Here is a 144,179-nt window from a genome sequence, read left to right on the forward strand (position 1 = left end):
TATTCGAGAGAGAATGGGAGGGAGAGAGAAACATCAATGGGTTGTCACCTTTATGTACCACGATGAACCTGCAACCTGGGTATGTGCCCTGACTGGGAATTGAACTCACCACCTTTTGCTGTACAGGAAGACACGTCAACCGACTGAGCCACACTAGCCAGGGCTGGCATTTTCAAATTTGATAAACCGATGTGGAGGTAGTTGAATGTGACACAAGAAGACAGAATGGGTCAGTAGAACTACCTGACACTTAGGTCATGCTAAAGAAGGGGGTTCATCTACAGTCTTTTTTGCACCTCTTCAAATTGCCAAATTGGCATATAAGAGGTTGGCAGAATTTCTGGGTGAAATTGGTGAAAGATGAATATTCCTATGTTGTAAGGATACAGTAAATTATATTTCGTCATCCACCTCTTTCAGCGTGGTCTCTAGGGATGCAAGAGACCATCCTGCCTCTCAGGAATGAGCCTTGAAAAGTGGATTTGCTAAGGTAAATTTAATAAGGGGATCAAAGAGTCTTAGAGTGTGAGGCCCGGCCAGCAACTTAAGCCAAAATGCCTCTTCAAAGAGGAATACTGCACAGCAGAAAAGCACTGAGGTCAGGGTTGGCTTACAGAGCACTGTCTTCACAAACTGTGTTACACTGAATGGACCTTTTAAACTTACTACATCTCAATTTACTCATCTTTAAAATGAAGCAAGTTGAACTCCAAAAATCTATGTATGTCAAGGTGAAAGAATTTTTTTTAATTTATTGATTTTAGACAGAGAAACATCGATTTGTTGTTCTACTTACTTATGCATTCAGTCGTTGATTCTTGTGCGTGCCATGACCAGGGATCAAACCCGCAACCATGGTGGATGGAGATGACGCTCTAGCCAACTGAGCTATGTGGCCAAGCCCAAAGTTTTTTTAAACTAGCTTATTGCCCTTCATCTAGTAAACCAACAAACATGAGAAATGCCAGAACAGAGCTCTTTAAAATGTACCTTTAATAATTAATAAAAACTGAAATTAAAAATGGGCAGCTTATTTTACTCCTTTCCCCGGGCCTTGTCTTCCTGCATCATCTGTTCCTTCTCTTTTTTATGCTGTTAGAACCCGTGGGAGCATGTCCATTCCCATGTCTGATCCCACTTTGCTATCAGTAGGGCTTAGTTTTCTTGGACTTCCCACAAGATCCAATTTGTCTCCTGGCACCCATACTTTCACAATTTTTTACAACTATTTCTCTAGTCCCCAGCATCCCCCTTCCACACAATACTTCCTCAGCAAGCCCTCACATTTCTCTATAGTCTAATTTCTTCCACAAATTCTAATACATTTTTCATTCCCATGGAACTTAGAGTAGCTCTTTCTCCTGAAAACTGATGGGTACAAAGGCATTACATAACATGTTGACCACCAATGAGAATCTCTGACTTTTTTGCATTGTGTTTACTCTCTACTTCAAACCTTTTTGCCCTCAGCTTACTTTGAACTTTCCTGACAATGTAAACATGCAGAATCACTACATGCCTATTCTTTACCAGGTGAAGACAAGTCCTTGAAGACCGCTTCCTGCTAAAGGAGTTTCTCATCTGTCCTATGAATAAGAGAGTAGAATTAGGTAGGAAAATGAATATTTCTGGGCCATTCTCTTTCTAGGACCACTTCTAAGACTGTTGCTGAAGGGAGGAAGGAGACAGAAAAATGGTTAAAAGGTGGAGTTCTAGTATGTGTCCCCAGATCTCCACACATTTTAAAATCTATTCTTTCTCTCCTAAGAAAAATTAGAAAATAATAGAAAAATAAAAAATAGGTATGAGGGAAATATTTAGTTAATAAAGTCAGTGTAAGTAGATGTAAAACATATTTAAGAATAAAACTAAACTTACATTTTGATTGAAAAACAGATTTCAAATGTTAAATGACCCAGGAAGCATAATCACTGGAAGAAGTGAGGAAGGGATGACTGTTAAGTACTTTGAAAGGCACTCTGACTCCTGTGCTATTGTTTTTTCTAGTCTATTTCTACTTGGCAATGCCCTGTCAAATGCTCAAATGCAAAAACTTGAGTTCAAATAATTGTCAACACTCATCTGGACTCTTTTCTTATTCCACCTTACATTTCTAAATCACATTTATTTCATAATGTTAACTCACACTAGATGAAATCCCTTGACAAAAGAATCGAACAAGTCCAAATTGATCTCTTAAGTGGATCAATAGAAACTTAACTGAAATGGATTGGGGATTTTATCAAACCTGATGTAGTAGAACACTAATAAGATCACTTCCAATTCACATATATAGAACTAAATTTCAGCTCAAATTGATCTGATTACTAAGGATGAATGGTCACCTTTAATAATGGATTAAGGTGGTAAAGAATTCTCTTTTTAAATGAAAATGCTATATTTTTTTCTTTTGAGTTCTTGGAGATAGCTTTAACTTTCCTTCTTATGCTAAATTTCACTCGCTTCTTACATGGTCAGATTTGACGTAATGATTATTTTCATTTTCATAATTTGACCTGAATTTTATTTTTTAAGTTACAAATATCTTCTGAAGTGTCTTCCAAAGGAAGTTTCTGTAACAGCCAGGAAGCCATGATGATACAAATTGCTCCAGTAAACCATGACATCCCTAAAAGCTATTTGTAAAATAAAGCAAATGATGAGTAAAGCTGTCAACATGACAGGGGATTGCATGTTTGAAGTGTTAGTTTTGTCCATTTTATGACTATTAATTTGATAATCCAGATATATGTGTCTTGGAAGATCTGTTACATGTTAGAACTTATTAATGTTCATAAAATTTATTCAGGATAATTTGAGGATAAATTTTACACTTGGTTGAAACAAAGGCTTAATATAGTGATGAATAAAGGACAAAGATTGTATCTTGAAAAACAGATGCCCTAATCTACATCCAATTCATTTGCATTATTAGAAGATTCATACATCCTAGAATCCGCCTCTCCATTTCCACATGCAGTGACTAGCTTCTGTAATTGTCTCATGTCAGCTACAGAATGCTCCAAATAAGCTTCATTTTTCTCAAAGAGAGTGTTGCTAAAAGATGCTCAGATCCTAGGCTGTTATTGGTCACTTTGCTAGTGAATGTTTGTAGGTACCTTTTCTAGTCCTTTTCTTCCTGGGATCATGGACTAATGGCCCTTGATAAAATTAATCTTTCTCCTTTCCTCTCTCTCCTTTCCCTCTCTCCCTCCCCCCACTCTCACAGCTTTCTCCTCCCTGTGTGTCTCTCTTTGGATCTTTGATTCTATTGACTCCATTTTCCCCTATCTTACTTCTATTGGGTCAGTATATCCAAAAACTAAGCTTTTCTATGCCTAAGAAAATGTTCAAACAAGCTGCACTCTCTTCTGCTCACTGGTGGGTGTGCTCTGAATCAGAAATTCTTAAACATATTTTTGCCTCAGTAGGGAAGTAGCAGGATAGCACATGTGGTCTACTTTACTCCTAGGCTCTTAGAGCCTAGATGGTTTAGATGGAGAAATGTCATCTAATTTGTTTTCCATCTTTTTGTTTCAGGATAACTCACAAGGGTTCTATAACTGGAGTGTGGTTCTAAAGCCCTAGAAACTCCAGCACTGTATTTTCCCCTTGTCTTACTTTCTCTGTTCATCTTCACCCAGAAGCACAAAATGAGGGCTGATTTGTCTAATGTAGATTTAGATACTTATGTGTCTCTAGGACTAATACCACCATATGGTCACATTAACCTCTTTCAACACTGGGAACTATGATAACTATAAAAATGAACAAGATGTTATACTCAAATGACCTGGAATTATTTCTGATTTCCCTGATGCCATTCTCCCCTAGTAGTACTCTTTAGTTTTTCTTATGTTGTTTTTGAAAATAATTTTATCATACATATTTCTAAATGTAAAAGTAATGGAGTGCTTTTTATAAAATAAACATTTAGAAAATCTGGAAAAATACAAAAAGAAAAGAAGTAATAACTCATATGTAATCCCACAAGCCAGAGACAATCACTACATTTTAGAGAAAACCTACTATGATGTGTTTAAGTCTAAAAATTCTTGAGCTAAAGCGTTAGATAGGAAATTCCTTTCTACTTCTAGACCAAAGCCCAAATAATGGTCAATATATTTTTGCATATTTAATGCAAGGAAAGGCCACCATTTCAGAAAAAAGTCAGAAAGAAGAATAAGATATTTAAGAGACAAAGAATAGTTATGTTGATTTTTATTAAGAGCTCATTGGTCTCATCCCCATTCCACTCACCCATCCTACACAGTAATGTGAGAAAGGATCCAAAAGGGAGTGAGAGTGTACATATAAATGGTCCAACCGTATATAAAAAAGAAAATGCTTCAGGCCACCTTAGGATGAGACCTTCCTTGGGGAATGCTTCCACATTCCCACACTGCTGAGTTTGGACTTGCTTTGACCAATTCAATGTGCATGAAGTGGTGTGAGCTGATGAGATGCAGATGCTTTAAGAGCTTGTGTGTGGTTTGCCTTGTCTCTGTTCTCTCCGCAGCGCGAAGTTTCAGAGAGAGGGATGACTCTATGTAGTTCAAGAGGAAATACAACAAGGAGCAGAGCCAGAACTAAACAGGAAAGGATATTAGCATGAGAGAAATGTTTATTGTTATAAGCTAATAAGATTTTTGTCTGTTACTGCAGCGAATAATAACTTATTCTAATGGATATAGGCCAGGTGTCAAAGCCTTCACAAACTGATGGCAGGCAATGCAGTAGATGACACCAACCAGAAGGGGTAGAGCAAAACACAGCTGGAAGAACTGACCAGAGGAAGAGATTTTGTTGCTTGCATAGGAGTGAAGGTAAATTTCTGGAAGCTGCAGAGACTCAATTTTCTCGCTATGTATTTGACTTTGATTCGTACGTTACTTTTACTCAACATAACACTGTGAGCATTTCTCATGTTTTAAACCTTTGTGGAAGGCAACATTTTTAATGCTTATGTTCTGTCCCTCTGATTTACTTATTGTGCCATTACATTTAGGTTGTGTCCTATCACTTGCCATTGTCAGTGATACTATAAAAATATCTTAATCTTGATACGCAAAGCTTTAGTATATAATTTTACAAGCCTTAGTTGACTGTGATTTTACTTATTTTAAATCCCTTTTTGGCCCAGCCGGGCGTAGCTCAGCGGTTGAGTGTCAACCTAGGATCCAGGCGATCAGGGTTCGATTCCCGGTCAGGGCACATGCCTGTGTTGCGGGCTGCAGCCCATCAATGACTCTCTCATCATTGATTTCTCTCTCTCTCTCTCTCTCTCTCTCTCTCCCTTCCTCTCTCTAAAATCAATAAAGATATATTTAAAAAATTAAAAAATAAAATAAATAAAATCCCTTTTTGTATTGTTTTTGTATTGTCTTTTGCATTAGATTATAGCTCTTTATATGAAGATATTATTTTGTTCTTAATCTCCCTTGATACTTATTCCAGTAAATTACACAGAACTAATACAGATAATAATTATAGCTAAGCAACTAACTAATAGTGCTATGAACATACTTTTTCCTGACTCTTATAGAGATAACTGACAGAATGCTGGAGTGTTTTTTAATTATAGCTGCTGGATGGGTGACCTAACTGTACAAACATTTACATGTATTTACAGGAAAGCTAATTCTAGCATGTAAATTGAGTTGCAGTCTACATTTGATATAGATGTCTAGGTTCTCAGAGTTCTTTAGAAGACAGTTTTTAAAAAATAGTGAAACCAATATTTTAAAATATCCAAATCTCTATTTCCCTTCTCATTCAATAATATAGAGCTATTAAACACAGTAAGATTTGAGAAAGTGAAGATCATAGCTGATTCAACTGTGAAACAGAAAATTACTGTAAATAAAAGAAAAACTAAAGCCTGTGTGATTAATCATCTGTAAATGATACGCATTTATGCAAACAATCTAGATAATTCTAAAAGGGGGGAAGGGAAAAAACTTAGTTTCACTCAAATTATCTTGTACACCGTACAATTTGATTCTAAATTCACCAAGTGTACTAAGCATGAGACAGAGTGAGATTGATGGTTGAGAATGATAGCCAATTTTCCTACTTGAACATAAAGATAAGTGGTAGTGCCATTCCGTACAAGAGAGAAGCCCAAGCTGGGTGGAGTTCTAGACATGTGGGACAATGTGGGACCAGGGTGTTTGACGTACATATATGCTCATCCATTTGTCAGTGTGGTGGTGATTTCCTACACTTGTCAACCTGGTTGGTGAAGCATCTAATCCTGTTTATTAGCTAATTACATCCTGTGATTAAAACTTACGAGAGAACAGAAAAGCAGTGGAGGAATAGGAAAAGTTTTAACAAGGCAGTAAAGTAGTAAAAATAAATGCTTGCACAGTAATATGCCTTAACTCATTTGGAGTAAGTACCGGCCATTAAATATAGTCAAAACAGATGCCGTGCTGTGAATTGCAGGGTCTTAAACACCCCTTTAACTGATATTTGACTTGTTAGAGTATAATGGTGGGCAGAGAGAGGATTATCACGATAAATAATAGAAGATAAATTCTAGGCCTGTCAGCAATGATTTCTTGTGTGTTATTTTCACTTGAACACTGAAGGAAATGACAAAGGCATAAACGGAATGAAAGCTAGCTTAATGAAGTCTTTTTTATATAGTTCGGTAGCACTGAATCTAAACCAGCTTCCAGACAAGACAATTCCAGCACTTAAGTCGGTCCCCAGGACTGGTGTGCTGGGATCAAAACCGAGCTGCACGACTAGGATTGCCTTTATTACAAGGAGTCAAAAAGGGCAATGCTCATGTAATCTACTTTTTGCATGTTTTTCATCTTAATGGTGTCTGAAAATCCTTTCTGACATGCAAGTTTTATTCTGTAATTGAAGATGTACTGCAGATTTTCGCAAACTTAGTTACTTCAGAGTTTTTAGTACAGTAATAAATCTAACATAAAGAAGCACTGTAGACTTCCAAGGTTAAGGGCAAGCTAGTCTACCTTTTAGCTTCTCAGAGCAGTTCCATCTGAACTGCCATTGACTTAAATTTACATTGTCATAGCAAAATCAAAGCAAGTCAAAAACTGTGCTTCAGTAACCTTCCATACACTAAAAGTTGTCTGTGAACAAAAGCTGCTTCAAGAAAGTCAATTGTTACTGGATTAATCCATTCATTCGACCATCTTATTGAGACTTTTTTACATCAGACATCATGTCATGTACTAAAATAATCAAAATATTAAGTGTATCATCCCTGTTTCTCTTAGGGACCTATACATATGGCTTGAATCACAAATTCTAAAACACTAGAAAAGCCAAAGACTTTTTCGCAATTGCTGTGATTCCAGAGCTCTGCCTGATCTTGGTACTATCTGTTTCCAAACCTATCTGTGCCTGAAACTTGGTTCCTTTTACAGTACCCACTCTCATGTGTGCATACACACACACACACACACACACACACACACACACACACACACACACACACTCTCCTGCTGATTCTCAAGTTCAGTAATGCTATTAAGAATATAGCACTCACAAGTGTAGAATTAGATGGCAGAATATACAGCCTTCTCCAATTTCTCATTCTCTGCCTCTCTCCCCATTATACCTCTTCTCTTTTCACTACCCTCCTTCATCCATCAAGGCCAAAAGAGACTAATTTCCTAGTTGCATGCCTGACATCTCTGCCTCATTTTATTGACATGTCCTAAGTCAAAACAAAGCCTCTCTCTAGTTTGTGATACTATTTCCCAATTATATCTCTAACTTATAGGACAGGGTTGTTCAACAGAACTTTCTGCAATGATAGAAATGTCCATAGAATTACTACTGGCCACATGTAGCTATTGAGCATTTGAAATGTGGCAAGTGCAAGCGAGGAACCAACTTTTTAATCTTACTTAATTTTAATTAATTTAAATAGCCACATGTGGCTAGTGGCTACCTTATAGGACAACAACCATTCTAGATCAAGTAACCTCTGCCAGGCATTCAAGTACTTGCTTAATAATCAGAATTATATTGGCAACCAAGTTATTAAGCACATCTTCATAGACTTCAGTTTTCTTCATGTTAAATATTCTAATCTCTTAGTGCAAAAATATAAAAGACTAAATTATCAAACCAGACTCACATGAATCAGAGTTTCAAGCTCTACCAATAATTTTGAATTTAAAAAGAATCCACGGCACAGGCAAAGCAAGGTGCAGTCTAGAGTCCCTATGCAGCTCCTCTGGTGCTTTCTCGCCACATCAGAAAACCATCTGGCCCTGATTAACGTAAGAGATCACTAATGATGTATCCAACTACACTACTTACACAGAAGAGTCCTATTTTAATCATGAAATATCTCCACTTTATACCCAAATAGCTTTCATGACATTTCCTAAAAATCCATGCATACACATCCATAGGTTCCATTCCTCCAAAGTCCAGGCTGCCATAAGCAATTGACAGACCAAGTGCATCTGCTCAAAGCATTCCTTAGATCAGGGGTAGGGAACATCAGGCCCTCGGGCCATATGTGGCCCAAGAAATCATTTGATCTGGCTCTGACAAGGCCTCACCATAGAGAAGCAGTTCCAGCCATCACATTAGGGGTGAGCTAATTAAATGTTTGACCAAATGTAGCAGGCTAATTTTTAAGTTGATAATTTTGTATGGCCCTCGAATGATGTTATAAATATCCAAATGCCCCTTGGCAGAAAAAAGGTTTCCCACCCCTGCCTTAGATAAAAGACTCTCCCACCACTAAATACCTTAGTGTGTTTGTCAAGAGTTCTGTAATTAGAATATTTACAAGAAGACTTGACTGGGTAACCTTTATTCCTTCTTGGAGGCATTTTCAGGTAAAGGGAGAGAATGGATTGAAGACCTGAAGGTTAATCCCTTTGTATTCAAGAAACTGTGTGTTCAGTGATGCTGTTGAATCCTAATTTACATGCATCCAATAGTTGGGCAGCTATGTTGAGAATGTATTATTGGATAAGCAGCATCGCAGATGCAGGTCCATATTTGGTCCAAGTTCAACAACCCCAGAGGAGCACTGAAAACAAAATCTTAATATTGGCTGCAGGTTACCTATTCTATGGAGATCTAGACAGTTCTTTATGTTCAACATGGAAGCCACTGTAGCCACATTTGGCTACTGAGCACTTGAAATCTGACCAGTTCAAGTTGAAATCTGCTATAAGTATAAAATGCACACCACATTTTAAAGATTTAGTACAAAAAAGAAATATAAAATATTTCATTCATAATTTATATTGATTGCATGCTTAAATGAAATATTTTATATGCTTTGTTAAATAAAATATTTTATTAAAATGAATTCTACTTATTTATTTTTACTTTTTTAATGTACTTATAAGAACATTTAAATTACATATGTGGCTTGCCTTTTGTCACTTACTGTATTTCTATTGGACAGCACTGATCTAAAATACTATCTTTCCTATACCCTTAGCCTATTAAAATTCAAAGCCTTTTTGTGATCTCTTCAAATTCTCAGATATTACATTTTCACAGCACTTCGTCAAATACTTTCTTTATACACACTGTTTTGCTCAACCAAAAATTCATAACCTTCATCAGTTATTAATTTACAATAAAGGATTTATAAGTGTAGAAACATTATTGACAATTTATGGGCCAGCGTTGCACCTTAACACCTCCTGCCTTCTCTTTGCTATCTTCCTTTATCCCTTTACTTTTTTGTTCATTCTTTCTTTTCCTCATCTTTGTCCTCGGGAACGAAACAGTTTCTGCCTCTTTCCCCTGCATAGCAGTCTCGTGAGCATCATCCTTGGAGCATGCTTTTGAGGCCTGTCTCCTTCTACCTGAAGACACACAGTTTTCTCCTTAACAGAAGGTCTAGTGAATAAATTTTTCTTCATTTTTTACACTTGCAATACAGAGATGAAAGTCACTGGAAACATTTTTAGTGTGTTTACAATCTAGAAGGGGACACAGAGAAGTTAAAACAAAAATGAAAAGGGTAGGAGAGGCGCCAGGACAGAGCTGTGAGAACACAGGGACCAACAGCGTCACCGTTAATGAATCTGGTGGAGAAGTGATTAGTGAGTAGCTGCCTCCTTTCGGCTGCATTCACTCCATGCTCCAGCCAAGCGACCATGTGATATTCATTACTCACTCTACCTCAAATTCTCTACTCTAGACATTTTCTAATTTTAAATATAATTTTATCAAGAAGCCCTTTATTCAAATAAGAACCCAATGAACAGGTGTAAATTGGTCTCTCAAAAGCATAGTTATTCCGATTTTGGTGACAGGTGCGGAGCCCCATCTGTTCACCCCTCTCCTCTGTGGGGACACGGCAGGAAACCCTAGTGGGACTTTGGGGAGAACCGTGTAAAGCCATAGCTCTGTTCCCTTGGCCCCCGAGACTCTCTCCTGATTTCTGACAAATCCTCCTCAGGCAGCACCGAGGGCTGCTCGTGTTCCCAACGCGCCGGTGCGGGCCTCCTCGTGGTTCTCACTCAGTCTCTGCCTGTTTCCCTCCAACACGCTGCGCCTCTGCTCCCTAAAGGCTGAGCACGTCCCAGTCCAAACCTCCAGCACAACTAGGCCCCAGGCCTCGGGTGTAGACGGCAACATACCTGCGAGACACCTCCTGCCGGCGGCAGGTTCCCCAGGCACTCCGCCCCTCCGTGCTGCACACTCGCACCCCAGTGATTCTTCCTCTCAAGTCCAGGCAGGCCCCTGAGACCTCGTGGTTCGGTGGCAGGCACGCTAATAAAGCAAGTATCGCGGTAAAGGGAGCCGTGATCGTGCTGGTGGAGGGGCCTGCCTTGAGTTTGTGAAAAGCACACCACCTGTGAAGTGCTGCAGAGCCAGGTGCACCTGCACTTCATTTCAGTTGATGAGATCCCTTTTCTTAATGTCAGCTAAGTTAAATATTGAGTCTTTTTACTCTCTCTTTCACACATCTCACACCAGCTTCATAAATTACCAAGTCCTCCCAAATAGGTTTTGACTTTGTCCCATGGTGGAATAATGGCCATCGAAGGTGCTTATGGCCTAATCCCTCAAAAATGGGAATACGTTACCTACCTTACCTTACATGGCAAAAGGAACTTGGCCTGGTTAGCCTTCAATCCCAGTTTGTGAATCATATTTGCCAGGATCTCACCTCTAGTCTCCATAGCGGAATTAAATGCTCCCACAATGCCCCATGCTTGCCTCTATCAGTCCCTTAAAATACTGTCTTATATCAGTTTATGGGTCTCTATTCCATCAGACTGTTGAGAAAAACTGTACTTTATTGTTGAGAGCACAACACCCAACTTGGCATAGAGTACTTGTTCATTACTTGTTGAATGAAATCATTGAATTAAACAATATAATATTGCACACGAATAAAAACCTAAGTTTCTAGCAAAGGGAAGGGACTTCTTTAACAACAATTGGAATGATGTTGAGGAACTGTGATAGAAACATGTCACCAGGGAAAGAAACTTTAAAGCATGTTATAAGACATTACCTCTCATTCAGTTATTTATAACCTGGAAAATCCATCCAAGATAGGAAATGTTGTACAAAGCAAATCAGGGTTGCAATGGTAAATTTCCAGTTTAAAAGTATAAATTACCTTTGCATTTGTATGATGCAGATAAGACTCATGTTTGGTAAATGAAGGAAAAAGGTTTTATAGGGAAAAGCAGTCATTTAAAATCCATATTCATATTGGAACTCAAATGAAAGTCTCTGGAATGATCTTTCATGGCCACATTTATCTTATTATATAGCTAAAAGGTAATAAGCCCATCTCAAGGCTTCTTTTTGTTGCTTCATTTACTGTAGCATTAAAAGTAAATTGTGGAGAATATCTTATGATTCATGGATATCAGTGTTTGAAAATCACACTATCTGGGAACTTCAGATTATTAGGTCAGAGATTCTTCCAGGCAAGCTGAGGAGTGAAAAGTTTGTTCTATGGTTGGTTCCCTCTGAAATCCAGAAAACAGTAGTGAATTCCTTTGATGGGAGGCAGGGGATTGCTGTCATCCACCAGTGAGATGGACTTCTCTTACTTATTTGGCAAACTAACCATCCTTGGTCTTTTTCCCTTTCTCGTTTATGGATCTCAGGTATACAAATAACTGAAACAGTTGTGGTATTTTACAACACGCATTGACAATTATTCCCTCGGTACATGCATTTCTATCAAAGCTCCTCAGTATCATTTTAATTTCCTGTTAACTCCCCTTCCTTTCTAAAAACTGGTCTTAATGGAACATATTATCGTTACATTACTTAATTCATTCAAAACTATTGTCACTTAAAAATACTATTTAGCAGTTCTTCAGTTCATGTTCTTTCATCCTGGTCAGCCAGCACAGTCCTTCTTCTGGTCTAGTTGTTGCTGTTGTGTTGTTGTTGTTAGTGTTACTCTTCCCCCCAGATCCAAGTCTCCATGCTTCTTGCCTTCTAAATTTCTCTCTTAAAATGCTTTGGCTGTAACCTAAAAATGCTGGCTTGCTGTTTTCTTCATTATCATCTAATTGTAAGTTGTTGGCGGTTTTTTACCCAAGAATCTCTTAGCAGTCTATTTTGAAGATTACAGATATACAGACTTTTTAAAGCTATCCTTTTGTTATTGATTTCTAATTTTGCTACATTATTGTCATAGTCTCCAAGGCATTGCTTCTTTGAGATTTCGTTGGTTTTCATTGAACCCAATAGAAACTCAGTTTTGCTGATCCCAGATTTTTCCTTGTTAATTTTTCCTCTCTAGCAGAGCTGCCGGTATAACCTTCCTTGGTGGCCACTTTTACCATAGTATGCCTTTCATAAATGCCTTCGGTGGCTCCCACCTTCAGATCAAGCTCATTCTCCTGATCTAAAGGCTCTGCATAAGTAGACATGACACAATCAACACTGCTGTATTTATTATCCTTGACTCTACTCAGACTTAACTCTTTCATGAACCAAAAGCATAGTATTCTTTGCATACATGCCTTTTCTCAAATTGTAAACCACACACACACACACATTCAAAATCAACTTCTACCCTCCTGACCATCTCCCCCAAATGTTTAAGGAATGATGCCAAGCCTAACACTTTTATCTTTTCATGCATTTACAGTTGAAAAATACAGTTTCATAGCTAAACACATACTGTATTCAGTGGTGTGTCCTGTGGCTTATTTATGATTCTTCTTTATCCAAGCTGAATTACTGTGAGCTCCTAGAGCTGAGGAATCATGGTACATGTCCCATACCATCAAATTCATTGTTAATTGTGTAGGCAATACAAAGTAAATATTTAATGACCGATTGACTTATAAATAAAAAAAGTAATTTCTTCACCTAAGAGATGGTTCGATTAAATAGCCTGAAATGTAAGAGTGATTTGTTCATCAGAATTTCTAATCTGACCTCTTTGACTTCCTCTGTTGCTCTAAGCAAGCCATTTTATCTATTTTGGACTTATTTTCTTAATCCAAAAATGGAAGTAAGACTTCTCATCTGTCTTATTCACAGAGAGTGGTGAGGAGTATCCTAGTCAATGTAAAGCACATGGCTAATACAAAGTTTAATAAAAATGATAAATAGCATCTATTACAAAATTGAACCATTGTTCAATTTCTTCTGCCCTTTCAGTCCTTTGATTCAATATTCCCTCACTTAAATCTGAGAGCTTTAATTTGAGAAAGTGTTTAACTAATAATCATAGACTTTCTACATTAACCTTTTCTTATCATTAGGCACACCTGGATGATATAAAATTATTCTTTTAAGGAAATCAATATGTCACTCTAAGTGTATAGAGAACCACCTGGTAATGGAACATCGGGTAAGGGAAACCTGGGCATAGAAAACTGTATCAGAGCAAGATGGTAAAGTAGATGGTTCCTGTCTTTAGTTCCCCTCATAGAAAGAGCAACTAGCAGCTACAGATAGACAGTATGCTTTCGTGAAGACCTCAGAACCTGGAAGTGAGGCTAAAGCACCCACCTTGGAACACAAAAACCAAGAAAAACTGCATTAGTATAGGGTTAGAGGAATGGTTTCACTTTGACTGCGTCTCCTCTCCTTCAGGCCAGAGCAATGCTACAGCCAAGGCGTCAATTTCTCCAGTAGGTAAAGGAGAGCCAGATGTGGACACCCAGCTTCTCCACGTTCCAGGAAGCTTTCCAGGAAACACACTTAGGTATTGCCTAACAGGGATCCCTGAGGGGTCAGTTAGAGAAGATGAACAGGGTTCACAGTAACAAGTGTGTAGATCTTGGCAGACAGCGTTCCTGCTGGCAACGGTGCCTCACCTTAGATCCCAAACAGCTCAGCCCATCTGTAGACCCAAGCCAGTGGCCCAGTCTGACCAGGGAGCATGGTTGGGAGTTCTGCCAAGTTTGGGTGCATAGCCAGGGGGCTGTCCCAGTAGCAGAGCCCATACTATGACCCCGCCCAGATAGTAAAGCAAGTCAGCAGTTCCACTCAGCTTCTGGACATGGCCTCCAGCCCTACCTAACCAGCAAGCCTGGCCAGAGAACCTGGGCAGCTGTTGAGCCCATCCTACAGCCCTGCTCTGGCAGAGAGTTAAGCCAGCAACCCTGCCCAACTAAAGAGCATAACCTCCACCCCCATCTGCAAGGGAGCCCAAACAGTGGCAGCCTTGGCACCTGAACCTACAGTACTTCGCAATTGCTGACCATAGCAAGTGGCCCCTTCCAGGCAGAGAGCCCAGCTAGCCACCTTGCACAATCATGTAGCATAGCCTGGGGCCCCACCCATCTAGGGAGCCTGGATAGCAATGCTGCCTGACCCTGGAGCACAGCTCCCAGCCACACGCAAATGCAAAGTACAGCTGGCAGCCTGGCTCCACCAGGGATTCCAGCCAGAGACCTCACCCAAGGGTGGAGCATAGCCAACTGACTGTCCAATCACGGAGCCCAGCCTGCGGCCCAGACAGAACACAGAGTCCAACCAGTGACACCATCTGGCTGAGGAGCTCAGCCTAATGAATATAGATTCATAAATTATCAACAAAACAATAGCAAACCAAATTCAATGGCACATTAAAAGGGTTATACATAATGACCAAGTGGGATTTATTCCTGAGATGCAAAGATGGCACAATATACACAAATCAATCAATATGATAGAGCACATCAACAGAACGGAAGATAAAAATCATATAGTCTTCTCAATAGATACAGAAAATGCACTCAACAAAATAGAACATTTTATAATATATAACAAACACTCTCAACAAATTAGATATAGAAGGAACATACCTCAACATAATGAAGGTGATATATGACAAACCCAGACCTGACAGAATACTTAATCATAAAACGTTGGAAGATTTTCCTCTAAGAGGGCCCACTCTCACCACTCCTATTCAACATAGTACTGGAAGTCATAGCCAGAGCAAATAGGCAAGTAACAGAAATAAAAGGATCCCAAATCAGAAAAGAAGTAAAACTGACTTTGTTTGCAGGTGACATGATCATACATTTAGTAAACTTTACCAAAAAACAATTAGATCTAATAAATGAATTCAGTAAAGGTGCAGAATAGGAAACCAAGATATAAAAATCTATTGTGCTTCTCTATGCTAACAACAAACTACCTGAAAAATAAAGAAAACAATCCTATTCACAATAACATCAAAAACAATGAAATACTTAGAAATACATTTAACCAAGGAGGTGAAAGACCTGTACACTACAAACTATAAGACAATGATAAAAGAAACTAGAGAAGACACAATTAAATGGAAAGATATCCCATGTTCATGGATCAGAAGCATCAACATTGTGAAAATGTCCATACAACCCCAAGTGATCTATAGATTCAATGCAATCTACATTAAAATTTCAAGGACATTTTTCACAGAAATAGAAAAAACAATCCTAAAATGTATGGAACTACAAAAGATCTCAAATAGCCAAAGCAATCTTGAGAAAAACAGAGCTGGAGGCCTCATACTTCCTGATTTTACACTCTATTACAAAGCTGTAGTAATCAAATAGCATGGTACTATAAAAACAGACACACAGACCAATAGAACAGAATCAAGTGCCCAGAAATAAATGCACACATGTGCAGTCAACTAGTTCTTTACGAGGGAATCTAGAATACTCCCTGGAGAAATAGAAGTCTTTAGCACATGGTGATGGGAAAACTAAAACTGGACATTTGCATGCAAAGAATGAAATTGGACTCTATCTTATACAACTCTCCAAAATAATTTAATATAAAGACTCAAATGTAAAACCTGAAACCATAACACTTCTAGAAGAAAACAGAGAAAAATCTCCTTGCCATTGGTCTTGGCAGAGATTTTTTTGGAGATGACACTAAATGCATAAGCAACAAAAGAAAAAAATAAACAAATGGGATGACATTAAACTGAAAGCTTCTGCACAGTAAAAGAGACGACAAAAGGAAAAGGCAACCTGTGGAATAGGAGAAAATATTTGCAAACCATGTATTTGATTAGGGGTTATATCTAAAACATATAAGGAACTCATATAATTCAACAGAATAAAAAAATCAATTTAAAAATTTATTTTAACAATGGGCAGAGGACCTGAGTAGACATCTTTCAAAAAGATATACCAGTGGCTAACGGGTATATAGAATGATGTACCCCAGATAATGAAGGTGGTCAGGGGTCATGTCCTGAATCGGCTTGGGGAAAGTTTCTGGAAGAGGTGACTTTTGAATTCAGCCTTGAATGTTGGGTAGAAGTTTGCTATGTGGGGAGCAGGAGACAGGAATGGGGGAAGAAAATATACTTCCTGTAAGGATCTGCAGTGTGTCAAATGAAATAATGGCATCTTTACTTTGTTAAATTAAAAAAAAAAGACATTTAATATGGCTTCAGAGAATATAGAAGTCATTTGTAGCTGGAGAAAGAAAGGTGGCAATTATGGAGAGCCCTGTATGTTATACACAAGAGTTTGGATTTTATCAATCCAGGGGAAAAAAGTGAAACCATTAACGATTTTTATAGTATTTCTGTTTCAGAAAGAACATTCTGGGGAACCATGTGAAGGCTGAATGAGAGATAGACATGAGATGAAAGTTTTGTTAAGAGGCCAGAAATGAGAAGACTGATCTAGGGCAAGTGAAAACAGAAAAAGCTGCTAGATATTTTGGACCAGAGGACAGATGGATGCAAGTCATGAGCGAGGAGAGTGTCTACTGATTCAGTGTTTACTGAATCTGCCACCCCTTTCGGTTGTTAGTACAGGAAATTGATAAGTGGGAGACGCCGACAAATTCAGAGAACCAGTGATAGATAAATCTAATCATTAAAACCCAAACTTTCAATTGAATGAAATGTACAGTGCTTTAAAAAACAAAACAAAACACCAAAGCATGACTTTTATTATGTAAACTATCAAATGTTTAATTTCATTTCAAATATTTTCAAGTAAAAATATGTACAAAAATATATATACAAAAGTTGAAGCAGCTGGAAGCATGACAAGTATACATACACATAAACACAATTGAAATTAAACTCAATGCAAAATTGAGTGACATCATATTGCACCAAAATTTCTTCCGTACAAAAGCATATGTGTCAAGAGTTTCCACCAGATGAAATCACACTTATTTCATAGTATCTTACCACTTACACAAATAGCCCATAAACACCATCTGGCAGCGTGGTTTCTGCACCAGAATGCTCCCCAGAAGGAAATCATTAAGCTGTAAAAAAAATCCATTTTATTTCACATATCACATGCTGGTAAAGGCATCAGTGCCAGAGAACCCTAAGGAACGCAACACAATCCACAAATTAAAGTCCCTCTGCACCATTTATATTTTCATAGTTAAATCTTAGTACTCTGACTATGATTGGAATGTAGGTGCAGAAAAGGAGCTTTGCTCTTTAAGAATTTATCAATACAAGACATTATGTAAAATTTGTATAAAATGCACACAATCCCTTCACCACCGCAATGCCAAAGTGAAGAAACCCACACACGTGAGGACCACTTAGGAAACTGAGGATCGCTCTTCCTCAGCTGCATTTCTCCATTCCTGTATTTTAGATCACCAGGCCAAATCCTCTATTCCCCTGCCTTCCCCTACCAATTAGGGGAATGGTACAAGGTTATGACAAATGCATCTCAGACCCAAGTTAAGGGGTATAGCTGGCCTATAAATTACAATTTAAGCACAGATCAAAGAGCTGCCAGCACAACCCTCCAGAGTAACCCGACTACCACCCACGGGGCTAAATTGATTCCATTTGTGCAAATTATTGATGCTTGACATAGAATATAAAAGGCATTTAAATACATTCATATATAGTACCTAATGATGTGTTAATATGAACATACCAACACACATACAAAATTTTCTACCCCTTGATAACTGAAAAAGGAGTTAGTTACTAAGTCAAATTTTAACACAAATCTCACTAAACCCTTTTTTATAAAGTACAGATATGATCAAAAGACATGAACGATTCATCATGAGATGAATTCTGAGTAACTAAAAACCATCTCCACCAGTGCATCACTACCAACTAATGCACTCTATGATAAGCAAAAACCAAGCTCTGTAAAATCTTGAGTCAAATCTTTGTCAGAAAAGTAGGACATTAATTTCTACAAGCATTCAGTCCAGGCAGCCACATGGCTTGCCTTTCTCAGACTTGCACTTATTATAAATGCACAGGTAGCCAGCATTTAACATCAGTAAAAGACAACTACATGTTTGTTCCCCAGTGGCAAAGAGAGGAGACATTCTATTTCATGGTACTAAGCAAGGCACTCTAGGCACACCTGATGCTTATGTTTGCAAATTCTCAAAATAGTTGGGAGGTAACACTGCAAATTCATTATTACTATTGTGCTGCAATCAGTTTACAAAGAGAGAAATTTTGGGTTACTGCCTGTGTTCAAAATAACTGGCTATTCTGAACACTGGCATTGGCCCCAAATAGCCTGAAAGAGTTAAGGGATATGCCATTCTCTGAACATAGATAATGTAAAAAGATCCTAGTTTCCAAGATGTAATTGTTAATAGTTTAGTTCCAGATTTATGGCAGTAGAAATAATATTCACAAGGGAAAACTATTAGGTAAAACATTTCTCCAAGGAAAGGACTGAAATAATCCCAGACTACTTAAAATTTTTGTAGGATTCTTGTTTGTGTGATAACCATAGCTACATATATATTTGTTTTTGCTTCTAGAGCAATTAAAAAGTGCTATGCGGTAGTGTCTAAAATTATGAATATACACAGTAGTTTAATGTACATCAATTCTATTCTCTTATAAGCATACATTCATTTGAAACTATCTGTTTTATTTCTCCAAACTGGTTTTCTACTTAAACGTAATATTTTTATATTACATTAGTCAGTAAATGGAAATCTGGAATGAAGGAGAAATGCTAGGAAAAAAGAACTAATAAATCTTTTGAGATCAGACAGTTTGAACCTAGAACCAGGGAACCGCATTGCATTGCTTCCCAGTGTGAGATGAATACGCTTCTGAGCATGCGTGGAAGCATCAGCGGGAATAAGCGAGCTCTAACTTCACAATCCTTGTTTAAGTCAGGCCGCTCACAACCCAACTGTTACAGCCGAATGTTTTCCCAAAGATGCTGTGCAAAATGCCCTATTGCCCAAGGGGCTCAAAATGCAGGCGTTGCTGCAAAAGAGATAACTGTGCATTCGTCTTTATTTCTCCTCTAGCTTTCAGCATGGCCTTTAGAGACTTCAACAAGAGGTAATACGGATTCAACAAGCAAGTCTCCTAACCATAAATTAATTCACTTGAAAGTCATTCTTTAAAAGAAAATCAGTAGTGTATATGTTGAGGGGGAAAAGTATGTTCACTTTCACACCAGTGCATCCATTTGTATGGTGCTCAGATGCCTAATGCTCCACAGTTTCTTGAGAGGATTGTTATCTATAAAAATGTTAAGGCGGTTATTGATACTAAAAATGTGCCCTTGATCTATGTAGCTGAAATACACACATGTAACAGATAACTGTTTGGAGACTGTAACCATCCTCCAGTGATATTTTAAAGCCAATGGGAACAGAGAAGGGGGGGACTACGAAGGAAGTAAACCTAAGTGGTAGTTTCGCACTAAGAATATTGGTAATTGTATAAATTCAAATTAAAACTCACTCCTATCTTAAGGATATCATGCCAAAAAATAATACAAAGGGAATCACTGATTCATTAAAAAAAAAAAAAAATCCAGAGAAATGGTTCAAAGAAATCAAGTTAATACCCCTGGAGGTTGTAAAGAACAATTATCTCACAACATATGGAAAACTGGTGAACTTTCCATGAGACCATGATTTACACCTTTGTGAATTTGTATCAAATATAAAACTAGACCGAGCATTTATTTTTTCATACCAACTAATTTGAAAAACTGCAACAAAAACAAGAAAGGATTATTTCTTTAAAATGGCTGTTAAAATATATTTTTAAGTACAGTAAGAATGCTACCTAGGGGGTTACACTTAGGTATCAAATATAATGGGAAAGATTAAAAATGCTGTTTATGGGAAAATTATCCTAAAAAGCATATGTAGGTAATAATTCTACTACCTATATATAAATAATGTAAACAGAAGCTGTCAAAATGACTCCTTATCTACTCTAATTGATATCTTCTACCATGAGCTTGTTGCCAGTTACACAATGACATGCTTAATTCCTGACTTTGGTTAGTAAAGTCAAATGTAACTCTGCAAACATTATCAGCACCAACATACAGCCTATCATATAGGGTAAAATGAAGCAAGACTATATTTAAGTAAAATTAAATTTCTTGACTCATCTGTATTCAAATCCTAAATCTCTCTATATTTCTTTCCAACCTAAAAAAAAGAGCTACATTAGAATCCCATTTATTGCTTTTCTATCATTCAGAACTGACAAGTAAAATGTCAAAGGTGAAACTTTCTCCTTATATATCACATAATGTATATTATTAGAAAGCCACTTATACTTCAACTAACTCACAGCCTTGTTTAAAAATATATATTACAAATACCCCATGCTTATTTCTAATAGAAAAAGTAATGGAAGTATTTTACCTTAATCAAAGGGGTATTTGACTTTGTAGGGCCAGAAGTATACACAATTTTGCTTATTTTCTTAAAGAAAATGAATACATAATTCCTAATGCAAAATTAGGTACAAGACTGTGGAAGGGGCATGTGTAAGTGAGCTGCATTGAAGCTTACATTTCATTAGCTTCTTGGGATATCCACCTATGTGTAGCAGGCAATGAATTGTTAATATTTCTCTAACTATACTGCATAATAAATTACACCAAAATATTGTACCTCCAGTCACTTACTATTTTCATTTCCTGCTACTCTGACCTTTAGTTTTCTATCTTTTCATAACCTATACCTCAATTATAAGAAATCAACAATAGCTCCAAGATGCTTCCTTTCTTAGTTATCGTGACATTGATCTGCAAAAAGAGATAAAACAAGGAGTTTCCTGAAGACTGATTCCAGGTCATGAAGAATTCTGTTGAGTAATGTAACTGTACTCATGTTAACCATCTGTTGCTATATCAAACAGCAAGTGGGGAAACAATTTTACCAGACACAAAAGACAATCTGGAAAGTTGTTTCAACGTAGTTGGTTTAGTGTTAGATAAACTGTCATGCATTTCTAGCATATCCTAATAATCTATCCTAATTTTGTGCCAGTGGGATTGAGGGAGATACAGTACAAGCACATAGCACATGCATACATCTAACATTTATGTGTGGTCTGGAATCAGCCACCTTTTTTAGGACACGATACCATTCTAAATAACAATTATGTATACTGATTCCATGACTACAGAAATCCTGTGTCTTGTCACGATACACCCTAAAAATAAGTTAAAATATAACTTAATCTCCATCTTAAAAAATGACTTACTGACTTCCTGTGTAGCTAAAATGGTATTACAAGGGTATTAGAAATTTAATAATGAAAAATCATTTTGATGATGGAAAGAATAATGAATATGTATTCTACTTAGCCTGTACAATGATATATTTAAAGAGAAATTAGAACTCAAACTAAACAAGTAAATAAAATGCAGAGACCCATCTGTTGATATACGCACATTAACCTCAGGAATAATAAAGAACCACAGGAACCTCTCCAGGAGACGTTACCTTTTTTCCCATTACACAAAAAATTCAAGAAGAGTATCCTGGTTTAGATTAAATAGGCCTAGACTACAATACCTACAGCAAGAATATCATGGAAAGGGATATGAATAAGTGGATGCAGGAAATAAAGACTACAGATCAAATTTTAGAACCCTATGGTAAGAGAAGAAGGAAGAACTTTTACGAATTCACTTAGAGAACCAAATAGTAGGTTTGGCTGAAAAATGTCAATCTTGGATATTAAATGTATCCAGAGCAAAAACTGAAATTTGTGAATTGGAATTGCCTCAAATTATGAATTATCATTACTACTTTGGTGAGTTGTCTGTGAACTCTACCACTTCTCTTAATTATTTTAATCAATGTAATTCCTTCAAAAATTCTTATTTTCAAATGGACAAAAAAAAAAAAAAAAAATTAAAGGATGGATGAACTACTGGATCTTAGATGTGTATAAATAATAGTTTAAAAATTTCATTGTGATATTACTCTCACTAAAAAATTGCACAATATTTTCTGAACCTAGCATAATATACTCATGCATGCACAGTTTCTACTACTTTTACTGACTTTGTTATCAGTTATATCTTTTGCAAATTGACTGATAATTAGGGTGAGGAAATTACTGACAAAGCCTAGATATAGATGTAGAAAAGTTTTAGAAACATCAGTTGTGAATCTTATTTAGCAGTGACATTTCTTCCTCAATTTTTATGTAAATATATGTCTTTTCTTAATTGATCTGGACAGTTTTATCCAAAGAGATATTTTGACAGAATATAAAATGTATAAAGGAAATGTACAACCTATCAAAATTCATCACCATGTAAAAATAACTATGAAATAAAAAAGTGTTCAGAATTACTACTATTGCATGTAGACATGATTATAGGGTTGGGCATACTCTTTTGGGCATTTTTTACTTGGTGATTTCTGTCTTCTGTTGATATTGTAATTTGAAGATATATCTATCAAAGGTAAATTATTCATGGAACAGGTGATTGTGCTTAATAGGATTTAATACCAAACTGACTATTGCTTTGCTGTCAGAAAGGTGTTACATCCTTCCCTGATCGAATGGGCTGCCGTGAAAACAAAATGTCACATAAACATGAAGCTTCCTGATGATGAGTGAAAAAAAAAATCCTAACATATTAAATTCTCAATGATTTTTACTTAAACATAATTCCTGGATTTGTCTCATAAACAGCTCCTAGAAAGCTCCTCTTTAATGTATTTATTAACGTTAGGCAAATCCCCTTGTCCTTTGCTCAAAATGCTCTGAGTATTAGCCCTTAAAAGGTGAGTGACAGCTAAGTTGGTCTCTAAGAGGAAGCAATGCAATGCCAATGTAAAACAAATTTCTTTCTTTCCTGTGTCCAGAATGATGACGCATGCTTTGTTCTTCTTTCTCTAGAAGAACAGAAAACACTTTCACAGTATGGTCATCTGTAATATGTAAAAATTGTTTTCACATAACCCAAATATACAGAAAACACCTCAGTTTTCAATTTAAAGGTTCTTGGCCATGACAAGATATGTTACAGAGAAAGACCCCTGAAGTAACTGTCCATCCCGTAGTCTCTTCCCCTCACCTCAACAGGTAGGTGTCAGGGAGGCAAGAATCATGGGAACTCATGGCACAGTTGCATATCAGCTTTCTAAAACCACATAGAGTTATAACTAAATTTCTTCAAACCCAGTTTGAATATGCTAAAATCTATGGATAAAAATAACCGATTTCTTTTTTCCCTTCCAAAGTTGCAGTCTTCTGGATTTTCATAAAATGAAGTGAATGCCCACACTTTGTTTCAGCCCTTTGAGCAGAAACAAGGCCAAGGATAGATTGCCAAGATTTCAAATGCATTCATTCATGATTTATGACAATCTTCTTCTGGTACCACTTGCAGTAGTATTTGTAATGTCCTGGTTATTTTGCCTACAAAGAAATAATGAAGAAAAATTAAGAATGCACAGAAACCAGAAATGCATAAGAAACAGTAAAATGAATTATTTTGGGTTGAATACTGAAAACTCACTCTGTTATTTCATACAGCCCCTTCAAGAATTGTTTACTTCACCAGAGTCCTATCATGCTCAATTAATTTATATGTCACTTCTATAATTTCCCATGATGGCTTCTCAGAAGAATACGTTAATATTTTATATTAAAATAAGGACTTTTATGTATGAATCAGGAGGCTGGAAGTATTTGGAGATAATAGGATCGAGATGTAAATAAATGTTCAAAAACACATTTCATATTCAGTTTAAAATTGCTTTGTTGGTTTTTTTGCACCTATGAGATTACAATCAGTTCCTCAGCAAAATCAATAGAAGGATCAAAATAAAATTTCCAGCCTCAAACTTGTAGTGTATTATTGAGCAAAACACCTCATCTCCCAGGACCTCATTTGCCTCATCTGCAGGAATGAGGGATTCGGGAGTGGTGTCGGCAAGGTAAAGGGCTAGAGGTCCCAACCCTCATCAGCGCCTTAAAAAACAAGAACAATTAATAGCTAGAACCTGAAGAAAATAGCTCGGGGAAAGCTCTAGACAACAAAGCAGCAGCAAAAACCCGGCGGAGCTCAAAAATCAAGAATGGCCACATAGTTAAGTAAAGAAAGCATTTTGCCTGCATCACCTCCCCCCCATCCAGAGGTCTGAGGAAGTCCCCAGAGAGGGAGAGAGGAGAAGCCCAGCAAGCCTCTCCACTGTGGACATTTGCAGCTTCTGCTAGAGGGGTCTCCCAACAGTCTTTTCCACGAGCTGACCCTCCTGGCAGAGCAGCCTGAGTGTCCCCGCCTCTGCATCTGTCCCCGAATGCTGGAGCAGCTGCTGAGTGAGGCTTGCCCTCAGGTTCCGCGGTTGTTGCTGTGCCCCACGCGCAGGTACTGGGTGCCACAGCACCTTACCAGACATGAGGCCTGAGCTGCCGCTGCTCCTTGCCCAGCTCGGCCCCAGGTCAGGCATTTCCCCACCATTACCATTACCAAGGCAGCCTCCCCTGCTCTGAGCCCAGCCCCCAGGGTCCCAAGTCACACTCTGCTTGCCATTATTAGGGCTGTGTTGCTGCTGCCAAGCCCTCCCGTCCCCCATCCTTGGTCAAGACTCTGAACCCTCATTGTTGAGATGGCAACTTGCTGTCTTGCCCTGCCCCCTGGGGTCCAGGTCCTGGCTCTGACCCATCATTGCCAGGGGCACCGCCACTACCCTAAGCCCCACTCCCCCGGCAGTTCAAGGCTCAGACCCATCACACCTCCCAACACAGAAAAGCCCAGGAACAGGTGGTTTCACTGGTGAATTCTACCAAACATGAAGAATAACCACCAATACTTTTCACACTATTCAAAGAAACTGAAGAGGCAGGAACACTCCCAAACTCATTTTATAAGGTCAACATTACCCTGATACCAAAGTCAGACAGATACACAGTAAGAAAGGAAAAGTATAGACCAATATTCTTGATGAATACGGATGAAAAATTTCTCAGTAAAATATCAGCAAACCAGATTCAACAACATATTATTCACCATGATCAAGTGGGATTTATCTCAGAAATGCAAGGATGGCTTATCATATACTGGGAGTCCTAGCCGGAGCTATTAGGCAGAAAAAGAAATGGAAGGCATCCATATCAGAAAGGAAGAAGTAAAATTATCTCTGTTAATAGATGACACCATATATATATACATAGAAAACCATAAAGAAGCCACTAAAAAATTATTAGAACTAATGAATAAAATCAGTAAAATTGCAGGATATTGCCTAGCTTGTTTGGGTCGGTGGTTAGAGCATCAGTCCTCAGACTGAACGGTCCGGGGTTCGATTCTGGCCAAGGTCACATACCATGGTTGAGGCCCTGGTTGGGGCGAGTGAGAGAGGCAATCAATTGATGTGAGGCATTGATGTTTCTCTTTCTCTCTCTCTCTCCCCCCCTTCCACTCTCTCTGAAAAGCAATGGAAAAAATATCCTCGAGTAAGGATTACCAAAAAAAAATTGCAGGATATAAAATCAACATAGAGGAATCAGCGGCATGCCTGAACACTAATAACAAAGTATCTAAAAGAGAAACTCAGAAAGCGATCCCATTTACAATAGCATTGAAAACAATAAAATACCTAGGAATAAATTTAACCAAAGGAGATGAAAACTATAAGACACTAATAAAGAGATTAAAGAAGACACAAAAGAATAGGAAGATATCTTATGTTCCAGGATTGGAAGAATTAATATTCTGAAAATGTCCATATGACCCAACATGATCTATAGATTCAGTGCAATCCTGATAAAAAAAATTCCAATGGCATTTCTAACATAAATAGAAAACCTGTCATAAAATTTGTTTGGAACCACAAAAGACTCCAAATAACCAAAGCTATACTGAGAAAAAATAAAAATGGTGGCATCACAATACCTAATTTCAAGCTTTACTGCAAAGCTATAGTAATCAAAATAGTATGGTACTGGCATAAAAATAGACACATAAATTAGTAGAACACAGTAGAGAACTGATACGCAAACCCTCATATATAATTAACTTATTTTTAACAAGGGTACCAGGAACATACATAGGGAAAGGACAGAAAACTGGATATCTACATGCAAAAAAAATTTTTTTTAATGAAACTGGACTTGAAATGAACCAAAGACTTAAATGCAAGATCTGAAACTGCAAAACTTCTAGAAGAAAACACAGGGGAAAAGGTCCTTGACATTGATCTAGGCAATGATTTCTTGGTTAAGTCACAAAAGCACAGGCAACAAAAACTAAAACAACTGTGAAAAGTGTCAGTCAACAGTAGAAAGAGGTGGCTCTGTAGGCAGAGAAGGAGCTAGAGCCATCTGACAGGGAGGAACAAGAGGCCATTGGCACCTGCAGTGGTCAAGTGCAAAGCAGAGGGGTTAACCTGGATCCTCTCCCTTCCTCCCTCCCTGGAGGAGCCTGCTATAGCTACCTGAACTGAACTAGCTCTGCAACCGCCCGCCGCGTGTGCGCATGTGTGTGAGAGTCTATTCATGCATTTATCTACTGAGATTTTCCATTTCCCTCGTTTCAATAACTGCCTTTCTTATTCAGAATCTGCTCCTCCATGTCCAAAACAGAAGCCTCTTTCAAACTGTGTTTCTCTATTCTGGGACCACCAGCCCATGTTTACTCAGACAACTTGCTCACCCAGGTCACAACACTGCATCGGGTCCAGACAAAGGGAGAGCAAGGTGGAGACCCTGTTGCTTTCCCAGTGTGACATTGTCCTTCCTGAGTGTTCAGGGTGGATCTTTCACACAGCAGCACATCTGGGGCCACAGACTCTCTTCTGGTTCTGCACACTTAGCCCTTCCCTTCCTCTGTATTCAATCAGTCCTGTGTCTCCTGTGGCTTTCTTAGGCTCTCTCTTGGAATCTCAAGATTTGGATAAGCCTCATCATTCTGGAGGTTTGGGCAGAGTGGCCGATTTTGGCTCTGAGTAGCTGTTGTAACCACACCAACTTTTTCTTCTAGGTTATCTACAGCCATGGGGTCAGACGGGTGCTCAACAGGCCCAAGTAAACCTCTGAGGAAGCTCCCTGCTCACCCAGGGAAGCCCAGGCATGTCTCATTCGACCACATTTATGCTCACACACATCCTTTGGCTTTGCAGATAATTAACCCTATGATACAATTTCTTTAAGTGAAGTTGAGCCAGTGAGTCTGCATTTGGTGTTTTCAGTAACCACAAGCCACAAGACCAAAGAGAGATTGTATTTTCTGCTTTACTTTTCATATTCGGTGGGTGTTCCTGAAACCAGCTGAAACAACAACTGACCTTGCAGAATCTGACTTCCCAACACACCTGGTACAAGCACAGGAACGACAGCCAGAAGCCGTGAGATACTAGCCCAAGGACCACCTCCCCCAGGAGTCGGATAAGAATAATAGCATGTACTTTTTTTAAAAAAGGCCTCAAAACCTTTTCACATGGATGGTCTCATTTTATCCTACAATGAAGACAGTTTGGCCCCTAGGAAATGTGGGCGAGCTTAACCAGCTTCACACGCAGCCCTGCGGTCTGCGTGAGGCGTCTGTCCAGTGCATCAAGCAGCCTTCAGCGAGGAATCATAAATGAAGTCACTGCAACACACTGTAAGCAACCTGTGCTTTCAGAACTCGGGGACCACCTAGTCACCACCATGGAGATGGATACAGTCATTCTGCTGGTGCTGCCCAGTGTGAGTCTCTGTAATCAAAGATTTTGTTTAAATACAGCTGTCCTCCTATCTCACCCTGAGCAAGAGGGGCCAACTCCCAGTGACCCCACTCACTCTCAGCCGTGACGGGGTCTGGCTCATAAACCCAGGCAGCCAAGTAAAGCAGCTGCTGGGGGCCTGGCAGGGTTTGCCAGGTCTAGGTATCAGCAGGTAGCTGCAGAGTATGTCAGTGAGTATCTGCCCCGTTTTCCTTGGGTGAGAAGCTTGTGTTTCTATAAATAAATAAATACATAAACAGCCGGGAGAATTAAGCATGCTGTCACGGAGAGCAGGAAAAAGCTTTCTGTGTGTCTAACTAGTCCCTCAAGAGCCCGTCTTTTCACCCTAGGAATGCTGTCAAACAGAAAGTGGTTCAATACTGGCATCCTGTGGCCAGAGAAATTCATCAAATCTCTGCACATCCCCCATCCTCAGGTTCTGAACATTCCCTGGCTGTCTGGACTGAGCAGCCAGCCTCTCGCCGTTTTCTGAGAGCTGTTCGGTTGCCTCGCATTTTTCATGAAAGCGAGATGTGTTCAGATCAACCATCATTTCACAGGGCTTATGGGTTCATGTGTATTAGGGTAAAAAGAAATGATAATACAGAGGCTAAAGAATGTCAGCCAACAAGACAACTGGATATGAAATCACTGAACAAACTGCTCCAAGCAGAGGCTCTCTGGCCTCCAAGTTCACACGGAGTTTGTCTCTAATAAGAAGGTGGTTGTGGGGAGAGGTGATGTTCTGGTTCAGGACTCTGCCGTTTTGGTGTGTGTGTGTGAGTGTTTTGTTTTGGCCAAAGGCTAGGAAAATACTTGCTATTGCAGCAATAAATACTATGATTTTTTTTTACTGCATTACAAGAATGCTGCCTAAGAGGAAAATCAAACAAAATCAAGGAAGGACTTTCAAGGCAGCTATAAAGATAAAGGGTGACAATGATCGCAGTTAAAGGCAGAATTGCCATGCTCCTTGGCGAGACTTAATGGCATTTTTGAGAACCAAGTAATCATTATGGGGCTACTACACTGCTGCTACTTTCACAAATGGCTAACACTAAACTTGGGGTCCTTGGAGATGATCAAAATATCATTAGAGACAGAAAAATAACCCCAAACTTTAAAATTACATGAGCAGGGAAACACATCAAAGAAAGATCAAGCATGAAACTAGCAATAGGCATGAACTGACACAAAAAAAAAAGGGACATAGTACACACATGTTAGCAAAAGAAAGAAGTGTTACAGCTGGCTGACTACAAACACAAGGAACAAAATGCCTATAAGTGGGAGCAAACAAGGAATGTGCTCCCTTCTCACTGTGGTCCAACGCTGGGACTGCCTGCTCTTTCGTCCGACATTCTCTTGGTTTTCCATGGTGCTCAAGGGTTTTAACTGTCTCTGGCCTGGATCTGAGATAGACACAGGTCTCACAGTGATGAGCATTAATTTGTCCTGAACACTGGTAACCAGGAAAGCAGTCTTAATGGTAAATGTTGCTTGACAAGACTTTTTTTTTCCAGAATCGTGCCTACAACTGAGAAAACATAACTAAAAATATTCTGCAGAAATCTAATGTGATCTAACAATAAACAGAGATTAAATACCCTGCTAGGTGATCAGTGTACCTGTGTTAGTCTTAAAGAACCTAACTTTTATAGTAACACTTCTTTGGGGAATAGTGTTGCCAGGTAGAAAACAAATTTCAGTATAAATAGTATATATTCAGTCTAAAGATATCAAATACCAATTAAGAGCTAATAAAGAGGAATAGTAGCAAAACTCTATGTTAAACCACTGGTTTCTAAATGAGTTCGCTTAGCACACTAGAGATTCAATACATACAACAAATTGTTATTTTATTTTTAGTAACACTCACATTATTTATTAACAATTTGACCAGAAATCTCTCTGAATGTTTTAAACTTTTAAAAACTAACTATGGTAAAGTAAATAAATGAAAACAAATGGGAACAAATTGCTTTCTAAACTCACCAGCAAGAGCCAATCTGCTTCCCTGGCTGTGTTTCTGACCCCTCTCTCTTGTCCCTCAGCCAACCAATCTAGAAAAATCATGGACCCTGCAGTCCAGCAGATGTGGATTCTAATCCTAGCTCAATGGTTTAAATTCTGCACATTCAAAAATAAAATCTCCTCTCCCTGAGCCCTGGGTTCCCCATCTGGGCATGGGAATTACCAGCACCTCACACCCACATCTTGTGGAGATTTGAAAGAGATGATGACTTGGGGAAAGGGGCTCACTCAGCAGAGCCCAGGACAAAGGGCCGGGCTTTCAACAGGGCTCTTGTTCCTAAGTACACTTCCTACTACGGATCTACTCTTTTCTCCTCCCACAGCTTACCTGGTCACCAAGCTCTGTGGGTGTTGCCTCTTTCGTATCTTTCCTTTCTCTTGGGCCCTGCTGACACGGCCTGTGCCCAGACCCTCCTCAGTTCTCGTCAGGATTACTGCCGTCACCTACCACCCCTATTCCTGGTCTTCAGCTTCGACCCCCTCTCATCCAGCCTCCAGGATGATTTTTCCAAAATACAAAACTGTCTGCATCTGAATTCTAGCTCCTCTACCTAACATCTCTATGACTTGTACCAAGTCGTGTGAATTCTCCCATGCTGTAACCCAAAGTCTACAAAATAGGAATAATAATTTTCCTACTTCAGAAGGTTTTTAAAGATGAGATAAGGTCATGTATGTGCTAATCCACAGAATCACGCAATAAATGAGAGCTGTTATACCTCTGTTCCTTGTTCCTGCTGGTCTTGTGACCCTTGAGTGACTTACCATACCTATTAAATAGGGTGGAGCTATAATCATGATATTGAAGACCTCTGCAGGCCTCTGCCTAACTCCCCACCAAATCTTGTATCCCTCATCAAGTAGTCTAGTATGATATAGAATCACTAAACTGGATTCAACCCAGAATAAAAAGAATCAGGTTAGTGAATCAGGATTCAGAAGAGACGTGAGGCCATTTTCAGAACTGCTGATAAAATTCTACCTAAGAAAGCTCTTCTCCTAAGAAGTTACCTAAGCAACCCAACTACACACTGCCCTGAAAGGAGCCAGTGGCTGCTCCCCAAACATCCTTCCACTTTTCCTTCTTCCAGTTCTCATTAAAATGCAACAACAAACTAGCAGTTGTCCTACTTACATATTTGACCTTTAAGGAGTGTATGCTATGCGTGTACACACAGATGAATTTCCTACAACATGGTCTGTAAAAAGGTTGAAAGACTTACCTGACATTCTCCTGAACCACTTGGGTTTCTTGTCCCATATAATAAAGAGATAGTATGCGGGGACCCCGGTCAGCGTGATGACGAAGCCAATCCCTGTACTGAATGGGTCCGAATACAGGGAGAGGGCGACCATGAAGAAGCAGGTGAAGGAGAACAGAGCCGGGATGAACAGCGGCACCTGGAACACAGCACAGGGAAAATCACCTCCAACCAGGCACCGGGTGGCCAGTCGGCCAAGGAGGGGATGTCAGTCACGACACTGGGTGGTACTGTGTCACATCACCAGGTGACAGGCGCCATCCTACCTTACCTTAGTAGCAAAATCTCTCTAAAGGGGCACCGGGAATATAGGAAACACTCCCTTAATTTAAAAAAAAGAATCTTTGGGTAGAATAAAATCTAAGGAAAAGAAGTGTGTTTCATCAGAGAAGCTCTGTTGGAATTATTTTACTCAAGTACCACTATAATTTCTCTTTTTGATAGTAAAAGATGGGATCTTTGATAATTATGATTAGAATCCACTAAGCCAAGACCATGGGCTGCTGGTTACATGTTCAATCCTTTGGGGGCGTATTGATTTTCTGTTGGAGATTCACAGTAAGAAACAACGGGAACAAAACAAGCCAACTCCTATTCAACCGCTAATGAAGATGTTGCCAGGATTAGGCAATGAATATAATTAGAAACAAATTCTGACAACATAACTGACGATGCGATCTGTTATTTCTTTGGAGCAAATGAACAGTGAGGTTGAAACAATCTATGAACATTCGAGGCTGAAGGAGACGAGAAGCATATTCTTCAACCCTCCCAAAAGGAAACGCTTCAGTTATGGCACCTGTGCTTTCTCTTAAGTGGTAAGTTCATACATCTCTGCTTTCCCTTTATATTTTACATTTTTATTCCTTCTAGAATGCATAATGTTGAAAAAGAGCACTGCATTAAGTCATAACCTTTAAAAACACTGGAAATGCCTATTTTGTAAAGCAGCATCCTTTTTAGATGTTTTAATGAGTGACACAATTCCACACTTATCTGTGTCACTCTTTGTCATGTTCAGCATAAAGACAGACCAAAATACCCCATACTCTGAATTTATCAGGTCATCGGACACGTCATGAATAATCAGCATGACAAACACCCTCTATTAACACCACCTCTTTTCAAAAGTATGACATATGGAGTTCAGTACATCACATAAAGAAATGTGATGAGCTATTTTCCAAGCTAAAACCAATCCAATCTGAAGGCACTACCTGCAAGAGTTAAACACTTTATGGCAGAGGATGGTGTCCCCGCCCAAGCTCCCCATCGTCAAGTTATGACAAAGGGAGGACTGGGTATTAGGAGGAAGATTTATGTAAACCCATCAAGATTGCTGAGGTTACCTTGAAAGGACGATGCATGTCTGGGCGTTTGTATCGGAGATAAATCAGCCCAGCAACCGCTAGCCCAATAAAAAGCCACCTGGCGAAACTGAGGAAATTCAAAAGACTGTAGAGGTCCCCAGAGAAGAGCATCACCATCGTCAGAGGGTACTGGGGGGGGAGAGGGGGGGGGAAGCAAAAGGAACACTCGGTGAGTTACAGAGAACACGGGAGATAACAATAACATCACTAGACATGATCACTGTCTCTTTTCAGATGATTACTTATACTGATAAACTACCATTATGATTAAAACTTAACCTCCTTTCTATATCCTGCTCTTAAAATCCCTTTACACACCAGTCACAGAATGAGAGGGCCACCGACACTCCCAATTATTCAGGAGGAATTTTATATGGATGTTTGGTGTTTAGGTGCATTGGACAGAAGGGACTGTATTTTCAAAGTCATACTCAGTGGCTCAAATGTAAAGACCCAGAGACTGAGATGATTAATAAATAACTAATAATAAACATAAAAAGTGTACCCCACTGGAAAGTCTGCAGAAAGCTCTGCCAACGGGGTCTGATGAGCTCTTGGCTATGCACACCTGAAACACAGCCACTTCTCCGTGCCTCTGTCAGCCCCTGAATGCAAAATGTTGACCTTCCCTTCCTCCGCTCTCCCTCTCCCCGCGTGCCCGCCGTGGGTGACCCTCAAGGCCGCCCAAAGGAACGCAGCGCAGAGACCAGCACAGCGAGTCCCTGCCGCTGCTCATGCCAAGGACAGCAGGGCTGAGAGCAGAGGCTTAAAACGAAGCCCTCTCCACGGAATAATACGTTCTGTTCCCACAAGTGACTATTACCTTCCAGATTCCTCGCAGAGTGCTGTGTACTTTACAAAGAAATTTCAAGGAAACATTTTGAAACAAATTAAATGCATGAAAAAAACAAAAAGGTTCCATGAATTCTCACAGCAGATTCCATTTGAGAAAAATGTGACAAAATGGTAGGCGAAGGGGACAATAACATTGTCGGTGGGTGTCTGAGGACTTTTACACCTCACACAGTCTTTTGTATCCTGCATTTCACAGGTACTCTTCTCTGCATAAAGAATCCTACAGCTCAAATTTAAGTTTTGGTGCTTTTATTTCTTCCCACTCGTCTAGGGTTGCTCTCAAATATCTCACTTTTAATCACAGAATCACTGCACTGTCTAGAATTTCATTGTTGCTTTTTCTATAATTTTGTGTGCAATTTCATTATAAGGGGCCTGTGATGAGACCCCTGGGCCATTTTGGACTGTAGCTTTTAGCTCCACTCTCGGTACTTAGAATTGGGACTTACTACTCTGCCTCCTTTACTGTGAGGTCCTAGGTCAGAGACAGGAGCCAAGCTAATCATTTCCCTTAGACCTCACAAATTTCTACAAAGATGGAAAAAAAAGTGACGTGGTTACTGCCCCATAGCATCAATTATGCATCAGAAATACTGCAGCAAGGGAAGTTTGGGAGGCAGGATGTGGAGAACCTCCTGCCTCCCAAACTCTGCCAAGATATACACAGAGCCGATTTTGCAATGAAGGAGAAAGTAAAGCACTCTCTGAAGTCTGGTGTGAAATCCGCTTTGCTAACCTGTTACTCGCGGTTACGTCTAGAGATACTTGTTAATATGCATTACCAAAACAATAACAGCTGGCAGAGGAGTGTGCTTGCGGACATGAATCATGGAGAGGATTTCTGGAAGGTGACCCTCTCGAGACGCAACATAGAATAACCTGATGGGAGAAAAACGGGGGTGGAGTTGACTGTGGAATTGATCATTGCAGAGGGAAAATCCCAGAAACCTATGAGAAAACGTGCATCTTTTTCATCCCAAGTGGTTTGACATTTCTCAGGTGATTGTTTAGATTTCACTTTTCAGATAAGCTAGAGAACATCATGAGAAATCTGACTCAGAATTTTATAAAATCTGCCAGCGTATGATGTTCTTCTTTGAGAAGAAACAGTAGCAACACCTGACTCAGCATAGCTCTCCCTACATGTGAATAGCTGAAGCTGAATTTAGCTCTAGGTTCCCAGTACTGTATGTGTGCTGTTCATCCAATCAAACCAACACACACACACACACACACACACACACACACACGCACGCACGCATGCACACACACAATACACCCCCCTCCCCCACATGCATGCGTATACACACACTGTAAATATGAATAAAGGAAACCTCATTTAAAATAGAGCTGGGAAGGCCTGAAGCGGGGGCTCAACAGAAGAAGCCTTCTTCACTACCCCAGCAGGAGAAAAGACAATTTCTCCTTGCCCAGCAGTGACCCAGCTGGTGAGAAGCCACAGCAGCCCTGAACTCTCACTCTCTTCCAATGGCCTTTCCATCAAAACCGCCCCCCCCCCCACGACCTCCTTTCCTCTATAAAAGCAAGGCCTTCTCCTTTGTTCTCAGGACGGGCCTATGGTTTTGCCATAGTTTGCACGTTCTGAATTGCGATTCCTCTGCTACTCCCGAAGAAATTCATTTTTCCGGTAAACAACTGGCTATTTTGTTTTTAAGGATGACAACACATCTAACATTCATATTTATCTGATTGCGTTTTAATCTTATATTAAAGCAAAAGGTACTTTTGCATCAAAGAAAGCAATAGGGATACAGATAGGGTGAGGCGGCGATTTCTGGTGTCTCTTATTTTACTTTTTTTCTTGTCACCTTTGGAGAAACAACAGATTTTATCACCAGAAATAAAATGCTGTTGTTAGACTCTGTAGACATACTATAAAAAAATGCCACATGCCCAGCTCCAGGCTCGGCTATGAGTAGAGGAGCAGTGCCCTCTAATGGGCAGAGTGAGGCATGCTCTTGAGACTTGGACAAAGGCTTCAATCCTGCGTGTGCCTTTAAATACGACGGATTTGGAGGCACTATTTCTTTGTAAAATTATCCTGATCACATCCAATCTCAAAAACAGAGAATACATTTCGGAAAATGCTTGAACTCACTCACCTGGAGACAGCAAATACACCACCATTCATGGAGCCAAAGCAGGTGAGGGCCACAAAGATGGGAACCGCTAATGAGAAATTTCCCAGGAGCCTCTCAGCGAAGGTCTAGCGAAAGACAGAATGATGCAAATTAATGCTTTGCCAGAAAGTGGAATAAAATGAAGCAATTTATGCCAGACTCGCTCTATGACTTTCTATTAGCCCCGTGACACGTGTATGGTTCCTAAGCCTTCTCTTTGGTTAGGGTCAGACTAACTCTGCAGACAATAATCAGAATTACATACCGTGGCATTGCTTGTAGCTAAAAGGTGGGCAAAGGTCTAAAGAAGCACCTGGGCTCTACTTTCAAAAGGCAATGATCCATTTACCCAGTCTTTATCAACTATGGCCAAAATCTTGTATCATTCCGTAAATGGAAAAAAAAGCTCCTTTAGAAGAATTTCTGCTTTTGCAGACAGAAATCCTTTTGCACAATCTTCTCTTTAGCCTAGAAAGCCACATTTTGATCGTGAAGCACAAAATCTACACTGAGTAGCATGACAGCTACCGTTATGACATAAAAGCATGGCAAGAAAAAACACACTGGTGACTTAATCATTGATATCATATCTACGAGATGTTCTGAAAAATCTTTTGCCCAGAATAATCACAAGAGCTGAATCTCTGTTTATCGAATCAGTCCCTCCATCTCAATTATCTGGCAATTCCTTCTGTGGTTTCCTATAAAAAGCTAGACTACAAATACAAGTCCAAGGATATCAGGCCGCAGAAAATACAAAAGTGCGGCAGGATAAACAAAGCTTCCGAAATTTCCTTTCATGCATGGCATAAAGGATGTATTTTCCAAAATAAAAAAAAAGATGTGGGATTCTTTACTTGTCCTTGATGCAGCTGGGGCTGTGTAATTATTGTACCACACAGCACTCAAGGAGTAAGTGCTGCCCTTTGGCCAGTAACATGAGCTGACTGACCCGACATCAGTAAGCTTTGTACATTTGGGCATCTGCTAGAACTTACAGCACTGGCCGAAGTCTTTTTCTCTTACAGTGAACTCGTACGTAGGTTCACGTGAAATGAGATCATTTGTTCCCCGTGGATGCCGCTGATATGAGGTAATAGTGACTATTTTTAAAGGAACTGACAGCTAATGATTGGAAGTTATTTTTTTCCCCTTCATTTTTATAAGGTCATGAATGAAGGCTCTCTTACTACCTGTTTTTATACAAAATAAAAGTATGTGTCAGAGAATAACAGTCTCACAGCATGATCTTTGGGAGCAAAGTTGGTCCTGAAGTCTCAAAAATTTAGAAAATGTAAAATTATGAGTATCCACTTCTTAGAGAGCATCTTTAATATTCTGAGTACTATAGCAAAGATATCAGTTTAACTTTAAATAACTCAGTATTCCCCCAAATTAATAATATTCCATGACTAGTATTCAAAAGGATATACTAAACATATATATATATAGAGAGAGAGAGAGAGAGAGAGTCAACTTGGAAATTCTTAAAGTGGTACTTTGGGGAAAATATCTGAAAACTTAGCATTTGACAAGTTTACAAACAAGAAAGAGTGCACAATAAATTACAATTTGCATACCCCAAAACTGCATTCTTTTAAATCCAGTAACTGCCCACCTGTCCTTAAAGACATGTTGGAAGGATAACGCCTTCTATTCGATGTGTACATGTGGAAATGTGTTTTCAAACATGTACATGCGGAAACATTTTACATGAAATTAATGCTACAGAGAAATCATACGGGATTTTAGCTGTATCAGTTAAATGGAATATGCTAAGGTATGTTCTAAATTTTTTAAAATACTGATTATCATTTGGGTCAAGAAAAGATTACTGAATTTCAAAACCCTTTTCTCTTGGAAGGAACTACTATAAAATTGCATCAACTCATTAACCTAAATTCAAATTGGCGTTTCCCCAGCTTGGACTTACCACTGCCACTGCATTTGAAAGCAAGAGCTCTTCAGCGCTAATGGTCGTAAAGTAGGCCACATTCGTTAGCACATAGCCCACGGTGACGATGGCCATGGATATACATATGGCAAGGGGGATGTTTCTGAAAAGCACGAAGGAATCGCTCATTAGTCATCTTGTGTTAGGCATCTACTGAAACCAAAGAAGATAGGCTAATTCAAACAAAAAAATTAAATGGTGCTTATGATAATTACAGGCTCTGTTGGGTATGCATGAACATTTCACTGGGGTGAGGTACCACGCATTCCTTTGCAATGTAATAAGGTCCAGGGGCAGATACTTCAGTTGTCTTGTCTCCTGCTCTACCCCAGACGAGATGGGTCTGTCCCGTTCCCGTACCCCATAAACGCTACAGCAATGCTTCTCAAACTGGAGCATGCACCCCCTGGAAGGCTTGTTGAAACAGACTGCTGAGCTCAGCGCAGTTTCTGGTTCAGTAGGCTTTGCATTTCTCACAAGTTCCTGGGTGATTCTGATGCTGCTGGCCAGGGGGCCACACTTTGAGAACCATTGTCCTCTATATCTTTCTAATATTAACTCACTGCCTTGACACTTCTCTGATAGCAGTCCCCCCAAAGGTCTTTCACATTCAGGGGATTTTCCCCTTCAGTAGCTTCACTTACCAGCAAAGAATACTTCCAAAGTACTTTTGGAAGCGTGAGAGTAGGATATAACTACCTTTCTAAATGATGGGAATAATATTTTTGTATATCACACGAAAAGCACAGAAGGGCTCACAATAATGACTTTGCATGGTCCTGCAGCGAGTTCAAAGGAAGCTTAAGATCATGAATGTCTATTAAAGCAACAGCGCAGATAAAGCCATGAAATTCAAGGTGACGTGCTGTGAAGTACATATGACCGGACAGTGCTGACACCATGCGGCATCAAGAAATACCAAGCACCGGTGCGATGTTATGTCTTCATTTAGTGCACTGGGGAAGCCAGGAAGTTACTGACCCTCATAATTTGATTCCATGTTACCGATGCACATTACTTGCTTAACATAATCACCTCTTCAGACTCTTTCCAGTTCAAGCAACTTAAACCTTCAGCTCCCTGCCTAAAGCCTGATGGGTTTTCTTAGCCATAGAGCTTATCAACCCTCATGGAGACTTAACCCTGCCAGTGCCACTCATGAAGACCTCAATAATTTCTTCCAAGTTGAAACTACAGTTCAGAACCGGGGACAAAGGGAGAGGGCGGGAGGCCCAGCCTGCCTCCCTCCCCAAGCTGGGTGTGTTTCAGTGCGCGAAGTCCTAGCTCATTACGCTGCACAGTGCTGTGGGGAACTGGCAAACCTGGCCAGCCAGCCCCTGCCATTCATTATGCTGCTTGGAGCCTGATGCTCCCCTGATCCCCAAAGCCTTAAGCCTTGATGAAGAAACACACTGACCTCTCAGTCCTGGCATCCTGGTAGGAAAGGAGCAGATGTTCCCTTTCCCCAGTGTGGAGAGGGTCCTGGGGAATTTTCTCTTAGCACCGTAATATGCCTTGCTAGTTGTGATCGATAGATGCTAAATTTAAGCAAAGGAAATCACCCGGCCAATTAAATACAAAAGAGTGAATGGCACAAGGCAAATTAAAGAAGAATTCTGTTTCTTTGAAAGAAGGGTTACATGGAAATGCAAGGGGGGATGAAGGCGAACGTGAAGGTCTATAGGCAGCCTGTCAGTCACTCACTGTATTACTGTAAACTCCAATCCTTTCAGCTTTATAATATCGCCAAATGGGATGTTAAGTCCTTTCCATGGAGGAGAGAAACAGGGAGAGGGGGAGAGAGAGACTCTCTATTCCTTGCAAAAATAGCATGAAGAAATGAAATCAAGAAATGAAAAGGCTCTGGTCATAAAAATTGAGGTAACTTATGGTTAAATGCAGCGATGTAGCCTAACCCGCCCAGGACGGGTAGTCCTGTCTCATCAAATGAGCCTGTAAAACAGTCGAGAGAAGTCAGTCTTGAACTTGGGCTGTGGGCTCCCAGCATGGAAGCCAGAATACCAGCCTCCCCATTTCCTGCCTGGAGATTATGGTCCTTCTGAGGAGAGTTTTCTAAATTGATTTTAGCAAAAGGGGTCCTTAAAAAATAAAAAACCTAACCTTTCAGGTTTTTCCTTTTTTTTCTCAGCTTGTCAATAACAAAAACAACACTAGCAGCTGCTGCCATTTATGTGGTGTCTGTTATGCGCCCAACATTTTATTGGGTACTTTACATATTTGCCTCATTTTATCCTTGGGAAATCCTGCAGGTTGGAAACATCATCACCATTTTATCTATGAGGAAATGAGGTCTTAGAGAATTTAAATAAGCGTTCAAGGAGACACAGCTGGTAAGTGGAAACACGGAATTCAGCTGCGGATCTCGCCTACCTTGAAGTCCAAGCATTTTAACCACCAACGTGTACTCTCCGACTCCCGCATGCGGGTCTTCGCATGCTATCACTTTCCGAGAAATCGTAATTGCTGACTATAATGTTTGCTGGAGAGCTCTTATCAAGGCTGTGTTTCTCATGCAGTCACTGAAAAATGCAGCTTCATCTACTATAAAGGAGGGGGAAATCCTTATTCCATGATTTTTATAGTTTTTCTGTGTAACATGAACTGTAATGTATAGTTTCACTATTTAGAAAGTAGATTTTCTTTCTTTTTTTCTATTTAAAAGACAACAGAGGCTAATTTAATTTCCCTAGAAGACTTTTGTAAAAAAGGAGGAAAAGTAAGCATGCTTATCAGATAAACCAAACTAGATTAACAATTTTACTATCTAGTTATTAGAGGGGAAAAATCAAAGGAGCTTAAAATATAGGACAAGAGAAAGGGTCTAATGGAGCTGCAGTTCCTAACATGCCTAGTAAGTCCTCTCTAGTTAAATTCAGCCCCCGAAGTTGGAGGGGTTGGGGCAAAATAGCCCCTCTCTTCTGTCCTGAGGTTCTATTTCACCTGGACAAAGGGAGGGGGGAGAGGGGATCGTGGCTGCCTTGAGATAAACAGCAATCAGTTACAAGGGAAAGGGAATTGGTTGACTTGTTCCGAAGGGCTTGGCACCAGTGGTTAACTCCTGGGTTTCAAGCGTCAAAGCTTAAGAGCTGCTGGGTGAGCTGATAAAAGCTATTAGGCCATGCCACAGCATCTTTCCGGAGACTTTAGATGCAGAGGGCAGATAAGCATGGTTGTAACTCAAGATTAAAGCAAATGGCACATGATAATAAAAGGAATTAAAGGAACTGCTAGTCCACTGATATTTCACAGCTTCTTTGTGACTGGGAGGCAGCCACTAATTCTAAGGGCAGTAAAACCATTGTCTTTAAGCTGAATAAAAATGACTCACACCTATGAGGTCTCCTCTTTCTCTAGTATTTGTGAATGTTTGTTAAGATTAACACAATACAAATGTATTGAAAAGAGTTGCTTAATCCCTAAGAGCTTTTTGTCGTTATAGTCCTTTCAAGTAACAGGCATTAAGTATGTGAGAATCATATTTTTCATTAGTCACAAATGGTCTTCAATCGAAAGGTCTTGAGTAGTCTTCTTATTGGTTTATCTTAAATTGGTGCCTATAACCAGTCTATGTCAAGAGATATCTATGGATAAATACTTGTTTCATTCAAAATTATTACATGAAAGTCTGGAACAATTGCTTTGAAGCACTTTCATTCTAAGAGATAGACCTCTCCAGGAATCCAAATGGTACCAGCAGTAATGGCTCATAGTTTACATTTGTATAGTCTTCAAAGCACTCGCAAATATATTCAAACATACACATCAATTCAAATCCTTTCTGGAATGAGCTAGAGTATGAACAATTAATAAAAAAAATTCTCAACAAACCATTGAAATAGGAGGTAATACCCCCATTTTCAAACAAGGGAACCAAGACTCAGAGGGGCTAGGTGACATGGTCAAAGTCACAAAAGCAGTCAATGGAAGGGCTGGAACGTGAACCCAGGTCTTCCAGCTCCAAGCTCCAAATCCATGATATATCTGATCATATCATGGCTGCGTCGTGCCTACTTTAACTCTATGTACAAGGTCCCTAGGACTCTTATATGCTGACAAACGTATTATATTTTATATAAATGACACAAATATCAGATTGTTACAATGTGACACATTTTAAATCCAGACTATTTTTTGACAGCAAACAGTCGTCACAAATACATACGCATGCAGCATGGGTTGCACTTTTTAATATGCTTTGCAGCTATAATAGATCATCAGAAATAATCATTGTTCCCAGGACTTCATGTTGGCTAAAAAGACTCTCGCTATGACAACAGTGAGTCAACCGAGCTTGATTCTCCAGAGAGTTGGGCACACCTGAAAGTTACAGGGATATCTGATATGCAGACCACACGAGTAATCCCATCATCATTTGAATTTAGGATATTACTAAAATTGTTTTATGACTTGAACAAAACCCTCTGAGATTTGTGTGAACCAAAATAAGTTCCACACAATCCCCTGTGTTGAATACACACAATGGGGACCATAGAGCTCACTGATCCCGGGGCATCAGAAACTGTCTTTGAGCCATGGGGCTGGGCATGATGACAGTTCTAGTAAAACCTACTCTTGGGTATTTGTGTGTTCTGGAATATTTTAAGGCAAGTAGTTGATGCTTCACATTTTCTATTTAAAAATCATTAATATTTTAACACATGTCTTTGGCATTCAGGTAAAAAGGAGGGAGGAATAAAAGGAAGGATTCAGAAGGGCAAGAAAATGGCAAACTTCTTAATATGTGAGATACAAAATAACAGAAAACAGGGTTTTTCAAAGTATTTTTCCATTCTGTTAGTAAACTAGGGACTATTTGGTTATATAATTAAAATGTAACTGTGATTCGTCTCAACATAAAGTATTTAAAATTACATTAAGCATCTTTTAATTCCAAGTGTTCATTTTAGAATCATACTTACTTCACATTTTCTTTGTAATGACCCAAAAGAGACCTTGAATGCTTTTCTTTAGATCTGACCCAGAAATTACTCAAGCACCTCTCTTTTTGGTTTACAACTATTTTTTGCAGAATTACTTTTGATTTTATTACCACTGCTGTCAATTTTATCTCACTCCTCAAACTCCAGTCATGTGTTACCAACAAAAAGATAAAGGATATCTCAAAGAAAATTGATCTATATTTTTCACTCACATGATTTTTCCTCTATACATTTTTACATACCTTCCCTGAGTCTTGCTCATTCCAAACTCTCCAGAGACCCCTAGAAATGGAGTTATCCTATTTGGCTTTGTGATTTTTAATATATTTTTTAGCAGGGATCGAATTACAAATAAGTGTTCTTGATAGCTTTCCAGACTTGAAACAATTAGGTTACAGATGGCTGGAATTATCCGAATCACTTTATGTGTTTTCAGTGATTCTGCCTCATTGTCGTTTAGTGCTATCACTATATCTTTGTCACCCACCATGCGTGGGAATTGGGCTGTTAATAACATTTGAAAAGGAATGCACTTGAGGAGACACAGCAAGTTGTTGTGGAGATCGCGTGGGTTGTACTGAAAGGAAAAAAAAAGTAGCGAAAGAGGAAGAATACATTCAATACACCTATTTATAAATGTCCTTAAAGGTCCATGGTTCATGTTCTAACTTAATGACAATTTCTGGGCCCAGGCGGAACACAGTGATGTGACAAGCAGATTGTCACATAAAGGTACACAGTGATCCCACTGGTTTCAAGCATTAAACACCTGCCCTCTGGTTCTTACAGTATCATGAAGGCTATGGTGGTTTTCACTGAGACATTTTACATTTCAGTACCACTGATGTCTAATCTAAATCTCACCATTCTCCACTGTCCACAGATGAAGAACTCCATAGACAAAAAGAGAAGACAGAGAGACCTGTAGGGAGATGTAAGAAATGAACAGACACAGATTAAAAGACTGTAGGGCTGAAGGAGGCTCCTGGAAAAAAGTACATGGACACATAAAGGAAGGAGAAAGGTGCAGCAAAACCACATGGCAAAATGAACTAAGACTTACAATTCAGGAACAGGGTGATGAGCAGTTGGAAGCGTTAGTATGAGCATTTTTATCCCTTAAAATACTTAATTTTTTAATCCTACTATTAGAATAAGTTCATGCCTAAATAGAATTATTCAGCAAAATGTAGCGTGAGAGTAAATTTTCATTTGCTTGCATTTCCTACAAGTAAAAAATTTGCATTGTCCGCATCTCATTTTTTCTCATATTCAAAAGATTTAGAGTGTGTCTTCCAGATATATTAACAGTTATCTATATTTATCATGGGTAAACCAAGACATTAGTAGGCAAGTTTGAGTGCACAAAATAATGTTTCCAATAAAATGTTAGCAATTAAATAACTGACATTGAATATTTTAATAACAATAAGTTAAGTTTCACACTAATGTTCAACGTTTATTTTTATTACATCATTTTTAAAATATACCTCATAAATTTTCATTATTCTCCTCAGGATTTGATCTAAAGTACACTAAGGTAATGCAACATCTCAGGGAACCATTTTTTTATAACGGAGTTCCTGAGATTCTGAAGATGTATGGCTGAGACCACTGACTACTCACCACGGTTCTGTGCTCCTCTTTCCAAAGTAGAAGTTACTCCTGAGAAGCAGCAGATACCACATTCCCCAGACTCTCATCTCTAGGTGGGAACGTGACTCATTCTCGTGTGTCAATTAATGTGGCATTCAAAGGCATTCGTGTGGTTAAGAAGTGGGTTGTCTTGTCACCCCACCTTGCTAACTGACAGCTACAGAGTGGCAAAGCCACAGGAATCTAGGTCACAGAATCAACCCGTGGAAGAAATCCCACCAGCCAGCCAGGGACGCCAACAGTGGATGACTGGTACTTAAGTTCAAAATTAAACTTTTATTTTCATTTTATTTTATTTTTCAAAATGTATCGTTATTGTTGAAAGTATCACAGATGTCTCTGTCTTTCCCCCATTGATCCCCTCCACCCTGCACGTGTCCCCCCACCCCCAGGTTAAAAGCCATAGAAAATGTGTGGTTTGCTCGTTAGAGCAGCTGGCATCACCCTAACTAATAAAACAATGAAGGGCTTCATTATATCAAGTCTTTTTGTAAATCTCAATTAATTGGTTTATATAAGACTTAAAATGGGTCCTATATTATATTATTTGTTTTATAAGAGACCAGTATATGATATAAAATTCTTAAAATAATGTCTCAAATGACAAAATCAAATAAAAACATTTGCATCTAAAAAAGCTAGGGTAGTGAAAAATTTATTATTCAAACTTCCCAGAAACAGAGCGAAGAGAGAGGCCATTGTCCATGACTGTGAAATATAAACGCTCCTGCATGCCTGACAACTCCCACCAATGCAACACAGGTCAAAGCACAATGCCCCTTGTTTTGCCCAAGGATGCATAATAAGACAATACGATGTTAAATTAATACACTAAAAACAAGACAGCATAAAATACATATGCTCACTTTGACATAGTAAATGGGAACTGGAGTAAAAATTCCCTCAGGCCATAAACATGTACCTTAGAAGGAACTGATAACACTTCTACACACACACATAAATCGGGTCGTCACATTTTTTCCTGACCAGCACACAATAGGAAATGGGACAGGTAAACATGGGGACAGTCATCCATGACAAATGAACCACTGCTTCTGCCACCAAGAATTGACCCAATACTTCTGACCACAATGATGAGTCTAATTATTAGTAATCATTTCAGTCTGATATCTGGTGGTGAAGTAGATAACTGGCTTTCCAATTGGGTGCTCTGGGAATCGAAACAGAAAATGGACAACTGGCCCAGCCAGGGTGGCTCCGTCGATTGAGCATGATCCTGTGCACAGAAAGGTTGCCAGTCGATCCCCAGGCAGGGCACACACGTACTTGGGTTGCAGGTTTGATCCTCGGTTGGGGCGAGCACGGAAGGCAACAGATAGAGGTTTCTTTCTTACATCGATCTTTCTCTCTCTCCCTTCCTTTCCCTAAACATGTCTCGGGTGAAGTTTTTTTTTTAAAAAGGGGCAATTGATAGGATTAGACTACTCTGTTTTCACTCACCTCAACCAGATCAGTCCTCTTTACTTGTTTTATCTATTAATATTCTGCCAGACAACTGAAGTAATCCAATGCTTTCAAAGAGTTTTAAAATGACTGCTCTAGCCAGGCCGGGCGTGGCTCAGCGGTTGAGAGTCGACCTAGAATCCAGGCGATCGGGGCTCGATTCCCCGTCAGGGCACATGCCCAGGTTGTGGGTTCGATCAATGACTCTCTCATCATTGATGTTTCTGTCTCTCTCTCTCCCTCTCCTTTCCTCTCTCTGAAATCAATAAAGATATATTTAAAAAATAATAATAATAAAATAAAATAAAATGACTGCTCTAGATTCTACAAGTCAAATTATGTCTTTAGATCATTTTTGGACCCAATGATGGCTTCCTAGAGGATTAAAAATATGTGAATTGGTTTTATAAAGGGTTTATATGTGAATGATTATTAGGTATTTACGTATATATTTGACCCTATGACGTTGAAAATAATTTTTCAATGTAACAAATTCCTATTATACTCTTAGGGTAATTGAGGGGAAAATTCTTAGTAGGAAAACTATGAAGGGATAGGAGTGCCAATAGCTATGGCCTGGCTTTAGTCAAAGAGGTAAATCCACATGGCAGGGCCACAGAGAACATGACACAGTGGCTGAATGGAGCAGTAGAGAAAAGCAAAGATGAGAAGAAATAGAGTTGATGGGCTAAGCACCCTGCCAGTTTAAAGAGATGATATGTCATCGTCAAAAACTGTGATAGTGAAGGCTTGTGATTAGAACAGTTGACAGCTCCCTGAAAAGGTCACAAAGGCCCAGGGAATGGCAGATCCTCCTGGAAGTCCTCCCTCTCCTCTCCTCAGGCTGTCCATTTACAAAGATTCATATTCCCAGTAGAAATGGAAATGTTGTGATCTTTCATCTTTCAGCTCAAACGTTAAATCTTTTGAAAAATAAGCTTTTGTGCCTTCATTTTATATTTATTATGCCTTTTCTTAGACTACAAAGATTCACAGGCAAACCTCTCTCCAGGGATAATTTCTTCAAGTCACTCACAGGGTGCAATGGCTGAGGAACTGTTTGTCCTGGGGAAGCAGAGGTGACCCTTAGATACACCCATCACTTAATTTCCTTTCTCTTCCACATTTTCCCTCAGCCCCATCATTACCCAATTACAACCTTACAACAGAGAAAAAAATTATATATACCATCCCAAGTGTAAATTTTCTTTTTGCAACTTGTTTTCTCTGGAGTTTTACCTTTGACATTTGCTTTAACTGATTTCAGAGAATTCTGAAAAACTCCCTGGACGGCAACCTGAAGGCTGGGTCTAGTCATATCCCAGTCACTAGCAGGAACACAGGAGATCACTGGGTCTCTGTGGGCTTAAACATCCTCACCAGTTGAAAGAGGTGTTGAATTAATGAAATCTAAAGTGCATTTCAGTTAAAAGTTCACTATTCGATCCCTTCAGCAAATAAAGGGAATCCATAAAAATTGTTTAACAGAATACTTTGAAAAGTCAGTGGAGCACTTGTTCATCTATCAGAGCCTCCTAAGGAAATTTCTGCCTCTGCCTTGTTCTGCCAATCAGAGGAGAGAACAGGATGCCAGCTTTACGGTCTTTTTTCCGGTGTCCTGAAGATTACGATTCTCTCTTCAACCAGGAACATCAGCGCATTAAATCACCTCCCATCACTACAACTTCAAAGTGTCAGCCTGGCTGAAAAATATCGATCATTACAGAAGATCACGTAAAGGAGAAGTGCTCTGTCCACTCTTCCAGATTCTAAAATGGGGTCTGGAGACCAAGTCAGGCCTCCAAAAGGCCACATACCTGGAGCATATTATCATAAACGCTCGTGGACTGTCTTTACAAGCTGCTGTATTTTATTTATACGTTTAAAATTTTATTGCAAACAAATTTTTAAAATTCATCTGAATTTCAGGAGGGCATTTCTACTAATATTATTAAGGATACTGTCATTTACAGTCTTTCAAAGTCCTTTACATAGAGTTCACTCATTTAACCAATGTCTATCAAATATCTTCTTTATGCTAGGCATGTTATAAGTAAAAGGCATAAAGATAACAACCACAACAAAAAATTCATTCTCTCATGGAATCTAAAATTCAAACAGGATAAGCTGCGCAGGGCCCTCTCCCTGGAACACAGTTTTCCTGCCACCCCTGGGTCCTCCCATGATCACCTCAGTCTTGCCAGGTAGTCTCAGATCAAAGTCTCCCCCTCAGAGAAATCTTCCCTCCTTTGTCTAAGGACATTCCCCACCCCAGTATTCCCCATTCCCTACTATTTTTAATGAGAAAAAGATAAACAAACAATTCATCTTCTAACTCCTGCCTTTTCAAATATCTTCATTTATGTATACATACTCACCAAATTCTACAAACAAGGTAAGGCCATTTACTGAGCATTATGAAGTGCCCTCAAAGCATTTGCTCTAAATCTCTAGTGCAAACATTTTTGAGTGGGGTGGCCAGGACTATTTGTCACCCAGCTTTTTAGGTAGCTTGTTACCAGATCGGGAAAGAGTTGTTGGCCTCCTTAGCCTCTGCTATTTTTGCTTATTTGTTTGTTTTACCAACCTCTTATTTCTAAGACGTGTCCTAAAAGAAATGGTTCATTAAAACAGAGTGATGAGATAACTACTTTAGAAGATATAACTTGGGATTTTTAAAAAACACACAATTAAAATAAAAGCTTGTTTCCAACAGTGATGGGAAGACTTGCAAAACTTAACCATATTTAAATAATTTCAACCAAACCAAGCTATCATTTTAATGAGAAAAAAAGCTCCTCTTACATTATTTTCACAGCCCTGAGATAAATCTGTACAAACCTCCCCAAAGAAGACTTAAAAAAAAATTGGAAGCAGTGAAGAGGAAAAATAAAAATAAATAAATAAAAAAGCAAAGAGGCAACTTTAACAGAGAAAAGAAATGTTTATCCCATCAAATGCTCATGTGAATTGTAAATTATTAAATCTCTAAGAACACTTGATTTATGAACAGGATAACAGCCCCTAGCCAAAATCATTTTTAATAAAAAGCAGGAAAGCTCCTGAAGTTCATCTCAGATTTAATATCAAACACAGCAGCCACTCATGAACATTTCCCATAAAACAGGACACAGCACGACATAATCAGTGGGCAGCCATCAGTGGGGAGTCAGCAGTACAAACAAACAGGGTGTCAGAACCATGGAAGGGATCAGGCCTCACAATCTGGAGGAAGCAGCAATGGAAATGGACCATGGACTGAAATGATGTCACCAAGGAAGGGTAGGGGCCCAAGAAAGACTCACTTCCGAATATACTACAGCAGGTGGCTCCCACTCTTGGTCAAAATATTGAGCTTCCTGAATGACTGCTGGATTTGAAACAGCAACACAACTGTGTTTTATGTTGATTTTTATACATAAATTTAGAATATACCAAGTGAATTGGAGCCACCATGAGAAAACAAGGGCTAGTAATGAAATAATCTAACATTGCTGTTAGATGGGCCAGGTACAGAAACCCAAGTACAGAAACACTAGGGCAGGAAGTCCCGATGCCCAGCAAGGGGCAAAACTGAGAAAACAAGAACCTTGTCCCCAGGATAACCTATCCTCCCTTAGCATATCGCTGGTCATGCAGTTTAGACCCTCTGAGCATTTCCTCACTAATGATAACATCTAGGCCTCAATTTTATTTCAGCTCCAGGCCCAGAAAAGCAGCAAAACCAGACAAGTGGTGCTGTGGCTGCCTCAGGACCAGCTACATTGACTAATGACTGCCCCTCACCCCCAGCCCAAAGATTACCCCTGGAAAGCTGATGAATATCCTGTTAAGACACTCCCCTGAGACCTCCCCTAAGATTTCCACCTGCAAGAAAGAGGTAAATAAGCTCAGGACAAAGGAGCCAGTGTGCACTATCCACCAGGGGAGCAGGCCTGTGCCATCTCCATCCCCCTTCTTCCCTCTGAGGGGACCCCATGAGACTTTCAACCAGGGGAGCAATGGGCAGCAGCAGCTAGTTCCGGGCTTACCCCCCAAACCTGTCTCCAAGGCCCCCATCTCTCTCTCCAACTTCCCAGGGAGCCAAAGCAGCCCAGCCTGGGCTCTCCTGTTGCTTCTTCTATGTCCTTTCTTGTTTCACTGTCCCAAGTATATTTTTGCTGCCATCATGGACCCAATACCCTTTGACTCAGTGCTGTGTAGCCCTTCCCTTTGGGTCTCTCCAGTCTCCATCCCCTTTCCTTAAATAAATCCAATTTTTCTTTATCCACCATTTGAGATGGCTATTTAGCCTGCCCGTGCACCAGCAACTGACCCTTAACCTTTCATTTGCCTTCCTCATTTTGTAAGAAGAGTAGGAAACATCTAAGAGATGCATTAAAAACATGATTCAAATATTTTCCAACAGATATTTGGTCCAAAGATAAGAAGGATGTCAAGAAAAAAAAGTTCTTATTCTTTCTAATATATGTGCTAAGGAACTGTGTGAATTACCCTATTTATAACCTATGAGACAAAGGATTATTTCTCAGGGATACAAATAAATTAGTTGGATACATATATAACAACCAGATTCACTCATGTTTAACGCCTTATAGGGCAGTTTCAACAATAATAAGGATCATAAAAAATAATTTTTGCATCTTTCCATTGATATTTCCATTAATATCTTGGCATTTTGTGTAAAATATTCTGGAAAGTAGAAAATCATTATAAAAGGTGCTCTAATGGTAGAGTTCAGGGGTTTAAAAAAAAAAGAGGCCAAAAGGGTAAAAGAGTAAGACTAATGTTATTGGCAGCTACCTTGTAGGTGACTTGAATTAGCTACTATTTTTTTAAATCTGAAGAAAAAGAAGGAACCAACTTAATAACTAACCACAGTACTCAAAAGAAATTCCTGGACTATAGAGGATTTAGCTGTGCATATAGAATATATATTTATATAACACAGATTATATTATGAGATAATACAACCAAAATACCTTAAAAATGATGAGCTTTCTATTTCAAAGCACCATACAGATTATTTCCTGATGCATGAAAAGCTAAACATAGAAACGGCCTTCCTACAAGTATAAGTTATACTCAGTGTTGATTTATTGGGAGAAAGAGTAATAATCAATACCACCTTTCCCCCAGATAAGAAAAGAGATGAAAACTTCTAATAATAAAAAGTGTATAACGATTGGCTGATATATCAATAGAAAAGATAAGCGAACAGAGTGCCTTGAAAAACAACTTAGTTTAAAACATAAAAACTTAGTATAGAACATAATGACAAATGTCATAATTTAGAATGTATTATAAACTAGTAAAAAATATCATAAACTAAGGGGTGATATGAGTTTTCAACAAATGCTGGAATATTGGGAAATTTGGAGGAACATCAAGAGCCTACATGGAATTATGCTAAAAGAAATCCATTCCAGAGTAGCAAAAACGTTGGACATAAGAAGAAATCAGAAAAAAACAAACAGAAAATCCAAGTGAGATCTTTAAATGATCTAGGGGTGCAGTAATATTTATGATATAAAAGCAATATACAGAATTTAAAAACACACAATTACATTTAAATGGGGTTAAATTTAAATATTTAGCATATTAGATGGCTATATTTAAATTCAAAGTTATAAAGCTGGATCATAAAGAAAATTAAGTTACTTGAAAATGTATGACAAAATTTTTGCAAAAAATATTATAAAGAATTAGTACCCATAATATACAAAGAATTCTGCTGAATCACAAATATTCACGCCCGCAAATGGCAAGCAACCACATACAACTATTAAACATGGGGGAAGTACTAAGCCTCCTGCGTGATAAAAAATGTAATTTAAAACAATGAGGTGTAATTTCTGCTTTTCAATTAACAAAGAATTTTGTAAATAATGACACTCAGTGCTGATGAAGCATTCTTAACTATAGCTATTGTGAGAGGAAACTGATATACCCACTCTGGAAAGCAACTTGGTCATACAAAAAGAGAGTTTTTATAAGTTCATTGTCTTTGATATAGTAACTCTCTTCTAGCAATCTTCCTAAGAAAATAATTGAATATGTACAAGGATTTGAATATTAAGTATATAACACAACATTATTAAACTAAGAAAAATTAAAAACATTTTCAATGCCTAACAAGAAATGAGTAAATATTGGTACACCTACCCAATGAAACACTGTACCACCATTAAAAATGGTACTTACTAAACCTTTAAAGATCTAGGAAAATGAAATGACATGACATTAAGTGGAAAAAAGCAGGATAGATCTGAATGAATAGAAAGAACTAAAGCTGAGCTGAGATACAGCAAATCTAGGTGGCAGGGAAGACTTCACGGTGACTTCAAGCTGCTGGGAATACAGCAATGAATGACACAGATGAGTCTCTGGTCCTCATAGGTGAGACAGACAATAAACAAACAAGTATATTATATAATGCCAAGGTGATAAAGAAAAATGCATGTGTACATTTATCTTAAGTACTATAATGCAATACACACATGCGTGCCACTGGTACACACACACACACACACACACACACACACACACACAGAGGAAAACACCAAAATGCCAAAATAACAACAGGGAGGGCTTTGATGTGACTATGAGATGACAGGTGGTTTTAATTTTCTTCTACATATGTTTTGGCACTTGAAATTTGACCATCTACTATTATTAAAATAAAGGGGAAAAGGCTACATATTGTTATTGAAAATACATTCCACATATATAAATGAAAATCATTACATTTTGCTTTGACATTTTGTTACTAGGGTACAGCATACATAAATTTTGTTGTTGTTCCTTTCTATCACTTGACTGACTCGATCATTTGACCACAACTACTAGGTGGAGATTTGTGTTCTAGCCATTCAAGAATGGAATAAACAAGCTGTGCCTGTTAGGAGAAATATGGGAACAAAGGAAATCAGGATATCTTGTGGTTCTTGGTGCCCCTGAATCGGAGGTGTGCAGGGGGGGGCGGGGCTCAGAGGTGAAGGTGTTTGGCCGGGAGTTGCTATGGAAATGGCAACAACAGGAACAGTATTTACATATCTTTTGGGGAACTGGAAACTCCCGCTCTGCCCAGTCATAGGCTTGCATCCCACATAAGATGGTTTGAAAAGCACCTAAGAACCAAAACTGAAGCTTCCTCCCCACTGCCCTTCAGAGTTCAGGCTGTGGCTTGGCATAAAGATAAACGTCTCCAAGATCCAGAGATGGACATCAGAGATCAATTTGCAGTTGCATTCTCCCAAAGTTCCCAACTTGATCACCTCTCCTTGCTAAGTGTTACAGCAATATGGGGATCAAAGAGCCAAACACTTACATACACTTATGATGCATTTAACCTTTCTTGCACCAGACCCTAGGCAGCTACAAAACAGTATTTTAAAATCATGACCTCCTCTTGCTATCTATCTCACTCATTTCTTTTGTCATCTTCTAGCTCAAAACAAAGCTAATCGTGTCTTCTATATCAATTTCTCTTTTGCTTGCCTCAGGCCAGAATATAGGAAGTGAGATTTTGATTGTTTGACAAGACCAATACAGAAAGAGTAGATATTGCCCCCCAAAGAGATATCAGAACTATTTTAAGAGCCAGTACATCTGTAAAGATGTTAGAGAAAATAAAAAGCAGTTATTTCTTGATAATATTCTATCATTTCAGCTTTTCCTAATCATAAAGCTTCTGTTTTAATCTTGTAACCGATGACCTTCAATGAACAACCTGGAATAAATTAATTAATAACGCTAGCCTTGACCCCTTCCATTATGTGCTTAAATAACAGCTTTAGAAAGTTGAATGCAGGCAAATGTTAATGCTTTTACACATTTTTAAAAGCAGTCTTGTTCTAGTCTCAAATGACATACAGGTCACTCCTAATGATTCCATTCTTCCTCCAGCTAATTTCAAGGCTACAATCTTGCCATATCCACCTCTCTTAGATTTGTATTCAACAACACTAACTGTTTGGAAAGAAGACTAGAAAGGAATCGGGATTTTAACTTGTAAATATAGACAAATCAATCCATCTCTACGACCTCAATTTTTTATCTTTACAATGAAAGGGTTGGATAATTTGAGGTCTACTTCTAACATCCCAGGCCTTTGTGATCTATTCTCTCAAAGTCAAGTTCATTGTGTTTTTAATTGTGACAGTGAATTAGACTAATAAACTTGGCCAGCCATGCTAATGTGGGAAGGAAAGAAGGGAAATGTGTGCAGAACTATTTGTATACACAGGTCACATAAAATTCAAACAATTTACAGGCATTATCATATCATTTTCTGTCTATTCCTGAGAGAATGACCATGATGGTAGAATGTCAGGGAAGATGGAGAAATGGCATCATGAAAGACACTTTGGAAGCACTGAAACATAAGATGTCTATAAAAAGCACTGGATGCTGGGCAGTCTACCAGGGTCAAGAAATGGCTGCTGATAAAATCATGCATTATAATTTTCAGTCTCTTTCTCATTATGTGTTATATATTTAATAAGCTTTCGGTTTTTCACTTATTATAAAATATTAGTGCTATGCCATAGACTTCATTTCATAAACTATTTTCCATATAATATTGTACACCCTACTATATAAAACAGTGGCCTTGGTATTTGACCACCAAAGGCTCAGCTGATACGTATATTATTGAATATTGTTAAGCTTTTGTCATAGATAGCTGTTCCTATCTATTCCACATCTAAATTTTAAGAAAGAGGGAGAATGTGAGAAAAGGGGGAAATGAGAACATGGCTCAGTAGTAAATTGCTAGCTGGGGAAACCATCTGATTTTTAAAAGCTATGAGCTTGTCTCCTTAGAAAACTAATGAAATACTATATGTTTTTGAGTAACAAGCTCCAGTGTCAGAAATTAGAAATGCCTAACTCTGAGATAATTTCTGCTTCCCATGGCAAGGTGTTTAAAATAAGGGTGTCCCTTACCTTGTCATAATGGATTTCAAACCCAGCACATGGGCAGTGCAGAAGAAAGGAAATAGCTTGCCCACATCCACAAATCCTGATTGGATAATCCCTATTTGGTTACAAATGAGCTAATGACAGGATATTTGATAACAATAACAAAAACTAAGTGGTCTACCATTAAATAAGCGTCTACTACAAGCAAGGTATTGTCAGACACACCGATCAGTATGTTATTTCTAATTCTCACAAAATGCTGCAAAATAAGCATCAGAACACCCACTTAACAGCTGGGTAAAGGAATAAATATAATTTTTTGAAAGTTGCCGCAAAACTAACTCGCTCTCTCTCCTTAGTTAGGTAGGCATTATAAAATAATAAATAAAGCAATCCTAACTGGATTATTGGAAATGCCTAATGCCTGAAGCAGACCTACCAGCTCTGGCCAGTGTGGCTCAGTTGGTTGGAGCATCGTCCATGCACCAAAGGCCCGCAGTCTGATTTCCAGTCGGGGCACAAACCCAGGTTGTGGGTTCAAGCCCCATAGTAGCTGGTGCAGGAGGTAACCGATAGATGTTTCTCTCTCACATCAATCTTTCTCTGTCTCTCTCTCTCTCTCTAAAGAAAAAAAAAAAAAAGTAGATCTTTTAAAGATCTTTAAGTGGATCTTTAAAAAGGTATCAGTGAAGATACCTCTCTGCTGAGGCAATTCCCTCAATATATATGGCTAGACCTGAGAAAAATAAACACATAGTAAAAGGCTAGTATGAACACCCTGTACCACAGAGGTTTGTATACCATTTCATACCTTCTGTAGGTATAGATGATAATAATAGTGAGTAGAATCCAGGATTTATCGCCACACACATTACTGACTACCCTACCAAGTGTATTAGCACCTACATTCTTCCTGGCGCACTCCACCTATCACAGACCCTGTACTTAAGGTGACCCCACGGAATCAGATGCCACAGCTTGGACCTAACCCTAGATCTTCAGACGTAATAATTAAGTTCCCATGCACTGGGGTGTCAATCTGGTTTAACTGCCCCCATGCATCCATTCAAACTTCTTACCATTTCTGAAATCACTCAAAAAACTTTAGTCCTATCTAATCTCCCATTCATCATGAGATCTAGAAACTGGCCACAGAATCCCTTTGGTGCGTCTGTGTTTTTGTCACTTTTAACTCCTGAGACAGATCTCCTGCCTAAGTTTCTACCCCTTGGCCACGCTCCCTGGTCACTTGTCAAACCAGGTACTTGTGTGTCATCTACAAGAATCATAGCACATAGTAGGAAGGGAAACTCAGAATGTGCTACCCAGCTATGCCTTTTCTGTAGCTGAGAAATCAGCGGCCCAGAGAGGATTAGGAATGTAGCTAAGGTCACAAAATTAAATATTTCCAGAACCAGAACTAGAACTGTAGTCACCTGACTCCAAGTTCAGAGCCCTTTCACACCAGTGTGAATCTCTTTTCACAACACCAGCATGAATCTCATTGTGCCTGGTAGTGCCCATTGCCTCCCAGGCCGACTCCTGTCCTATACTGGTTTTACTATTTCCCTCTCCTCCTGAAACTACCCTTCCCCTAGAATATAAAGTATTTAAAAGTTAGATCTTTAACACATATTATTTGAAATATTTCCAAACTCAGACTTAGGATTTCGATTTGACCTTGAAATCTAACTGGTTTCCTTTATTTTAAGAGTATGAGACACACCTCCCCAACAACATAGGCCTGTGGGGTATAGCACCTGATTCCCCACATTGGTTCCTAGACCTATATTAAATAGAGATAAAAGGGATTCACTAGCCGAAAAATAGAACCATAATATTATAGAAATGGAAGCAAACTCAGACAGTGGTCTGCCTCATTTTTACAATCTGCATATCTAAAGAATTGTGGCTAAATGATAATTCCTTTTATCTCTATTTTGAGAATTCCAATGCCTAACCAAATTCTCTTTTTTCAACACTTTTGAATATACATTTTATCCTAAAATGAACTCTTATTTGCTCTTCCATTGTCATGGAGAATAAAAGATAGCATCCTTTTCATAAAAAAAAAACAAAAACCAAAAAAAGACAAGACAGCTCGATGCTTCTGAAGAGAGTCTGTGAACACTATGCTGACTCATCTCTTTTCTCTAAGCAGTGCAGTGCACATCTCTGGGCTGGGACAGTGTGGTGCTATTTGCCAGAATTCTCTGCCACATCATATGCCACCTTGTTTGGCTCTAGCAATGGTTCAGCTCTAGGAGGCAATTAACTTTTCAATGACATTTGCTTTTATTAAAAATAAACATATAAAAGGAGACTGAAATGCAACTTGTTGGACTACAATTCTCTTTCAACTGTATCTATGTAATAAAAAAAAAAATCCACTGAACCTGCCACCAGGTTCATCTTCCCCAAGCACTGCTTCATATACACTAAAAACTTGCGACACAGTCCCCCACACCCTGTCCCACTGGCCGGTAGATCAAGTCCAAACTCTTGTAACGGAGGCTAAGGTTCACCACGTCCCAGCATCCGCACCTTACTGCCGTCTTGTCGTCTGCTCTTTAGCAAGAGCGGTCTACGCGTCATTCCCTGGACCCATGAAACAGTTTGTGGCTTGATGTATGCCCTTCCCTGCCTGAGATGCCGTCACTTCTCTATCTGACCTTTCTCAGCCCCACTCTTCTTCCAAATTCCTCTTCCACGGGCCGAGTTACTTCCTTAATCAGCCGTTGCACCACCTTGCACACCCGAGGATCACTTCTGCTTTGCCTCCCGAAGAGAGCAACTGGCGTGTTGGAAAGAGTATGAGCTCCGGAGCCACACAAATAGTCCACGCATTATATCAAACGTGGGTTATAAGCCTAGTCTTAGCAAGGACAACCGACATGACCATGAGAAGTTACTTCACTCCTATGAGCTTCAACTTTCCCAACCAAAGAATGGAAATAATACATCACATTATTTAAAATAATCTGAAGTGCTACCCTGTAATTCACCTGGTACTCAGATTGAAAAGTACCGTTTATAGTTTTAATAAAGGTTATGCATTTTTAAACTAAGCAAAAATTCATAAAAGCCATTTGAGGGTATTAACACGTGTTGTCTTGTTTGTATCAACTCAACAGCTTCTTTTCTAGAAATAAAAATGACAATTTAAATACATGATACCAGCCACTCAGATCAAGACCTTGTTTGTCAGATTTCATAAAAGGGAGTTTCTTTGTAAGATAGTGAATCTAAAAATAGGTGACTGCAGCGAAAGTACAAATACTCCGTCCATTATATCTGCACCATCAGTCAACACTGTGACGATGACAGTTTGGGTGTGGGCATATAAATATTTGGTTCAGAAGGGGGGTGGGAAAGTCTGACAAGAAATGCACTCTGATTATGTTACATGAGTGTGTTCCCACCTGAGGGAGGTTCGAGACTATTAAATAAAAGCACTTTCTGAACCTTTTAACTACCAATAATTGGTACTTTGCTGATGGCGCAGAACAACTTTTCAAGCTGATTAATAGGTCGTGTGTGTAGAAAAGGCACCTGCATTGATAAAACAATTATGCTAATCCTCTCATTTTTTTTCAAAGATTATGAAATATCCTAATCTGGGAAGAATATAGGCTTTGGTTGCGGATGGTATTTGCATATTGCTTGTCAAGCTCGTTAACATTTTGGATTTCCCATGTTTTATCCTCACAGTCCCATGAGAACTGTAATAGAGGGGTTATTACCCTCTATTTAAAAGTGGCAAACCAAGATTTCAAAGCAACTTAGAGGTCCACCCAAGGTCAAACAGATAGTTAAAAGGAGGCAGGATTCAAATTTTGATTTCCTGAACCAGTACTATTTTCAAAGACTCAGAAAGTAAATATTCTACAGTTTATAAAAGTGAAGGAAATCCTTATTTACTGGAACGTCTCAACTTCACTTGGTTCACTTTAGAGGATTTCATTGGTAACACAGTTTTCACGGGCACCTATACAGATTCAAAAGTTGCTAATTTTCCTGAGTTGACTGATAAGCCGAGTCAACGTATGCACATGACTAGGACAAAACTAGCCAAGTTATTTCGGTGCGTGGCAAGTGTAAGTATAGTGGCCTGGATACATCTTGTCTCTGCCTATAACAAACAGTGTGGGATGTTAACCTATTTTTTGTGAGAATCTTAAAACAACACTGAATCTTAATGAATGCCACACAGCAGGCCACAGACCAGAGATTAGTGGTCTGAGAAGTTTTTCACCAAGTATAATGCAGAATAGAAAATATATTTATGAGCCACCTATTGGGTACAGTCATTAACTTTTAAATCCAGGCATAGAGAAGGATAGCTGATCTGCATAATTGAGAATACGAATGAGGAGAGTTACTAAAGTGTAAACTCAAAAGCAGGAGACGTACTAATGGCCGACTTATTTCTTCAGATTGTAGAAGGTATTTCCTTTCAGATAAGAGGATACCTCTCTGGCGTGTGTCACTTAATTTCTCATTTGTGCTGTGCCTATTACAGTCATGACATTGGCCCACCCTACTTATGCCACCCAACACACAATTTCTCAAAGCTTGAGATGGTCATAGAAATTAGCAGGTTGCTAATTATACACGGCAAGTGAACATATTGGTAGCCCAGTTCAGGGAACTTACAGTCAGTTTCTCATTTTATTGTATATGAATTGTATCTGTTTAAAGATACTATAGAGGAGACCCATGCATGTGGTGACAAGCTAGATTGGACAGTATCCAAGGTCCCCTCTAATTCTGAGAGTTTTAAAAGCATTTTGTGGATAATTAAAGGGAACAGAAACAGGTAAAATTAAATCAGTCGCAATTGTTGCTCCTAAAAAACGAGTTTATGAGCCTAAACTCAGAATATAAACTTAAATAATATTAAATTTCAAATTTAGAAACAACTATGAAAGGATGTAGCACAGTTAAAAGCATTGACCTTCAAATTTTTGTCTCAAAATGGGGTTAGAATCCTTCAAGTTAAAAAAATAATCTAAATGGCTTCCACAAAGCACTTGAAGGATGAATATCTGTCTTCTTTGATTATTGCCTGATAAAATATTATAATACAATCCTATAATTTCTGCACCACTTATTTGACACGTTGGCCTTACATGAACAAACTGTTTGAGCCAAATGTATTTTTTATGCATATGTGAAGCTGAGAAATGCAAGAATTTTGATCCCAGGGTACATCAACCACATGTCCCATTAGTGAGAAATTTTTAGACTGAGCAAAGGCAAGGACGAGTAACTAGATGACCTTGTTCTCTGAACACAGACTCATCTATTTTCTGTGACAACTGGCCAAATAATGACCTTTTGCCTGCCTCAGTGGCTCAACCAGTATAATTATATTCCTATTGTGAAACATAATTAAAAATGGATTTGCAAAACTTTTTATGTTTCCAGAAAAAAATCCACCAAACAGAATGAATTTAATTTAGGTGTCAATAATTTCAACAATTAAAGAGACACGCTGTCACATATTAACATAATTCTAACAATACCTTATTGTCATTAATAAAGAGAGAGCTTTTGTGGCCGGGGGGCTGGAGGGGTGAAGTATTTGAGCAAAAACGAAAAGAAAGAGAGAACTCGTGGACATGGACACAATATGATGACTGGGAGGGAGTCGAGGGGGCAGAGGTGAAAGAGGGCATAGAGGGGATAAATGGTGATGGGAAAAAATAAAGTAAAATAAAAATAAATAAAAAATTAAAATTTAAAAAAAGATGCCTCATTTTGCCAAAGAAATCTTTGTAAAGTTGGGTATAAATTCAATTTTAAATGTCAGCTTACTTAGGAGACATCACTTTTAAGAGACTGATTTGGCAAATACTTTTACAAATTAATTCTGCTTAATAATCTTGATTTCTCTATATACATTTATTTACAGTGAGGTAACTTTCTGTGACAATTACTTTACATGTCTTAAGAACATATATTATTTGAATATTTGTAAAAGAAACTTGGTATTTTTTCTAAAAATGTAGATAACATTACTTTGTAATTAAAAAATCGCAAAATATAATGTTGCTATGATCTGCACACATATAGTTGAGACACCATATGCTGTTCTAGCACCTGTTAAGTTAGAAAGCTACAAAACATATAAAGAGGAAGATCCGTCTTTCCTAGAAAACTGCGCCCTTAAAATGTCAACATGCAAGATTGACAACTTCAACTCAACCTTTAATCTTCTGTTATTCAACTTCGCTGTAGCACATTTGAACAAGACTTTTAAATTGTTTTGTTTTGCTGTGTTTTGAACCAGGTTAATGGTTTTAGATGTTCTATAAGCAACAGGTCTTATAAAAATGTAACATTATTAATAAATACCTTTAGCTTAATACACCCCAATAAGGATAAAACACATATACTAAGAATGTAAGCAACATGTGAATTGAATGAAAATAACGTGACTGTGGACCATTTAATGAACCAGTCTGATCCATCGCACTGCCTTAAAGGTCTTTGGGCATTTTTCCCAGTCCAGTTTTCTCTTCTTTTAAGTTATCATTGGTACAAGGTGTGATGACTTTCAGGCATCAATTAATATAAATTGGCAGCAGGCAGAGTATTAATTAAACGTGACACTCTGATTATTTAAACCTTCTATTAAAGCTGATTATTCAGAGCATGTTGATAGCCTGCTCTTCAAAAATGACTGATGATATCAAGCTTTACTGACTTCCTCTGAGTCTATTTCCAACCCTTCAGAACAGAAGGAGTAAACGAAGTGCGAAGAACACTGAAACAAGTCTGATAGGCAAACCGGCTAATCTCGGACTCCCAAGGTCAAAGCAAAGCAATTCATTTCTTGGCTCTCATCAGCACAAGACATGATTTATCCATCTCAGAGCAGGATTACCAACATTATACATCTCAATGATATGTTTTTTGCGCTGTGTAACTTTTTGAACAATGATAGATTGCAGCTGCCACAAAAGTAATGTCACAGGCAAAACCTATTAGATTTGCAAATAAAAACATTTTGATTTTTAAAAGCCAATGTACTTATTGGCAATCATTACCGCTACATATTTCATTGGGGCGAGGGGGAATAAAATTCAGATATTCCTTGGGATTCTGTCACCTACATGACCCAAACTTTGGACTTTCATGCTCCTCAAAATACTATTCTTACTTTAGTATTGTGGAGACAGTCACCATGCTATAGCTAACTGCTAAATGCAGTATTTTTATATTATCACAAAATGTCAAAGACATTACTGCATTTTCACATAAAAATGTTAAGTATCTCTTAAAGGATTGCTATTTCCATAGAGCCAAAGCTGTTCTTAGAGAAGAAAACATCATAAGAAAGATCACGGGAACATTTTTTAATGTTATAAATGTAATCATATAGCAGGAATTTTGCCTCAAATTTTAGGATTAGTGTTTTGCAAACTATTAAGAGTAGGTGAGACAACAGAAGAAACGTCGCAAACTAATTATTCTGATTCTATTAATCTCCTAGTTTATATCTCACTTGCTACAACACTTACAGAACTGTTCCATGAGTCGTGCTCATAACAGAAGTTCAGAAATTATTCTGTAGAGTAATGTTAGGTAATCTGAAAGATTTCCATTGAAATTAAATCATATATAAAGGGTTGTCGATTGTGATCACGAAGACTTATTCTACATTTTATATAGTTTAAATCATATTTTCGCTGATAGAAATTAATTACCACTTTTTCTATGCGATCACAATTTTAGGAAAAATTTCTTGCTAGCTTGAGCAGGATGCTGAAAGGTGTTGTAGCTGCAGCTGATGATTCATTTCACCAGCTGCCAGGAGGCTGCACGTTGCCGCACACCTGGACACACGCGCCCGCCACTGACTGGGAAGCACATTTATCTTGGCACATCCCAAAGGAGATGAAATGATAATTACTTTCCCTTGTAATGAAAGGTATTTTGGAGCTGCGTCGACCTACAAAATAATACAAATTACACATCTGGACGAGGCCTACATAATTTTTCCATCTGTCCTCTATGTTCATAAATATTTCCCAAAGTATTCTTTGTGCTTAAAAAAAATAAGGTTTATTTTTAAAAGACCTGGACTGGTTGTCAATAATTGCAGGGAAATGTTGTTTTTAAAATTAATACATTGAATAAATTGCTCAAAACCCTGAATTTCTTTGGTTGATAAATAATACATCGTACAAATTTAATCGTTACTTTCCATTAAGGGGATTTTCTGGATTTCTCATATTCTGATTTTGAGAAAATAAATGTGTTGGCTAAGTTTTACAAAAAAATCTTCCAGGCAAAAACGAAATACCTGAGTATCTAGTATGACAGAAAAAAGGTATCAGATGGGTCTTTCTTCAACTTAAGTTTTAGCAGTTACTCATTAACTTGACCTAAAAATCCAGAGATTCTTATTTAATCTTTCCTGAGAAGTTCCTTAGTTTAAGTCCTTAAAACATAATATCAAATTAAAAGTTTTCTAGAAATATTTAATGAAGTTTGCAGAATCATGATTTCCAGAAATGAAAACGTTTCACCCAATGTAACCAGTGATAATAATCTTAGTTTAATCAGTTTTGATAGTTACTTTAAAATTATTATCTAACTCCTATAGCTCATGTTTCTCCTGTAAAATGCAAGGTTATTTTCTCTAAATATAAAGAGTCAATGAAATCTGTACACAGAAAAGGTGAGATCATAAAATGCATAGTCAATTTTAGTACTGAAGTTTAGAGAACAGTTTTCTATGGTGTGAAATGATTTCTCACATTTCTACCAAAAACATTAAAGAAAGAGAACAGCTTAGGATATTGAAATATAGAAAACACTCTTACATGAATAACATTTACCTTGTTCCTAAAAAAAGAATATAATAATAGTAACAACAGCCAAACAATTATGTAAACAATAAAAACTGATAGTCACTAATCCAAATCTTTTACACATATTAACTCATTTCCACAGCCCAACGAAGCAGGTGCTATTCTCACTTTTTTGGGGTGAGAAAATTTCTTTGCAATACAACAAAACAAAACACTGAATTAATACACCATTGTTCTTAGTATTTGTATATATTGAAACACTGATATTATCAATGTGTGAAACTAAGGCCATGCTAAGTTGTATGTATTATTTTAGAAATAGGTTACCTGAAATATAACTTTATTCTTTCATGCTTTCAGGTTAAATAATTTAGTGCTGAATGAAGAGGATACAATAAAGTTTTTGACATCTAATTTATGATAAAATCAAATAAATTTTAACTGCTTAAGAGAATGACGATGATGATAGGTAAAAAGTTGATTAGCCCACACTAAATTTCTTTAGATCCATTGTTTCAACTACATAACCTTACATTTACTCCTCATAAATATTTCAGAGTAAATATGGCTACTTACTTTTCAGGATTTTCTACTTCTTCAGTAACAAAGTTGAGATAAAACCTAAAAAGATACAAATAAATTACAAGCAATTAATACATTTTATGATTATAATTCAAAGTTTGTTTATTTTATTTATTTTTTATTGAATTTATTGGGGTAACATCAGCTAATAAAATGATATAGGTTTCAAATGTACAATTCTACAATACATTGTCTGTATATTGCATAAATATTTAAAATCAACCTGAAAGTTATAAAAACTTTATAAACACTTATAGTAAGATGAAAATGTTCCACAACCAAAAGCTCCCACAAATCATTTCCCTATTAAACTGTGTTGATGGAGTTATTTTTTTAAACATTTTTATAGAGGTATAACATTCTAACGGTAAAGTGCACACATCCTAATGTATAATGATGCATTTTTACACACTTACACACCTACATAACCAACAACAGGATCAAGAGATAAAACATTTCTAGCTCCCTGGAAGGCTCCCTCATTGCCCTTTCCAGTAAGATCATCTCCTGCACTTTCCTGCAAAGCTGCAAAGGCAACCACTATTCTTTTATCACCATGGATTAGTTTTGATTGTTTCATCACAACAGACTGATATTTGCTTGTATAACAATTATATAATATTTATTCTTTTGTGTCTGGCTTTATACTGGCCTTTGTGCTTACGAGTCTCAACCATATTGTTATGTGTAGCAGTGATTATTTCCCATTGCTGCTATTCATCGTATGAATGTAACACTAGACAGTCTACTGTTGGTATACATTTGGATTACTTCTAATTCAGAGCTATTCTGAATATGGATATCATAAGTATGCATGTACATGTCCATGCATTCATTTCTCTTGGTTATATGCTCAGAATAAGATTGCTGGGTCATACGGCAGATGGATGTTTACTGCCAACCCTTTTCTACCATTTTTTGAATGCCCACTTTCCCAGCACCAGATGAGATTATCATGTGTCAGTCACTGGGGAAATGAAAGTGGGAAATACACGGACTCTGTCCTCAAGGAACTCGTGGTTTATAAAATGGTCCCTAAAACAGTGTGCTACAATGCAGGTGGAAATGCTGGGGCTCGCACCGGGCCCCGTGGGAGCCGGGCCGCCTACCCCAGGCGGGCAGGGCAGGGAAGGCGTTCTTGGAGGAGGCACCCGCCCAGTCGAGTCCTCAGAACTGCTCAGCATTTAGCCTGGTGCAGCGGTGTGAGGGCCTCCCAGCCTGCGCGGGGCACACGCGGGGGCTGTGGGCAACGGGGCAGCCTTCTGCAGCGCCGAGTGCCGCGCGGGAAGTGAGAGCGGAATCGAAGCGCATGTGGCCTTTGGCTTCTGAGAATCCAGACTCTAGCAGCGGTGTCAAGTCTATGAAAACTAGCAGGACAGCAGAAGTATGACAACCGCATCGCTCAGTTTTAGGGAACCGGCTTTCTAGACATAAGCAGAGGGCAAGTGGGAACCCAAACGGCATAAAAGATAATAAATTCTCAATGCACACTTCTCCCTTTCAGTTCACTCTTGTCCAGTCTGTATGCATCCCATCAAATAACCTCAAGTCACAAGGCTCTGAAGTTGCTGATTTTCTTTTTTGTATCTTTAGGAAGCTAAATAGGCACACTGTTAGTCATTATACCATAAGTTGATAACGAGAGAGCACAACTTTTTGTTTTTTTAAATCCTCACCTGAGGACATGCTTAGAGAGAGGAGTGAGAGAGAGACAATCAGTGTGTGAGAGAAGCATCCATCGGCTGCCTTCCTTCCGCACATGCCCCGGCCCAAGATCAAACCCACAACCTGGGTATGTACCCCGGCTGGGAGTCGAACCCACAACCTTTCAGGGCACAAGATGATGCTCAACCAACTGAGCCACTCTGGCCAGGCGAGAGCAGAACTGTTAGAATATTTTCCAAGTCCTGAACACTTTTCTGGGTCTGTCACATGACAGAAGCATTGTGGGCACCCCATATTACATGTTCAGGTTCTACAGGATTGCAAATAGCACCCTGCCTGAGAGACAGGAAAACAAAAAAACTTCCTTCTGCCTCTGGAAGTCTCTCATTTTGTGCAGCTCCTGGGAGCTCCTCTCTATATGCTAGATGGGAAGCTGCCCACACGGAATCGAGGTTTGCTCCAATACACTCTTAAAATTGTTCATTTTATCAATTTATCTTTTAACAAGTTTAAAGTGTCTAATATTTTATATACATATATATATATTTTAAATATATCTTTATTGATCTCAGACACAGGAAAGGAGAGAGAGAGAGAGGTAGAAACATCAATGATGAGAGAGTCATTGATCGGCTGCAGCCCGCAACCCGGGCCTGTGCCCTGACCGGGAATCGAACCCTAATCGCCTGGATCCCAGGTCGATGCTTAACCGCTGAGCCACGCCCGGCTGGGCTAAAGTGTCTAATATTTTAAAGATATGTTTTAAGTGGAAACATGTAAATGGCTGAGGAAACAGTATCGATAATGTTGATCTAAAAAGTTAGCAGCGAAAGATATTTTTTAATGACCAGAGTGTACGTTTCTAAAAATAGAGGTTGCAGTTATACCCCAAAGGTAAGCGGCGATCAATACGTACATCTGGAATATGCACTCTGAGGGGTGTGAGGTGTTTGTTATAAGCCCGAGGCAACGTGAGGTAGGGGAAGAAAATGCAACAATATAAAATAAAACCAAAAAAGCACACAAACTAAGAAATATTTCCAGGGTCCTCATGTCAAAAATAACCAGTTCCTTGCTTTAGAAACATCTTTTCCAACCATGTTAAAGCAAGAAAGGAAATATTTATGAAAAAGAACACAATTTCCAATATTTGCCATGGCTCCAGAGAATAGAGACAAGGAAGGGGGTTGGGGCAGGGTGGGGATGGGAAGAAGAAAACTTCTGATTTGGGTCCAAACGTCGCCTCCCGTGGGAAATGCGGCTTTATGCCCGCTCGCCTCCAGCAGCGAGTCCAGGGCATCCTCTCTGCTTTACATCTCAAGGCCTCCAGAGAACGGCCGCAAGGCCCATTGTTCCAGCTTCTCCACGATGGTGCCTGAAAGGCGCCGCAGTGCTGACAGTGCATTCCAGGACCCAACCATGGGAATTATTTTTAAAAGAAGCTTATTCTTTACATTGGATTTGACACAATGGTACAAAATAATCCCAGCAGGTGCTTTAGAAAGACCAAATCCACGGAGGATAGGATTTAAAAGGAAGGAAAAAAAGAGACCGAAAACCTATTTTCTATCACACAGCTTTAAAAAAAAAAAAAAAATCCTGCCAACCAATATTTAGCTTTGGGTCAGGTATGGAACTGAATGAAGTTGGTTGAGCTCCCCTGGGCCACAAGGGAAACGGGCAGGCATATTTCTCTGAATACAGACATTGGCAAAGAATATTAAAGTTGTTCTGACCCAACTCTGTGACCTGGCTGGGCTAATGATTTCTTTCCCCCTAATCATGTGTCTGTGAAGGAGCTTTTATCATTCTGAAAAGGTTCTGCAGGCTTCACAGCCAAAACCCTCCTGTATACACAGCCAAGGTCTGGCCGCATTCTTTTCCTATTCAACATGCGGGAGGCGAACTGCGAACAGAGCTGGGCCTCCAGGACAGCCGGGGTCTCGCTGCTTTTCCTTAGGCCCCAGGTGGTTAAGTTCTGACAGTCGCTGCTTCTGTCCTGCTTCTGTGCAAGGCGCCAACCCCCACTTTTTTTTCCATACACCATTGTCACAACAGAAGCAGAGGGAGTGAAGGCTCATTTAGTGTCCCATTTATAATCCCACAACACAGCCTTGTAAGTATATCATGAAAGTCAGAGAGAGGTCAGAGAGGCAGGATCACATTTGGAAAGTGAGTGAATTCGCCTCTCCCTGGGAACTCTTTTAGTCTCCCTCTTGTACCATTTATATCCAGATATTAACTTTTCCTCTGGAACTCCAGACCAACAGACTATTTTTTCTAAACACAGCTTCCTTCATTTTTTTTTCTAAGACTGATGGCCATAGATGAACCACCAGCCTATTTCCACCTATCCACAAAGCAGCATTCAGGTAGCATAACAGCCTGTTATGGAAATATAGTTACTTATCCGTCTCCTACAATGTATTAGAGGACATTTCATTTAAAATCCTGGCCTTAATTTCTGGTACTATGATTGAATCCTCAAGAACATAAGAAGATCAATAGTTTCCTGTTCTTTAAAATAGAGAGTGGACGCCCAGCCAGGTGTAGCTCAGTGGTTGAGCATCGACCTAGGACCCAGGAGACTGAGGTTTGATTCTGGGTCAGGGCACATGCCCAGGTTGCGGGCTTGATCCCCAGGGCAGGTCGTGCAGGAGGCAGCCGATCAATGACTCTCTCACCATTGATGTTTCTCTCTCTCTCCCTCTCCCTTCCTCTCTCTGAAATCAATAAATATATAAAATAAAATAAAAAGGAAAAAAATAAAATAGGGAGTGCACATGAGGATTATATGGGTAAAAGTATAAATAAAGGTTTGTATAAACCCCATATACTCTATAAATAGTGTTGAGATAAATTTTTAGGTCCAATATGGAGCTGTTCAATCCCCAAAAACCAAGTCAAATCTGGGCTCTGTATTTATCTCCATGTTGCCTGTTCTTTATCCAATAAAAGCATCCTGTCTTCCGCCCCACTGTGTGGCTCTGTGGACCCTGGAGAGTGCAGACTGCCCATTTTACGAAGTTTTAAATCACAGTGGTTTGTATCACCTACAGTGTCTTTTTTAATCATTTTAACAAGAGGAATGTTTTGAGTTCGATATTAATAAAGCTATTGATATTACTTATTACTTATTAAGGTAATAAGATAATTCAAAATGAAAAGAGTCTTTGTTCATAAAGAAATCTATCAGCCCTCAACAGCCTACAGAAGTAGAGATTTGCTCCAGATAAAGAAGGTGACCTGAATATTCAGTGCTGGTAGCAGGGGCATGAGTTAGGTAGAAGAATATTTTAATATTCCGTGGGAACAGATGCATGAAACTCACAAGCAAAAGCAACTTCATTCAATAGAATTAATCAAATCTCCCTTCTGACTATCTCCACAGTCCACATTCTTGATTGAATATTGCCAGGCTCCCAACACTTGGCTCTAGCTGAAAGCTTCTGCCACCTCCCCACTTCGCTCTGGTGTCTCCTGGTGACCTTCCCAGTAGCTTGGCTGATGCCCCAGGGCTCGAGAGCTCTGATCTAGGCTGAATAGCCACAGAATAGTTGATTCTGCTGCTAACCCTGTGATCACAACTGCGTTCTTTTCTCTGCCCAGCACCCACATCGTGCTTTGGAAAAAATGAAAAAGACTTCAAAACACTGAGGGATCCGAGACTAATGCTTACATACAATGGCTGTAAAAATATTCCGGTAACACACAAATATTTTATGCTAGACTCCTTAGAGCTACAATCTTCTAACAACCTTCAAACACATTTTGCTTCAAAAGCCATGTTAAAATTTTAAGTTCAGTTCTGCACTCTCCCAGTTCTCCTCCAATGCTATCTGTTCATAACTCAATGAGATTAATAGGGTAAACACTCCATTTACTTTGAAATATATTTTTATATGCCATGCATTAGCTGGGAGGTAAGATCTTAAAAACTAAAGAAACAAAAGGAAATTGTATTTGTGTTTGAAGTGCATTTACATAATTTTGAACAAGTGTAGTTTCCTGATACTACTTTTAGACTCATAGAACACTCTCACAGCTAAACCTATATAATATTAGCTCTATAAATAACAAAAAAAGAAATACTGCTACTAATCACCCCAAAATCATTGACTATAATGATTTTGATGTTTAAATAATACTTTGCTACATAGTGGACTTTCTAGCTAAAGCCACTTCACCTAAATCTTAGTAGATCAGCGATTTTCAACCGGTGTGCCTCAAGAATTTTTAAAACATGCAATACCTGACTATTTTGTCAGGGGCACTGACCTCTTTTCCCTTAGATTGTCAAGTAAAAAAAAAATGACAACAGCCAACACAACAATAGCTGTCCCATGTGAATGAATCAAAACTATACCTATTTTTTTTGTCAGATCAGCAAAAAGTATATTTTTTGGTGTGCTGCAGAATTTTAGTAATTAGTTTATGTGTGCTGTGAGATGAAAAGGTTGAAAATCACTGGCCTAGATCAATAAAATTTAATTAGGAAAAAAATTCCACTCTTATCCACAATTATTGCTATTCAAATTCTGGAACAAAGCAAGACATAAATACAGAGTTCTAATGCCTCAACCAGAATGGTATCACAGCTGAACATGCCTCAGGAAATGCACTCCCATGGTACTGTGATTTTCATGAACTTGGCGGCATATTTTGTTTTCGAATACTGAGGACATCTTAAGGAATTTGTAAAGTCCCTTAAAATGTAACAGGTTATCTAGTACAACCGATTTCATTATTGGTTTCTCCTCCCTGCCTTTAGATTACCATTTTACCTCCAGGAGCCTCTTACTTATTTCTACATCTAAATTATTTCTTTCTCATGGGAAGGTGGAAGAAAACCAATCACTATTTATAAACACCCTAGAAGCTTAGGCTGAAGGGCCTTTTGACAAGCAAAGGAACAATCGTTGATACCTCCTGCTCCTGCTATATCCTTACCAATCCACACTTATAAGTGATTTGCGCTGGTTTGTAAGACTCAGCATCTGTTTGTTTTTTGTAACATTCGGCTAAATCTAGGGGTCACCTTGACTGGCAGCCTCAGTCATGTTTGCATGAGGTCACATACACAGGAATTGGCCTGACAGAGGGAGCCACGCCACCTTCTTCGGTTCAAGTAGAGTACATCGCACTGGAGTATGACCGTTCACATTTGCCCAGCCCTTCGCTTAGCAATCAAGTCCAAGTACCCGAAGGAGTTAATGAACCAGACTAAGCACCGTCTAGACGGCCACTCACCAGCCAGCATATGCGTACATCCCGTAATAAAAAGCCAGTGGCAGGCCCATAATACTCGCATCTCTTCCTGAAAAGGCGTCTTTAAAGTGTTGTGTTTGCCCTGCGATGAGAAGAGGAAGATTTGAAGACTTTTCAAAGAATTGGTTGTTATTCATAAGCACGAGGAGGGGGCGAGGGGAGGTTGGATACAAACTATACTGTTTCGGGTCTAGGTTTCTTACCCTCTGCTCATTGCCAATGTTATCTGTTAACACTGTACCCATGCTAGAGATGGAGCTCCAAAAGTATGTTGATCACCACTAACACTGCTTTACACTTCTCTTTTCATAAAAGCATAGCAAAGAGGAAAAAGGCTTTTTAAAAAAAAATCCCTTGTTTGAGAGTGCCCCTGCTCTTGACAGAGTTGGACCATGAATGAAGACTAAAGGATCTTCGCTAACCCATAGTGCATAGGAGTATGATAGAATTTTTTTTAAATGAAGATAATAGAAAGCTTGGGAAGAAATATCCATGGGTCCTTTCTCCAGGAGGAAGTGGCAAGAAAGCCCAAAATCACCTTGTCACGTCATTTAACTTTCTGCTTTTCCTGCAGTTCATTAGACACCAACAGGGGCTGGAAAACCTCACAACTATATCCGCTCCACGCCCCCAGCTTCTTTGGTAAATAAAGTTTTATTGGAGTGCAGCCAGGCCCACTAATTTAGGTATTATGGTAGATACTATCAGTCTATGGCCGATGTCACCCTAAAACAGCAGGGTAGGGTAGTTGTGACAGAGCCCATATGGTGTGCAAAGTTAAAGAGATTTACTGTTGGACTCCGTACAGAGAAATTTCACTGATGTTGTTCTAGAAAATGGCATGGGTTCCTTCCAGAAGTACTGAAAAGAATTATACTAAACTCTAAAATAGATTCATTTTAATAAATTTTGCATCAACATGTGGATTGAACACTTTTTGTGGATCATATTTTTCTCTACTTTGTGAATCAGAATGGGCCCTTTTCTTGTATATATTTTGGATAATTACCAAAAAACAAAAGTTCGTATTTAGTCAGCCAATATCTAAAGTTAAGCATTAAAAAAGTCTCTTTCCCAAAGCAAATAGCAAATGAGATTACCCAAATAGGAAGTGTGACATTATTTCAAAATTGGTCTTCACATAAGTAAATTAAAGGAGGTGACTGATACATGAGACCTCCTCTCTTCATTCATCTCTCAGTTGCTGCCTGGGTTGCCCAGCAACAACACATATATCAACATAATATGTGTGAGTTTTGAGACCAAAAGTAGAGAATGTTGAATTATACACTAAATGATTTTTCCCCTTGAAGCATCCAATTCCTGAATGTAGCTCATTTTTAAAAATGATACAGTGAATTCAGAAATGCCTGTTTTACTAAAGCATCTCTGTGTCCTCATAAAAGGGAGCTATAAATGCTGGGACTCAGATAAAAACATCTGTTGCTTTTTTTTTATCGTGATCTGTGATCTCCTTGGCCTAAAGAGACAATATTCCTAATAGTGCAGCACTGAGTAATCAGCAAAAGGAACGAGGCTTTTTGAAGATCAGGTCCCAAGCACAGATCCTGAAAACTGCCACTCTGAGAGCATTACAGAAGAGAGGCATTTCTGAACTTCAGGGATATTGTGGCTGTATAACAGAGGTCTCAGGAAGATAAACATCATAATATTTAAAGGAAAGTTTAATAAATCCTCGTAAGTAAATACGGACTCTAGAACTATTTTCAGGATCTGGTTAGAGTAGAAATAAATGCTTTTATCTGTATTAGTAAAAGCATTTTTTTCTCCCTGGAGTTTCAAATTCATGTGAAAAATATGTGATCTAGTTAGACAAAAAGTAAGTCACCATTTTATAGGAATAGGGTAAGTTTACCTGCTAAGAATGCTCTCCAAAATGTTAAAATTTGCTTTAAATGTGGTAATACTCTCAGGGTATTTCTCAGATTAGACATGTGAGGAAGCCTGGTTACATTAAGCACCGATATCCTAAGATTTAATTAAAGGATCATTCTAGTGTAAAGTGTCGAAAAAGATCCAAAAGATATCTGGTGAGTTCTGCTCTCAAGGAATTTACAATACAGTAACATCTGGACAACCTCTTCTCTTCTCACACACACATATAAGCAAGTGGTAAAAACTATGGTTATACATTATACCGAAGAAGGTAAAGAGAGAAAAAAATCCTAGTTTTCAAGGATGATATATCATCTTTTGGAAACTAAACTAGAACTCAAGTAGGGTCAATGACTCAGTTTCTGCACTTTCCAAAAATGGAAGAAACTCCTTACAGAAGGTGAAAGAGTTAGCCCAGAAAGAGAAAACACTAACAAAACAAATTATTTTTCCAACATTTCTCATGGATCAGATAAAATATGAGTGCGCCAGCTCTGTGGAGGTCAACGTGAAGAAGGAGAGCCAGCTCATGTCTTCTCTTTATTGAGTTTATTTTGAGTTGGCCAATGTTGCTGGATTGGATGCAAACATTTAGCCAGGAAAACTCTAAGAATTCCCACTGGGCTTCTTAAATGGACAACAGCAACTCCCTTTCTCCAACTCCAGAGGGATGGATCTTTCATCATTTGTTATCGTTTGATGCTGCATTTTGCTGAATTTTGGCATTTCCTTTTGCCTTGTGTAATTCTTCTGCAACTTCATTAAATTTCGCACTAAATTTCCTTTCTTGGAACAGACAATGTCCACGTAAACATTAAGTATTTAACATGTCCAAGTTATAGGTCTCTCCTTTACAATTTCATCTCACTTTCTTATATATTTCCTACTACCATGCCCATTGCTAATTAAATACCCCACCTGGGCCTGCTTCTTTTACAGCAGTTTCCACTGAAGCCCAGCTATTGCGTGTGCCTCCTTCCCTAAAACAACTGAAACTCTAAATGACATCACCCCCTCAACCACCTCATGTTTCTTACTAGACAGTCTACTCTATAAGGCAAGTACTCCCAGAAAACAGTATTAACATTTCTGTAGAAATGCAGAGTTTACATTAAAAATAATGTAACAATAAAAATTAACTTTTCATCACAATTTTTGTCAGGTAACATTTGGTTTTGAGGAGTGCTACTCCCATATGTGACTGCCTTCCTGCCAAATTCCATTTGCCAGGTAAAAGGAATAGCATCCGTAAAGGAAAAGAATTATGGATCTTCCACTATGTTCCAGAGACCTTAATCCTCATTGCTATCATAGAACTATTTTAAAGTAAAAATAAGAGGACATATGTATCTGTAGTTTAAGAGCAGATTTTATTATTTTTTTCACTTCAAACAGTTTACACTGAGAGAGAGAATTCACTGAATGTCTTATTTTGTTGCTTGGCCTAGTCTTAATGCTCTTGTTGCCATTTAACTCTAAATACCAACTCATCCTCAGTGTAGCAGCCTTTCAGATCAATTAGATGACAGTATGGAGTCTAAGTTCCACAAGTAGAGACTAATTAAGGGATTCTGCTAGTACCAGCGAAAGTTAGTGTTCGGAGAGACCAAAAGCAGATACGTACTTTAAAGAGCATTAATTTTTCAGTCCATACCTTTAATTAGCTGCATAATTCCAGGGACTATAATTATCAGAATTGCTATGAGCTTGCAAAAGGTTAGGAAAATCTGGATCCGGGCACTCCAGCTGACACTCATGCTATTGAGGACCATCACTGCAGCTGCAAAAAACAAAACAAAACAAAACAAAAACAGATGAAGTTACAAAAGGAAAATCTTCATTGGCATGAAGACTTCATAGGTCCTGATTGCTCCAAGGGCCATCTAGGAACCAGAGGTGTTGGCATGATCTGGAAGCATTTTGGAAATGCAGAAACTCACACACCGTCCCAGACCTAAGGAACACAAATCTGCATTTCAACAAGACTTCTAGGTGGTTTTTATGCATGTTCAAGTTTGAGAAACTTTTAGATAAAACCTCTGGACAGTGAGAAATCATCTCTTGTTCTTTTTGGCCTATGAGTGAATGTATATTATATTGCCTTAATGATTATATAAAAATATCTCCTAAGCAAATCCTGAAGTCATCACAGCACGCAATCAGATGGCTGAAGGTGACTTCAGCCTGGGAAGGCAGGCACTGTTTCCTCCCTGGATGACTGGGCATATTCACCTCCCAGTGCAGATCACACTCAAGCAGCAGGAAGGTGTCCAGAACTCGGCTGGGCCTATTCTTTACTCACAAGACTAGCCTTAGCCAGCACTTTTGGAGTTCCTCTCCACGCTCCAATTAGCACGTCCAAGAGTGACTTTCAACCTACCCAAAGCGAAGAGGCTCCTAAGACATGTTTCGGGACTTTGGAAAAAAACATTGTAAGTGATGAGTCCAAAAGATCACCCAGGTTAGGATGAACGCTGGGTCTGAAGCCAGCAGAATTCCCCTTTCTTAAGGATTCTGTCTGCAGCTTCCTGAGCAGCACTCGACTACCCGCTCTCCCCGCATTGTGGACCACGAGAACCCTGAGGATGAAACAAGCCGCATTCATCTCTGTGTTGCCGCATTCACCTCAGCTTCATGCCTGGCCCAAGAACATAATCAACACAGTTTGGTTGAATGAATGAATGAATGTGCTGGATACTCAGTTAAAAAACAAAAAAACAAAACGAAAACACTTCCATCAGCCAAAGAGACATGAAATGAATGGTGATCCTTTAAGATGCCTCCTAAACTCTGCTGGAATGACTGAGGTTAATTAGAGAGCAGATTTCAACTTTATGCTCTTTACAAAACCTCATGTTTAGCATACCCACCTCCTCCAGCCAGAAAGCAGCTCCATACTTAACATTTGCAGTTATTATCTATGAGCTTTATTTTTTTTATATATATATATCTTTATTGATTTAAAAGAGAGAACAGGAGAGGGAGAGAGAGAGAGAAACATCAATGATGAGAGAGTCATTGATCGAGCCCGCAGCCCAGGCATGTGCCCTGACCGGGAACCGAACCCCGATCGCCTGGATGCTAGGTCGACGCTCAACCGCTGAGCCACGCCCGGCAGGGCTGAGCTTTATTTTTAAAGATATCCCCCTAAACAAATAACAAAAACATATGAAGATACTTCTCTAGGGATAAAACAAAACACAGGATTTTATAATTCAAACTGCAATAGAAAATTTTCCTTATATATAAAGATATGTTATCTTCATATTTTTCACTGTTTGATATAATCACTAACTCATTTCAGAATTGAAGAATCAGTACAGATATCATTGAGTTAATAAACTAGACCCCTAAAGGAAGGTTGATTAAGGTACACCTTTTTTAATGGTTTGCTATGCAGGTATTTAAAATCATGATGCAGTTAAATATTTATAACATGAAGGGGTGTTCATGATTTAGTACTGACCAACACAGCAAGTGACAGAGATGGATAGACAGATAAACACACACAAAGACAGAAGGGAAATGAAAAAAATCTAAAAAATTAATTACCAAAACATTAACAGAAGGTATCTATAGGTAGAAGACAAAATAATTTTCATTTTTTTCTTTTTCTGCATTATTTTAGTAATTTTTATAAAGAACATGCAGCATTTTTAAGCAAAAAAATAATAAAGCCATTTTCGTTTTTGAAAAAAATTCGAAGATGGAAAAAATAAAGGCTCGTGGTTCCCACACAAAGTGAATTAGGGGTTTACTAATGAAGAAAAGCTTCAAAGGAGCAGGGATCAGAAAGGCTGGGGCCCTGAATAAGCTACATGGGAGGCCAAGGAAAATTTCTATCTACATCTGGAGCTGCAAACATGAAGAAACAGACAGCCCCATTGTTAGTGGCACAGTGCATTACTTTATCAGAGAAAGGGTGAGAAATAAAATTATTTTTCTCTCCCCAATATAAAGCACTTATATATAAAAAATAATATGGCGAGACTCTGCTCTCCTCCTCACCCAGGGACTGATTTTCCTGTTTCTATGCAAATGGCTCTGATAGATGAATCTTTACATGAAGAGGATTATTTTTTCAGTTAAGGAGATTCGGCATTGGCTTGAAAAAAATCAAACTCATGTTCCCCCCACCAACAAAAGAGCACTGTTTTCTTTTAAACAGAGCTCCTGAAACCCAAAACACTCTCTGCTTCTGAAAGTACTCCACATTAGGAGGCAACTGTGGCACGGAGAGGAAGGGAGAGAAAGAAAGGAGACAGAGAGAAAGAGGGATATGAGGAGGGAGGGGGGAGGGGGAGGAAGGGATGGACGGGGGAGGGGGAAGGAGGGAGGGATGGACAGGGGGAGGGGAAGGAGGGAGGGGTGGATGTCGAGGGGAGGGAGGGGTGGACAGGGGGAGGGGGAAAGAGGGAGGGATGGACAGGGGGAAGGGGAGGGAGGCAGGGATGGGTGGGGGAGGGGAGGGAGGGATGGACAGGGAGGGGGAGGGAGGGATGGACAGGGGAGGGGGAGGGAGGGATGGGTAGGGGGAGGGGGAGGGAGGGATGGGCAGGGGGAGGGGGAGGGAAGAAGAGACAGCCTTATTTTTGGAACCTCTATCTATATATTAGAGAAGAGGAAAGAGGATTTGTTACTTTCATAAAGAGTATGCACATTCAGTGCCTATTGAAAAAGAAAAAAAGTATTTGGATTTTCCTTTATATTTTGCTGAGTCTTCTTAGAGAAATGGAAGACAAAATTAAACAAATATTACAAATTGATAATCTCACCTCGCTTTGCTCTCAGACAGCCGAAATAAAAATTCTGGTTAAGACTGATTTCCCTCAAAGCTTTCTCAAAACTCTGCTGCACCGGAGCACCCAGACGGTGCCCTCATTACGAGGCACAGCCGAGATGCACCTCGGGGACCCTGAGGGACAGTTAACAAGGGGCCCGCAGCCAGCGCAGAGGCCCGGGAAGGTCCTCACCCGGCTGTCACTGCCGTTTCATCATGTGTCTTGACGGAGAACCTCAAGTCTACGCGTGCTGCTTATCCAACAAGACTGGAAAGGGACGTGGGATTCACTAAATGCAAGAGCTTTCTGCAGCTCTGAAACAAATAATACCTACTTTGTTTTTTATACACTATCTACCCACAAGGTAATAATCAAAGAAATCTGAGCAAGTTCTCTAGTCCTAGTTTTACTCTTTGAATAATAATTGCCAATTTCACACATTAGGAACTACTTATACCAATTTGAGATGATGATGATGATGATAATAATGGCTATTATTATTATTTTGCTTATTTTAAGTATTACCAAAATGAAAATAAAGAGACATGGAGTTTTTTGTCACTTATTTACAATGCAGTTTCCTAAGAACTGAAATGCAGCCAGGAAAGCCATATGTACAAATTCTGGAGATAACAAATACATATTTGAAAGGAGCTGTATCTGAAAAGGATGTTTAGGGGAATGTTAAGGACTGACTGTGATTTAGGAACAGGCAAGTATGTCTTGCTCATGTCTGTAATTCAAGTCTGTCTCTGCTTTTGCAGAGTGAGATTACTGAGCCTGGATATATTGGATTTTCTCCCAGGTTCAGGTTCTCCCTGGCTTCTGGCTTCTGACTTCTGACTGCTTCGTGCTACACTGATAAAATATGTGAATGACGTATGGATGCTACGTGGTCTAGCTAAAGTGGATTGTTTTTCATAACAGCTGCCTGGGATGCCTTTATCTCTTTGTTAGTATTTATTTCCTGGATGCGCTAATTTCAGAGAAGACGTGTAGCAATAAACAGAGAGTCTGTATTTAGGATCTCACTAAATTGTAAGCATTAAATAAATATGTGACCACATGGAAACTTCACTTCTTTAGTATGAACTTTTGTCCTTTCTTTCCTTTTGATGCATACTGGCCCCATCCAGCATCCTGACTCACCCACCTCCCGCTCCCTCGAGGGTCCACTCCCTTAATCTTAAACCCTCAGGACAAAGAGGTTCTAATCAGCATTAAATAACCTTAGGAACAAGGCCTCAGGTCTGTTGACCACAGAGACAGAGTTTCAGTCAAACTAGAGATCACATCTAGGCTTCAGTTGTGTTTTAGCTCCAGGCCCAGAAAAGCAGCAAAACTAGACAAAGAGATGCTGTGGCTGACCAAATGCATTAACTAATCACCCCCTGCCCTCGCACTGCCGCATCAGTAGGGACCATGACCCTGATTCCCACAGTCACCGTGATTAGTGATCTTTCCCCTGTATAACCCATCTGCTGGAAGCCCTGGGGGAGCCGGGTCTTTGAGCATTAGCTCATCGGTCTCCAGGTGTGGACTGCTTCCTAAAAATAAACTCTTTCTTTGCTACAAACTCCTGCTCGTGTCTTATTGGGCTTTGAGCAGGCAGGCAAATGAACCCCTTTAGGCTGGTAACAACGTAAACTATTATGCCTGGCTGAGCGTGGCTCAGCGGTGGAGCATCGACCTAGGATCCAGGAGATCCTGGCTCGATTCCTGGTCAGGGTTGTAGGCCCGATCCCCAGTGAGGCGCGTGCAGGAGGCAGCTGATCGATGACGACTCTCTCACCATTGATGTTTCTGTTCCTGTCTCTCTCTCTCCCTTCCTCTCTCTGAAATTGGTAAAGATATATATATATTTTTAAAAAGTAAACTATTATTATATGGCAGAAACTGCGCAAACTCTTTCCATGGATAGTTATTTAATCTTAATCTCTCTATGACATGGTTACCATCATTGGCCTTATTTTTGAAATGAGACCTGGGACATTAATTAACATGCCTATGTTCACAAAGGTGCATGTGAAGATAGGATTGGAGCCCAGGCGGGCTGACTCCAGAGTCCACACTTCAGCCACTAGTTCCCAAGTAACAAGGAGGAAGCAGCTCAAAGACATATATGATCTCATTAGTACGCTCCGTTCTTCCAAAGCCCTGGTGGCTCCTCTCTGCCGAAGTTCACGTTTGTCTTGGCTGGGATTTCAGGATACTTCAATGCCACATTTAATTGTCATCTTCCTGAAGAAAATGGTTGTTGTTTGCAGTACTTGTGCATTTCTATGCTATGCATATCTGTCTAAGAACTGGCTGTCTTGGTAATTTAGTTACGGTAAAAAAGCAGTAAGCATAGCCAGGCTTCAGAAAATGAAACAAAGCCACTTCACATGCTATGTTTGAAATGCTAGCACAGAACTGGTCCTAGATTTTCTTTCATGTAAGTTACTGATGCCAGGAAAATACAGTTTTAGAAAAGAAAATATAGTAACGCCGTTTGTAGAACTGGCTAATTTTTGTTCACGGTGCAATCACATTATTTTTATTTTGTCCGCTTTCCCTAATTATTCTCACAGGTATAAGAAGCTGGGCAGGGCTGTCTACTCAGCTACATAAACTAAACTCTTATAGACTTGGAGAGGTTGTTAGGGATGGATCTGGGACTAGATCTCACATTTTGAGAAAATATTTTTATTACAGTGTTCTTCTTTTCCAGTGTGTGCTTACTTAGGGTTTAGTTTCAGGAGACCAGAACAACAGACAAAATATCATTTTAAATATTCAACATATGCACTTCAATGCTTCCTGAAACTACAAAAACTGACATTTCATGGGGTTTCCCAGAAGGTAAAGGGAGTAATGTCAGTGCTGGGCTAGAGGGGAATGCCAAACGTGAACATAAGATTTCCCAGTTACACTTCCACATGCCTCATATGTTTACCACAAAGGCGAGGTCTCTGGACAAACACAGCTCCTCTTCTTTATTAATCGGACAGGAATGAGTACAGTCCAGGCGCTGCTGTACTTACCATGGGGTTACATCCAGTGTGAGACGAAAATATTCTAAGTCGAAAATGCACTTAATACACTTAACCTCCTGAACATCATAGCTTAGCCAAGCCTACCTTAAATGTGCTGAGTGCAATAAAACAGACAAACAGACAAACCAACAAAACTGGCTGCACAGTCCCCAGCAGAGTGCGGGCATGGGGTGTTTACCCTGGTGCCTGAGTGTCGGATTATTGCGCTCACTGCCCTTGCCCAGCCGGCATCACGAGAGAGTATCCTACCAATTATCGCTAGCCAGGAAAAAATTAAAATCAAAATTTGAAGTATGGTTTCTACTCAATGTGAATCGCTATCACATCATCAGAAAGTCTAAAAATCGTAAGTCGAACCACTGTAAGTCGGGAATCGCTGTACTTTTTAAGGGGTAGGGGGTGAGGAGTACATTAGCATTTAGTAATTCTCCACTCCCACCCCACTCTCATTTCCTAAGTGGTTGGCTAACATTTCAAAAAACTTGAAATTCCTTTTTTCTGTGATTTGTTTATAACACAGTCCTTCAGGTCTGCTCTTCTGTATTGAACTACAGATTTCAAACTACCACAAAAGATCCCCCCACCCCATATGAGGAAGCAGTTCATGCAATGAGACTCTGCTTTCTACTGCTCACTAACCCTCCACCCCCAGCAGGCAGAAAATCACCTACCCTAACTTTGAATAATGCAGACTGTGAAAAATTTGCCCCCAGGTGAGTTTCTCCTTCTCTATTGCCATCTCCACTTCCTGTTGCTCCATTAAAGCTAAATTCTTCTCAAAGACAGTTTGACATTCCCAATTAGGCCACTGACTTACATTATTTCCCACTGAGTCACGAGAATATCCATTTTTTTCTCTTTAGTGCTTCTGATAATAGGAACACATATCCCCAGAATTTCAAGATAGCAAAAGAACATGAGAATTTGTAAACTAATGTTATAAGTAATGGCATAAGTAGAGAAAAATGTCTAGCTTCATCCAAGATACACTCAGGCTCTTTGTTAACTGTCTGATCACCAATCTCTACTACAGAAAGAAATTTTGCAAACTGCAAGGTACTTAGTTATCCTTATATATGATTGCTTCAAAATTTTGGTTTGAATGGTTACCATTTACTACCTTAAAATTCAAATTTTCCCTTAAAATTTTTTAATAGAATTTGGATAAATAAGAAAATAGTCATCTAGACTTTGCAAAATAGTAATGTGTTAGTCGTGGTGCAGCTTCAAGGCCAAAGTGGGCAATGCTCATGGATTTGTATGTTTACGTAGAATGTATTTAAAGTTTGCTGGTTATGGCTTTTAATTAGTAAGTTCTATTGGCAATTTACAGAGCTCTCGAAAACACTACCCCTACCTTTCTCTTTTCAAATATAATAATTGTGATATGATTCTGCCTCAGTCAATCCAGGGACAAGAATAGAATGGGCACAACATTGGCTTTTAGTATGTCCCTTAGTGGAACACCAGATTTATCAAGAATTTAGCAGAAATTTCAATTCTGCTAAAGGCCTTAAAAATTTGGCATAGCTTCCCTTTCTATAGCCATTCAAGATAAATTATCTTTTCACAGGTATTTTGCCAATAAGTAAGATTGATGTTTAAAGTAGTTTAATATTTACGACCAAATCACAAAACTGAGAAATTGTGACACAGTTTCAATTCCAGGTTGCTGGCCTCCGGAGCCTGAGCTGTAACCACTACCATATTTTTATGTGTAATTCCTCTTTCCTGATAACTAACCACTCACCTCTCTGCTGTCAAATGTTCATCATTCTCTTCATTGTCCTATTAAAATACCTGAGCTACACACAACTAAAAATTCTATAATTATGTTATCCAGTTATTTCTGTGTAGCTTTCTATTTCCAGGTAATTTAAACAATCAAATGTTGATTCTTAAAACAGTGATTCAATTAGCACCTAGAATTAAGTTATAGTTTCCAGTAAGAGTCAAGGGTTTGGAAGCTAGACCCTTCTGAGAACTTAGCCACACTTGGCTTTTATATCACTTATGTGATGTGCAAAATCCTCTTTTAATTTCTTTTTAAAACTTTTTCTACTATCTGTGCCCATTGATAAAAATGAGCAATTTACTAATTTGGAAACCATAAAGAAAACTCCTAGCTGAGAAATGCTACTATTAATCAAATATAGAAAGAAGACTCGTGGCCATCAATGGACAGCTAAACCCATAACACTAACGACAGCTGCTAACACTATAAAATGTATAAACACAACACACACATCCAACACATACACATCATAGTCCAATAGGATAAATGAGTTATAATTCAGCATGTTATCTCCGAGGAAGGAAAATTTCTAATATTAAAAATCCACAAAATAATTGGGTTTTCATCTGTAATTGTCTCTTTTTCATACAATCCAATTTCTATTTTACTAACAAGGTAGTTTTCTTTGCCTATTTTAAACGATTCACCATCGTGGCTATTGACCCAATGCAAAATCGGCATGTAATGCAGTATCAGGGATCGCTCCAAATACTTACTCTTTTCATTATTTTCCAACACAAATTTGGCAAGGAACTATGAGCAAAAAGAATATAATGAGGAAAATAGGTCCCACCATGCGAAAAGTCTGTAGAAACTTTGTCTCCATTCACTTTTGTGGGTTTTTAATTGTTTCACATTCATATCTATCATACTCACTTAAGCCCACAGCTGTAATGAGCTTGATTGCAAGTTCAGGAATTTCACAATGAATAAAAAATGGTTCCAGAAAGTAGCGTCCAAATGCCAGAGATATCACAGCAGTGGCTGCAGGGCTAGAAAACATATATATTTAGGTTACTACAGAAAAAAAATAGCATCTTCAATAAACTTTTTCTACCATGAGATATTTTTATTCAGCGCATGGGACATGTTAAATATGATAGTCTATAACTTTTAGAACTCCATGTTTGATTAGGTTGTCACCAACATTTCAAATGAAATATTGTCTATAACTTTGGTGGATAGTTGGGAGCAAGGCTGGGTGCTATCAATTTTGCCTCTGTCATCCCATATTTGCCTTTTTCCCCCTTAAAAGTCTAGTTTATTACTTGAGATCCTGACAGAGCTGAGCTTCAAAAGAAGCAGTCTTCTCTCATCATTGATGTTTCTATCTCTCTCTCTCCCTCTCCTTTCCTCTCTCTGAAATCAATAAAGATATATTAAAAAGAAAAGAAAAGAAGCAGTCTTCTTTCTCACTAAGTCAACAATTAAATCCCAGTCACAGTAAGAATGTTTTAATGGTGCGGATCTAATGGGATGGGGCATGGTCAGGAAAATGAACACAAAACAACAAAAAAATTATTAAGTGTTCATTGCAAATATATGCTTACATCCTTGACACATTTATTATTATTTTTCCAGTACAGATGAAAATTTGAAGAGCCAAGTGGTTATTCTTAATTCCATGGAAATATTTAGATGCAAAGTTTAAGCTAAAAATAGAAGTACTCTTGTAATTTTACACAAGTGAGAAAATGTGTAAAATAAGAAAATGAAATAAGTTCAGGTATATAGCAAAATAGGTAACAAGCCATTTCATTTTAATTCTTCAAATATTTCTGATAAAATTACACATCTTTTGGGTATATATATATAATACACACACTCACTCTATATATACACACTTATATATATACACACACACATTCTCATATAAATACATATATATATTCATATATATATATATATATATATATATATAGTTATATGAATGCATATTCTTTGGATACACAATACACAGACAAGCCCCTGGGATTACCTAATTTCTCAGGCAATCTTCCCTTCCAGCTTCTCCTCTTTCTCATGGTTACCCGACACCCACATCCAATCCCTAGACTGTCAGACAACCAACCACTATTATGAGCTCTGGCCTTGGCCTGCTGGTATCAGACAGCACTGTAAATTTCTTGCCATTCTTCTTCTCCTGGAGAGCCCTCACCCACTCTTCCAAAACAGGGCTATTTTTCCTGTTCTACATAATTTATAAATCTTTTGATGTATAAATTAAAATCTGATCATGTCATTTTAGTGCTTTCAAAACATGCTCAGGACATGCAAAAATCCTTCATTTCCAATCTCCATCTAATGTAAACTTCTCCTTCTCCTTCAGTTTGCTTCTTCCCACCAGAAGGATCTGCACACCCCTTGCCTGGAGCCCCTGCAACTCATTGACAGTTTTTTTATACCTCAGGTCTAGTTCAATCTTCCTTTGCCTGAGAAAGTTTCTCTAGTCCTCTCATTGTATGAGATCTACCAGGTATACTCTCTCAGTGAACCCCATGGCTTCCTTTTCGCAGTGCTCATCATAGTAGCAACTTTACATTCACTTATGTGATTTCTTGATTGATAACTATTTCCCACACTTGACCTTGAGCTCCATGAGTATAAGATTGTGTCCATCATAATCACTGTTTTATCCCCAGTGTTCACTATAATGTCTATCATGTAGTAGAAACCCAATGAATTTTGAATATATGGTGAATATGTGAATTTGATCTAATGGCCCCTGCTTTGTATTGATGTGTGATATTTCTTTCCTTGACATCTATGTTTTACAGATGATTTCTGGCACTTTTAACAGGGGACCAGAACACAGACATCCAAAATATTAAGTAAGACTACAAGATAGCATGTTCAATGTCAAAGGAGACGCAGAGACTGTATGTTTTAGAAGAACTGGAGAGGAAAGAAATACCATACACCAGGGTGAACAGGAAATTAACTGTAAAAAAGAGAGAATTTAAGTTGACCTTTGAAGAGTTAAGATTCAGATCATCAGGAAAGAGTGGAAAGCACACCCCTGGAAAATCCCAGACTTTAGAAAAGGAACAAAGCACTTATCATTATTTCATTACAACAAGTCTAAATAATGTAGAATTGTTTAAAATGAGAACAGGCTTATCAAAAAGTAAATTCTACTCTGAAGACCTTTGTTTTAAAAAAAAAAAAAAAGAGACTCCTAGCCCTAGCCTGTTTGGCTTAGTGGTTAGGCAGGGAGGGGTGGAGAATGTCTGGCCCATGGGCTGAAATCATTTGGTCTGGCCCTGCCAAGGCATCCACAGGTGGGACTCGAAATTCAACAAATTCAAATAAATGTTGGACCAAATATAGCAGGCTAGTTTTTACGTTGATAATTTTATATGGCCCGAGAATGATGTTATAAATATCCAAATGGCCCTTTGCAGAAAAAAGGTTTCCCACCCCTGAGTTAGATCATTGGCCCTCAGAGTGAAGGGTCCTAGGTTCAATTCCTGTCAAGGGCACATACCTCAGTTGCAGGCTCGATCTCCAGCCTGGTTGGGCTGGGTAGGGGGGTATGTGGGAGGCAACCAATTGATGTGTCTCTCACACGGATGTTTCTCTCTCTCTGTCTCTCCACAACCCCCCCCCCCCCACTCTCTCTGAAAAGCAATAGAAAAAATATCCTTGGGTGATGATTAAAAAAAGAAAAAAAGACTCCTAGGACTATAAAGATCAAGATTAGTGTTAAGCCAATGCTTATTAACTCTGTCTTTGCCACTTACCCACAAATAAATGATAAGATAAAAGTTCATGGGCTCTCAGGTGTGTACCTCTGATAAGTTTACAGGAAGAATAAGTTTTCCTAGATAATTCTGTTAAACTCAGTGATCAGAACATGCAAGTCATGTTTCCTGAAAGCAATTAAACTTAGGAACTACAATACTCTAAATGACATAAATTTCCCATGAAGTTGAAGGGAACTTGCTGGTCAGAGTGACTTAGCACAACTGGATTTGATTCTAAACCAAGAGTCTTGGGAAGAGAGCACATTGCTACATCAACAAAATGAGAAAAGATTTTCACAACTGTAGTCCACTGATTTAACATGAGGGAGTGAGTCATTAATGTCAAATCAAGTCTTATTTCTTTGTAAAGCATTAAACTTGGTGACACGCTAAGTTGTGAAAAAGAACAGAATGTTCCTAGTCACAAAGCCTGAGTCAAGTTAACTGTCTTAGGGGTGTAATCCGTAAGACTAACAACTCCAGTTCCTAGCATAGGACTTCCTTTTGTCTGGCCAGTCAAAGGTATGATTTATAAAGGTGGATTTTGATGCTTCTTGTCCTTTCAGGCTAACATCTTCCTTGAAAATGCCATAGGGAATAATTGAAGATTAAAGAAAAGCAGCTACCACAAAGTTTGGCTTGGTTGGCGAACTATTGCCTGTGGGAAAACTGCATTAGAAATGTTAATTGAGAAGGTATTTCATCACAGACTTTGTGTCCTGAAGTAGATATATTTACAGCATAGTCACATGATATGCATATTTTAATTAGTTAAAAATATTCAAGGTAATTCAATGAAGGGTGTAACACATAGGTTTATTTTTCCTTAATTTTTTCCTGCTTGTGTACTTACCGGATTATGAGCAGTTCCACCCAAACTCGTACAAAAGCTGGTAATGGGCCAAAGACTTCCAGAATATATGTGTAATGACCACCAGATTTCTTTATACTTGTTCCCAATTCTGCATAGGACATGGCTCCTGTGAAATATTTATAATAAACAGGTACAAAGATAAATATCACCAAGTCATCCTGCAGTAGAATTAATACAACAATGTTTATATTGCACGGGATGTTACTACATCCTTTGGTATAAATGACATTCTTATTTCAAGACAAGTAACAGTCATCTAATTGCTAAAGAGCCACTGAATTCTTTTTGTAACTTCCTTAAATTTGAGATCTAGTTCATGATGTTCAAACAATGTAAGTTTACTTGAACTGGTAAAGACAAACTTCTAAAACAATACCATTGTGAATCTCAAACCTGGGAACAACGGAAAAAGAGGAGATAGATGCCAATATACTAACCTATTTTTAGAGCATAACTTCACACTAAGATAAGAAACTATCCCAAACTGACTTCATTATATTGAAAATCGTTTTAGCAAATATTTCTGTGTTACATCAAAATAAAGATTTTTCTGGCACTGGCCAGGTAGTTCTGTTGGTTAGAGTGTCGTCCGGATACAACAAGGTTGTGAGTTTGATCCCAGGTCAGGGCACACACAAGAATGAACCAACGAATGCATAAATAAATGAAACAAGAAGCCCTAGCAGTTTTGCTCAGTGGTTAGAGCGTTGGCCCTCAGACTGAAGGGTCCCAGGTTTGACTCTGGCCAAGGGCACCTACCTCAGTTGCAGGCTGGATCCTGGGTCCCAGTCAGGGCACGTGTGGGGGGCAACCAATCGACGTGTCTCTCTCACATTGATGTTTCTCTCTCTCTCTCTCTCTCTCTCTCACCTACTTTCTCTCTCTCTTCCACTCTCTTTGAAAAGCAATGGAAAAAATATCCTTGGGTGAAGATTAAAAAAATAAAAAATAAAAAATAAATGGAACAACAAATCAATCTCTCTCATCAATAAATAATAAAAAAAATAAGGCTTATCTGTTTTTCAGAAAAGTATGAACTCTAGGTCTTGAAAAGCTTCACTTTTTTTTGTAGGATATGTTTTATATGCAACAAAATGAATTTTAACTCAGATATTCTATTTCTGGAAAACATTTTCTTTGATGTTTTTAAAGTATATACTTCTGGGTGGTTGAAATAACATACTTTTAAAAAAATGATGCTATAAGTTACATTTATTACATTAGGTAAAATTCATTTTAGACCAAATTTTAACATTTAGCAACACAATTCACATGGACTTGAGTAAGTTATGTAACCTTCTAAAACTTCAGTTTCATTTGCTGTATATCAGTGTGATAACGGTGCCAAGGACAGTACTGGGTCTGACACTTGGAATGAGTACCTCATGAAATACAGCTATACCCATTAATTTGAACAATTACATATCAAGAAAATAGAAAATATATCTTGATATTATGTGAAAAGTTCTACCATACTGCTAAGTATTCAAATGTAACAAATAATTTTTGCTTGAGCTACTTCAGAGACTAAAAGTGTGGGAAATTATCACTAGTCAGCAAGACATCAGATAGAATTATCCAACATGAATAGAATTTGGATACTCAGTGAAATCTTGGAATCACTTATCCTATTCCTGAACCTAGCATTTTATCAGTCACCCAGGAAGAATTTTTTATTTAAATACAAACAAACAAAAAACAGATTCTAGGGCCATACCCCAGACCCACACTCTAACCAAGAGAGGCTAGACTCTCCAAAAGAGGGATCCAAGATAAGCTATTACTTTAAAATTTGCCCAGATGATTCTAGAGTAACTAGTTTGGAGATTGATAGTCGGGGATCACTGAGATAGTTTGCCTATTTATAATTAATTATAATTATCTACAATCCACTTTCTGCTGGAAACCAGTCGCCATCTTGGTAGTCTGAACAGAAAAGCATCCAAAATAAAAAGTTATTGGCTTGAGTCTTAAGTACCTCAGAATTTGTTGCCAGAGAATCAGTACCTAGACCTGTGCATGCTTTCCAGAAACTCCAGGATGGTTACCCTAGGTTTAAATTGAGTTCTGGAGGAATGAGATTTTCATTTAAAATTCTCAAGCTCATGAAAAAAGTTCAACACAGGATATAAAAATCCATGCATTTACCCTGGCTTTAAAAAATAATTGTAAACCAAATATATAGATTCTCTACTTTTAGTTCCAGAGTTTTAGAGTTTTAAAAGAAAGGATTTCTTACATTTTGCTTTGCTTCCTGTTAGGAAGGCCCTCCTGTCAAAAAGATTCCAGTAACTTAAGTGACACATGTAAATATGTAAATACCAATAAGTAGATTTCATACAGGGGCACACTCCCTGCAATTAATAATCAAAGACTGAAGGATCTCAGAGGGAAGGAGGGGGTGGGGAAGCAGGTGGGAAGAGATTAATCAAAGAACTTCTATGCTTATGTGCATAACCTATGGACATTGGTATGGGGAAGGCCGGGGGCTGGGGTGGATGCAGGGTGGAGGGGATCAATAGCGGAAAAAGAGGGACATCTGTAATACTTTCAACAATAAAGATAAATTAAAAAAATAATAGTAATCAAAGAATACCATCTCAGGTGTAACTTTAGTTAGTTCCATATGTTACCCAGGAGATGATAAGACCTCGGCCCTTGTTTTCTTGAGGGAAAAATTTCAATCAAGAGACAAAGTGTAGAAAAGAAAGCAAGAATTTATTGACCTCAGCAAAAATATATTTAGGACAATGAAACAAGGAAGGGCACAGAAGTAACAGGAGAGCCTAGGCTGGGCTGCTTTGGCTCATGGGAAGTCAGAGAAAAGGGGAAAAGGGGGCCTTGGAGACAGATTCAGTGGGTTAGCCCATTGCTCCTCTGGTTACAAGTCTCATGGGGTCCTTAGAGGTTAGGGGACATGTGCCTCTAGGGGAAGAAGAATGGGACGGGAATGGCATGGGCATGCTCCCTGGAGGGAGAGCCCCTGGGACTGAGCTGCCTCTGCCCATTGCTCCCCTGATTGCACGTCTCGTGGGCTCCCTTAGAGCTGTGATTCTGTGTAAAAATGGAATCACATAGTTGGAGCTGCAGGCGTGGTAGGCAGTTAGACAGATATGAGGAGAGAAAGAACGATGGGCTAGGTACTGAAGGTCATTGGGGTGGAAAGCCCCAGATGGCTAGCAAAAGGCAATTGTAGAGTGGGACCTCACCCCCAGGGTGGCCTTTCCTCCCCTAACACATTGCTGGTCATATGGGCCCCCTGGCCTTTCTTCCCTAGACATAACATCTAGGACTCAGTTGTATTTCAGCTCTAGGCCCAGAAAAGCAACAACACCAGCCACAGCTGACCTCAGGACCAGTTGCTTTGGATAATGACCCCTGCCAAGGCAGTGGAGACCACAACCCTGAAAGGTCACACCTGGATGAGACCTTCCCCTGGGACCTCCTAAAACCTCCACCCTTAGAACCATTAGGTTTGTGTGGTGGGCACACAGAGCAATATACAGATCTTGTAACATAGAAAACCACACCTGGAACCTATAAGTTCATATTAATGATTGTCACCCCAATAAATTTAATAAAGTGTTAAAACAAACAAACAAACAAACAAGCAAACAAATAAAAACAACCAGGAGGACAGAGGACCCAGTATACTCCCTCCTAGGAGCATGCTGGAGCATATCCCTCTCCCTTTCCCTTCCCTACTCCTGTGCAAGTTACCATTAGCTTCCTCTCTCCCAAGATCCAAGTGCCCTTCCTTTGCCTCTATAACTTGTTTCCTAAGCCCATTTCTTCTAGGAATTACTTTTTCTACCTTGGTGATTTACCAAATAAATGTCCTCTTATAGTTGGAGTCTTGGCTCTGAATTCTTTCCTAGCCAGAACCCAAGTACCAAGGATGCTGAACTCAGGTCAGGTCTAACCCCACGAGTCTAACACCTGGTGCTGTTCCCACTGCTTACAACACATGCATATAAGTATGTAAAGTCCAGGAAAGTGGTACAGTTTTTCTTATTAGACACAGATTTACTCCAAATAGACCCACCATTGTAGAAGATTACAGGCTGAAGGTGCGCAAAGTCATTTAAGATGATCAACAATTAAGTTTCTCTTTGGCTAGACATGTACATGCCAGACCATGTGAATACCACGACTCTTTTTAAAAATCTAAAAATTATTCCCCCATGGGTCTTCTTGAACAAAGACCCTGGTTTAACAGGTTTTCTTTAAAATACCTTCTTCCTTTTAAAAATAAATAAATAAAATGACATGTTACTAATAACAGAAATTTGAGTTCTCTAAATGAATGCTCAAACCAATGCATTAAAGCATCACAAGGCCTTAGGAATGAATAGACTAACGTGTATAGAACCAAGAGTTAGTACTTGGTCCTAGAGTTATAACAGAGTTAGTAGCTTTACAGAGTAGTGACTTTTGAAATCAAAACACAGTGTGCCAGAGAAAAGCAAATATATCTTAAACATTTATCCCATAGCAAAAATGAAATTTATTTTTGTGAACCATTCACCAGTTTTTGTCATCTTTACAACTAACTCATGTAGCTTTCTAGTAATTTGTTCACCTCATGAGGGGGCATTTATTGCCTCTTTACTATTAACTGTCACATCAACAGAAGAAATCTCGATCTTGAAGGAAAATTAATAATCATATTTCTTCTGGCAGTTCTGTTCAGTGAACAGGTGGACAAATGGGCTGTGTCTCCAGAGAACAAGCAGACTGTAAATGAGGAAAACAAATCTGGGCAAGCACAGCAAACTCACGCCCAATTCCAGTTTTAAAATTTATGTTGCACAAGTTCGTAGGTATTGGGGAGAGATGAAAGGTTAAAAAAATCTGAAGTATGCTCAGACCTTTGCCATACACCCACTCATGATAACAATTGCCGTCATACATCTTTCCACGTCCAGGACTTTTGATAGAATCCGAGGAACTGACAAGCACATGAAGTTAAAAAATGTAAAAGGAAAAGACTGCCACCTGCTTGTCTTGCCAATAAAAAAAAAAAAAAGTCAGTAAAACTTGTGCTGAACACTCAGTTCCAGGTCTAAATAGGCCACACCGGGTTTCACTTCCCAGGTGTTTCATTCAACGTGCCAGCTGCCAAGACGTCCCAAACACACATAACCAAGCACAACCGCCCTGGACAGAAAGCTTGCATGGATTCCACTGGGTCATCTAAGTTAGCCTTTGCTCTGGTCACCACAGGGAAAAGTCAGAAAATAGTCTGTCTTAGTTAGGCAAAGCTAGCACAGCCTGCAGGAATCGATCGGAAGGAATTCAGGATCCTGCCAACAGTGCACGCTGTGTTTGGGTAGTTCACATACCTAAACAAAAATCAGAAAACCTGATATATAGCCTTTGCCACTTCATTCACTGCTTAAACATTACCCTTTGCTTTCCCGGAGAGCGAACTGCCCAGCTCCACAGACACCCACCCCAAGAAGAAGCTGCACTCACCGAATAGCGACAGGACCCCGCAGACGGTCCAGACAATCAGAGACATGCCCACACTGCCCGTGTTCTGCAGCACGCCCTTGGGAGAGATGAAGATTCCCGATCCAATGATGGTGCCAATGATGATGGAGATGCCCCTCAGCAAAGTAATTTTCTTCTTCAGCATCACTGCCTCCTGCCCAGGGGGCTGCTTGCCACCCAGGGAAGGCAGCCTCTCCTCATCAGTGCCCGGCAGGTAACCTCCATTGGAGATGGTGGACACAACAGGCTTTCTGATCATTGCAGTGACACGCGGTGGGAAAAATGAAACAGACAAACAAAAAAACCCTGAAACTTTCAACTTTGGTGTCTGTTGGTGTGAGTAACCAATCCCTTCCTCTTTGCTCCCAGAGTGTCTCTCAGGGCCACTGTGTTCACAGTTCAAAAACTCAGAGGAGTCTTCTCCCCTTTAGCTGCCTCCTTACTCCTCCGGAGCACCTGTGGGTTCCTAGGGCTCCAGCTCTCACACCTCCGCGGACACCTCGGAGCAGTGGCTGCCGCGGCTGCCCTATCATTACAGACCAGCCCAGCTTCCTCAGGGCTGGTATTTAAGCTCCTGCCTGTCACACCAACTTAACTCCAGCTAAGTGATGATGCAAATCCTCCAGGTTTGCATCAGCCACAAGAGAAGCTCCAGCATGACTCAGCGCTTTTTTTTTTTTTTTTTTTTTTAAACAGTAGCAGCATGTTGCTCAACTGACCTAAGCGTCTCAGAGAACAAAGCAAAGCACACACTCAAAAGGTATCTTAACCAATCCACAAGGAGTAAATGCAGAACAGACTTTCCCAGGGATTTAAAGCAACTCCTAGTGAGGGACAAAAGCTCTTGACCCAAGAAAGAAAGTAAAATGAAACAGGAAATGATCACAGCATTGTAGAGTTCCTTTTTTCCTTTTACACTGAACTGTTTTGATAATAAAATGTAACCCAGAACTGCACTGTTTATGAAACAAAATTTAGATTTTGTAATCTATTTCCTGCTTATTTCATTTTTTATTTGGGATGGGGGGGTGTTACCTAGCAACACAATCAAATCTAATATTTACAAAGTTAGAATGATTCTGTATAGCTGCTGTCATGTACATAACAATTGTGAGCCTTACTCAACATTAAAAGATAACAATTCTTTCTTACTGTCAATAAAAAACCAGTACTTAAAATCACCGCGTGTGACAAGTTTTAAAATCACAATGATTCTAGAAAATTGTCATTTTCTGACTCTCATTAGCCCTAGGTAATCTCCTAAACTAAATAAAAGATATATATTCTTTATTTGCATATTGATCCATTGAATTACTAAAAAAACTAATTTAAAAACGGAACGATAATCACAATAACATAAAAACATGCATATAGCAAAAGCTTGAAAGGGAATATACAGAATAATAGTTTGGGAGGTAATGATATCATGTATTATTTTTTTCTAAATTGTATGAACTACTGTTATATTATGATTATAAATTTAAAATGAATTAAAACATAAGCTAAGATTAAATTGTTTACTATGGTTATAGAATAGTAAGAAGCTAGGAAAATTCCAGGACAAGTGGAATGGGGAAAATGAGACAGATAGTTAAAGAGCAGTTTGTGGCCACCTAGTAAATCCTATCTTCCCTACACCAAGGACACTTAAGAGTAAATGGTTTGTACTTCTCCCCAACCAGAGGGGAAATAGCTTAAATCACCCTACTCAAGGAGACAGATAACAGAAATCCAATTAAGTACCATTTGCCAACCCCACCCAAGGACGGACAAATTAAGAGAATAAATCTCATTTTGGTTCATCAGCATAAAGCTGATAAATATTCTATTGATCCGCCCCTAAGAGCTCCCCTAAATGCCCAGCTTTTTTTTATTTATTTATTTATTTATTTATTTATTTATTTATTTATTTATTTATTTATTACTTTTATTTTTTTAATCCTCACCAAAGGATATTTTTTACATTGCTTTTTGGAGAGAGTGGAAAGGAGGGAGGGAGGACAAGAGAAAGAGAAACATTGCATGGGCCAGGGATCCAGCCTGAAACCAAGATATGTACTCTTGACCGGAATTGAACCCGGGAACTTTCAGTCCATGGACCGATCGATGCTCTAACCACTGAGCCAAACCAGCTAGGGCTCGCCCAGCCTTTAAAACCTCTGAAAATGAAGGTCCCAGGGCGATCTCCCTCCAGGGGGCACGCCCAGGCCATTCCCTTCCCCCTCGCCTTCCCCCACAGGCAAGTGTCCCCTAACCTCTAAGGGACCCCATGAGACTTGCAACCAGGGGAGCAATGGGCAGTGGCAGCTCCTCTGGGGCTAACCCCCTGAACCTCTCTTCAAGGCCCCTTTTCCCCTTTTCTCTGACTTCCCAGTGAGCCAAAGCAGCCCAGCCTGGGCTCTCCTGTTGTTTCTATGCCCTTCCTTGTTTCACTGTCCTCAGTATATTTTTGCTGCAGTCAATAAATTCTTGCTTTCTTTTCTACGCTTTGTCTCTTGATTTTAATCTGTCCCTCAAGAAGACAAGAGCCGAGGTTTCATCGTCTCACCAGTAACACTTTGAAACTGTAAGAAACGCAAAACATTTTTAAACCCTACTAACTTTCTTAATCAGGCCCATAAAACAAATACCAAAAAAAAAAAAATTCCAGATATTACATTTGGCTGTGGTTTAGATGGTTTGGGATTCCGTGAAAATTGCGCGTTAACATCGCCCTGAAGCTACATTTACGCACACCGTTAAATATGCTTCTGAATGTCTGAACAAAAACATCAACAGTGGGGGTGGGGAGAGAGGTTCAAGAAAGAAACATCCACCAGCAGAGAGCATGGAGAAGGTAAGCACTGTGTTATGTTGGCACCTGAGAAAATTATACCATATCAATACTCTACTGTCCAAATAATTGAGGCTGTATCATTTTCTTTTTATATTGTCTATCTAACCATACATAATTTGCTTTGGGTAGACCAAATGAGGGTTTTTCTACAACCAAAATAAACACTTTTACCCAGATGTTATGTTTTTTAAAGAACAAAAATGGGTAATTTTTCTCATTCAATCTTATTGGAAGTTCCTAAAAAAGAAAACGAAAGGAAGATCCTTCTGTTTTTCCTCTGGGTCCTTTCACTCACACTATTCTCCTGATGAGTGAACATAATGGAGAGAGGAGAGCCCTTTGTTTCCCCAAAGGGAGAACACATTAGTTCTGAAGAAATATGAGTTAAAAGTAGAACATTCAGCATCCCAGGGAACAATGTTCCCTCGCTAACTAGCACAGAGCGCATTGTAATTTTACATTTTGTGCTAAATGACTGAACTAATAAATTGAGACCAAGACCTCACTCAGAGAGGAAGCTAGATAAATTCTAAAGGGGGGGGGGGGATTCTTTTAGTATCAAGTAACATTCTCCTCCTTTGCACTATTTTTTAAAAATTAATGAAGAAAATCACTAAAGTTAGACCAATGGCCAAAAGGATTGTACTATGGGATAAGACACATAGTTACCAAAGACACGACTATACCTATTCTAATCACCTAGATATGGGCAGAAAATGCAGGTTACAAAGAAAATGCTGAGTTATTTTCAGTGTTAATAAACCCTAATAGTCAACAGTTTTAAACATATAAACAAAGGATTTGGATGGTCTTCAAATATATGTGTACCATAAAAATGAGTTCCAAGCAAATGCATTTATATTCCTCCTCCTGCTTTAGGCCTTATGTTATTTTTATTTATTTATTTATTTATTTTTTTATTGATTTCAGAGAGAGGAAAAGAGAGGGAGAGAGAGATAGAAACATGAATGATGAGAGAGAGTCACTGATTGGCTGCACAGCCCCTGCTGGGGATCGAGGAGCCTGCAACCCGGGCATGTGCCCTGATCTGGAATTGAACCTTGATCTCCTGTATCACAGGTGGATGCTCAACCTCTGAGCCTTGCCAGCCAGGCTAGGCCTTGTTTTAAACACTCCTGTCAAATTAGGAGACTAGAGCTGTTATTTACAAATATTTACTGAGTGCTTACTGTGCACAAGGTATAGCTCCAGTCCTCTAAATACATCTCATGGAAGAAATAGACATGATATATTATGGATAGCTTCTCCTTTGTGTTATTTCTGTCCCATGATTATAAATATGGACATATAATGACCTGACGAAAAATAATCATCTCCCCGGCAACAGGGTATGGGAATGTGACCTGAGCTGGGATATTTCTAAACAGAATTAGATTTATCTTTTCTCATCTGTTGGAAGTTGTGGAGATATGACTCTAGAACAACCGGGGGCCTTGTTCCCTGTCATGTAGAAAAAGTGCCCATGAAATAGAGACTCTACAGAGATGAGAGACTTAGAATATGCCAGCTTCATCAAGCCCTGTTTTAGTGCCGAAGGGACCCTGATTGGCTGTGGATCCTGAAGATCTTCCTTTATTTCTATAAGCTGCCTTGCTTCCTTGCTAGGTATGCCACCTCATGCCACACACACAGAACAGTTGCACATGGATAGCGGAGTTCGATTTAAGTGGAATGTCATTTAAAGCTCTAAACTGGGTTGATATGATTGATATGATACATGACAGCCGTTGGACACATGTAGTTACCGGCACTTGAAATGTGGCTAGTTCAAGTTGGGATGTGCTGTAAGTATAAAATATCCACTGAAATTTGAAATCTTATTTTTAAAGGAGGAAGAAAAAAATACCTCCTTAATAATTTTATTACTTATATTCATTCCACCAGTTTTGTTCTGTTTTTTTTTAATGTGGCTACTTAAAAATTAAAATTATATACGTGGTTCAAATTTGTGGCTCACACTATGTTTCTATGGACAGTGCTGATCTAGAAGAAAACGGAGTATAGTCCTTAAGTTGGTATAAGCAGGGATTTCTTAAAAGGGACATACAAATTACTAACCACGATACATTAGAATATATTATAATTGAGAATTTCAGGCCCTGGCCAGTGTGGTTCAGTTGGTTAAGCATTGTCCCACGCACTGAAAGGTCACCAGTTCAGTTCCTGGTTAGTATAGGAAGTAACAGATGGATGTTCCTCTCTTACATCAATGTTTCTCTCTCTCTCAAATCAATAAAAAACATATTAAACAAGAAAAAAAGAATTTTGGTTCATCAAAAGACATGATTTAGAGACTATCAAAGTGAACCAGGAAATGGGAGAAGATGTTTGCAACTGGAAAAAATCTCATATCTAAAGTAAATAAATTCCTACAAATCAAGAGGAAAAAGCACAATAGAAAATGGGCAATAAATTTTAACAGGCACTTGATAAAATGGCCGATACATTTGTAAAAAACTGCTCAACTGTATTAGTCATGAGGGCAATTAACACTAAAACCACATGGAATATTAATTACTGACATTATAGTGGCTCACTTGAGAAAGACTGACAATACCAGGAGTGGTAAAAATGTAGTGCAACTAGAACTCCTATATTCTGCTGCTAGGAGGGTTAGTTGTTGCATCTTTTTTGTTTTTGTTTTTCTATTGTTTTATTTGGGAAAAGTACTTCTTACAAAAGGGCAGCTGTAAAATAGACCCCATAACAACGACTTGTTTTTTTCTTAAAGTGAAAGAATGGGTGGGATCCAAGGAATCAAAGCAGTGGATGGGACAACTCAGAAGCATCTCCAAGTTATTTTTAGGAAACAGCAACAAAACACAGGCTAAATTTTCCAATCAAGGAATTCTTCTAACGATTTAGATTGTCTTGTGTATTACCAGCCTCTCCCCCCCCTTTAGCGGGAAAGCATAACTTATTATTGAAAACCAATGACTCCATTATAAGAAACACCTTAGAACATAGTTTTGAATCACATCTGTCTATCTGCAAAGCACAGGGATGGAATGAGGCAAATACTCACAAAAACAAACACAAAAACCCCACCACAAAACCCCTCAAATGAGAACAAAGGTTTGCCAAAAGGTGCCTGAACTGGAGGGCCGGGGGGGTAAGAGATCATTAAGCATTAAATACAATTGTGTATCCAAGACCCAGTTTGTGTTAATATATGGGATAACCAGATCGATTTAACCTCGATGGCTAAGTCTACTTATTTATATAGGCAGACAAAGCTAGCACTGCTCTAGTAACAGCTACCAAATACTGCTTTGTGCTGTGAGATCTATTTGCCACACTAGGCTGAAACCACTTAGCCAAGGTCTTCCACTAAGGCTAAGAACACTGCATCTGTGCAGGGATGAGAAGCTTGCCCCACACTCACACATGCCAGGTCTATCAGCTCTTGGGAGTCAACCTCAATTCTGCATTTCTTTTATGCCAGTATATCTTTTATACGTGTTCTTTCAGGATTTTCCTATCATACTAAACACAGTAAAAATCTCAACACATTCGCACCTGGTTATGATTACCCAGTAGTTTATTACCTGTGTGCAGTTGAACGAGACCAAAACCACAGAACAAGTGCACGTGTGGGTACTGCAGGGCAGGGAACAGATACGAAAACACAGATGTGCAGATTTCACCAGGAGCCTCAAGTATCCACCTCTGAGTCTATAGCACAAGGCTGCTTGCCACAGTTCAGATCCTTCACCCATCATCCCTATTTTTGAACCCCAAAGCAGGGCCAGGGCTGTTACGTTTGAACTGAGGTCCTCAGAATGCATGCGGCAAGTCCGCAGACAGCCCCCTCCAACTGTGAATCGGGTTGAGACTAGATGATGCAATAAACTTGCACAACTGTCTGACAGTTAACTTCGTGTTACAAAAAACTAACTTTAACCAAAGAAAACAACATACTCCTTGGGAAAAGGTGAGGGAGTGAGAAGATAGGCCCTAGGTAGAAGTATTCCAACAGCACCTGGAGTTGCTAGGCCTGCCCAGGAGAGACATGGCCACCGCCACACCACTGCAGGGGACAGCGCCTGTCTGGGCTCAGCAGACCAGTTCACATGCCAAGCAAGGCTGTTATAGATGCAAGTCATAAAAGTCTTCCAGCTCATCGTGAAACAAGTTCCATTCATCTTCAGTGTCTGTCAGCTTGTCGTCCCCACATGCAGCCAAAAGCAGAAGCAACATCTCGCCCAGCTCAAAGGTGACAACCTCTTCATCATTGTCAAGGGCTTGCTGTTCTCTGCCTCCTCAATGAGCTCGCAGAGTGGTTCCTTCGTTGGGTCCGGTACCTGCTTGCTGTTCCCACTTTCTGTCTCCATGGCTCCTCTCTAGGGCCATCAGGGTAGGCGTGCTTGTAAAAACAGGTCCCTCCAAATGGGCAGCACCCACATCCTTCATCAAAATACCCACAGGCCTTGTTGCTCACGCCCTCCTTGTATTTCTGAATGAGTTTCTGCCTCTCTCTGTCTCCTCCACCCAGTACTCACTTGGAAGAACAAAGTTAGCTGCGGTCGGGCATTCTGGGCAGGACCTTATGATCTTGCTCTCGAACAGCTTAGCACTCCCCCACTTGCGCATGCCCTTGAGACCACTTACGAATACACTTGAGACAGCAGGTGTGGTTGCAGCTGGAGAGGATCCCGGAGCGGCGCTCACTGGGGCTGGCTTTCTCGTAGGCCACCTCCACGCAGATCCCGCACACTTTGTCCTTAGTGCACCGGACAGCAGATGAGAGCTTCATGTCCTTCTCATGGGCCTCAGTGCAAGATTTTATGTGCTTTGATCTCTGGGCAGCGTCCACTGGGTGGAGGACCTGCAGCCCACGCAGGTCACAGGAGTTTCCGTGGGGACACACGCAGTTCTCCCCATAGCAGCACTCTCCAACCTCAGCTTAGGGGCAGAGCTGCTTCTTTTTCTCCACTGCCGTGGGCTCCTTCTCTGATTCTTCCTTGGTCACTGAGCCCTGCAGGGGTGCTTCAGTGCAAGAAGGGGCAGGTGGGCCACAGCAGGGCTGCCCAGGAACGAACTCAATGGCATTCATTCACCCAGTCTTCTGCACCTGCTCCTACAGTTGCAAAGTTTGAATTTCTTGCCTCAGCCTCACCTGACTTCATTTCAACAATTGATCCAACTACTGATGAGAGACCTGAGGAAGCAGTAAAGGATGACTTTGCTGTTAGATCTACAGCTTCTTCCAGCTTCAATGGTTCGCTATGTTCATATCTGCAGTGGTCTCCATAAATACAGTACCCTCACTGAAAATACTTGCATGCTACATCGTATGTACTGCTAGAGAGGCCATGCAGTTAGTGACAGTTACCTCCTTCCTTACAAACCTCACGTATGAAATACGTACAAGGCTGGTGCTGGAAGGAGGCAAGATGACGTGGGTATCTTCCGTGCCACGTGGAAGGCGCTAAAGCATTGCAGGGTAGGACCCGTTGTTGCATCTTTATGCAAAGTTGTTGGGTAGTAACTACTAAGTTAAACATACACATAGCCTAGGAATATGTCCCATAAAAATGCAGGCCATCCATGATCCAAAAGGCATGGATGAGAATATTCATATTGGACATTATTTATAGTAGCCAATACTGAAAATAATGCAAATGTCCATAAACAGTAGAATGAATACATGTTCCATTATATTTATTCAATGAAATACTACAAAACAATAAAAAAGGATGACCAATGACTGTATACAGTAATATGGACAACCGTCACACAAAGTTAGAAGACAGATACAAAAATATACGTACTGTATGATTCAATTTACATAAAGTTTAAAAACAAGTGAAACAACTCTATGGTGTGAGAACTCCGATCCTTATGTTTGGGGCTAAATGGATTATAATGATTGACAGAGGCACAAAGACAGTTCTAGGGTCCTATTAATGTACTATTTTACAACCTGGGTAGTAAGTAGCTGAGGGTTTTAACTTTATGATACTTCAATGGGCTGTGCATTTATATTTTTGTACTTTTTTGTATTTATGTAAAATTCAATTTTTTAAAAAACAAGAGTTTTAGTTGAAAAGTTATGATATACGCTCAAAAATACATGAAGCAGACAGATAAGCAAAACTATAGAAAATTTGATGAGTATGATTAATAAACATAGGATAATAGTTCTATAGAGAACTTTCTACCCACCAAATAAAAAATGCAGATTAATTTAGAGCATATATAAAGCATTAACAAAAATGCTATGTCTAAGATACAAGAGGAATTTGGAAAAGGTACAAAGAATTAACATGCAAACTATATGCTCTTAACATAATGCAATCCAATTAGAAATTAATAATAATTATAGAGCTAAAAAATAAATCTTGTATGTATGAAAATTTAAAAACATACCATCAATTTATCTTTTGATAAATATTCACAAAATACTTAAAATTGAATAATGAAAAGTGTGTTCTAATTTGTGTGACTCTTTAAAAAATTACTTACAGGAAAATTTAAAGTTATAAGTTACATTAATCAAAATATAAAAAAGACTTAGAGCAAATAAGCTAAATAGTCAACACAAAATTTGGGAGAAAGAGGCTATATTCAAAGAAGAAAAACAATAATTCTAAGAGTGAATAAAGAACAAAAAAATGATAGAAAATATTCTTGATAGCAAGTTTTAATTATTTTAAAGACTAATAATATAAATAAAAGTCTGACAAAAATGAACAAGAAAAAAATTAGGAAATTAAATGTGAAATGAAAAAGATAAACTATCTTACACACCTGGAATTTAAATAACAAAGGAATGTAATGAACAGGTATGTGCCAGTAATATGAAAACCTAGAGTAAATGGACACATTTCTGGAAAACAAATACTGAAATGGCACTAGAAGAAATAGAAAAACTGAATAAACAGAAAAATTGAAAAATTAAATAACCATTTAAAAGTGGCAAACAAGGATATATTTGACTAAAAAAAATAGCAAACCAAAACTATTCATCATTTGTTTTACAGGTAAAGCCTACCAAATTTTCATGAAATAAATAATCTTTCTTAGAGAAGTTATTTAAAAGAATAAAAAAAAAAGAGGAAAAATATTTAACTCATTTTTTTAAATCTAGTGCAGGAGTTGGCAAACTTTTTGTGTAAAAGGCCAGGTAGTAAATATTTTAAGTTTCATGACCACACATGGCCTCTGTCTAATGTTGTGGTTGCGTGCGTGTGTGCGTGTTTATAACCCTTTAAAAATGTAAAAGTTGTTCTTAGCTCCTGGGGAACTTGCCAACTCTTGCTCTGATAATATCTTGATTGCAAATAGGATAAGACAATCAGAGTTATTACAATGACTTATGACAAAGGTTTTGTAAATAAATTTTTATTAAAACCCCAATTGTTTATATATTGCCTTTGGCTGCTTTCAAACTACAACAATAGAGGTGAGTAGCTGCTACACACACAGAATGGTCCACAAAGTGGAAGATGTTTACCATCTGGCTCTTTACAGAAAAAGTTTGCTGACCCTGGCTTAAAAGGACATGCAGGAACTGACAATCCATTTCTTCCTTGGTTTCTCTCTTACTACTAGCTTCTCTTGCTCATTCAGAGCTTGTTATTCCTACAAGATAGCTATGCTCCAGCCTTATGGGCATTTGAAATTGCTATTCCCTCTGCCTGCAATTCTCTTCCCATAATATCTAGACATTTCAATCTCTTACCTCCTGTACTACCTTTTATTACAATAATCATTATACTGCAGAGTTAGTTTCTATTACTTTTCTCTGTCTCTCATTAGATTGTAAGCTACTTGATCTTGGAGTAATTTTTTATTTCTGTATCTCAAAATGCCTAACCCATTGTTTGTTACCAAGTAGTAAGTACTGGATATACATTTGATAGTTATTACTTCCCAGAAACATAAACAATATTATTATAGAGTTAATTTTTTTTTATTCTAATTCAAATAAACCAATGGTTTATCATTTATTTATTTATTTATTTATTTATTTATTTATTTATTTATTTATTTATTTTCTTTATTGTTGAAAGTATTACAAATGTATCCCTTTTTCCCCCATTGATCCCCTCTACCTCTCATCCCCCCCACCCCCCAGGACTTCACCACACTATTGTCTGTGTCCATGGGTTATGCATATATGCATATAAGTTCTTAAGTTAATCTCTCCACACACCCAAATCCCCACCTTCCCTCTGAGATTTGTCAGTCTATTCCCTGCTTCTATGTCTCTGGCTCTGGTTCTTCAGTTATTTAATTCATTAGATTCCACATATGAGTGAGATCATGTGATACTTGTCTTTCTCTGACTGCCTTATTTCACTTAGCATAATACTCTCCAGTTCCCAAGCTGTCCCAAGGGTAAGATATCCTTCTTTTTCACAGCTGCATAGTATTCCAGAGAGCTCTATCGGGAGAGTAAAGGGGGTGGGTTAGGGAAAGAGAGGAGTAGCAAAAGAGCTGAATCATCATATTTCACAGTAGAAAGTTGATATATAACATATAAAATATAACTATAAGATAACAGGATAGACATATTATTTAAAGATTTGGAAGCCAAAGAGCTTGCACAAGGCAGTGCACCCCTTTCCCACTGTTTTATCCCAGTTCACCTCAGGTGAAAGTCTTAGTAATTGCAATACAACAGCCTGACAGGAGCTATCAATACTCTATTTGCCACTAGTGATGGAGTCTTCACTGTCACTTGACAAGTGAGTGGATAAACTACAGGTAACCTTTTTTAAAGTTCGAATTCTACACTGTAGTACTTTCAGTATCAATTGTCTTAGTTTTCAGATTCCCTAGAAAAAGAACATGAATTGAGAAATCATACACAAGTGAGCTGCTAAAGCAATGCTTTTATGAATACTGGTAAGGGATTTTTATGTATACAGAAAGTGGAGCAGGGTTGAGAAAGAAGACAAGCAAAGCTACAGTTTCAGATAAAGTCCCAGTTGATCCTGCAGGAAGAACTCTTGACAGTAAATTATACCCTAGAGGTCTTCTCGACTCAAGTCATGGGTGTTGGTCTTTCATGTTATCAGATCAGTGGGTCATAGAATAACACCTGAGGGCAAAAAATGAGAAAACTCAGGTTCAGAGGAAATGTGATGACCCTAAGGAGTAAGAAAAGGGGTAGGGGGAAGGTAGGAAGGGATATTTGAAAACAAGGACATTTATTTTTTATTAATATTGTCACCACCTTAAGTGATCAAAATAAATAACACCAATAGTGCCTATTGATATAACCAATATTGGTAACCCACTATTACCTATGTAGAATTCTTGCTGAAAATGCTTCACCTGAATCCAGCGATGAGGTAACAATCATAAAAATCCATAACAGGAGAAAATCTACTCAACAACCAGTCTAGAATTAAAAAAAAAAAAAATCAATATAATTTTTTAAAAAAGGGGGAGGAGAGGAAAAGGGGGAGTGTTCTATATTAGAAGAAACTAAAAAGGATATAAAAGATATATCTGGGACAATTGAGGACATTTAAATGAGAATTGTATTTTGGATGATATGGATTTTTTATTAATTTTCTTAGGTGTGATAATAAAATTGTGATTGCATAGGAGAATATCTTTATTCTTCAGAGATGTATGTGAAATATATATGTCATAATGTAGGCAATTTATTTTTAAATGGTTCAGCAAAAACGTGTAAAAAGAGATAAGCCAAATGCAATAAAATATTAACATTGCGTCATAGTCTGTAAAAGCAAAAGTTTCAAAATTACATCAATGCCCATCAAAAAAGTGCAATGGTCAAATAAGTACCCAAATATACAATGGAATACTAACCAGCTATTTTTTAAAACTTCAAATTTCTTTTCTTTTCCTTTAAAAAATATTTTTATTGATTTCAGAGAGAGGGGAAGGGAGAGGGAGAGAGAGAGATAGAAGATCAATGATGAGAGAGAGTCATTGATCTGCTGCCTCCTGCACACCCCCTACTGGGGATCAAGCCCGAAACCCGAGCCTGTGTCCTGACTGAGAATTGAACCTTGATTGCCTGGATCACAGGTTGATGCTCAACCACTGGGCCACGCTAGCTGGGTCAAAACTTCAAATTTCTTAATGTTGTTATAGACTTCTATAACATTAATATAATAATAATATAATATAATATAATAATATAATATAATATAATATAATATAATATAATATAATATAATATAATATAATATAATTAATATAAATCACATTAAGTAACAAAGGAAGGACAATAATTGTGTGGGTATATATAAATGACTGCATAAAATTTCCAATTGGAAACTGAGCAGATAGGGTAAGAGTAGGAGAAACTTTTCACTTTTTTAAAACACTATTTGATATTTAACTACTGTGAATGAATATTTATTTTAACAAAAAAATTATAGCAAAGAATAATGGAGAAAGCTCCAAAGATTGCAGAAAAATAGGGGATAACAAGGTAATAATAGAAATTGATATAAATATAATAAAACAACAAAATAAATATGATTCAATGAAGATCTAACAAATTAAACATACTTTTGATGGGATGTATGTACCAAGGTAAAAAGAGAAAAGGCAGAAGTAAATCTTTGTAAAAGAAAAAGAAGGGTCATAACAACTAACAAAATACAAGTTTGTAAACTAATAAAGGGGTATAAACTCAAGCCAATTTACCTGAAAAATCAGATTAAATGGACAATTTTCTAGGAAAAAAACCCTATATTACCAAATGAGTCAAGGATAAGTAGAATTTTTGAATTATTTAATAGCTAGAAATGAATCAGAGGTTTAAAAAAATCATATATAAGAAATGAGCAAAAACATACAGGTAGTTTTACAGGAAAGATCCACATTCAAAAAACAAAATGTCTGTCTTAAGCAAACTGTTATCAAGAATAGTGAAAAAGAAAAGAACTCCCCTCTTTGTATTATGCTAGTATAATCTTGACATCAAAAGATAGAAAAAGACAATAAAAATAAGAAAAATAAGAGTCCAGTTTTATTCAAAACACAGATAAATGCATGCTAAAGTATTAACATAAATCCTAAAAATATTAACAAACTATATTCAACAATGTGTTTATTAATTCATAATAATCAAATCATGCAATCTCAGAAATACAAAGTGAATTTAATAATATAAAAATCAATTAATCTTTTAATTGTGTAATTGATGAATTAAAATTATAAATTTAATCTTTTATATGTAATATATTATTTTTGTATGTGCATATATAGTAAAATGTAGATATAATCTATTTACAATTTTATTAGAATTTTTAAAAAACAAAAGACAAGGAAAAGAAACAAAAAGTTAAGAATTATTTTAAAATATCTTTGTTATTTACAAAAGACATTATCTAAATAGAAAGTCTGAGATAAATTAAATAAATATATTTATTTATATATATATATAAATAAACATTAAAATAATAAGAATGTTCAATAAGGTTTCTGGATATAAAATCATTATACAAAATTATATTTCTAAACACAAAGGATAAATAATTATAAAATGTAATATTTTAAAAAGAATGATTAAAAATATCATTAATTAAAATTTGCTAAATTATGGGTCTGTGACAGAGGATTAAATAAGCTAAGAGAAATATATGAAACATTGTCTGATGCCTGCTAAACAACCAATAAAAGTGAAATGCCATGTTACTCCTTCTAAAAAAAGTACCATTAATATTTGAGACAAACGTGAAGGGTGCCTAAAAATATAATAAAAGTTTAGAAAATTGTAGTCTTTACTGAAAGACTTATAAGAAGATTGATAATACAGATACAGACATTTTTCTTGAAATCAGCACCTTAAAGATGGCAGTTCTCAATAAGCAAATTGATAAATTAAAAACTTTAATGGTTCATAAAACTTAACAAGCTCATTCTCAAATTCATATGTTATGGTGAAAAACTAAGAATATCAAGAACAAATAAGAAAAAAATGAATAAGAAGAGAATTCAACCAACTAGAAACCATGGCTTATGACAGATATATAGTAATCAAATTAGTGAAATATTGGTACACAGACAAATAAATAAACCAATGGAACAGAATATAGAGCTTATATAAAAGACTCAATTATATATGGAGCTACTGGTATATAATAGATAGCATTACAAAACACTGAAGATAGAATGGTCTCTTTTGATATATGGTGTAAAAAGTTATTCATGGAGAAAAAGTTGAAATTAGACCCCACCTCACACCATACACACATATAAAAAATTTTAGACAGATAAACTTCTAAATAATAAAAAGCAAATTTCAATTAACAATCAAGAATCTACAGAAGTAAATTTTAGATGATCAGATAATGCACAATTTCTCAAACAAAACATATATCTACATGGCTTGTTTCCTCACCTAATAAGTTCTCTGCTGTAATGTCACCTAATCATAATGGCCTTCTTCGACTACCAGATATAAAATACTAGCCCTCATAGTTTATGCTTGACATTCTCTACATTATTACCCTGTTTGATTTTCCATCACAGCAATTATTATCACTGCTGAGATGGGAGTAGGCATTTTGTCTATTGTTTTTACTTCTCTATCTCCAAGACCTAGTACCTAGCAGATACTAGTACCCAACATTCTACAAATGTTACTAGTACCTATCAGAAATGCAGTAACATTTGTTGAATATAAAAATTAAGAAAAATATTTACAAATTTACCACATTAAATTGAAATCCTTCTGTTCATTAAAAGTCACCATAACCATGGGAACAGGCTATATCTGAAAGATAATATTTACATTTCCCATAAGAGAAAGACTTAAAGTGCTGCATATATAAAGATATATATGCAAACCTATAAGAAAAAATAATTTAAGAAAGATAGGATTTAATCAGAATATTCAGAGAAAAGAAAACCTCATTGGCAGAAAACATGAAAATGTGTACCTCATCAAGGTATACAAACACTTTCTTGACAGATGGCAATAATAAAATCTGACTGAAAGATCAGCACCACTTGGGAAAATCAAATGAGGTTACCTACTTAAAGCACAGAGAAAAAAGCAAGTACATTCAAGATATACCACAGAGACCTCAGTTACATTCTTCAGCACAGATGGAGGTTCAAGTTCACCAGTTGCAGACCATAACACATGAATGAGATGACTGAGGTCCCCCTAGGTTTCTGTTAGCACGACATATGCTCTCCAGATCTAGTGTGACATAAAGAATTCTGAAGCAATTCTGCATGTAAGCTAATCTGGGTAAGTGCCAGGATCACCGCATCTGGGCCAAGTTTATCTATCAATCTCAGAAAGGTATGATCCACAATTTGATTACAAATTACCCTACATTATGCCTAGACATGAACAAACTTCTCATCCAGCCACCCCCAGGATAACACAGTCTCATCCAAAACAGAATCAAAAGGGGAAAAAAATATTTTTCTTAAATATATATGGAACAATTTCCACATTTGACCACACATTAGGCCATAAAACAAACCTTACAACTTTTCAAAGAAAAGGTATACAAATCATGTTCTCTGGCAACAATACAATTAACTTAGAATTTGGAAACAGAAAAATTAAAATCCCCATTAAAAACTCATTGGTCAAAAAATAAATAATAAATTTTTAAATTCTTACAGATAAAAATGAAAATACTATATCTAAATTTATGGAAAGGCAGTTAAGGCCTTGCTGAGAGGGGAATGGATAGCCTTAAATGATTATATTAGAAAAGATGAAAGAGTCCTAGCCAGTTTGGCTCAATGGTTAGAGCACTGGCCCACAGACCAAAGGGTCCTGGGTTTGAGTCTAGCCAAGGGCGCTTACCTCGGTTGCAGGCTTGATCCCTGGCCCCAGTTGGGGTGCATGAGGGAGACAACCAATCAACGTGTCTCTCTCACATCAATGTTTCTCTCTCTCTCTCTCTCTCTTTCCCTCTCCCTTCCGCTCTCTCTGAAAAGCAATGGAAAAAATATCCTCAGGTGAGGATTAAAAAAAAAGATGAATGAATAAAAAATAGAGTAAATGTCTAAAGTGGATAAAAAAGCGGTGGTACATATATACAATAGAATACTATTCAGCCATAAAAAAAGAATGAAATCTTACCATTTGCAACAACATAGATGGACCTACAGGGTATTATGCTAAGTGAAATAAGTGAGTCAGAGAAAGACAAATACCATATAATTTCACTTATATGTGGGATCTAAAGAATAATATAATTGAACAAGCAAAACAGAAACAGACTGATAGTTGCCAGAGGGGAGAGGGGTTGGGGGATTGGGTGGAAATGGTGAAGGGATTGAGAAGTACAGATTAGTAGTTAAAAAATAGTCATGGGGATGTAAAGTACAACGTAGGGAATACAGTCAATAACATCATAATAAGTATGTATGGTACCAAGTGGGTACTGGAAATATCCAGGGGAACACTTTGTAAAGTATATTATTATCTAACCACTATGCTGTACTAATACAAAATAATATTGAATGTAAACTGTAATTGAAAAATATAGAGTAAGTGTTCAATGTAAGAAATTAGAAACAAACAATAAACCCAAAGAAAATAAAGTCAAAGAGATCATTGAAAGAATTAAATAGAAGACAAGGATGAAATAAAGATGTTCAATAAACTCTAAGTCAGATCTTTCTTTGAAGGGTGACAGAACAAAAGCACACCTCTGCTAATATTGATGGATAAAAAGAGACAAAGTACACAAATAATATTATAAACGATAAAGGAGACATAATACTAATGATGCAAATGAAATTAAAAAGATAGTAAGTGAATATTATCAACTTATTAAAATTTAATCGAAAACCTAGGTGAAATGGACAAAGTCCTATAGGAAGTTAACCTAATAAAACTAACCTGTAAAGGAGATTAAAGATGGGTGTGGTCTGGGTGGAAGCTACACTGACACTCTTTCGGGACCAAACTGAAATTACTACTAAAATATAGAAAAACCACTCTGAATAATCAACTGCAACCGAACATGAGCTGGAGAGCACCCTCATAACCAAGGAGGAAAAGTGGAGACCCCATAGAGACTGGCAGGAAGTGCAGAGGTGCGAGAGAGCTGGCTGCGCTCCCACAGGCAGCAGCTGAAGGTCCCAAGGGATATCTCAGCTGTAGGGTGTTCCCACTGAGGACTCTGGGACCTAAACCCCAGGCTGGGCTTCCTGGTAAAGAGTAACAGAACTGAGAAAGGTGCCCACATAGCATATAACATCTGGCTGTGAAAAGCAGCTGGGTTTCTGTCTCCTAGGGAGAGACATCTGGAAATGCAGTCACCTTCTTAAAGGGCCAATGCACAAAGTTTTGTGCATAGCCACTCACCTTGGGCTTCAGCAGAGGGAGGGCAGAGTGGACTGAAGCTGTGTGAAGAGAATCTAGGGTTGTGGACTCTAGAGATAGAGATCAGAGGGCATCCCTCTGGATTCCTGTGCCAACTCATTCCCCCATACTGCAAAGGACATCTTTCACAGGTAGACATTTACTTTCCAAGCAGTTTTTTCCTGAGGGGGAAGCAATTGACCCACCCTGGTGGAAAAACTCTTGGCCTACCCCATGGAGTTTCTATAGCCTGCGGCTCCTTAAGAGAATCAGACTAATTAGCCTGCAGGTAGAGGCAGACCTCAGAGTTCTTTGAGTCTTTGCCTGATCTGCTTCTGGACCTAGGCTTTGGAAAAGCAGACATTGGAATGCATCTTGGTCCTGTCCAAATGCACTCAGCCCCAACAGAGGGGACCTCAAGCTGTGGGTTGTTGATAGCTCCAAACGGTACTCAAGGCCAATCACAAACAGTGTCTGACATTGGCCTGCACCAGAGACCTTCCAAAAAGACTGAGAGTCCTAGTAGGCCTACCGAATACATAGAAACAAACGCAAATGGGCAGCCAAAACAGAGAGACAAAAAAACAAGCCCCAAATGAAAGAACAAAAGAAGTCTCCAGAAAAAGAGCTAAATGAAATGGAGATAAGCAATCTATCAGATATAGAGTTCAGAATACTGATTGTAAAGATGCTCAACAGCATGAGAAATGATATGGAAACTATGATAAATGACCAGTCAGAAATGAAGAATACATTGGAAGGGATAAACAGCGGATTAGAGGAAGCTGAGGATAGGATCAATGAATTAGAAGACAGGGTAGGAAAAAATCACTCAATCAGAGATCCAAAAAGAAAAAAAAACAATTAAAAAACAGGATAGTCTAAGGGAGCTGTCGGACAACATGAAATGTAACAATATTCACATCATAGGAATGCCAGAGGAGGTCGAAAGTAAGCAAGGCTTAGAGAACCTGTTTGAAGAAATAATGGCACCCAGTCTCAAGCAAGAATCCAAAGAGGACCACACCCAGACACATCATAATTCAAATGCCAAAAATTCAAGACAAAGAGAATATTAAAGGCAGCAAAAGAAAAGCAATCTGTTACCTACAAAGGAGATCCCATAAAAGGTTATCAGCTTATTTCTCATCAGAAATTCTACAGGGCAGAAGGGAATGGCATGAAGTATTCAAGGTAATGCAAAACAAGGATCTGAAACCAAGACTACTCTATCCAGCAAGGCTATCATTTAAAATAGATGGTGAAATAAAGAGCTTCCCAGACCCCCCCCCCCCAAAAAAAAAAGGCTAAAGGAGTTTATCGCCACCAAACCAGCACTGCAGGAAATGTTAAAGGGACTCCTGTATCAGAAGTAGAAATAGAAGCATTGCAAGAAATGTTAAAGCTCCCCTGTTAAAGCCAGCAAACCAAGGCTTTTGTTTGCTGGGAGCTTTTTTTTATTATTGCTTCGATTTCATCACTTGTTATTAGCCTATTCAGGTTTTCTGATTCTCCCTGATGCAGTTTTACATGATCTCACTCATATGTAGAATCTAATAAACAAAATAGACTCAAGAACAATATAGATCCAGAGACACAGAAGCATGGAACAGACTGAGGGATCTCAGTGGGAAGGCAGGGGTGGGGGAGTAGATGGGGAAAGATTAATCAAAGATCTTACATGCATATATGCATAACCCATGGACACAGACAATAGTGTGGTGAAGGCCTGGGGGGAGGGGGCAGATGTAGGGTGGAGGGGATCAATGGGGGGGAAAAAGGGAGATATCTGTAATACTTTCAACAATAAAGATAAATTTAAAAAAACAAAAACTAACCTGTGAAGACATAGAACACCTGAATGGCACTATAGCTACAAAAGAAATTGAAGAGTCATAAAATTTTAACAGACACAAATCCAGATGTTTTTACAGGCAAATCTTACAAAAACTTTCAGAGATTGGTACAGTTGGAAATTTTCACACAACCCATCAATTCTACTCATAGCAATTTATTAAGAGAAAGGCTTATATGTTCACTATGAGATGTCCACAAGAACAACCAGAAAGCAAAAATTACCAAAAACCCCCACAAAAAACAAAACACACACAAAAAAACAAATTCCCATCCTTTGGAGAATGTTAAATAAATTAAGTTTTATTCACACAATTGAGTGTGAAAAATGAAGAAACTATAGCTGCATGAAACAACAGGATGAATCTTACATACTGTTAGGTAAAATACTCTCAAAAGGTTTTCAATATGATAATGTCTTCATGAAATTAAAAAATAAACAAAAGCAATAACACACACACTAAATTTCTAAAAGGCAAGGAAATGATAAACACTCTAAAGTTCAGGGTTATAGGATGCAAAGGGAGAGGGTTTGAGAGTTCATGGGTATCCAGGACATTATTTATAAACAAACAGGTAAATTAAAGAGTGGCCACTCATGGACTAATAATGATTTTGTCTAATGAACCTAGGAATACAATAAATGTAATTCCGTATGCCTGAGATCTTAAAGGAAATAAAAGAGTAATAGTATCTTCTGGTCTCACAGTAATACATCTTAACCATCTCTTTTACATAGGCTAATAAAAGAAAATTAATGTTTCACCCCTCTCAAGTTGACAAATATTTAAGATGGATAATATGCACAGGTTTCTTATGGGGGGGGGAAAAAGAGACCTACATACTGATCTGAGAATGTAAGCTTACAACAAAATATTTAGAAAAGTTAAAGTTGCACTCACCCTATGAGTTATAAATTTCACTTCCAGAAATCTACTTTAAAGAAATTCTCATACAAGTGCTCAAAGGAAACAAGTACATACAAGGATGGATCTTTCATTGCACTAACGTTCATCACAGCCAAAATATGTAAACGTCCTAACTATTCATCATAGGGGAATAAATAAACTGTAGTTTATTCTTATAAAATGTGACACAACTGGTAAAACGTATGAACTAAATTTACATGTATTAGCATCATAAAAATGTAAGCTTAAATGGAAACAAGCAAGTTGCAGTAGGATGTACACAGTATGATACCACTTCTGTAAAGTTTAAAAGTACACAATACAATTTTGCTTATTGTTTATAAATCCATTCCATAGGTAACAAATGAACAAAAATACACATGACAATATAACCGACTCCAGAAGAGTGGTTACCTTTGAGGAGGCAGGAGGAGAAAGAGTTATGGGGATGAACCTTTGCTGGGTTCTTTAATGTTTTATTTCTTTCAAATAAAAATAAGATGTGAGATCAAAGGAACATGGTAAAATAACATCTGTTCAGCTTAAATTGTGCACCCTGTGTTTATTAAATGATTTTATATTTTTCTATAGGGTTGAATAGTTTTATCAATAAAATTTAATTGAATTACAGGACAACATAATCTGACATCTCAAACTCTACCCGAAGTCCCAGTGAGGGCCTGCACTTGTAGGAAGGATTCCTAGCACGCAGCAGTAGGGAAATCTGTGGAATCCTTGGAATTGTAAGATGTGCCCAGTCTTGCCTGTAACTATTTTTCTCAACTGAGCCTAAATTGTGACATAGAAGAGATTTGGAGAGTACTTAACCTCCTATAACATAAATTTTTATTAACCATCAGGGAATGCCTGAAAGTACTCTTGTGTAACAGATGGATGAGGTTATAGTAAACCTAAATATACAAAAATCATTCATAAATGAGCAATTTCAAAACACCTAGAGTACAGTCATTAAAATCTTTAATTTTTTTAAACTGGTTTTTTTTGAAAATGTGTAAACTCCAGAGAACATATTCAGGAGCAGTGAAGGAAAATCATGCTATACATATAAATATGGCTCTTATGTACAACTGAAATACCATAATTCTTATGGTATTTCTGATTCAAAAATTCACACTGTGAAAGAATCATGTGCCTTGGTTTCAATCGTGTATTGATTGAGCCGTTACAATATAACTATATGCAAGTCTCAGCTTGGATTTCCACTCCTTATGTTTTTAAGAAGCAGTAAATCTTATAATCTCTGAAAAGAATACACTCTTTGTCACTACAGACAGCATATCTACAATATGATTTACATCAACATTCACTACAGGAAGTTGTTCGAGGCCCTGTACTGCACGCAGTGTACTGTGACTGCTTATTAAAGAAACTTGCCAGGGGGCAGTTGCAAATGCAATAAAAGCATTACTGAAAGTAGGGGAAGGTGGAATCTTTGACTCTAACATAAACAAATTCACACATTTTCTCTATTAAGAAACAGTAATAAACTGTGAATTCAAACCTAGTTAATTCAGTCATGAGTCAAATGAAAAATCTCAATGTAAAATGTAAAATTCAGGGCCAGAATTCAGCAAAACAATTTCTGGAAAGTGGCTGACTCGCTATAGCAGGTATAACAAAGAACTAAAAATAAGTTGCAAAGTAAAAAAATGTACGGATAACTGTACAAGTGTGGCGACTGCGGAGAGGGTGGGGGTAGAGGTGGGAGAGGGTATATGGGGGATAGAGGGCAATGGGGAAAAATAATAAATAAAGGGGGAAAAAGTAAAATTTTGTTAAAATTGGATTAATTTTCAAATCTGTTTATGTTTGTAAATATTTGAATTAATTTTGCTAATCAAATTGCCTTTCTGCTTGACTACCCTTTGAAGGCATATAAATGACATACTGTCATTACCTGACTGCAGGCCGCCCTTAGATGAGAACATGCCCTTTGGCAGAACCACCCCAATTCACAGACCTTTTCAATCTATGCGTTTTCCCCGTGCATCTGTCCACTTATTCCTTCCCTCGGCAAACATTTAATGAATATTTACTATATGCCAGGCATTATACTAGGTGGGAATATTTAGTAGTTAATAATGATGATGATGATGATATGTGTTATGTGCCTAGTACTATAAAAGCACTTTATAATTCCTGCCTTCATGAAGTTTTCAGTCTAGTTTACAATCTAGTATGGAGAAGCAAATAATATATTGATTGCAATTACAATAAATGCTAAGAAGGAAACCTATAAGAGCCTTAAATGACAGGGTGATGGTCTGAATGACAGGATAATGTCCCTAAGAAAGCCTAGACATGCTCCCAGTTTCCACTAACCACCCCTCTTCATCTTGCTCCAGTTGTTCAATACCACTTTTCCCTAAAAACCAATGCTATATCCTTAGAAGCTTCACTCAGCCTTTCCTGCTGTGTCCCGGCCACCTCTTCAGTAATGAGCCCATACTTGGCCTCCACCTCCATATTTAGGCAAATATACATCATCCATTGAATATGCAAAGACTCACATGAATACTCATGTACCCCTATTTTCAGGCATCATGCAAGTAAAACCAAAGAGAGTGTGGGAATTGCTGATTAAAAGCTACTTTTCCCCAAAATTCTTTGACACCACTCTTACCCCCAGTCTGTTCTCTCTCATTGCAAGAAAGAAAATGAGACCCAGAAGGAAGGAAGGGGGAAGAGACAAAAACAAGGGAAACAGGAACAGAAAGAAGAGAGAGAAGATAAGGGTCGTGGCAGGAAGCTCATGATCTCTTTAGGAAAACTCTGACACGCCTTTTTCTCCCTCCCTTTTTCCCCTCTTCTTGATTTTTTAAATTCAATTTATTTGACTAAGAACAAACAAACAAAAAGTTCACCCATTTCTCCCATCTCACACCTCTGCCTCTAGCGACCATCCATCTATTCTCTATCAGCTTGGTTTTGTTTATTGTTTTCACATTCCACAAATAAGGGAGATCATATGGTATTTGTCTTTCTCTGACTTATTTCTCTTAGGATAATGCCTTTTAAGGTCTATCCTGTTGTTGTTGATGGCAAGAGCTTATTCTTTTTTATGGCTAAATAACATTCCACCATATGTATAATAGAATATACGTATGTACCATATCTTTCTTACCCACTCATCCATCGAGGGACACTTAGGTTGTTTCCATATCTTGACTATTGTAAGCAATGCTGAAGTTAACCTGGGGGTGCATTGCATGTATCTTTTTGAGTTAGTGTTTTTATTTTCTTTGGATAAATATCCAGAAGTAGAATTGCTAGATCATATGATTGTTCTATTTCTTTTTTTAATCTTCACCCAAAGATTTATTGATTTTTAGAGAGAGAGAAAGAGAGGAAGAGAGAGAAAGAGAAACATCGATCAGTTGCCTCCGGAATTCACCCCAACTGTGGAACGAACCTGCAACCTAGGTATGTGCCCTGACCGGAATCGAACCCACAACCTTTTGGTGAGTGGGATGATACTCCAACCAAGTCAACCACCTAGCCAAGGCTGGTAGTTCTATTTTTTAATTTTTTGAGGAGCCTCACACTGTCTTCCATAGTGGAATTTACATTCCCACCAACAGCGCACAAGGGTTCCCTTTTTCCACAACCTCACCAACACTTATTTCTGCCTCTTCTTTCTGTCATCTTCTCACTTACATTCCTTTTTATCTCCTTTAGAAGCACAATTTAAAACATCACGGTATTAATATACTCATAGTTCCTTCCTCACGCTGATTACACTGTAATGCAAAGAGCCCCTGGATGCAGTGAGCACTCCATAGTATTGAGGTCACCTTGTCCCTTCATTTTAAGTAAAGTCAGCCAAACCTCTTAACTCACACATGCTACAGATTTGAAGGGAGAAGAGGAAGGTGACTACATTTCTGCACCCACCATTGGCACTGAAATTTTACTTCTGCTGAATTTTATATCAGAATTCCACCTTTATTCCACATTTGCTCCTTGCTTGTTATTATTGTGATTTTTATTAATCCTCACCTGAGGATATTTTTTCTTTTTTCTTTTTTTAAAATTTATCTTTATTGTTGAAAGTATTATAAATGTCACCTTTTTCCCCCATTGATACCCTCCACTCTGTACCCCTCCCCCCAGGCCTTCACCCCACTATTGTCTGTGTCCATGGGTTATGCATACATGCATATAAATTCTTAGGTTAATCTCTCTCCACCCCATACCCACCCCAACCTTCCCTCTGAGATCCCTCAGTCTGTTCCATGCTTCTATGTCTCTGGATCTATTTTGTTCATCCGTTTATTTTGTTCATTAGATTCTAGATATGAGTAAGGTCACGTGACACTTGTCTTTCTCTGACTGGCTTATTTCATTTAGCATAGTACTCTCCAGGTCCCACCATGCTGTCTCAAAGGGTAAGGGATCCTTCGTTTTTACAGCTGCATAATATTGCATGGTGTAAATGTCCCAGAAGATGCTTGATATGATTTGAATCTTCTTGAACTTGTAGAGACTTGTTTGGTGTCCTAACATTCGGTCTATCTTTGAGAATGTCTCATATGCACTTGAGGAGAAGGCCTATTCTGCAGCTTTGGAGTGGAATGTTCTGTAAATGTCAGTTAAATCCATCTGATCTAGTGTGTCACTGTTTCCTTGTTGATTTTTTGTCTGGAAGATCTATCAAGTAAAGTCAGTGGGGTGTTAAAGTCCCCTACTATCACTGTATTGCTGTCTCTACTATGACTTTTTGCTGTCGATCTCTCCTTTAAAGGGTGAGATCTCTCCTTTAAAACTTCCTCCAGAAGTTTTGTTTCGTGTGTTTTTTTTCCAGCCTGAGTCTTTTGTCCTGAGGGGGGTCTCTTGTAGACAGCATATATTTGGGTCTTGTTTTCTTATCCTTTCAGCTACCCCGTGTCTTTTGATTGGGACATTTAATCCATTTATATTTAAGGTTATTATTGATAGGTGCTTACCTATTGCCATTTTATTTCTTTACGCCTATGTTTCTCATTCTCTCTATTTCAACTTTTTACTACAGCAGTCCTGTTAACAGTTCTTGCAATGCTGGTCTGGTGGTGATAAATTCCTTTAGCCTTTTTTTGTCTGGAAAGCACTTTATTTCATGAATCTATTTTGAATGATAGCCTTACTGGATAGAGTATTCTTGGTTTCAGCTGAGGACATTTTTTCCATTGCTTTTCAGAGACAGTGAAAAGGGGAGAGGGGAGAAAGAGAGAGACATCGATGTGAGAGACACATCGATTGGTTGCTGGGGCTGGGGATTGAGCCTGCAACCGAGGTATGTGTCCTTGGCTGAATCGAACCCGGGACCCTTCAGTCTGCAGGCTGACACTCTAACCACTGAGCTAACCCATCTAGGACTCTTGCTTATTATTTTTATTTTTCTCACCTCTCCACTGCACTGGACATTGCCCCAATCCTCTTACATTCACCCAAATAGCAACCACTCAAAGTTGAAGACTTACATGTGTTTGGCAGACTAGTGTGAAATTTGGATGCAATGGGAGTTAGAGGAGAAGTTCACATATCAAAGCAACACAGGGAATAATTTGTAATAAAAAATTAGATATATCAACTTTTAAAGTCCCTTAGTCATTGCTGACGCTGGAGACTTCTGCCTGACCAAACTCCTTCCAGACAAAATATTCACCCTTGGCAAGTGGCTAGTTGTTTGTCTTCCCTCACCTACTTTCTTCTCTCTCATTCTCAGGCTGCCTAGAGAAACTTGGGCTTCTTATTTTGTCATTCAGAGCAATGGGGTTTGCCTTTGTCTCACTCCCAGCCCAGCCTATACTTATACCAGGAGACATTCCACAAAACAAATGGCCCATCCCAACACTTGTCTCAAGAAATGCATTTGTGTTGGGGAAGAGAAATTCTTTCCTAGCTCTTAAATGAACAAGTTCTTTTTTTCTCCTTATTACAATTTTGAAAGCATTCTGTAAATAAAAATAAAAATAAAAATAAAACAAAAGCAAACAGAACTAATCAATCCTGAGGAAATAATATTGAAAGGTAAAATATGCGGTAATAAATATGTTTTAAGGTCCTGGCTAGTGCCTTATAGTATAGTACGCTCTAGTGAAATAATAATAATGAACTTCTGTCCAACAAATACAAGTTTTGTTCAACTGTACATATATATGTGTGTGTGTCTATCGGTTCCTAAAATAGTAGTTAAAAGTCTAATATATGGCATAACACAATGTGAAGACAAAGAAAACAGAAACCTCAGAAATAGCAGCACAGTTATGATCCCTGAAAGACAAAGAGATTGTGCAAGAGTGTGTGTGTGTGTGTGGCAGGGAGTTTGTGGTGAAAAGGTGGGTATAGTAAACATAAAAACTGCTAAAGTGGCCACTCAAATGACAACTATATGAAACACATCAACGTGATACATTTGTGTGGCCTTCCACTGAAACTCCAAATTGATCAACCTGCCAACTTAATGTGCAAAGTGCAACCTGGCAGTAGGTCTAGTCCAACCCTCTGCTGATCAAATGCGCACCTTGTGCAAGAACCAAAAAGGAAAGCCAGGCTAGAGCCAACCCAAAACATATACGACGTCCTGGGAAAGTGTCAAGGAATCTGGCACAAACAGTGCTTTGAAAAAAAAAAAAGAAAGGAAAAAAGTAGCAAGACTTGACAGGTGCTCATGAGAAGACAGGAAAGGAGGGGAAGGTGGTGAGTACAGCTGACTCAGAGCGACCATGTTCAACATTCTGAAACAATGCATGTAGCTACACTGTGCTTGGGGTTTACATACTTAAATACAGCATGATTGACAACAACTTAAATATGCAAAGCTCTAAGTTGGAAGTGAGTTTTTAATTTGGCAAAAAGGCCTTTTTCCTTCCACTAAAGTCAACTTAGAAAGCTGCCATTTTAGTTCAGTTTCCAGCTGCAACCTTCAGGGTGTTTGTCACAGCTACTTATCTGACCACATTTTTGTGGCTTAGATTTCCTGATAAAAATGGTGGGAAATTGGACCAATTTGAGTATTCAACATGCCAAGGAAGTAAGGGTTCAAACTGTACCTATTAGTGTCAAATATCATTTCCTACTAAAGTGAGTCAATACTGGTTTGCATTTTTAAAAAAGGAGAGAAGGAGGGAAGAAAGAAAGGAATCGAGGAAGGGAGAGGTGAGGAGAGGAAGGAAGTCATTAAAAATATGTACATAACTGGGTGTTTTGTAGTGATTTTTTGTTTTTGTTTTTTTAAAATAATTTTTAATTTTTCAATTAGAGTTGGAGAATGCCATATGAGAAAACTTACCCAACAATAAGTATCCCCTGCTTTTTGAAAGTTTGCTTTATGCCACTGCATTTTTTTAAGGAAGAAACTTTTTTTAAAAAATTTATATTTATTGTTGAAAGTATTACAAGTGTTCCATTTTTTTCCTCCAATTGACCCCCTCCAACTCGCTCCCACCCCTCCCCAGGCCTTCACCCCATTATTGACTGTGTCCGTGGGTTATACTCATATGCATATAACTTCTTTGGTTACTCTCTTCCCACTCTCCACCTTCCTTCGTTCTTTCCTCTGAAATACCATCGTCTGTTACATGTGTCAATGTCTCTGGACCTATTTAGTTCATCAGATTCTTTTGTTCATTAGCTTCTCCTTAAAGAAGACCCTTCAATATTTCCTGTAGTGCTGGTCTAGTGGTGATGAATTCCTTTAGCTTTTCTTTGTCTGAGAAGTTCTTTATCTGACCTTCAGTTCTAAATAATAGTTTTGCTGGGGAGAGCAATCTTGGTTGTAGTTCCATGTTTTTCATCACTTTGAATATTTCTTGCCACTCCCTTCTGGCCTGCAAAGTTTCTGTTGAGAAATCAGCTGACTGCCATATGGATGCTCCCTTGTAGGTAACTAATTGCTTTTCTCTTGCTGCTTTTAAGATTCTCTCTTTGTCTTTAATCTTTGGCATTTGAATTATGATGTGTCTTGCTGTGGGCCTCTTTGAGTTCCTCTTGTTTGGGACCCTCTGTGCTTCCTGGACTTGTAAGTCTATTTCTTTCCCCAGGTAGGGGAAGTTTTTTGTAATTATTTTTTTCAAATAGGTTTTCAATTTCTTGCTCTCTTTCTTTTCCTTCTGTTACCCCAATAATAGGAATGTTGTGCCTCTTGAAGTTGTCCCAGAGGCTCCTTATACTATCTTCATATTTCTGGATTTTTTTTTTTTTTTCTCTTCTGGTTGGGTGTTTTTTGTTTCCTCATGTTCCAAATCACTGATTTGATTCTCAGTGTCCTCTACTCTACTGTTGATTCCCTGTAAATTATTCTTCATTTTAGTTCATATAGCCTTCATTTCACATGGGTACTTTATTATGTTATTGATTTTCTCAGTTATTTTCTTAATAGTATGCTTAAACATCCTTATAAAGAAAATTCTGAACTATGTATCTGTTAGTTTGCTTGGATCTATTTCATTTAGTTCCTCTTCTAGAGATTTCTTCTGTTCTTTCCTGTGTGACATGTTTCTGTGCCTCCACATTTTGGCTGCTTCCAGGTGTTTGTTTCTATGTATTAGGTAGAGCTGCTATGTCTCCTGGAATTTGTAGAGTGGCTTTGTGTAGTAGGTGTCCTGTAGGGATTAATGGCTCAGCCTCCCCAGTCACCTGAGCTGGGCCTTCTAGGTTTTTCCCTGTGTGGGCTGTGTGCACTGTCCTGTTGTAGTTGAGCCTTGGTTGCTGTTGGCGTCCCTGGGAGGAATTGACCCCCAGGCCAATTGGCTGTGAGAACCAGCTGCAACTACAGCCAAAGAGCTGCTGTGCTGGAGACATGCCTATGGTCAGGATTTACTTCAGTGGGGCTTTGGTGTTCACCAAGTGTGCCCCTTGAGTGTGTCACTCGTGGATGTGGTAGGGTTGTAATCCAGCGTGGTCGAGTCTGACCACCAGGTGCACTGTCTCTGGGGACTCCCGGGAGGTGCAAAGTCAGCCTCTGCCAGTGCCTTGCCCAGGGCCACCCAGCATGAGCTACACAGCAAACCATAGTTGGCTGCTACTTGTGCTGGGCTTGGCGGTGTCCAGGAGAGGCCAAGCTATGAGCCAATGCAGGCTGCCACTAGTGCCAGGCCTGGGGCCACTTATCAAGCCTTATGTGGCCCACTGCTGCTTGTTTGAGAGATTTTAGGAAAGTCCTAAGCATGAGGCTCGAGAGGCCACTTGCACAGAAAAGCCACTGGAAATGCCCTGGGTGAGCCTGCAGGTGGGGAGGGGCAGGGCCTCCGGGAATCATGGGGCGGGGCCAAAGGTGTGAGTCAGGTGCTGGGGATTCAAACATGGCACCAGCCTGCTGGCTGTGTGCGGGGAGGACTCGCCAGAGGAGCCATGGCCTCTGCCAGCCCTTCTGCCTGGGAGGAAGCCGCCCCTCCAGTTCTCGCCCCAACTTCAGGCAGGTTAGTTCCTCCCCGAGTGTCCCAGGTCCTTTCAGGCTGCTGCCTGGCGCTGGGCTCAGAGGGATCGTCCGAGTGAGCCCGCGCCGGGCCCTTTAGAGGAGCTGCTGGGGCTCCCGCAGCCTCCGCGACCCTCAGCGACAGTCCCCGCTGGTTTCACAGCCTGAAGCTGTGGGGACGTCTCTTCCCAGCCCTGGAGCCCTGGGCTGGGGGCCTGTTGTGGGGCTGGGCACCCTCGCTCCTCCGGGAAACCCCCACCGCCGAGATGCCCTCCTGGGTTTAACAGGAAGAAACTTCTTAATTGAGGAAGAAGTGGTATATAACATCATATAATGTACAGCATATACCACTGTTTTCATGAAAGAGCTACATTAGAAATTGTTTTCACTAATTGAAAGAAATCAAAGAGGATTTTCACTTTTAGGAAAAAAGGTGAAAAGCAAAAATAACATTCAGCATTCGTTTTACAAAGAGGGTTATAGAGGCAGCAGCACCCTGAGCAGCAAGAGCGGCCCCGCCAAGCTCCTTCCCCAGACGCTGCACTCAGATCCCTCCGTCAAGCCCCGCGGCCGGGAACCGTGTCTGTGAGCATCTGCGCGCTCTCGGCTTATTTTGTGCATCTGTTAGCAAGATGTGTCCTAAGGTAATTGCTTCTTCACGTTATGCCATCTTGGCTTACAGAAGGTTTCACAGGAACACTCTCCTTTGGATAGCAGGGGAAACCTGTACAGTAAATCATGCTTCTCTGACACATTTTAAACATGAGAGAGAAAGAAATTAGAGTCAACTCTTTTTATGAGTTTGACAGAATCAAAATATTTTTGCTATCTTAAAAGATGAAGCTCGGGCAATCTATGGCCTCAAAGTCTTCCAGAGAGAACATTTTTAATGGCACACTTAGGAAAATGGTAAATTAGGAAATACGTACTGCTGGCATCCTTCAATCATGCTTTTCCCTCCTTCCAGCTGAATATTTTTGCTATGTTTTTGGTCTATTGAAATCCAACTGAATCCACTTTTCATTAAAGTGCCTCATGACACAAATAATACTTGCTTCAATGAAAATGCCCTTTCTTTTATATATAACAATTTTAAAAGCAATTTTATTAGAGAAATCTATACTCAGTGTGAGTGGCTAAGTCCCAACCCCCAAAAGGTATCTTGTAATTAAAATCAACTGGTTGTATGTGGAGGAAGGTTTTGTTTGTTTGGGTTTTTTTATTTGTTTTTTTTTTGGCATGGAAACATGCAAAGCACTCCTTGCTTACTCAGATAGAGTAAAATTTTATTCCATGTATTTTAAGGCTAATTGCATAATAATTCAATAGATTTTATGCTGACTCTTGTTAAAAGCTGACAACTTATTGTTCTGTTTGTAGCACAGTGCCTTCTTCTTGACTCCATAGCACTCTTCCCCCTTTTATTCAACCCAGTTCTTATTGAGGACAGGTAATAAATTTTCATCCCCAACTTAGGACTTAGGATGAGAAAATCTTGTCACCATTTTCCCCATGGTGAGGAATGAAATAGCTCCTGCTCACCCATGTGCCCATCCTGTTGCCAAAGTTCCAAACCTGCAACATGCTCGCCCAGCTCATGTGGATAATTTTATGCCTCAGTTTTTCCGCCCTGCCCTGATTGCATCTCCCTTATGAGCCCTTGGCTTTTCCTTACTCTTGGGATCCAGGGTTCCTTAAATACCCCACCCACCACCTTGAGCTAATCAAACACACTCACTTCACCAGAATCTCTTTATCTGTCACATAGAGCTCACACATTCTCATAAAGCAATGAGGAATATGTGACCTACCACACATTACTCAGCACAGTGCTGACATATGACGTGTAAAATGCCTTTGACTTCCCTTCTGAAGAGAGAGGCCTGTCATAGGAAAATATTCAGTGTAAGTGTATACTGGGCCAATAGTTCCTTTAGTAAGTGTTGCTTAATAATTTTGGTTTCAAAATCCCTAAGTTATGTATTTTTGTTGTTTTTTTTCCTGTTTCTCCAAATTCTATTTTTTTTAAAACCCCATTCCCAGGTTTGTGAATATTTTAAATGATATTAAAAGATTCTGGGAAGAGATGGAAGTGGAGGCATAGTTTGGAGATCTCCCTGAATCTCCATACAAACAATAAGCAAAGACTCAAAACCCGCAAACACCTACAACAAAATTAAGTAATAGAGCATCCTTACAGATCCCAAAATATGAGTCAGTGGTTACAGGCCATCCAAAACAGAAATCCACAGAGCACAAGGAACTGTGACGGAGAAAGTAGATGAAAGGCACAGGGGACTGCTGCGAGCTGGAGAGGCCACATCTTGCCAAGAGGCACTCAGTGAAAAGCTCAGTAGGGCCAGCTATAAGCAACCATCACAACTGCAAGTGAGCTCTGCAGGCTCCAATTGATGGCTGGTGCAAAGGGACCACGTGAGGTGTGGCTGTGCTAGAGTGATGGGCATTATGAACTCTTGAAACTAACCACATGGGGCTGCCTTCCACGACGAAGCCCTACACTAAGAGACTTGAGAGCTGAATATAAACTGAAAAGTAAGGGGATGACAGGTGGCAGGTTGGTAGGCAGAGCGCTGCTCTTTTACACAGAGGTTCAGAGAAAGCCTCACCTGTCAGATGATATCGGAGCAGAAACCTGAGGAAAATAAGGGAGTGTGCTGGCTTCTAATTGCTGCTGTAGCAAATGATCACAGACTTAGTGGCTAAAGTAATACACATTTATTATCCTACACTTCTGGAGGTTAGAAGTTCAAGATCAGGTTCCCCTGTGTTCAGGGTAAGGTGTCAGCAGGGCTGGTTCCTTCTGGAGGCTCTAGGGGACAATCTATGTCCTTGTCTTACTCAGCTGCCAGAGGCTGCCTGCTTCCCTCTCATGGCTCCTCCTCTTGTCACTCCAACTTCTTGCTTTGGTTGCATATCTCCTACTCCTCTCTGATCTCCTGTCTCCCTCTTATAAGGTCCCTTGTGGTTACATTCGGCCCATCCAGATAATCTAGATAATCGAGGATAATCTTCCTGTCTTAAAGTCCTTAACCACATCTTCAAAGTTCTTTTCAAAATATAAGGTAACATATTCACAAATTTCAGAGATTAGAATATGGACATCTTTAGGGGGATATTATTTAGCCTACCACAATCAGCAAACTAAGACTAGCCTTTCTGTATGAAATACAAAGTAAGATGCCTTCTACTTTCTTAAAACTGTGATTGGTCACTATGATCTTATTTCCACTGGGACTTAAACGACACTAGTTCCTCAGGGCTCTCGAAAAATGTTTAGAGTTTTGGAAACAGCCAATACACTTTGGTCTTAAACTATATCACTGGAACCTGAGCAGAAAAAGATTCAAAGATGAGAAGAGGGCTTAGATTTAAGGCAAATATTTATTCATTTCAATCCATTTCAAAATCTGGCATTTTTCTGTAAGGACTTACTAAGGGTGCCAAATCGTATATCAAATGAAAAAAAGACACATACTGTACATCAAAAAAATCAGGCTTTCCTTTTCACCTGCACTGGCTTAACACTGTCAAGACGTAATGAGCCTACATTCATGAATCAGTGTTTTAAATATCTTCCCATTGCTGAGCATTCATGTTAATTTACGTAATCTGTTAGAATTCACAGAAAACTGCTGTGAGGTGGAAGGTGGAAATATAAAGATATTTTCATTCACTCATGGTTATTAATATGAAAGGCAATGTTTTATTAAAACCTAATAATTTTGCCCAAAGACATTGATGGTGTGCAAGGATGGAAGCCACTGATTCACCGTGCATGTCTTTATGGAGGAAATGAGTTAGAAATACTTATGCCAGAGTAGCATCGGGGAAAATAATACAGAATTATGTATTTTACAGTGGAAAACTTGGCAAATAAACTATCATTTATATATAAAAAAGACTAATAATTAGGCTTCATAGTAGAAGACAGAATATAAAAAAAATTAAATACACACACAAGTAAGCACATAAAAAGTTTAAATCTCATCTAATGTCTCATCTAGGAAGAAAGACCTGTTATAGTCTGCACTCTAGAATCTAGAAATAGATCTTCTCGATGTGACTCACTAGCCCTGTGATCTTAGTTACTTAAACTCTGTAAACTCAGTGTCCTGTCTACACAATGGCGATAATATATGTACTATGGCCTATATTAGTTGTGAGGATTAAATGAGATTATGTGATGTTAAATCTATTCAGGGTTGAGCCATAGACTAAAGCTTTCAGTAAATATATGCCACTAACTGTTATCATTTATTCTTCAATTCCATATTTTAAGATTTTAAATAAGTCACCTTCTCTCTCACATTCACAGATCACTGAGAACTTGCAACACAGACACCAGAATGATGGTTGTTCTAAAATGTGATGTCCCATCAGGTCTCTCCTCTGGTTAATGCCTCTTGCTAAGTAAAAGCAGAAGTCCTTACAATGTCTCTGACAGTATTTCCTCCCGCCCTCAGTCCATTCCCATAGTGCCTTTCCTGCTCTTCTCCAGAAATGCCAGTTCCTTCCTGCCTTGGCATTTACCTTGCTCTTTTCTGTGCCTGGAACATTTTAGCCCCAGGAATCTGCTGGCCCCCCTCCTCTTTCAAATCTTGAGCAAGGAGGCCTTCTCTGACCATGCTGGGGAAAACAGCTCTTTGCCCAAACAGCATTCCCAAACAGTTTCTGTTTGATTTTCTCCAAAGCATCTACTTTCTATTATATGTTATAAAAGACCCATATATTTTATCTATTGTCTGTCTTCTCTATCCATATATAAACTCTAAGAAATCAGAAAATTTGGTCTCTTTTTTTCTTTGCTCCATCCCCTTTGCCTAGAACAAGGCCACAGGGGTATAAGATATTCAGATGCCCTTATTTAAATGGATGCTTTTACTTTCTTCTTATTGAGGGAGAGCCAGCCCAGAGCACAGGAATTCACTGCAAACTTCTTCTACCATCCTTTGAACACCATGCTCCTCTCAACTATACCCCACTGTCAGAAACAGGTAGTTCATGGGGTTTCCTTTCCAAAAATGTTCGCACATACCTACATTATGTACTTTACTTCCTAGTTCTCACAGAACAAGACCAAATATGACTAGAATATCTTCTATTTTTGGATAAGCTCCAAACTCCTTATTGTAATTTGATAAAAATTTTCTCTCTCTTTGAATATTCATTCCTGCTCTGGGGATTTTACTCTGCTAATCACACATTATCCCATTTAATGCTCATACTACTATGGGGTATATACTACTATCCCTATTTTAGAGAAGGGGGAACCGTCCCAGAGAGGGTCAGGAACCTGTCACATGGCTAGTAGGTCCCAGGAGGAGTGATTTGAACTTAGAGACGTGTCTCTCCGAAGTCTACTTCCTCAGCACTTGCTATGTTGCCTCATCAACTGTGGAAGGTCTGACATCATTTCCAAAGAGTCTTGAAGTCTAAAATCACATTCTTTTCTTGATTCCTTAGAGACAAATTAAGATTTAAGTTGAATCCAAGTAGAAAATGATTTAAAAAGTTGACTAAGTAATAGAGTCAACAACTGGCAATGAATCACTTTAAAAAGAATACAGACAAAACTGCAAACAAAAGAAGGGAGAAAAAAACCCACTTGAGTCAACACAGATTCTCTATACTAAGAAAGAAATTAAAATTAAAACGGAGAAAACATCCCATGTGTGGAAAAAATAGTCTTCTGGATGACTAATATCAGATTGCATATAATAATGCTCTCAAACTTAGAGTTGAATTGTCATCAATGGATTCTTGAGGGGCACATTTTCCTGAAAAATCAATGTGCATATTGCCTCTTTCTAAAGAAAAAATGCTCAGTCTGAAAGATGATTACTTGGATCCCAGCCAAGGAGGTTACTAGTTTATAGGAGCAGAGCCTATAATAATATATTATTCCTGCATTTTTATTGAGATCATTATTTTAGCCTCAAAAATATCTTTCAAAATCTATTTCCACCTTTTCCCTTTGGGCTTTCTGAAAAGTATCAGAGCTTCACTTCTCCACTTTTACAATATGCCCTTCAGTTTAGCATATTATCTTTAACAATAATGTCTAAAAAGTTGCAACCTAATCATAACAGAAAAATACCATCAGGTTGAGTTGAATGTATTGTATAAATAACTTCCAACAATCTCCAAGGTTACTTAGCAGCTGAGGAGCCACGTAGTTCTCCTATTCAAATATATACGTGTACACCCCTGATGTTTACCAATTACAGGTTTCTTGAGGACAGTAATCATGTCCTTAATTGGCAAATCACTTTATCATGTACTTCATATTGCACTTATTGATGAACAATTGTTTTAATTGACTAAATTGCAATATACAAATATAATTTTTGAAAAGTAGAAAATTTTTTTTAAAAGATTTTAAGGTAACAATTATACTTTGGTCAAAAAACTACAAAATCTAATATGAAAGACAATTCTACTTCCTCATTATCTAGGATGAATATTCAGAAGGCACTGACCTTTTGTCCTGTACTTCATCTGCAGTTCATAGAGGCATCATTTGTGTAAGTTATAGCAGAATTAGTACACCAATCTCATTCAACCCTAATTGCTCTATGTCATAGGCTAGGGAGACATGGAATCAAGTTTCATATTTAGCTAAAGTCATTAACTTGCAGTACCCTAGAATCAGTCAGTGCCTGTTCAACATGTTGGAGAAACTTTTCCTCAACTACTCCTGCAAAGCTGTTATGAAGGATGAGATTTTGGGGAGCCTTGGGCCCAGAGAAGAAAGACATTCAAAACTACTGTGGAAGAGGGGTGGAAATTCTTAAAGGATCAACTAAATACACCAGTATCTGAAATTGTATTATACCCAATGGATTTTATTCCATTACATTTATTTTGAACAGAAGCAGGTGTACAAAAATAAAAATTTGTTTATTAGAAGCCCATTTTCAAGGCATATCTATGTACAGTAAAAATAGGCACCTCCCAAAAGGCAATAAAAAAATAAAAATAATAGTTGACCTACAAAAGTGAAGCATCACAACAATGACAAGATCACTTATTCTGATCTTCAGATGCTACAATGAGGCTTGAATTCACAATAATTCCAGCTATAACTGTTCATTTACTCTCTTAACATTGGTGATAGCACTACCAACAATGAGCTAACTGGGTCTTTTTTGTTTGTTTGTTTTGTTAATCCTAACCTGAGGATATTTTTTCCATTGCTTTTCAGAGAGAGTGGAAGGGAGGATGAGAGGGAGAGAGAGACAGAGAGATAGAGAGAGAGAAACATTTATGTGAGAGAGACACATCAATTGTTTGCCTCCTGCAGGTGCTCCAACCAGGGCCAGAAATTGAACCTGTAACCCAGGCATGTGCCTTTGACTAGGAATAGAACTGGAGACCCTTTGGTCTGTGGGGAGATGTTCCAACCATTGAGCCACACCAGCCAGGGTGGCTTAACTAGAGCTTAATTACATCTATGTTCATTTTAATTTGAAGGCCATCTTATTAAAATGATCCAACTTGTTGGAGAGTTTGCTACATTCACTTAAGTGTTTAGAGTTTATTTATCTATTTAATCCTCACAACAAGAGCATAAGAACATACTTCAAGGGGTTATCCTGAGATCTAATGAACTGACATATGCAAAATGTTTAATTCTGGCTCGTAATAATTCAAAAATGCTAACCATTTGGTAAATAGAATTACCATTCACACTTTACAGTTAGAGAGAACCCTTATATTACAGCACTTCCAAAATGCATGCTCTTGTCCACATTCTGTGCTTAGTATGAACTCTGTGAAATCATAAATAATATGCATAAGGGATGAATCACATCTCTTCAATGTCTGATTCTCTTGCCATACAATTCCATCCCTTGATCTGATTTTGCACTAACCTCCACTTTGTACGCTCTCTGACAGTTTGTTTCTTTGCTTCAGTGTGACCTTTGAGCCCCTGCTCAAGCTCTTTCTTACTTCTGGAACAACTTCCAGGAAAGCATATTGCATATTATGTCTAATTGTTTCTCTCAAGGTCTACCTATTTTCTGAAGCTTTCAAGGGTTTATTCCATCTCTTTTCAATCTCTAACCTCCCTATATAATCCCTGACCTCTTAATATTCTTCATTTTTCTTCTTTGTATTCAGCAGTATGCTCAGAAACACATCTGTTATTTTCTCTATTGGATTCTTGGGAAGCAGCAACTTTATCTGAAGTCTCAGTTGTTCTCTACAAAGCCCCAGTTTATTATAAATTGTAAGCTTCTAAGGATGACTGAGCCAAGACACAGTATCTTTGGCCAACAAGCTCCAAAGAAGAATACTCTTATAAATAAAATTAATTTTATTTTTATCATTATTATTATTATTTTTAATCCTCACCTGAGGATATTTTTTCCATTGCTTTTCAGAGAGAGTGAAAGAAAGGGGAGGGGCATCAATGTGAGAGAGACACATTAATCGGTTGCCTCCCACATGCTCCCCACCAGGGATGGATCCTACAACTGAAACCCTTCAGTCCGTGGGCCGACGCTCTAACCACTGAGCCAAACCAGCTAGGGCAAATGAAATGAATTTTAAATTGGATTACAACGTTCAAATTCCTAAATATTGCACAATTGTGAAGTACAGTCCCAAGATTCAAACTACTTCTTTTCTCTCCATTTAATAGGTCTGAAGTTCAAAAGCAAAAGCTTTTTTTTTTTTTTTGGTATGCTGTGTCTAATAACTGAAGTAGAATGTCCAATTACACAAGGAGTGCACAGTGTTCAAATAATAAATCACCATGGTCTTTAGAAAGTATTGTGCCATGAATCAAAACCTTTATGAATATCATATTTTACTTATGTTACATCAGAGTGACTGTGAAATATTAGACACATTTTCAATATGAAGTTATGTAAAAACACCCTTATACTAGATTTATATTTGATGCATATTACTATGACAGTCACACATCCTAGAGAGATTTCTACACTAGAGAGTGAGTGTGATAGATTAAGAATAGCCCTTCTGCCAGGCGGGGAATGGCTCAGCGGTTGAGCATCGACCTAGGTAGGATCCAGGAGGCTGAGGTTTGATTCCCGGTCAGGGCACATGCCCGGGTTGGGGGCTCCATCCCCAGTGCGGGGGGCGTGCAGGAGGCAGCCGATCAATGACTCTCTCATCATTGATGTTTCTATCTCTCATCCTTCCTTCCTCTCTCTGAAATCAATAAAGATATATTTTTTTAAAAGATTTAAAAAAAGATTAAAAAAAGAAAGAATAGCCCTTCTGCCCATTCTACACCAAGTACTAATGAGACATTAGACAAATGGTCTCCATATCAATTTTCTTATCTACAAAATGGGTGGGTTGACACAATCCTGACTTGTTTCTAAATTCTGTCAGAAATCCCCATATATTCTATATAATTTTCAGAAGATTGGTAAAATATTATTCATAAGAATAATTTAATTTAGTCACCATATTGCATATTTAATACCTGTGGTGTTCATACTCCATAATTGAAAATTAATGCTACAGAGCCACGCTCTTGATTAGATTAAATTATACCTTATGCTACTCTAAGCAGTTTTGTAACTTATCCTACTTAGAATGTTTCTATAATAAACATTTTCTCAATCTTTATAGAAAAATAATCTCTATATTTAAAAAACTTTAGGGAACAACTGATAATGTACAAATGCTGCACATAACTTTTCATGTTGGTATTTTTAAAAAATTAACTATTTCTTTAATGACAAAAATTAAATATATTTCAGAGAGGCAGGAGTGTTTTGTGTCATTATTAGGAGACAGAATTTCCTGCCAAATTCTCTCTCTTCCCTTTGCTTCTGTGCCTTTATTTTCTACTCTCATTTTAGAAATGCAGTGTGAACCAGGAAACACATCAGAAAGTAAACACCAATATATCACAGGAAATCACACCCATTTTCCAAGCACAGACATTGCCACAGTTTTTATGAAGGGAATGTTTCTTTGTAATGATCTCTGCCTGCATCAACTCTGCTTATCAGTAGTTTTAGAAAACATGCCCAGACAGGAGACACATTCAACACTGAAGACCAGGATGCTGGGGGGAATAATGACTTATTACTAATAATTCATCTCGGATAATAGTGGAGATTTATTCAACGAGATGCTCCTGGAGTCTGATGCCTGACAACTGTGCAGAGTGCAGACGTGGTATCGCCTCTGCAGTGGCTGCAGAAACAAGAGCTTTTAAACACTTTTCTTTTTTTCCCAAACAGATTTTTTGCAATGGAAGGGGAAATATCAGGGAGAGTGGAAATCAAATTATTTTTTTGCTTTTCCCTTCTAACCATTTTAAAACAGATTCAGAGGTTGTTTTGCTAAGGAATTTGCTGGCAACACACAAATAACTTCATTTTCAAAGTAAAATGAACATGAATGGTACAACTATGTGCACCCTGGCTACCTTTCTGGATTTGCCCTGTTTTTCTCTCATCACTAAGTTTTTGCTTGATGTAAGTACGATGATTCCCATTTAGAATACTTATTTTTTTTAAGGAAAACTTGATTTGAAAGGGAAAGCCAGAACAAGGATCCAACTTGTGGAGTATCAGGAGGAAACCTCCAGTTGGCTCCACTTTTCGTTTGGGGTGTTGATCTTTACTCTTTACTTACAGACTCTCAGGGCCAGAAAGAAAATGATACAATTATCTAACTTGCCTCCGCATTTTAAAGGCAAGAATATTTTTGATTCATTAATGAAATGCAAAAATCATGGCAGCACTGCAGCAATTCAATATTTCCTATTATGAATGTTTCTTGATTCTATCTCTAATATTGCTATTTAGTCCTTTTCAGCAAGGTAAACCTTAAAAGTGCATAGCAGTTGGAAACTTTATATTTGAATGTATTTGCGAGCAGCACTGTCCAACTTTGAAGCCCCATGTTCCAACTTAGGAACATGTGAGCGCGTTTTTGCAGTTACCCAGTGAGTGACCTTAGGGAAGGTTGCACCTCATCAAGCTCGTGGTGTTATGTGCTGTTCAGCGTCAGGCCTGCTGAATCAATTAGAAAAGACATAAACTGAAATATGGGCTGTGTCTGGTTAGAATGAAAACTCAGATGTTATGTCTGTTTTTCACTTTGATATGTACCCTTGATCTTCAGCAACTGTGAGTGTTGTTTTTTTATGGCTTAAAAAGTATTTACAGGTGTGAGACCCCAATTCTTTAAGCAAAGGAACTACTTCTTCATAATTCAAATAATCTAATAAATAAAATACTTGGTTTATCAACTATCTCTTATTGTTACCACAGGGATAGCACAGGATAAAATAGCACAATAGAAGTCTAGTCTTTTATGGTTCAATGTTTAAAAATGTATAAGTATATATTTATTATTTATATATCCACCCACATATGAGTGTATATTAAGTATAAGTCACACACCTGAAAAGTAATATTGTAATTTTAAATTTTTATTAAAAGTCTGTAAACTGACATAAATTTGAACACTTGTAGACTTGCAAACCACAAACAGGCATACATAATAATCAGAATGGGGAAGGCTTTTTTCTCTTTTTCTGATATTAATTCTGTGGGATTCATTCAGAATATCAAAGTGAATTTTGGAGAGAAAAGGGAACCATGAATTACCAACTCCTATGATCATTACCTGCATTGTATGGGGAAAAAGTTTTAATAGATATTTATGGGAAAATGTCATTGTTAATATAACAGACAGATGGTAAGAATGGAGAGAAGGAAGGTAAAACGTAAGCTAACACTGTTCAAGTAAATCTTTATCTTGCATTTTATTCTGCTGAATTTATTCAAGGCTATCCATAAATATGTATTTATTGGCCTTCTTAATTATTTTCCAAGTAATAACTGTCTTCAGACATCCTGTTTGCTAAACTCTGCATTGCTCCAGAGCAAACTATTTTTAGAAAACTACATTCAACTTAATGGAAATAATTAGAACCATGAGGCTTCAAAAACCTTTTTTAGAAAATCCACTTAAATCTTTGTGAATTTTAAAAATAAGAACTCCTGCTACACAAAGATGATTGGGTCAATATTTATATTTTTATAAAGAGAAATATAATTATAAAATACAAACAGTTATACTAGGCTATAGCATTTTCCATTTTCCCAATGTTTTGATGTACTTCAGCTTACTTGTTGCCACAACAACCCTATATCACAGGCAAATTAGTTACTATTATACACCCTCAGCATCCCTTGTATACCAGTCTCTCTCCCTGCCTTCAACCAGTACGCTGTCTTTTGTTCTTTTCAATGTCAACAAAAGAAAAGAACCTGAAATTAACCCGGTAGGGAAGTCATAAAGAATTCCTTTTATATGCATCTGTGTCTGAAATCATAGTGGAAGCATTAGCAACCTGACCTTGACCCCTACTTAAAGATCGGAGCACTAGCATGTCCAGTCATAGAGAAAGACCTTTCACTGCCGATAGGGGCATGGTGTTGGTTTCGTTAAAAGGCCTGAGAAAATAGGAGTAGTCTATGTGGAGGTCATATGTGCTACACACATCTGTATATATGCATGTATGTGATCGCTTTTTAAATTACAAACTCAAAAGTGCATAATAAGCAGCAGCAGAATTCAATGGGATGAGGAACGCTTATTCCCAGACTTGGAGAGATGTCCTGTTGACTTTGGTATTTTACCCATAATTTGGCAGAGAGAAGACACAAGAATTTTAATCTGAGTTTCCTCAGATGTGGCCTCATTTAAAAAGACAAGCATTGGAGTAGTTTCCCTTTCAAAAATAAAAATTTTAAGAAAATAAATAAATAATAAAAAGTGAAGCATTATCAGCTCATTCAAGTACCCTAACAATAAAGTTTTCAGTAGTTCAAAAGTGATTTCAAAATTTAATTCTTTATCGGGATGACTAAAAATGGAGTGAATATAAAGATGTTCAATATAAAAACAATATTGGCCCATATTATTCTAAAAGCATTACTGATGGTTGTCAGGTGAGGAAAGGAACTGTCCCAGGCAACCCGTTCCAGTCACCCTGAGGTTTCCTGGCCAACGGAAGGCTGGAACTCAAATATTTGTAGTATACAGGTGACCTCACCCTGTATACTACACCCTGTATCAAGTTGTACCTGTTGGTTTACCTGAGAGGTGAGAGGCTTCCTGGAAGAAAATGAAACCTACAACTTTCTCTTTCTAAATATTTGTTAAAGCCTCTGGGACTGGGAGAGGGGGAGCAAAATGACCCAATATTCACAGAGGCCAATACACCAAGAGAGCATGTTTTAAAAAGGCTGAAATAGTGCAGGATGCTGGCTTCCTAAGAGGACCTGAGCAGCAGAGGAGAACCCATCCACATCCAACCACACAGGGAGCAGGATGTGCTCCAGGATGAAGGGGTCAGGACACAGAGATGGGTTACCTTGAAGCTAATGCAGTTTCAGCTCAACGAGCTAAGAGGATTTAAAAAAGTGTTTGTATGGTCATGACTTTTTAGAAATTTAGCAAGCATAGGATATGTTCTAAAGACTACCAACTCTTTCATCCTAATCTCTGCTAGAGTCAGAGTGGTTGCAGGCATGTTTGGGATCTAGTAAAGTAGAATTTGAATCACGGATACACTTACATTGAGTTCAGTGAGATATATTTCTGTGGTTCTCAGTCATTTATGTGTGTGATAAGGTTATTGCCAGCTGGGAGAGGCTTCCCGGAACATGCTATGTACTATGTAGACACACCCAGCTGCATGACACAGACAGGTTTAGACGTCAGATCACAGTGTGAGTAAATTCTATAGCACCTGGAACCAGACAGAGCTTGTGGGTGGAGAAGCAGTGAGATGTGAAATGAAGAGTCAGAAGTTAACTGTGGGAAAATTTTCCAATCATTATATAAGTTAAAACTGTAGGCAGAGAATTTGACACACATTGGCATCTAGTCAAAAGAATTGACTCCTCTCAAGAATGCACTTGATAAGGGACTGCATACAATTATAAGTGCACTAGAGCAATTTTCTTAAATTTTACAACCCTAAGAATTGACATGATGATATTGAGTAAGTGGTAAAAATACCAATAAAAGCAAATTTTAATCAACCATCCCAAAGGATTGAATTATCTTTCTATACTTTATAGAAAATACTATGAAATCTTTCTTATAAAAAAGGTGCTCAATGAATATTCAGCTCTAAAGTGGAGGAAAAAAGTATCTAAGTGATGTGGGGATTTTCTGACCTGGCAAAGAACAGCTATTGGATGACTGGTTTTTGAGATGACGGTCATTCCCACTGATGATTAGTAAGTAGGGCATAGTCAATACTGAGAAGAATTATATAGATACCTACGGCCATAACTGGCAATTTCTTGAGACTCAATAGAATTTAACCTTCAAGAAAAGAGATCCTTAAATCGTAAAATTTGGGAACTGGAAGATAGCTTGAAGTACAAGTCATCCAGCTGTGTATTTTGTAAATTCAGAAAATGAAACACAGAATTTAAAGACAGCTATAACAGTTCCAAAGACGAGTGGTTCAGTGCACGTTTCACTTTGTTCTTCCTTTTACCCCCAACTTCAGTATAAACAAAACTCCTAAGACCTCTGAAGAGCGTACATGGTGTCCAAGCACAGCCTTCCCATTCATGAATTAAATTACTGGAGTGAAAGTTTTCATCTATTTGTTTCTTGCAAGAGAAAAATTTGGGGGGCCTAACATCTCCTTCTTTGAGGCTAAATAGTAATTTGTAGAGTTACTGACTCCTAAATCACTCTTGTGATGCTGCCTGAGGAACCATGTGATCAGAGGAGGAGATAAGTTAAGACTCAGGACTCAGGGACATAGGTCCATAACAATTCTTTACCAACAAAATGTACTTCAGAGAAAGTAATTGTTAATTTTGAATGATCCTTTTATTTCAAGGGCAAATATATCCACTTTTATAGTTTAAATAGTAAAAGAAAAGATATATCTTTATAATATAAATTATTGAAAAGGAAACAATAATTCAGGGGTAATTTAGTAATAATTACTAAAATGAATAATTCCAGAGTTTGAGACTATGTAAATTTTAGATGTCAAAATTTCCAAGCAAATTTTTAAAAATACATTTCTATTGATTTCAGAGAGAGGAAGGGAGAGGGAGAGAAAGATAGAAACATCAATGATAAAAGTCATTGATTAGCTGCCTCCTGCATGCCCCCTGCTGGGGACTGGACCTGCAACCTAGGCATGTGCCCTGACCTAGAATGGAACTTCCATCTCCTGGATCCTAGGTCGATGCTCAACCACTGAACCATGCCGTATGGGCTCCAAGCAAATTTTTTAAATCCTATATCTCAATGTATACTTAATATCTTTGTAAATAATCAGCTCTTGTGTTTCAATTGTTTTTATTCCACAATCAGGAAAAAACATTTTCTCCCTTGTAGGCAAAATTAAAAAAAAAAAAAAATGTACAAACCATTGATTTAGAATGTGATGTTAAAAAAACGATATCTCATTTTCTTCCTAATCCATTTTAATCTATAGTTTCCTATGCAACAAAATGATGTAGTCTGCAGCATACCCCCCAAGAGATGTCTACGTGCTAATCCTCAGTACCTGTAAATATGTTAGATTACATGGTAAGGGGGAATTAAGTGTGCAGATGAAATTAAGTTTCGTTAATCAGCTGACTAAAATAGGAAGATTATCCTGGGTTATCCATATGGGTCAAATTCATCACAAGTGTCCTTAGCTCTGGAATAGGAAACAGAAGAGTCAGTGTCAGAATTATACAATATGAGAAAGACTTGAATGGCTATTGCTGGCTTTGAAGATGGAAGGGGGCCAGAGCCAAGTAATGTGGGCAACCTTTAGAAGCTGGAAAAGACAAGAAAAAGCATTCTCTTCTAAAGCCTCCAGAAAGGAATGCAGCCCAGCCCTCATCTTGATTTTAGCTCAGTCAGATCATTTTGGACTTCTAACCTTCAGAAGTCCAACAACTGAACTGTCAGATGATAAATTTGTATTGTTTCAAACTACCAAGTAAGGTAATTTGTTACAGCAGTCATAGAAAACTAATATACACGACAAGGGAGTATAAAATCACCCAGGTTTGCAAACAATATTAAATAAATTGGAGTTAGGAAAGATAATTGAATTTGTAAATTAACTTCTCAACAATTTCATGCCACACTTTCCAAGAGAAAATCAGCAAAATTTAGTTTCTAAATGAACATGAGAGAAGCAGTATTGTATGCCAAAATATGTAAGGAACTCATAGAACTCAGTAGCAAAAAGAAAACAATCTGATTAAAATATGGGCAGAGAAACTGAATAAATATTTTTCTAAAGAAGGCCTACAAATGGCCAACAAGTACATGAAAAGTTGCTCAACTTTACTAATCATCATGGAAATGAAAGTCAAAACCATAATGAGAGATCACCTCACATCTATTAAAATGGATATCATTAAACAGATGAGAGATAACAACTGTTGGTGAGGAAAGGAAGAAAAGGGGACCCTCGTGTAATGTAGGTGAAATGCACATTGGTGCAGCCACTATGGAAAAGAGTGTGGAGGTTCCTCAAAAACTAAAAATAGAACCACTGTGTATTCTAGCAATCCCTCTTTGAGTATGTACCCAAAGAAAATGAATGCATATGTGAGGGCTTAGTGGTAAATGCACTTCAAAAGTCAAGATTACTTACTGTTAAACTAGAAATTGGAGCATAAATATAAAATCTTTAAATAAAATGGAGATTAATTAGAAATTCAAATGCATTAACATTACATGAATGGTCAATTAAATAACTAATTAGGTTGAAAAATTAATTGCCTGCTTAAGTATAAGACCACACCCCACCACATAGTCTTTCACAGCCCACACAGGTGTTCCATGTCTCCTCGACTTTGAAAATGATTTGGCGTTCATATTTAATGGCCAGAATAGCCAGAAACATTTTTTAAGTGTTCAATTATCTATTCAATCTATGAACAGGTAAAGAAAACAATTTTGTGCCAAGAACTACGTTAGCATTTAGGAATATAATGAAGAAAGATAGTCCCTAATCTCAAAATCTAATCTCCCTCCCTCTATTCTCTCTCTCTCTCTCTCCCTCTCTCCTGTTTTAGATCCCATTCAAAAGCTACACATCCCTATGGCATTTAGTTTTTTCCCTATAATCAAATGGGCAGAGAAAGAGAAGTTACTACTGCTACAACTGATGTTGAAGGAGGACAGTTTAGTTTGTAAAACATTTGTCTGGACTCACTGGTTGTACCCTGACTGGCTCTCAAGATGGTTTGGAGGAGAGATGCTGGAATTAAAAGGGGGAAATTTATTCTCTATAAATAAGTATCATCAACTTTTGATTCCACCTGGCGGCTTGGAAACTTTTCTCTAACATTTGGAAAACAGAGATGAAAGGTGAATTTGGGTTACTGTGAGGGTGAATCCAGCAATATGAGGAAAGTCTGGAACCTAAAGAAATACACAATGAGTGATTTCCACACACCTGGAATGTCTGAGCAAAGGAAGAAATTTCAGAATAACATCTGATATTGAGATTTAGTTGGTTTCTTATTCTGTAATATAATGAGCTTCCATTGTTTCTAGATTTTCAGGTACCCAACACAGCCTGATGTTAGGGATTCTTTGGGCAAATGAAGGAGAAATGTCAACACTTAGAGTAAACCCTGGAGAACAAAGGAGGAACAGTCAGAAGCCGATGAGAAGGGATTATCAGGAGAGAGTGGCAGCTGAAGACCCGGGCAGCACCCGCCGGGAGGCTGCACGCGCCAGCAGGCAGGACTCCGGAACCACTAGCAAGTGCCTGACCCCCTCACACTGTTTGGGGTGGGGGGTTGTTTGACCTGGAAATAGAAGAGAAAGCACCCAAGAAGCCTTGGGGACATGAACACTTTCCACTTACTATTATGAATCTGATTTTCACCTCATGTTACACTTATTTAAAATCCCATTGACCTCCCCCAGGTGAATGTAAGCACATGTGGTTTTCATCTTTATATTTCTCCTGTACAAGCTCAGTGCACTGTAGAGCAGGGGCTCATTAAATTAAGGAGGAAAAGGGTTTCAGGAGCAGCGGGAAGACTCCATAAAAAGGATCTTTGTTTCAACATAAGAAGCAATATAGAATTGGCGAGGGCTAAATAAATTACTTTTGTCTAGTTGAGTTTCCCCAACTGGAGACAGAGTCTCTACGGTTTGGACTCGGGCAGAGGGGGAAGTGTGTCAGAGCGGATGCTCAGAATAGTGGTGAATAGAGTTGAAAATGGAAAGTACTTTTGCTATAGAAAAACCTCAAGCTGGGAGAAAAAAGTAATTTAAAGGAGGAACTATATTCGCCTTTAAAAAAGGGAAAATAGGTATCCTTAGTGCTAATTTGGCTTATTCTATGGATTATATATGATATACACCAGAGATTTCTAAATATGGCTTTATAATAAAATGACTAAAAATAGATTTGTAGGCTTACTGAAAATGTATGCTCGGGTTCAAACTCTGGAGATTCTGGCGTTCTTGGTCTGAGTAGAACTCTGAAATTTATATATTTTTTTTACATTTCCCATAACACATTAAGAAACTACTCTTATTGGTCTTTTTAACCCCAAGGCTGGCATGCACACTTAATTAACAATGTGCTCACCATGTAATATCTGTCCCTTACCTTCATATATTCAAAATTTACCAGTAAAAATAGTTTAATCTAATTTTCAACTTGTTTCCCTTAAATGAATCCTTGGCACCAGTGTTATATATAATAATACTACACTTCTCATCCTGTCCAATAAGCAGAAAACTTAGGGAATGGCTAAAATAAGGCTCTCAGCTAAGAAAAAAATCAGTAGCAAAAAAGAAAAGGAAAAAAGGGTACTAAATAAGTAATTTTTTTATTATGTCATTAATGGACAAGATGATATTAGTAACAGCAACAAATATAACAGAAAAAATATTGTTTTTATGCCTCAGACTTCGAATCTATAATTGTGTTCTTGCATTTGTCTTAAATGCTATATAGATCAATCAATCAATTGCTGGATCTACTGAGATAATAGAGAGAGAGATAAAAAATAGAGATAGAGATAGAGATCGTAAGGAATCTTGAGATTTAAAACATGTCACACACACACAAAAAGTCCAACCACAAAAAATAAAGGGAAATACAGATTTTCCAGTGTAAACTCTTTATTTTTTGTTTTACCTTAAAGGTAATAATGCCAAGCTTGGGCATATAATTATGTGGTTCTGGTTCAGATGCTGACATAACAAAGGTTACTTCAGTACCTTCATTCATCATCTGTACATGAGATTCTAAGTTGGGGCATCATCTTTGTTTAGCAATTTAAACTGAGATGGTACAAGACATTAAAAAAAAAAAAAAAAAAAAAAAGGAACACCAAAAAACCCCCCACTAAGAATAGGAAAGTTGTTGGCAAAGCTCATTCTCTGATAAGAGATAGCAGAAAAGTTTGGAATCTACACAGTACCCAGAAACAATATGACATAAGAATTTCAATGATTTGAAACTACTGTGTTGAAGAAGGAAGTCTATTTCTCTCAACTGAAAAAAACCACAGTCCTGGGATAGGTCTACTCAAAATACACTAAAGCTTTCAAAATTATCCATACATTACCTGCCTTATTTCCTTAATTTCAAGATATATATTCTTAATTTTTATATACACACACACATTTCTGAAAGAGAATGCATTTTAGGATTGATGGGTATATTTAATGTAGTTTATTTTCTTTTCCATGAGAGCTATTAATAAATCAAAGGTATATTTTGCAACTGATGGCAGGTTAACATTGAGAAAATATTGAATTCAAGTCCCAAATTTAGTTCAAGTTTGGTTTTTCCTCTTAATTGAGATTATGTTACACTGGTGCTGTGAGCCTACTTCTAGAGAAAGAGGAAACCCCTTGGAAGTCAAGAGAGCTTGAGGAAAAATCAGGGTGATACCGACTGAGAACTATGACCAGATGCAATTAATTTAACAAGTTATTGGACAATTCAAAGGTCACAATTGTTCCATTACTTTATTCAGTTCCCATATAGTCAGAAGGGTACTAACCAAGTCCAGAAAAGTAATGAAAGTAAATTGAAAGAAGAAAATTTGAACAGTTCTTACTTTAACCAAGGTAGGTCCCATATTCATACTTTTTCCAGAGAAAGAGAATAAGTATGTTGTAGGTATGCTGGAAGCTACTCTTACGGACTCCCTAAAGCTGACTGCCAAATTTTTAGGAATTTTATGAGGCAGCTGTTAAATTTTTGGTATTATGAAACTGGTCATAGTGGAAGTATCTATAACATAAAAATCAGCAATTGCTGATACAAGTCAGGGCCTTTTGTTCTCCCAGAAAGCCAATTAACCAGAAGAGCACATGCAAAAATATGTTATAGAATGTTTGCATTTTATTTTGTTTTATTTTTAAATTGATTTTATTGATTTCAGAGAGAGGAAGAGAGAGGGAGAGAGAGATAGAAACATCAATGGGAGGGAAACATTGATCAGCTGCCCCTTGCATGCCCCCTCCTAGGGATCGAGCCCACAACCTGGGCATGTGCCTGGACCAGGAATTGAACCGGCGACCTTCTGGTGCATGGGACAGTGTTCAACCAACTGAGCCACACCAGCTGGGCTAGAATGTTTGCATTTTAGAAAAAATTTTTAAATATCTCTTTTATTGAAAAATGTTTACTTTAGGACAGTTGTTTTTCTTTTTCCAAATTTGTTAACTTTTTATATTTCCGGTTTTAGAAATCATCTATAACACTCATGAAACTCTATTGATGGGACAGAATTATCTTTAAAAGCAATATTTTAGATTAAAAAACAAGTTGACCTAGTTCTGATCTAGCCTCATCAACTCAATGTCATTAAAAGTATTTACTCATCACTGTTTCCAAAGGCATGTGAAGTCTT

General features: G+C 38.4%; 1 protein-coding gene and 1 pseudogene across 2 annotated transcripts; both read right to left on the reverse strand.

Moving 5' to 3' along the window:
* Positions 1–23,573: 23,573 nt before the first annotated feature.
* Positions 23,574–93,495, reverse strand: SLC7A11 (solute carrier family 7 member 11). Its single transcript, XM_081133996.1, has 12 exons — positions 92,936–93,495; positions 87,437–87,563; positions 83,714–83,829; positions 74,878–75,003; positions 71,310–71,409; positions 64,389–64,433; positions 37,961–38,084; positions 36,010–36,113; positions 34,669–34,765; positions 33,011–33,160; positions 31,623–31,800; positions 23,574–24,076 (listed from the first exon to the last, which is right to left on the reverse strand). Exons 1-12 carry the CDS (start codon positions 93,210–93,212, stop codon positions 24,009–24,011), a joined length of 1,512 nt encoding a protein of 503 aa, XP_080990122.1. The 5' UTR covers positions 93,213–93,495; the 3' UTR covers positions 23,574–24,008.
* Positions 93,496–99,899: 6,404 nt separating this feature from the next.
* Positions 99,900–101,275, reverse strand: LOC308556231 (E3 ubiquitin-protein ligase makorin-1 pseudogene; annotated as a pseudogene). Its single transcript has one exon. The product of its transcript is annotated as an E3 ubiquitin-protein ligase makorin-1 pseudogene (transcript).
* Between the last annotated feature and the right edge of the window lie 42,904 nt (positions 101,276–144,179).

The sequence above is a fragment of the Miniopterus schreibersii genome (genome assembly GCF_964146895.1).
Source record: "Miniopterus schreibersii genome assembly, chromosome: 4".
In the NCBI taxonomy this organism is placed as follows: domain Eukaryota; kingdom Metazoa; phylum Chordata; class Mammalia; order Chiroptera; family Miniopteridae; genus Miniopterus; species Miniopterus schreibersii.

Bases quoted from the DNA above. Each gene is read 5' to 3' on its own strand.
- SLC7A11 (XM_081133996.1), bottom strand. From the start codon at position 93,212: ATGATCAGAAAGCCTGTTGTGTCCACCATCTCCAATGGAGGTTACCTG. The intron at 64,434-71,309 runs GTGAGTGGCCGT...GTATCTTTTTAG, and splicing joins ATGTACGCATATGCTGGCTG to GTTTTATCTCAACTTTGTTA. The intron at 34,766-36,009 runs GTGAGTGAGTTC...TTCTCCCATCAG, and splicing joins GGTGTATTTGCTGTCTCCAG to GTTATTCTATGTTGCGTCTC.